General features: G+C 39.8%; 4 protein-coding genes across 6 annotated transcripts in view; 3 read left to right on the top strand and 1 right to left on the bottom strand.

Annotated features, from left to right (window-relative positions):
- CD200 (CD200 molecule) overlaps positions 1–23,836 on the top strand; it is a 24,598-nt gene extending 762 nt beyond the window's left edge. For 2 of the 3 annotated variants that reach the window (XM_062003421.1, XM_062003412.1), the window contains exons 2-6: positions 716–800; positions 1,612–1,938; positions 2,604–2,870; positions 5,569–5,685; positions 13,402–13,782. In XM_062003421.1, coding sequence (XP_061859405.1) covers positions 743–800; positions 1,612–1,938; positions 2,604–2,870; positions 5,569–5,681 — 765 coding nt within the window. In that variant the 5' untranslated portion in view covers positions 716–742 and the 3' untranslated portion in view covers positions 5,682–5,685; positions 13,402–13,782. Of the gene's footprint in view, positions 1–715; positions 801–1,611; positions 1,939–2,603; positions 2,871–5,568; positions 5,686–13,401; positions 20,168–21,115 lie in introns of those variants that run through there. The other variant, XR_009819345.1, reaches the window with a different exon arrangement.
- Positions 23,837–67,987: 44,151 nt separating this feature from the next.
- On the bottom strand, positions 67,988–74,454 carry CGGBP1 (CGG triplet repeat binding protein 1). Its single transcript, XM_062003396.1, has 2 exons — positions 74,314–74,454; positions 67,988–71,674 (listed from the first exon to the last, which is right to left on the bottom strand). The coding sequence occupies exon 2, from the start codon at positions 71,650–71,652 to the stop codon at positions 71,149–71,151; it is 504 nt and encodes a 167-aa protein (XP_061859380.1). The 5' UTR covers positions 71,653–71,674; positions 74,314–74,454; the 3' UTR covers positions 67,988–71,148.
- A 565-nt stretch (positions 74,455–75,019) lies between these two features.
- ZNF654 (zinc finger protein 654) lies at positions 75,020–112,568 on the top strand. Its single transcript, XM_062003382.1, has 9 exons — positions 75,020–75,200; positions 87,580–87,725; positions 92,124–92,205; positions 94,093–94,228; positions 98,156–98,358; positions 99,101–99,240; positions 103,997–104,138; positions 105,852–108,156; positions 108,532–112,568. Exons 1-9 carry the CDS (start codon positions 75,069–75,071, stop codon positions 108,537–108,539), a joined length of 3,294 nt encoding a protein of 1,097 aa, XP_061859366.1. The 5' UTR covers positions 75,020–75,068; the 3' UTR covers positions 108,540–112,568.
- A 5,126-nt stretch (positions 112,569–117,694) lies between these two features.
- C1H3orf38 (chromosome 1 C3orf38 homolog) lies at positions 117,695–125,334 on the top strand. The gene is made up of 3 exons (XM_062003372.1): positions 117,695–117,891; positions 119,761–119,981; positions 123,529–125,334. Exons 1-3 carry the CDS (start codon positions 117,759–117,761, stop codon positions 124,123–124,125), a joined length of 951 nt encoding a protein of 316 aa, XP_061859356.1. The 5' UTR covers positions 117,695–117,758; the 3' UTR covers positions 124,126–125,334.
- The last annotated feature ends 18,845 nt before the right edge of the window (positions 125,335–144,179 follow it).

The following is a 144,179-nucleotide window of genomic DNA, read 5'->3' as shown; positions in this document are numbered from 1 at the left end:
TTGGATTCGTTGATGATAGATTCTTGTTTTGTGATTTTACACATAAAAACTTGGTTTGTATCCATACTTCATAACTCTGGAGTTGAATCAGGAGCTGTTTTAGCTCACTGTGTTTAAATTTAAACGCAGGCTACTGGATATGAGTTTGTTGTGAATGTGTTTCTTAAGGAGATTTTTTTCCCCCTCCCTCTAATTCATTTATTTATTCATTAGCACTCTCTTTTTAAGCAGTATTATAACATAGAAGATCCTTTACAGTTTATTCTCTTTTTTTTTTTCATGTTCTGAAAATCTTTTAAAAGTTGGCTTTGCAAACATAGTTGAGAGGACATACTCCTAAGACATAATAGCTAGTTTTTCAATTGTTGTCAGAACCCTTCAGCTGTAGATGATGTGTGTCTTACAGAGATATTTAATAAGAAATAATGTTTCCATTTAAATACACCACCAGCTTCAGTTCCAGGCAGGTCTACAATTCCTTCCTAGTGCCAGAGAGAGTCCTGGACAGCTAGTGTGTCACACTTCTGGTAGATTAATGCCTTTCTAACTTCCATTGTGCAAATTTTTTTCCCACCTTTACCAGAGCACTTTCTGTGTTGTGTAATGAAATCTGTCAAAATGCACTACCTGCCCCCAGAACTATTTTTCTCAGATGACAAAGCTACCATTAAAGTTTGCACCCCACACTCATATACCTTTCCTTGTCTGTCTTCAGGCAAAGCAGATTCTTCCCTTCAAAAAAATGACTTTCCGAGCTCTGGTTTTGTGTCTGACTTGTGCTGAGCTTGCAAAGGCAAATGGTAAGTTCAGTTTCCTGAAATCTAACTGAAAAATGATTGGGGAGTGGGTTTCTGATTTCCAAGACTTCAGCAGTCAGAGTAAGAGGCAAAACAAAGTGAAATACAGATTGACAGTGCCGCTTGACATATGTTAGGTAGCTGAGGCATAGACATAGAGCAGACAGGTGTGACATAAGGCTTCCTGGAGCAGCATTTGGAGATGGGAGGGACGTGCAGCATCCTATATGTACAATGACACTGGACACCGTTGTCACCTGAGTTCAAACTTCACATAGTGGATCCTCCCCTCTGGAACAAATATCTTTTTTAATTGGTTTGTGTTTTGGGGTTTTTTTTCCCCCTCCCTCTCAAATGCATTGCAAACTGAAGCTACATAGTCCAGAGATTCTCTTTTTGCCATTTTGCTGTTCAGCTCTTTGAGAATGGCTTTGTGTGCACTTTCTTTGTGCATTCAATCTTCCTTTAGCTTTTAGGGGGAAAGAACTGAGTCTTTGCTGGGAACAGGAAGCCATGTGCTCATTTAATAAAACTGAAGCGGGAAGTCTGCAGGGATAGGTTAGAGAAATAGAAATATGTTGCTTTCTTTCAAACAGTTTAGAAGAAAGATAGAGCCTCAGCCAATATAAATCAACATAACTTCATTGATTCCTAGGAGGATGCAGGAGGGGGACTTTTTGGTAGGAGAAAAACATAGAAATAATATCTGATTGAAGGAATTATTGTGTCTGTGGGTAATCCAGGCTTTCAAATCAGCATTATGTTTTTCAATGTGTGTGATATCTGCCCACTTCACTGTTTCATGTCATTGCAGTGGTTCCACAGATTGAACGCAGAAATGTGAAGGTGGGTGACAATGTGACTCTCAGCTGTGCCCTGAGAGAACCCATGGATGTTCTGCAAGTGACGTGGCAGAAGGACTCTGGAAAATCACGCAGTAATATAGCTACATACAGTGCCATAACAGGATTAAAGATTCATGAGCCCTATCAAGACCGAATGAATTTCACAAGTATGGTACTCAATGAGACAAGCATCACTTTTTGGGACACTAGAATGGATGATTCAGGGTGTTACACATGTCTCTTCAATGCTTTTCCTCATGGCTCGTTGTCGGGACGCACCTGCCTGAGTGTCTTTGGTGAGGTTCTCTTCAGGAATATGTATTTAGTGGAGAAAAGGAAAAGTGTTTTCTCACCCACAGCTTTTCCTTGAGTGGGCTCAGGAACTGCAGTGATAGGAGCATCTTGCAGTGGAACAGGGTGTAGAAACATGGCATTACTGCTGTGAGCAACACCCTGTGGAGTTGTATTGAAGCTTGTTGTGGTGGACTTGGCTCTGGACTGTCCTTGTTTGTAATTCTATGAGTAGCAGCTAAAAAGCACAGAATGGGGTCTTTCTTTGTAAGCCCCTAATCAGTCCCAACTGGAACTTGAGCAAACTAACATTGCCTGTTGCAGTTTCCAGTATAATCCCAGTACTGTGAGCTGCTCTGCCAAACCCTAGCACTGATAGGGAATTAGCAGATAGGAGAACAGCATGGACCAATTAATAGTTTTACTTTAACAGATTAGTTCAAATTGTGGGATTTCAGGTTGAGTGAAGCCTTTGGGATATATAACTTCAGTATAAGGGAATGAGTATTGAATCATGGGGGGACCTAACCCACTGAACTCTTCTTGCAGTCCTGTGCCATGGGCCTCAGTGCAAATCCAGTAGGCTTTTCTCTGATTGATAACAGTTAAATTGCTTTCAGTGCTTATGACCAAATATTCATTGTGGATTGTCTCATTTGTGTGTTGGAAGGTCTCAATGCATCTGTCCATTACAACATTTCCGGAGGTCATTTGGTAGCCATCTGTAATGCTGTTGGCCTTCCAGAGCCCACCATCACCTGGAACAACTTATTCAATTCTACTCCTACACAGGAGACAGTCAGGCACACCAATGGGATGGTGTCCATCACCAGTAAACTGGAGATCTACAACTCTCAGAGCATCGGTGCACAGAACTTGGCCTGCAGAGTAAGCAACAGGAATGAAAAAATGGAATTGCCTGTGAGAATGGAAAGAGGTAGGTGAATGATACAGTATGCTACTTGGTAGCATACTGTTGGCCTCTTTGGATAGGAATCTGCTGATAAATGTGTGTGTGCTAAGAAAGAAGAAGGAAAATCTTACTTTACTATCTTTGTGACAATAAAATATTGTGGTCCTCTCTAAGATGGGAAGAAGCCAGACTAGTGAGCTAGAGAATTTGAGGTTTTAGAGGCACCATGTGTTTTACAGCAAGTCAAACAAGTTTTCACACAAGCCTTCATAGTTTCTTTGACATTCCAAGGACAGATACAAATATTTGTCTCCTAATAGTTATTAAGATGAAGTAAAAACTCTGTTGATCACTTAATGAACACTGAAGTGGAAGTTTTGAAATTATAACAAACTGCCTCTGAACAGCAATTAACCAAACTTTTCAGTTAAACTTACATGTTTTGATACAGTTAACCTGTATATTACGTTTTAGTTTCTCTGAAATCTTTGCTAAGAAACTTGTTGCAGTACTGGTCTGAGAGGAGGAGTATTTTCAGGCAGACAGGAAGATGATCATAGGAAGATACTTATATTGGTTTTACAAGGAAATCTTGAATACATCACTGTAACACCTAAATGCCTTGTAGTGCAAATATATTTCTTGTTCCAACATTCCATTCTGCTGCAAAGACTTTCACCTCAGTTCTGTACATGAAAATAGTAACATTAAAAGCTGAAGTACCAGTCTCAGTTTGCACAAGAACATTGACTTAGGTGATTTAAAATTCAATGGTCTCCAAATCCAGAGATTTAAAAGGAAGAGTGCTTGGAAGTTAGGAAATCATTTTGGGATTGGTAGGTTAATTCCCAAGTTGCACACTCCATATATATGTTACAGGAATAGCAGTAAATAAGTAATAAATAGTAGTAAATAAATAATAGTAAAGAGTAAGATCTGACTTTTAATATCCTCTCTCTAAAAGTTCAGAGCAAATGAGTTCTTAATTCTGAGTGACACTTAATTGAAAAAGCAGAATAAATCTCTTTGTCCTGTCTCAAATGCAGTATTTTTTTGTTTCAGAAATGTTTGTCTCAGAAAGTGGGAAACTAAGGCTGTTGTTATTCCTTGCTACTAGAATGAAAACTCAGGAAATAGCTTGTTGTTTTAACAATCTTACATTGTAGAGAAAGAGACATTCAAATTAATAGTTCAAACCCGCTTTGTTAAAAGACGGTTTTGGCTTGATTCACATAAATTTTAATTCCGGAAGTTTTCCAGTCTACATCAGTGAGCACTGAAATGAGATCTCTGCAACCTGATCAGGGGGGTTGGACTAGATGATCTCTAAAGGTCCCTTCCAACCTCTACCATTCTATGATTCTATGTTGTATAGTCATTTTGATTAATAGCAGAGTGGCTAATGTCTAATCAAGGAGGGACATTTATGCTCAGATGTTGGGTGGAGCAGGCATCAAAACATAGCCTATCTTCTTTGTGAAAGCTAATTCAGCCTTTGTGATAGTGATAAGTGTTTAACAGTAAAAGGAATAACTTTTGCTTTACAAAGAAAAAACTCCAATTTTGATTGAGCAAAAAAACTCTTCAGAAAGTGTCAAAAATCATATGAAGTTCTGCTTATGTACACGTGCAACTACTATGTCAGGTATGGGAATGACAGATTTCTTTGCCATGGATGAACATGAGCGCATAGTTTCTTTACAAAGCAATTTCCATGGGCAGATAGGCTTGCCTTTTCCCTGGTTTCATCTGGGATAGAGTTTTCTTCCTAGTAACTGATACAGTGCTGTGTTTTGGATTTAGTAAGAACAATTTGGTTACACACTGATGTTTTAATTGTCACTAGGTAGTACTTATACTAAGTGAAGGACTTCTCAGTTTCCTACACTCTGCCAGCATGGAGATGCACAAGAAGGTGGGAGAGAACATGGCCAGGATAGCTGACCCCAACTAGCCAAAGAGCTAATCCATACCATAGGAAGTCATGCTCAGTATATAAACTGCAGGGAGTTGGTGAGAAGGGGTGTATCACTTCTCAGGCATTGGTCAGTGGGTGCTGAGCAATTGCATTGGGCAGCATTGAGTGATTTTTTTTCTCTCTTTTTGTTATGTTATTTTTCATTACTAGTAGTAGTAGTATATTTTATTTTATTTCAATTACTAAAACATTTTACCTCAACCCATGGATTTAGCTTTACTTTTCATGATTTTTCTCCCCAGTCCACAGAGGGTGGATGGGGAGTGAGCAGTCAGATTCATGGTGCTTAGTTCCTGGTTGGAAACTGTGAGAATCTTTGAAGATATACATACCCACTCTCTGGTTTGAGCAAGCACTGCTTTCATATAGCTTACCTGGAAGTACCCACTGCCCTAGGTGCTTGTTCATACTATCCTATACATCCCACCACTCAAGTATCCAGCCTCACAGCAGATCTCTGGATGGTATTCTCAAATAGTTGTTTAAACCTAAACATGACCTGAACCACATACAGTAATGTGCTAACAATAGAACCGTGCTGTTTTCAACATCTCAAGGATATTCAGAATTTTCACAATTCTCAAACACTGTTTTAATTAACCTGGTGGAGTAGAGGAAGGTGAGAGAATAAAGATCTTGATGAGGAACCATTGTCATTAATTGGACATCCTCTTGGGTCTTTTTACTCTTTTTCCTATATAAATTGGCTTAGTTTGGTGTAATTTTTGTTACTTCCTTTTACAGAAGAGGGATCTTCATTGCTTTGGCTGACAATTGCTGTGGGAGTTTTAATTGTTGTCATAGTTCTGATTCTGATCACACTGTGCTGGAGGAAGAAAATATGCAGGAGAGGTTGAAATGGTGAGTCACTGATTCATGGAAACCAACAGTTTTGTAGAGCCCATAATAAAGTGTGTCATCTGTAGAGAAAAATACTTTGTTGAAATATCATTAGGGAATATCAGCCTGTCTTACAGGAGAAATAAACTTTATAATAATGTATTTATTACGGAGAGATTGCTTCAGTTTTGTGTAATTAAGAGCTGTTTTCCCACTGCTACTGTTGCGGGACAATACAATTTGTAGTCTTGGGGATGGGGGGGATCCAAGCAGAACAGGACGTGCTGCTCATGGTTTGCTTTCAGGCAGAAGTCTGAACAGAAGTAATCTACTGGTCCTTCAGATGTTCTCGGGGGGCCACAAAAGTGTCAAGTGCAAGTGTGTTAGAGAATTTGTGTCAGAAGAGGGATGTTGGAGAGAAATCTGGTCATGCGGAGTGACTTGCCCTCAAGGGAGGGGCTTTCTTCTGATCACAGCACCTTCTGTATTTAAGACAAACAATGTAATATGATGAAGTGCACTCAAACTTGTCATGAGCCTGCTTATGATGAGTTAAGGAGAAATTGCAGTCATGTCACATCCTTGCATGTGAGATGACGTGATCATGGATCAACTCAACCTTCTATTAATTACTAATAACAGAAAGGAACAAAATTAAGAGGAGAAGGGAGCCTTAGGCTTCAGAAATCACAGGAATTTAGTGGTCATTGGTAGTTTCATTCTTACTTAGCTAGATAAAAATGCTGTGTCTGACTTTAAATTCTACTATTATGTTTAGAAATGCCAGCACAGATTAACTCAGTTCCTGAATTTAGGAACTTTCCTGAATTTAGGTACTTTCTTCAGGACTATAATATGATAAAAGATAAAGAAGTGTTTCCAGGAGTATCAGATCTATCTGTTGTGAACTTAGTCCCTCTTAACAGTAGATGCTGTAGGTCTGATACAGTAAATCTGCCACTGCCAGAGACACAAAAGTCTTCACTGAGAGGAAAGATAAATAAATACTTCTTACACCCTAAATATGACTTCTTAATCGTAAAATGTCTGGGAGATTTCCATTGATCCTATAAACAATTAAAAAGAGAAAATTTCTGTTGAATTTTCAGACCAATCTGGAAGTTTAACTTTGTGGGCTTTTTAAAGGATCAGAGGAAAAAGGTGATGTGCTTAAAAGAAAGATGTATCTTTATTGTAGAAGAACCATCCCAAACACAGATAAGCTTGTACAAAGCAGACTTTGGAGAGAGCTTGAGGTAGACGTGACCTGGCAGAGGTTTAGGATTGCCTGCTGCAGCAGATCAGAGTGTCACCAAGCAAAGAATTATAAAAAGAACAGGTGCTGACTTGCAGAGGTTTTGAGCCCTTTTGTTGCATGCCAGTTGAGGAAAACCACATTGGGATGCTGTGACTCCATCGATGCCTGATGCAGGAGCAAGGTCAGTCAGTGAAACATTGTTTGACAAGACTACTTTGCTCATATATAGGCTAAGGATGTTGATGTATCTCTGAGCATGATTTTGGCCCTGGATATTAGCAGTTCCCAATGCAATGCCTGCATGTGATTCCAGCAATAGCTTATACCAGGACCATCTCCAGCAGGCATTATAGTTCACTTCACATGAGGTTTCCTGTGCCATATGCTACCTGCTAGGTATCAGGCTCAAGCCATTTCATGCATCTTTGGGCCATGTGGTGGGTCACACAATACATGATTTCTTACTGCAGAGACACTGATGCACAACAACAGAGCCTACATGTTATTTTGGAAACTTTTAAAGGAGTTCCTTCTCCCTGCTTTGTAAGGAAAGTGTAAGATGCAGAAAAGCATAATACGATTAAACTGAAATTGGTCTGTAAAACTGCAGTAGTGGTGCAGTTTGATCACTCTATCACCATCTGATTGACTTTTTTTTTAATAACTATTTTTATGGATGTTACTTTTTGCTAGTGCTGAAAGTTAGTTACAGTTTATTTTGTACATGGTTCCACTATCACTTTCCTGGCCAACTGTTTACAACGCCAAGAGTACCTGAGGAGCTACAGTAAATTTGAACCTGATATTTAGAATGCATTACAACTCCACAAATACTACATTGTAATGAGGAAACCCTCTACATCTACTTAGCTCTGTCTGAGCTCCCATCCCACATTGTGGAGTCATTCTGTTTTTCCCTGATCATCTGTGAAATCTATTTATGCTCTTTAATGCAGTGGTTACAGTCTGCTCACCCAAAAGAGAACAGCAAATTGTAGAAAGCTCTTTTCTGGTTTTATCCTCTATTATCCTCAGATTGTGTTGGAATCAGGAGCAGCAGCCTATGCACATATTTCTGGATGTGCTTTTTGTGTCGGCACAATAGAGAGCTAATAGTGCTGGCTGGAGGATACCAATGTCTGTCTGAGGCTGTTATCTGGGGCTTCAATACTTCTTTTCATTCTGCACTAGATAACAAGCAAAGCTTTTCCTGTCTTTTCCAGCCTTCCCAAAAATGTAAAATGACAGCTTTTTATCTGGGTGGCTGTGTCAAACTCTGTCAAAGTTTGTTCTCCTCTGCTGTTGATAATATGGTTAGTTTTTGCTTTGCTTTTATTTTTTCTTGTTTCCCTTCTTTCCATGGTAGATGCTTGGGAATCAGATGAAGAGCTGAGGCTCAAAGATGATATCCCATGCATCACGTACCAGTTGCAGAGCATAAATACATTTTGGTTCTCCCTGAACAAATCCCAAATGAAGCCTCTTCACGGTATTTGGCAAAAAGTCACCTGTCTGGCAAAAAGACTGAGCAGTCTTTGCAGCTGATGCAAAGCTTTGGAAAACTCATATTTTCATCCTTTGCCAGGCACCAGTTGTTTATTTCAAGGCTTGCTCATATTTCAGCCGTGCAAGTTAAAAAGCTTAATAGTCAGTTCTAGAGACCTAGAAGTTTGCAGGGGGATAAAATTCCATGCAAACAGTTTTTTGGTGGCTTATGGTGGTTTATGAGGAAGGATCATTTCACAAATGGATATAAAGGTCAGCATGTTTTGGTTTGATTTGGTTTTTTGGGTGTTTTTTAAGCATTAATATGTTAATCTCTATTGTGTGGCTTGTGCATCTTTTGCCATGTGGAAAATTTTAGAAATGGTCAAATAGTATAAAGTAGTGTTTAAGAAACTGTAACAATAGAGCAAAAAATTTACACGTAGATATCAGAAACTTACATTTTGGTGAGCAGAGATGTCCTGAAAGTTTGGAAAATACGGAAGTCTTGTGCAGGACGTTCCAGTTATTTGGGAAACTTTACAGGGACAAGTACTTGCACAGACTTTCCATTGCTTTGTTTATATTAAAGATAGGAATGATTTCTGGAAGAGCCATTATAGCAGTATCCTCTAGTAATTATTCAGTTTGAGGAAGGCTGTTTTTCTAAGCTTTGGATTAAAATTTATGGCAATTCTTATCTGCATGACCTGGCTTGTTTCTTCACTGGATTTGTTTTAACATACAACTCTTTGGATAGTCAGAATCAAGATAGTTCAGAACAACATAGTAGCGGCTCAGTTTTAGGAGACTTTTCATAATATTTTTTCATGAAGTGAGAGACAAATACTAGCCTTTCAGGTAATAAACTGCAGAACATAACTCCCTCTTTCATGAGGCACTCCGCTCACAGAGGAATGGGTCTCTGGGGAGGTTCATTTTAGAATCATTTTGGTTTCCTCTCAAGTGTGGCTTTATCATGAGTAAGAGATTATATTTGTCCTATTTTGAGTTCCCCAAAATAGCAAAAAAGTGCAGTGGCCTAAGTGAAAAATTGTTTTGCTTACAACAGCCTCATTCCTTTACTTTTCTTAACACTACACTAAAAATATCCAACCCAGAAAAAACACAGTGTAAAAACGTTGTTGCCAAACAGACCTTAACAGAGCTAATGAGTGGGGCGGGGGGAGGAGAGAACACAAAACAAACCAAAACCCCAACAAATATACAAAAATGTCAGTGGAAAGGTAATTCTGCTGTCAGGCTGCCCATCAGATTTCCCGCAGACATAAATATTTTGCAACCCAAGTGAGGATGTTTTCATGGAATTATAGAATGGTTTGGGTTCATCTGGGTCCAGCCTCCCTGCCGTGGGAGAGTTGGACACCTTCCACTAGATCAGATTGCTTAAAACCCCATCCAGCCTGGCCTTTAACATTTCCAGGAGCGGGGCAGCCACAACCTCTCTGGGCAACCTGTGCCAGTCCCTCACCACTCTCACAGTGAAGAATTGCATGCTTATATCTAATCTAAATCTACCCTCTGTTACTTTGAGGTTGTTATCCCTTGTCCTATCACTACATGTCCTTGTAAAATCCCTCTCCAGCTTTCCTTTAGTCCTCTTTAGGTACTGGAGCTTTCAGGTACTGGTTCTGGGTTTAATCACACACTGCTTCCAGACAACTCCTTTCTCTACTTAATTTCCTTACAGAAAATGCCTGATAATACCCTCCAGTTTGTATTGTAAAGTGAGAGCGTGGGCACTCATTCCAAGTGTTCCATGGTTTAGGACCGGGACAGCTGATGCTGTTTTGCTGGGAAAAGCATGCTCCTCATCCTGCTTTCCATTTTAGAGAGCGTCTCAGGGCTTGTCCTGCCCATCTAAAAAAAGAGTTACTGAAGTATAGGCTACTAAAAACAAAGCCTTTTCTTTGCAAACAGGGAGGCCTTTACTCTGCATGACTAACAGTTTCTGTCCTGTGTATCATATCTGTATTCATATTTCATTATGAAGTAACTTTCCAGTAATTCGTACTCATTTTCACTCTGACAACAGTGCTTTGTATATAACCAGAAAATAAAATGGCTGACAAATGAAAGGGAGGAAAAAATAGCCCTCCTGTATTATATGAATAGTTACCTCACTGTTTCAATTTCTCGTTTACTTCCGTAATAAGAATTATGTCTTCAATTCCAAAATGTTTTTCCTTTGCAAAATACTTCAGCTGTATGTAAGATTATTACATGGGTAGATGGAAATATTTTTCTTATTCTTACATGAAAAGTAAGGATGCCATTTTTTTTTCTAAAGCCACATGAATATAGGGTCATAAATTGGGTCTCAGAATGGCATCCTGAAATATCAAACTGTTTACATATGCAGTAAATAACCTTATTTGTGTATTACTAAGCAAGGAACTTTGTTTGGTTTTCACAGTTTATTAATCCATTTAAGGTTTTGTATATTCTTAATCTCACCTTCATGTTCTGAACTCTGCAGTGTATATGGTTTCCAGAATTGAAAAAAAATCTTTTGTTTAGTAGTAGGTACATAGCAAGAGGTTTTTGGTTTTTTTCCTTTTGTGAAATGTGTTCCCTTGATTCGTGTCAATGTGGATCAACGAATATGGATGATAATTTTTGGTAACTTTATTTGTTCTTGTGTAACTTGTTCTTGCTTTTCATAACGGCAGCTTGACAGGTGTCCTGGAAGACTAGCTTGAACCAGGTTTTGATAAGGAGGGTGTTTCTGCTTCTTGTAACAGCAGCTTGGCAGATGTTTTGGGGAGATTAGCTTGAACCAGTTTTGCAGAGATATACACATGGAGGTCGCCTGGGGGACACCGTGAGGAAGACTACTGACTTCCTCCAATGACCACCTAAAGAGGGTGAAAAAGACCCCCGAGATGGAACAAAGCATGCGCGAGAAGCAGAGGACCCTTTCCCAGAAATGATTAACATTTTTCAGCCCCTTCGAGGAAAAGTCATGAATACGTATAAGGCCTTCCCTACTTAATGCGAACTCGGGGTGTGACGGGTGTGCGTCCTGATAGAGCAGAGGCTCTCAGTGCACCCAGCGCTGTTTGCTTGCTCTTATTCATCCAATAAATTCCTAAACTAAACCGGAATCCTGCTCAGGGATACTTCATTTATCACACTTTCTAAATTAACAAAATTTTGTCTTCAAATAAATTCTTTTAAAAATCTGAAATATTGTTTGAACAGGTGTCAGTGGTCTTAGTTTATTGATAACAAAGGACAGCGTAAAATCTTTTATGATTCATTTGAGTTTACATTAATAGGAAATGGAGATTACCTTTTTTCTTTTTTTTTCCAGTAAATCATTCTTCTTATATGCAAAGAAATTAATATTAATTCTGAAAGTCTGTCATGCAGCCTCCCATGTCTCTTGTTTGGAAATGTCTTTTTTTTTCTTTTTGCTGTTTAAGTACACAGTAAGGCTTTACACTTGGCTGCCAATTTCTGCATTCAAAAAGGGGCATTACAATGGCCAGTTACTTTCCTTATTGACTTTGGGAGACGTAAGCAAGTGCATTTCAAGCCAGGCGTATGTTGAGTCAGGGGCGAGGTTGTGGGCTGTGCAGCTGTATTTCAAATGTCTGTGGTCAGATGAAGGACTGGCTGGAGGTGCTGTGCAGCGCGAGCAGTGCCACAACAGGTTTTCTGCTCCAGACTGCCTGAAGGCAGTAATGGTTTTAAGCCAGATTTCCACCATGTGTGTTAGAGCAGGATGTGCAGACTTCTACCTGCTGCATGTGTGTAGGTCTCCTTCGGGTTTCTGAGGAGAGCTGGCAGCTGTATAAAGTGATAGGAAAGCAAAGGGCAGATTAACCAGTGAGCATGAAGGCATGTCACCACCTGTCCCCAGGGACTGCTCCAAATGTCAATAGACTAGAAGCTAGGAGTCTTTTTTTAACTGTGTCTCTTTGTGGAGGAGAAGACAAAATCTATCATTTTCCTTTTATAGAGTACTGTAAGATGGACTAATTTTTAACTCTTGATTATTGAAATCAGCAGGCAAGAAGCTTTTATTTAATTCTTTCAGTGTAATTCTGTTTTTTCCATCTCTGTTTTCATTAGTTTACTTAAATATTTGTTGTGGTGGATTTGTGATAACTACAGGCTTTCCTTCAGTTATCTTAAACTGAAATTCACATGTAAGTTGCCATCTTACCTAATACAAACTACCTGGGGTTTAAAAGACCTCTTTTCAAGAGCATACTTTCCTCTACACTGGTAGCTCCCAAGATGAAACAGTTTATAAGCCAGCTGCTGGTCTTCTGCTGGCTTATAAGTGGCTTTGAATGGGGGTGTTGGCAAACTGGGCAGTTTACCCCTACCCAAGGAAAAAATGCTGTTTAATGAGATTTTCACAACTTTTGTTTTCAGGCTTTCTCACACTCTCAATGGGAACTCTGTTGCTTAAGGAGAAAAGAGAGGGTGGGGAACCCCAAAACTTCTTTTTTTCCCCCATCAGTTTTAAGGCTATTTCTCCTTGGAGCACAACAAAGTCATGGGAGGGTCTGAACACCACTCAGAGTATCTCTTTTGAGAAGAATGAGGGAACGTTGTCAAGGTGGGGTGACCTGGGTAGAGCGAGCGCTGAGCTTGACTATTCTGGGTTTAGGCATAGGTCCTTCTATGGAACGATGCTTTGCATGGGAGGTGTGCGTCTATGCTGTTGAAGATGAGCTTTTTACATGATTCTGTAATTTAAGGTAAAGTATGATGCGTAGTGAACAAATGAAGCAAGAGGCAACTCAGGCTGAAGCCTGTTTTGTTGAGTTTTAGGAAGACGGGCTACTCACCATACAGCAGGGAAGGTCTTACAGTTGTTCAGTAAAGAATGGTTTTGTGACTGCATTTCTCCCCCTCTGCCTCAACAGCAACTGTGCTGCTCAGCAAAACTTGAGACAGCGATACAATGGCCATGATTCATCTTTTTTTTTTTTCTATTTTTATTTGTTTTCTAGGATCCTAGGGGATTTCCATTCACCCACCAGATCATTACAGCCCAGCCCAGCAGCCTGAAGTCAACATTAGAAGCAGTGATTTGACTGTCTGGAAAGAAGCAGCAATAAAAGAAAATACAACACATACACTACACTACCCTGTCTAGATGCCCAGCTGTATGCTGAAAAGACTAGTGCAATGTTTGTTATCCAGTCTAGATGCTTAATCATAAACAGTAGTACCAGAGGGACCACTTAGTCCACTCCTGCTGCCAGGCAAAAACTACTTTGTTCATGCCACTTATGGTGCTGCTAGTGTGTAAAATATATTTGCCTTCTTCCAACTGACTTTTGAAAACAACCATGGATGAAGGCTCTATAAGCTCTCTGAGAATTCTCTTCCAGTGCCTAATTCCTCTTGCAGTAAAGAGGGGCTTAATTTTTACCAATATCTGTCTGCAATTCCACTTGCAGCAACTTGATGTTCATTCCCCTCTTCCTACCATTTACTTTTCCCTCTCTTATCCAGCTGATCCAGTTCCTTTTCCTCAGTGAATGCCTGAATATACCAGTGTATGCAATGACTCTCTCTGGAGAGACATGCTGGACTTAAAACCACAGGACTCAAATCACACCAAATCTGTTGAAATTACTGGGAAAGAGCGATAGGGCTCCAAGTAGGTCACAGATTAGAGAGAGTAGCAACCACAGTTGAAAAAGAAGAGGTGTAAGTAATTTATTTTATTTGGCTTTTCTTGGGATGTTTGGGGTTTTTTAATATTTTAAATATTTTTATAGATAAATGAGGAGGAGATGGAAGCAAAGCAGAAGTATTGACGTCTCCATCTTTCCTTTCTGTTCTGCTGCCATTCTCTCTCTGTTTTTTTTTTTATGAAACAACTCCTTTGATACTCCAGTCTACTCCTACCTTGGCTGTCAAAATACATGGACTGTTTGTCAATAGTTCTTGTGATCATCTTGTGCACTGTCCAGAATAGTCTCCCTTGTCTTCATCTTTTTTTGTTGTGTCTTTTTAAACACAGAGAAATCATTTTGCTGCCCAAAAGCAAAGATCCGTACTTGTATCTTCTTGTGGGGGATTTTACACCCTGAGCTAACTATCATGTGTCACTACTGTGAATGTAATGGTATCAGTGGGGAGTCATACAGAGGCTGAATTTACTGTTTTGCTATGGTTTTGGTAGCAGATAAAGACACAGCACAACTCTTACATGTTGAGGCCTAACTCTGCTCCTGCCCCAAGTAGGATTGGAGTTTCTCTCCCCACTACCATCCCCCATGCTTCTCACTACCTGCCCAAGCCTGCTGATCTTGGCTATTCCAGATTTGATGCTCCTGTTTTCTGCCATTTGTACTGGCTGTGTGTCAGCAGACTCATTGTGAGAGCGAAGCACTCCTGGGCATTGCCTTTGAGCTCATCTTGTTTGTGAGGGTCAATCAGAACCTTGGCATGCCCTCTGCCTCCTGACACCTCCATAGTGCTCAGAGACTGCTCCACAAGGTGAAGGTTACAAAAAACAAGCCTGTCTCTGGGCATACTGATTTTGTGGCCCATTTTACTGAGAGAACAGAAAGACAATGGTTCTGCAGAGGGCCCTCTGCTGATTTTTGTTCTGCTGAGAAATGCTAATGTTTAAGGTGTTTATCTTCCTTCTGTCTGAAGGAGTTTGTAGTGAGGTGGGGGTTAGTCTCTTCTCCCCAGTAATGAATGAGAGGACAAAAGGAAATGGGCTCAAGCTGCACCAGGGAAGGTTTAGACTGGAGATTAGGAAGAAGTTTTTCACTAAGAAGGTTTTCAGACACTGGCACAGGCTGCCCAGGGAGATGGTGGAGTCACCATCCCTGGAGATATTTAAAAGATGCGTAGATGAGGACACTGCAGAACACTTGCAGTGATGGACTTGGAAGTGTGAGGTTAGTGGTTGGACTTGATGATTTTAAAGGTCTTTTCCAACCAAAATGATTCTATAATTCTATCAGTCATTGTATTTCAATTTCTACCAATATCCTCTTGTCTTTTGGGTTTGGTTAGTGTTTCTTTATGCATTCTTAAATATTCCATCTTGCCAAGCACATAGCATTTTGGATAGTGTTTTTTATGTCATATGTTTACCAAGAGTGCAAGCTGTCAATCTAAAAAATCAACTGAGAAGATTTAGCAGATACAAGACTTAGGACCAAGTGTTCAGAGCTGATATTTTGTTGGTTCCAAATCAGCAGCCTCTCTAGAGTCTGGCAAATAAAGTTGCGTTTATTACTGAGGACATGAGGGGCAACATTTACTGTTACTGTCAGTGCAATATGAATTATTTATTTATATATTTCACTTTTATAATTAAAAAAAAGAATCCAATCCAGCCAAAACAGCAATTGGTCTTTTCTTCTTCTTCTTCTTCTTCTTCTTCTTCTTCTTCTTCTTCTTCTTCTTCTTCTTCTTCTCCTTCTTCTCCTTCTTCTCCTTCTTCTCCTTCTTCTCCTCCTTCTCCTCCTTTTCCTCCTTCTCCTCCTTCTCCTCCTTCTCCTCCTTCTCCTCCTTCTCCTCCTTCTCCTCCTTCTCCTCCTTCTCCTCCTTCTCCTCCTTCTCTTTCTCCTCCTTCTTCTTCTTTCTGATCGTTTGGATACCAGAAATGCTTCTTTGCAAGTGAGGGTTTCTGTGGTTTCATGCTTTGCTTCTTTTCTGTACAGAAAGTGGGACTTCAGGGAGTTTTTAAGGTGTTTTGGTTTTGGGGTGGATTTTTTTTTTTCAAGACTTTTGAGAGAAACAGCTTTTGAGATTAATATACAGAATTATTTTTGACCACAGTTGCTGAGGTTTACTTCATATTTGAAACTAACTTCAGTTGATCAAAAAATTGTGGTTTGTATTTTTAGAGCTATTATATTTGTGTGTCATGTTTCTCACTTGTTTTTGATCTGGGGTTACATGCTCTGCTGATGTATTTGCCCTGTTTTCTGAATTTGCCTTTGCTGGAAAGAAGCCTAATAAAGCAACTTTGAACATAAGACTACATGATTACTTTCATTTGTGGCACACTGCTTATGAGCTTGTATAAATTGATGAGAGAAGCATCACATATGAGCTCTTAAGTGCATTAATAATTCTTTGGAAAGGCAATAGTGACCTAGTGTTTTCTTTAAGAGAAAGACCTTTTGAGGAAAATTATGAAACCACAATTGTTTTTCTTTGTCATGGCATCAACTTGCACTTTTCTTCTTCAAAGATATGATGGTGAGAAACTTAGATCTGGTTAAAAAGACATGACAATGCTGTGTAGCAGCTGACTCGGGTTTATGTCCAAGGTCTTGCAGTAGAAGGCAGCAATCTATTGCCTGTCTGAGCATTGCCAGTTGGTAGAACAGAATAGGAATGGAATGGAATGGAATGGAATGGAATGGAATGGAATGGAATGGAATGGAATGGAATGGAATGGAATGGGCAACTTCTAGAGGTTTTGAGATTATAACATGAACTCCTCTCCTGGTCTTTAAATGATGGTTTCTGGAGAACTTCCTACTAGATACTGGTCAGAAAAGTCTTGCTGCTGACATACGTCACTCTGAGTGATAAGAATTAGTAGTTTCTCCTGGGAATTTGGCACTCTTGAGATCAGCCAAGTCACCTCTCCATGCACAAAATAGAAGGTAGCAGAGGCAGCAGCACCACTGCCCTGAGCACTGTGTGAGGCAAGCTGTGGTTTTCCAGGCAGAAGGGTAGTTTTTATCATGCAGAAGGGCTGCTTGCCATTGCCAAGGAGTTCCTGGCAGAGCTGGGTTGAGCATTGCTTGTCTCACCAGTCACAGAGTGAGTTGCGCTGGCAGAGCAGGGCAGGAACCAAACAGTGATGGCTGGGGAAACAGGCTGGGGCTGAGTTATGGTAACAGGGTTGAATGACCTTAGAGAAAATAGACTAGCCATCCTGAATTTCACAAAATTAAACAAATGCAGAGTAGCAGGCTTCCTCAGGGAAACCTCAAGGTTGCTATAAAACCAGTGAAAGGTTGTGCTTTTTTTGGCTGACAGTCTTCTCATTGCAACCTGTTAAGATGTTGTCTTTTGTTTTTGAGTAACAATCAATTGTTTAGTTCCTACAGCCGTGTCCTCTCTTTGTGATTTTTTGTCCCTGGCATGCTCAAGGGTTCCATTATTCTTATTCTTGAATTGTGCTGACGTATGGTGCAGGAAGGCAAAGTGTCTGCGAGATGACAACGTCTATGTGTGGCTGTGGGCCTTCAAAATCCCAGCAGGTAGGGCCAGGTTCTTAGAAAAGAGGGGGTTTGCAAAAAAAGAATAAGTTCTAATGATTTTTCTGATCTTTTTTTTCTTTTTATCTCAGATGTTTTCTCATTGCCTTGCCGTAGCGACCACACAGCCTGAGGTTGGGGCAGCTACTCCAGCTGCCTCTGAAGAAATGGCAAATGCATTTTTTCCTCTGTTCTTTCTTCATTCCTTTCGGATCCACGAATTTTGCCTCTGCACAGTATATTTCCAGTTTCCAGGTCTTAGAAATATTGGATGCTTCTGGTTGACTCTTTCCCTGTCCTGTTGTCCCATGTGCCTGCACTTCTGTGTTGCCTGGCTGCTGTCCTGCTGACTAAAGTGCAATTTGCTTTGCAAGCATAGTAGTGGCTGTTCTCAAAGTCTGCTGCATAACAAGATGTCAAGGAAGTACAGGATAATTTTAGAAGCTAAGAAGATGAGGGAAAGACCTTGTCTGGATTTTTGTTTTCAGGCCCTTAAAATGGGCCTAAATTAGCAGCAGAATTGGTACATAAAAAGCTTTCAAATTTAAGTTAAAAGCACTTAAATGTGTGTTTTCCAAGACCACGTGCAACAAGCGATATTCACTTTATGTATACAGATATCACCTGCTGCCTTCTCTCTGGGACCTCATGCCATTTTTCATTCATAAAATGTTTCTATTTCCATGGCCCTCTCATGCAGGTCTGTTTCTGTACAGTCAGCCACCTAATGGCCCACTGATCATTTTGTGTGCCAAAAGAAAGTTGCTTCATGGTGTTTCCAATGTCTCTGAAAGCTCAGCACTAGTGCTGGGGTGGCAAAAGTGCCTTCAGACATTCAGTAGCTTCCGTGTGTCATTTAAAAAATGTGTCAGGATGGAGTCTAAGGCGGGCTGTCTGCCTGGCCTGAGTAGGAAAATGTATGGGAAATGAGTTTCTTAGTCAACCGCTCCCCCAACTGCTGAACCCCTTGTGCTGAAGCAAGAGAGGCTATCTGCAGCTTCCGTGTGCCAAGAGAATTGAGATCCCCCTTCGAGACCAAGGGTCCTTCTGCCATGGGATACATAGGGATTGCTCAAAGGAGATGAAAATGACAGGAGCTTGGTGCTTTGAGTCATTCTGTCTGCAAGAGGGAAGTGTGGCTGCCTGGATGGACAGAACTGGGCAGTACAGAAGAGGATTACAGCCCTGCCCTTGCTAATCTGGATTTCCTTAAGGAAATGGAAGAGATGAATTACTAGGCTGCAATTAGTAAGGAAATTCACTTCTGGAAAACAATGTAGCTGAGCATAGCAGGCTGACAAAGGGAAATGGAGTGTCTTCCGCTACTTACTTGAAACAGGGTTTGAGCAGATCACTCAGTGGTAGATGAATTATGTCTCAGACAGATTGCCTGTTCTAGCAATAATTAACAAATTCTTAGTTAAGTATTTTGGTGAGGAAACGTGCTATGAGAGAATAATTTATATTTGTTTTCATCCACTCTTAAAATGTTTCTGATTTCAACTTTTCTTCCCAATTATGTCCTTCCCTGTTCAGATTTCCCTGACTTCTTGTTCCTCTCAGTCCTGGACAAGTCCCTTCTGGTTGCTCTTTTGTTCTTTGCAAAGAATTTTGCCTGAAGAGTGTTGTTTTGTTGCTTCTCTGTACACACTCTCTATCTGACTGCTCCTTTTCCCTCTCTGATACCCAAGAGTTCACAGCGGTCACTCCATCGTGTGAAAGTTACCATCTCCCAGGGTCACAGTAACCACACAGTGGAAGTAGCTAAGAGGTACAGGCAAAGAGAATGTGCAGCTGTGAGTCTAATTGAGTAACATGATTGGCATTTCACCACGGAGAAAAAGGGAAGCCTACTTTCACCACTGTTGCAATACTGTAAAGTTTGGTTTATATTAAGCAACTGGGGATTTCAGCTAACTGATTTTAGGTAGAGGTGAAAAATACTGGTGGTTTTCTGCCTCCTTTACCATCACACAATCTGGGATAAGAAATCAAAAGGTAACTATGGAATCTCTTGGTGAGGCTTGTTTTCTTGCTGGACCAGCCAGCACTCTGTGTTGATGAGAACAGCACTAGGAAAATACATGAGGCTTTGATGAAAACGTTGGACAGCATGGAAGGCGTAGTGGTTTGTTTCCCTGCCCAGCCCTGAGCATCCCAGCAGGAACCTGCATGAGAGTGGTTGCGCTGGGAGAGATGAGAGAGCTCGTGTGTCCTGCTCTGCCTCCAAATCACACACCTGGAGTCAAGCAGCTGCTTATGCATGCCAAGCTATGCTTCTCTCTTGACCTGTCTGCCATGAGTGTAAATCTGCATATGTGTTGGGCAGCCACCCAAAGGACTGCCTAGCAGCCACAGTGCTGCTGTAGCAGGTGCTTTGCTCTTCCACCAGGGTGCCCTTGTGTACCTAATTCTTCTTTAAATCACTATGTTTCTCTACAGATAAGGAGACATGGGAAGAGAGATATGGAACTTTCTCCAGTCTTTGTGGAAGAATGGGGTTGGAATTTGGAATCAAACAAGGGTAAATTCATTTGCCTTTGCTCTGGAGTGTGGGTAGGATCTCAGGCAAACTATTAAAGAATGTTCTTGCTCTGACATGTGTAGTGTTCATTGGGATCTGAGATCGATATTTTCTTTTTAGGGAGTTTGTTGCCATGTTATCATTGATAGGGTATGAGTGCTCTTGACTGGGATTCTTGTGTAATGAACAGCTTATTTTCCCCCTGCCACCATCACTGTCCCTCTTAGTGAAGCACACTCACAGCTGAGAATCCTACCTTCTAAATTGATTTTGGCACCAGGGGGCCTAAATCTTATTACAATTTGCAATAGTAACCATGACCTCTGAGATATTTTTCCCATCTGCTTCACTGGAAAGAGAAGTTGTTACTCTGTGTTGACCAGCCAGGCTTTTGTTTGTCTGCCTGGTAGAACTGCAACATTTGAAAAGGGGCAGACCTGCTACTTGAGAAACTGGAAAACTGGGATGAGAGAAATTTGGATTCTTCAGCAGTTATGTTTTCACTGTGTCATGGTTTGGCCCAGCTAGCACAGCAGCACCACAACAGTCTCCCGCTCGGTGCCCCCATTCACTCCCAACCCTCGTTAGGATGGCAGAGGCCCCAGCAAAATGGGAGTAAAAAGATAAGCAAGGTTGTTGTGGATTAAGACAAGGGCAGGGAGGGCTTGCTGCCGATTACAACAGACTCCAGTACTTGACTTGGAGAGGAAAGTAGGAAAGTTTATTTTACAAGAAACAGAACAGAATAAAAGCAAAAAAGGGAGTAGGATGATGAGAAATGACAACCAGCACTTTAAGATCTCCCTCCCCCATCCCTCCTTTCTTCCCAGGCCCAGCTCACTGCTCCCCATATCTCTACCTCCTTTCCTCTCAACAGCTCAGGGGGGCAGGGAGTGGGGCATGTGGTCAGTCTCTCACAGATGGGCTCTGCCACTTCTGTCTTCTCAGATGAGGACGACTCCTGGCATTCTTCCCCTGCTTCAACACGGAGTTCCTCCCCTGGGACACAGTCCTTAATGAACTTCTCTGGTGTTGTTCCCAACAGCTGTGGCTTCTGCCAATACAGGGTCCCTCACATGGGATGCAGCCCTTGGTGAATATCTCTGGCGTGGATTCTTCACTACAATTGCAGTTTCTGCAGTTACAGGGTCCCTCTCTCGGGACAAGGCCTCTTCTGGGCATAAGTTTAATGAGCTGTTTTGTCATGGGTTCCTTCCCACAGTTACAACTGTGAATATTGGGTCCCTTCCTCACGACATGGCCTGCTCCAGCCATAGTGATAAAGGGTCCATTCTTCAGGACATAGCCTCTTTCGACCATAGTTTTAATGAAGAAAATCACTGCCCCTGGCTCAGGGTCTATAGTGAAGTTACAGGGTCCCTCCCATGGGACACGGCCTCCTCCAGCCATGGTCACTGTCCCTGGCTCGGGGCCTTTAATGAAGTGAATCTCTGCCCCTGGTCCAGGGCCAGCTTTAGCAACATGAGTCTCTGCCCCTGGTACAGGCTCATTATCAAAATGAGTCTCTACCGCTGATGTGGGGTCTTCAAAGAAATGAAAATAAATCTCAGCTTCACCAATTCTCTCCATAGAATGCAGGGGAGTCTCTGCTCCAGCACACCTTCTCCTTTATCTCATCACTGACCTTGGAGTCCACATGGTTGCTTCTCTCACTGTTCCTACTCCTTGCACCACCACCAGCCAGAAGAAGAAGAAGGGTTAGAAGAAAGGGAAGAAACAGGAAGAAGTAGGAGGAAGCCTCTTCTTCTGGCTTCTTCTTAAAAAGTGATCGTGGAGGTGTCTAATTGGCTCAGCCCCAGCAGTGTGTCTGGTTTAGAGCTGGGGAGAGTTGTGAGCAACTTCTTACAGGAGCCATCTTTACAGCCCCTTCCCCCGTACCAAAAGAGGCTGTCATGTCAAATCATGACACACTGAAAGAGCAGAAATCCCAGTCTCAGAGACTAGTGACACAAGTTCATGAGATGTGGGTGGTTGGCGGTCTACCAAGAGTGAGAAAAGCTGAGGGAGAGTCCTTTCTGTCTGGTCCTGTCCCCTCTGAATTAGTAAGGAAACAAAGGCAGTGTGAAGTCCTGTGACTGACCCGCAGCATCAGGCTGCAGGAGTTGCTCAGTATGGCCTTGTTTAACACCTGAGGCTGAGGTTTTTATTGTGGTTTCAGAGTTGTGTTTCCTGTTAAGTGCATTTTGGGTCTCTGAAGAGTTTATTTTTTGAGTGCTCCACTAGACTTAGCTCAGGTTCACATGAGAACTGGGCTCTGAGTCTTCAGATTCATTTCTTTTTGTGCTGTTCAGGCCAGATTTGGCTGAGAAACTTTGTTTGTCTGATGTTGGATTTGGAAAAGATAAAACTCTGCTGTGGGATAAATGGGGCGCCTAACAGTTGATACAAAGAACTTGTTATGCCTTTATTTTTTGGCATATAAGCAGCACTCTCATCTATGGAAAAAATCTCTCCATTCCCACAGGAACCATATCTGCTGTCCACCCCAGATATTTTCCCTCACCCTTCTGACACAGCTTTGCATGTTTATCTAGCCAACATAAAGAAACTAGGGGTAAAATTGGCTCTAGAAAGCAGTGTAGGCACCCCAGCATGGAGGAAAAACTGTTACACTAAAAGCAGGGAAGACAGAGCCATTGCAAAAGGTGGGACATGGACACCTCAAATGACATAAGCAACTAAGTAAACAGACTTGAATAGATTTCTGATTTCCCAGAAGCATTCCTCAGGACATCGTGTTTAGTGAGGTGAGATGTTTCTTCAAGCTTCTCTACGTTAGGTGAAAGGTCAGCATTTAATATAAGCGGAGAAGTAGTCCCAAAAACTGCATATTTGTTTCTGCTGGTCTTTGTGACCATTTTATAAGTCTGAAAATTTGAGGGGATAAGTAGAAAGCAAGAAGCATGAACTTATTTGATATCAACCTAATTTGTATTATGCGGCTAATATGGCAAATTATTCAACACAAGCTGTAAATCCTCTGCTCAGTGATTTTACACCACTCTTGGGGTAGCAGAGGTAGACTTAATTTAATATCCTTGCTTTGTTTGCTTGTACTGTGTGCAGAACAGCTGTTTTGATGGTGTGTTGTGTAATCCATTCTGTTACATCGTGGGTTTGGACAGGTGCAGCTTTCATATAGTTACGTGTGGATGGATGGTAAGCTGACACTAGAGTAAGCTCCTAGCAGGATCTGGGAACCCATGGAGAGAGTAGTCCACACCAGAGCAGGTTTGCTGTCAGGACTTGTGACTCCATGGGTGACTCATGCAGGAGCACTTCATTCCTGAAGGTCTGTTTAACTTGTGGATAAGACCCATATTGGGGCAGTTCGTGAAGAACTGTATCCCATGGGAAGGACTCACTTTGGAGAAGTTTATGGAGGACTGTTTCCCATGGGAGAGACCCCACACTGTAGCAGTGGGAAGTGTGAGGAGGCCTCCCCTTAGAGGAAGTAGCAGCAAAGCCCGTCTGTAATGAACTGACTGTAACCCTCATTCCCCATCCCCCTGCACCAATGTGGGGAAGGAGGGAGAAGCCCAAGAAGAAGGAGGGAGTGACGGGAGATGTTTTAAGGTTCAGTTTGTATTTCTTATTTTCCTACTCTGTTTTGATTGACTGTTAATAAATCAAACCATTTCTCCTCAAGTTGAGTCTGTTTTGCCCATGACGGTAATTGCTGAGTATCTCCCTGTCCTTATCTCAAGCCGTGAGCCCTTTGTTATATTTCTCTCTGTCTCTCCTGTCCGGTTTAGGAGGGGAAGTGATGGAATGACTTGGTGAGTAGCTGGCAACCAGCCAGGGTTAAACCACCACAGGCATTTAGGAAAAGTGGGGCTGTTGATACAACCCTGTGCCAAAGTAGTTCAAATATTGTACGATTTAGATGTTTATATCTAAATGTAAACTCTGCTAGCCTATACACATATGGTGTATTCTGTTTTTAAAATAAAGAATTTTTATTTTTGTCACAGTGTAAGTAATGTTAGGGCAAAAAAGAAAATGTTACTTTGTCATCTTTACTGCCAAAAATTTTGTTTCCAAAAATAGGATAAATATAAGCAATTGCTTTTTTTGCCTTTCCCTTTGGAATGGTGTAAGATACCTTCAGCAGAATAAATAAATGTTTTGTGAGAAAAGTATTTCAAGGCTTAATAAGTCTTTAAGTGTTCCATAGTGTTTTATTGTACTTTTACTATGAAAATGTTTCATATTATTAATAGGTAGCTTGTGAACAACACTAAATAATATAAAATTCTACATCTTCTGACTCTGATTTGCTACTCTGGTTGAAGGTAAGAGACTACAGTTGAGGAAAAAAAGAGAGCAGTGGCTAGGATGGACAATAAACTCAATAAGTTATGATGAGACTTCAGGTAGAGGTTGGATTTTCTTTCTCTCCTCAGTGACTTTTCCAAATGAGTTACTATTTGTCTTAAAGGAACAGCTGAGAGCAATCTTCATATTACTCTGCATCCTTATCTTCAGAACACTGAGACAGATGATGGAGTCAATCCACCTAGGCAGAAGAGAGAGCCCCGAACCTGTGTAAATACTACTTAATTTTCTGTGCTACTTGCTGACTTCTGTGACATGATCCTGAGGTGACTCCCAGCTTTGAGGTTACTCTGAGCAGCCTTTTCCTACAGAAAAACAGAATTACTTTCAAATTCAAAAAGGTAGGCTTTGCTTAGTATTTAAATGAGGAGTCTTCACCTTCCAGGAAGAGAAAACTGTGGTGACAGAAATAAAGGTCCTGTGTACATCTTATTCCCACTTCGTGGTGTTCTTGTAGGCAAATCCTTGCTTCCAGATTTGATTTCAGACAGCTCTGTGTTTTCCTGCCTTGCATCAGATTTTGCACAGAACCTTCTGGCAGGTCACCCAGTCTCTCACTCATTGTGGTGCTTTCTTTAGGGGATGCATGTCCTGGGCTCTTTGCTGGGATTCTCCTCCTAACATCCAGGCTAGAGCTTTCCTTTCTAGAACAAATGTAATTGCTTCCAAGAGGAATTCTATCCTCCTTCCCAAGTGCTAACTTGAATGAATCGCTCATTTTCTAAAGATACGTGCTGCCCAAATTGGAAGAAAAAGGCAGGCCCAAACCCTCAAAAGGCACATCAGGAACTTCACTTCTCTAAGGAACGAAGTAATTAGACACAGTAGAAGACATATCTGGGGCGGTCTTAAGGGACCTCCAATGAACAGCTACTGAGGTACAACTACCCCTGAGCTGCACAGTGGCTCTCTGTGTGTGCAGCAACTCTGGGTTCTCCAGAAAATCTTATCTTCCAAGAGGAAAATGTCTGATATTGCTACGTATGAGAGATCTTAGTCTTTCCTCACAGGCAGTGGGGAAATCCTCAGTCCACTGATTCTTCTGGGAGGAAAAGATTTGAATGTGGAAAATACAATACAAAAGTACTGTCAGTCTTCCTGTGAAAGAGGGAGATGTAACATAACTCCGATGTCTAAACCCAGTGGTTTTAGACCAAAAAAAGAACTTTGGGTATTAATATGGACATCTAGCTCTTCCTTCTCATCTGATTTGTGCTATTATATGATTGAAGTAGTGTAGGACAGAAAAGAAAAAGTACTAAGAATCACACTTCTCTGTCCTAATTTGGAAGAAAAGTTTTTATGTCCCTTAGGGTTAGAAATTATTTTTTTTCCACTGAATGCTAATTTTGAGTATGCATTTCCTTTCTGCCCCCTAATCTCCAGAGAGTGAGCTAACAGCAACCCCTCAGCTTTCCCACATCCTGAGAAAGTTCAGACTATTTTCTTCACAGCATGTTTTTTTGCCTTCCCAAGCAGTTGTGACAGGAAGAGGTGAGACCCACCAGTTTGCCTTGCTGTCTGGGAGCAATGTGGTTGATACAATGACCCAGTCCAGAGGGGGAGAGCTGAGCTCTTTTAGTCTTATAGCAAAACTTTCTAAATGGCCATCTCCCATGCTCTATTTTTTCTAACAATTTCTTGTGGCTTCTACTGATTTCCTGTAAGTAGAGCACTGCAGAAGGGAGGATGAGAGGTGTATATGTGGAAGTGGGTTGATTGCTGAGTTATTTTCTCTAGCCTTTACTCCTTGAACCCAGGAAATGTGTCATAAAATTGCCAGGGAAGAATGGAATGAGCAGCTGTGATTTCTAGCTCACAGGAAATCATCAGAAGGGGAAGGGGAGCGAGATATACAGTGTGTTTTGATAAAGGTTGGATAGGAACGTGTACCGTGACCTTAATGGTGCAGACTCAGACAGCTTTTCTCTATCTTTGCCATTTTGTATCTCCTCTGTTCTTGCGTCTTAACTTGTTTCCTCTTTTGGCTATTCTTTTGCCACGACTCCTTGTAACCTGTCATGTCCAGTGCAGTGGAAACAGCTGAACAATGCAAATTTTGGCTCTCAGTTAATTGTATACATTTTGCCATATTGCTGGGATGCCTGTAGATCTTTATGTCCAAATTTCAAACTGCTGTGGCTGTGCATGGAAAAGTTTGCTTTGGACTGAAGAAGGATGTAGACACATGGGTCAAAGGAAGGCCTCACATCATTAATCTTCAGCCACAGAGAAACATACTGTGAAGGTGTGGCTAGTCTAGTATGTTCTATTGATCATCCTTTAGATAAGGATTTCTTTTTTAAAAGTGTATCAAAAGAGATTTTTGCAATTGAAAGGCCTGAAAGTGTGAGAGAGTCCCATTTTTCAAATCATAGAACCGTAGAATTGTAGGGGCTGGAAGGGACTTTTGGAGATCATCTAGTCCAACCCCCCTTCAGAAGCAGATCCACCTAGATCAGGTCACATAGGAAAGTATCCAGGCAGATCTTGAAGACCTCCAAGGAAGGAGACTCCTCAACATCCCTGGACATTCTGTTGCAGTGCTCTATCACCCATACAGTAAAATAGATTTTTCTTATATTTAAATGGAACATTTTGTGTTCCAGCTTCATCCCATTACCCCTTGTCCTGTTGCTAGATACAACAGAAAAAAAGGGATGCCCCAACCTCCTGACACTTACCATTTAGATATTTGTAAATATTAATGAGGTCCCCCCTCAGTCTCCTCCAGACTAAAAAGCCCCAGTTTCCACAGCTTTTCCTCATAAGGACGATGCTCCAGTCCCTTGATCATCTTGGTGAACCTGCACTGGACTCTTGCCAGAAGTTCCCTGTCCCTATTGAGCTGAGCAGCCCACAACTGGACACAAGACTACAGATCATCAGGGCAGAGGAGAGGGCGAGAAGAACCTCCTTTGACCTGCTGGCCACGCTCTTCTTGATGGATCCCAGGATGCCATTGGCCGCCTTGGCCACGAGGGCACATTGCTGGCTCATGGTTAGTTTGGTGTCAAGCAGGACTCCCAGGTCTCTCTCTGCAGAGCTGCTTTCCAGCAGGTCAACCCCCAGCCTGTCCTGGTGCAGGGGGTTGTTCCTTCCCAGATGCAGGACTCTGCACTTGTCCTTGTTGAACCTCATGAGGTTCCTCTCTGCCCAGCTCTCAAGCCGGCCGAGATCCCGCTGAATGGCAGCACAGTCTTCTGAGGAATCAGCCAGTCCTCCCAGTTTGGTGTCTTCGGGGAACTTGCTGAGGGTACACTCTGTCCCCTCATCCAGGTCATTAATGAAGATGTTGAACAAGACTGGCCCCAGAACCGATCCCTGTGGAACTCCACTGGACACAGGCCTCCAACTCGATTCTGTGCCACTGATCACCACCCTCTGGGCTCTGTCATTCAGCCAGCTCTCGATCCACCTCACTGTCCACTCATCCAACCCACAGTGCCTGAGCTTTCTGATGAGGATGTTGTGGGAGAAAGTGTCAAAAGCCTTGCTGAAGTCAAGGTAGATGACATCAACTGCTCTCCTCTCATCTAGTCAGACAGTTATGCTCTCATAGAAGACTCTCAGGTTGGTCAAACAGGTTTTCTCCTTGGTGAATCCATGTTGACTCCCCCTATAACCATCTTTCCCTTCGTATGTTTGGTGACAACATTCAGGATGAGTTGTTCCATCACCTTTCCAGGGATGAAGGTGAGGCTAACCAAAAAGGAGGGGAGAGGAGACAAGAGGGGGAAATTTTTCCAGCATCTTTTACTTGAAACATGATGAAAAGATAAATATAAAAGAAACTATCTCTGACTATACATCCTGATATTTTACAAGTGACTTTTGTCTGAATGACTCACCTTTCACCAGAGGAAAAAACAAACATGGCACTGCTTACTCTTTCCACTGTTAGTATCTCAAAGTATTTCACTTCCAGATCTGAGAAGTTCTAATTAAGTGTCATAAACTGGAACTTTCCTTGTTATTTTTTCCAGTGTTTTTTTTTTTGTTTTTTTTTTTTGCTGTTGATATAAGTATGTTTTTTTGTCATTCTCTTTTTTAACTGGGAACAATTTAAAAGCTGTGAAGAAAATAATCATATTGTGCCAGTACTCACTGACGTTCATTCTGGGAAATTATTAATCACAGAAGAACAATTAATTTTCAGAAAAATAATGGAAATATTTTGAGAGATCAGATATAGTATCACATTCTGCTTTTTTTGTGTGTGTAAGTGCAGCTATACTGAAGTCCTGGAGCAACAGTGGTGTAGTGTGTGCTCCGTAACATATGACACTTTATATATGTCCTGGGGTAACTCTGAAGAGTGACTGTGTATTAGAAACCAATGACAAACACCTCTCTCTGAGGGCTATGAACCTGATATGCATTAGTCATGCTATATGAAGCCTATGCTTATATGAAGCTCCTGCACTGAGGCAGGCTGAAGTATTCTTAGACTGTCACAGAGGGCTGTGACAATCAAGTCTGAGGAATTAAGTAATGTGTTGAATAAAACTTTGTGTCATGAGTACTCAATGGACCAGCTAAGAAAGATACCCTACTAGACTGTTACTCATGAATAGAGAAGTACTCATGGGAGATGTGATGGTGTATGGCTGTCTTGGCCAGAGTGATTATGAAATGGTTGTGTTTAGAATTGTTGGTGTAATGAGAAAAAAGGACAAAAAAGTTGCTCCCCTGAGTTTCAAGAGAGTGAACTTTAAGTTACTCAGGGAGCTAATTATCAGAGTATCCTGGGAATTTGCTTTTGAGAGCTTAGAGGTCCATGAATGCTGGTCAGTTTTTAATATCACCTTTTAGTAACAGAGGAGCAGGTAGCTCCACTGGAAGTCAAGAAAGTAGGATAGGAGACCAGCTTGGCTGTAGAGGGAAATCCTCCTGGAGCTCAAGTGGAAAAAGAAATTGTATGATCTTTGGAAGCAAGGTCAGGTTTTGCAGGAAAATTGCAGAGCTGTGCTTTGCATATGCAGGGAGAAGACGTGTAAAGCCAAAGCTCAACTAGAATTGAAATTGGCCAGGGTTGTCAGACAAGAAAGTACATTAGTAGAAAGAGGAGGTTTAAGGAAAACATTGGACCTCTACTGGTCAAATATGGTCACCCAATATATAGAGATGAAGAAAAAATGAAGGTATTCAATATGCTATTTTTGCCTCAGTTTTTACTGACAAACCTTGAGTTCCCCAGTCTCTGAGTCAGAGGACTGTGGCTGCAGGAACAGTGACTTTCCATTTGGGGACATTGAAATTTTAAAAGAACAGTTGTACCAGCTGAATGTTCATAAGTCCATGGGGCCTAATGGGATTCATCCCAGAGTACTGAAGGAGCAAGTAAATGTTGCAGTGAGACCCCTCTCAATCATAGAATCACAGAGTCATAGAATCATAGAATGGTTAGGGGTTGGATGGGACCTTTAGAGATCATCTAGTCCAACCATCTATTAAAGATGGGAGCCTGGGTGAGGTCTTTGGCTGACTGGAAGCTGCTAATGTTCCAATTTACAAAAGTGATGTGAGGGAAGACTCAAGGAACTAAAGACCTGTTGGTCTAACCTCAGTGCCTGGAAAAAATATGGAGAAGGCAATACTGCGTATTATTGAAAGACATTTAAAGAACAGTGCAATCTCTTGAAACACACTCAGCCTGCATTCACAAAGGGAAAGTCCCACTGAAGTAATTTGATATCCTTCTATAATAAGATCACTCACCTAGTGGATGAAGGGAAGGTGGTGGATGTAGTTTTTTTGGATTGTAGTGAGGCTTTGATACTGTATCTCACAGCATCCTTCTGGACAAGCTGTCCAATTGTCAGACGAGCAGGTACATGGTGTGCTGGGTGAAGATCTGGCTGAATGGCAAGGCTCAAAAGGCTGTTAGTGAATGCAGATGCATCTGCCTGGTGACTGGCCACCAGTGGTGTCCTCAGGGCTCAATTTTAGAGATGGTTTTGTCCAATATATTTGCAGGAATTGAATGCACAGTTAGCAAGTTTGATGATGATACCAAACTGGGAGGTGCTGTTGACTTTGTTGAGGGGCAAGAGGCCTTGCAAAAGTATCTAGATCGATTGGAGCATTGGGCAATGAGTAATGGGGTAAAATGTAATGAGTCCAAATGCTGGATTCTGCTCCTCTGAGGAAGTAAAACCAAGCAGAAGTATAAATTGGCAGAGGAGTGGCTGGAGAGCAGCCCTGCAGAAAGGGACCTGAGAGTGCTGGGTGACAGCAGGCTCAACAGGAGCCATTAGTGTGCCCCAGCAGCCAAGGGAACAACTTGCATCCTGGAGTGGATCACACACAACATAGCCAGGTGGTGAAAAGAAGTGATTGTCCCTCTGTGTCTAGCATTGATGCAGCCTCACTTTGAGTACTGTGTGCAGTTCTGAGCCCCACAATTTAAGGAGGATGTGAAAATCCTTGTACATATCCAGAGGAGGGCAACAAAGTTGGTGAAACACCTGGAAGGCATGTTTTATAAGGAGTGCCTGAGGACTTTGGGCTTTTCTGGCTTGGAGAAAAAGAGACTGAGAAGTGACCTCATTGCTCCCTGCAGTTTCCTAAGGAGAAGTGGAGAAGGAGGTACTGATCGCTTCTCCTTAGTATCTAATGATAGGACATATAGGAACGGTTCAAAACTGAGGAGATTTAGACTGGACATTAGGAAGCGTTTCTTTACTGAGAGGGTTGCCAAGCACTGGAATAGACTGCTCAATGCTGCAAGCCTGTCAGTGTTTAAGGGGCATTTGGGCAATGCACTTAACAGTATTTGCTAACTTTTGGTCAGTCCTGAAGTGGTGTTGTGGTTTTGCACAGCCAGTAATGAAGCACCAAAACAGTCTCTTACTTGGTGTCTTCCATCCACCCCCACCCTTGTTAGGATGGTGGAGGCCCCAGTGAAATGGGAGTAAAAAGATAACCAAGGATGTTGTGGATTGAGACAAGGGCAGGGAGGGCTCACTTATCAATTATGGTTCCAGGCAAAACAGACTCCAGTACTTGACTTAGAGAGGAAAGTTTCTTTTACTACCTACAAGAAACAGAACAGAAGAAAAACTAAAGAGAGCAGGATGATGAGAAAAACACAACCAGTACTTTAAGATCTCCCTCCCCCATCCCTATTTTCTTCCTGGGCTCAGCTCACTGTTCCCAATGTCTCTACCTCCTGACCCCTGAATGGCTTGAGGGTACAGGGAATGGGGGATGTGGTCAGTCTCTCACAGATGGTCTCCGCCACTTCTTTCTTCTCAGATGAGGACAACTCCTGGCATTCTTCCCCTGCTCCAATACGAGGTCCCTCCCATGGGACACAGTCCTTAACGAACTTCTCTGGTGTGGGTTCTTCCCAGCAGCTGCAGCTTCTGCGGATACAGGGTCCCTCACACGGGACACAGTCCTTAATGAACTTCTCTGGCACATGTTCTTCCCAAAAGCTACAGCTTCTGTGAATATTGGATCCCTCACATGGGGGACAGTCTCTTCTGGCCATAGTCACTGCCCCTGGCACAAGGTCTTTAATTAAGTGAGTCACTGACACTGATGCAGGGTCTTTAACAAAATGTAAACAAATCTCAGCTTCACCAGTCCTCTCAGCAGGATGCAGGGGAGTTTCTGCTCACCAGCACACCTCCTCCTCTCTTCCCTCACTGACCCTGAGGTCCACATGGTTGCTTCTCTTACTCTTCCAACTTCTTGCACCACCATCAGCTGGAAAAGAAGGAAGGACAGAACAAGAAGGAACATGAAGAACCCTCCTCCTCTTCCAGCTTCTTCTTCTTAAAAAGTGATTGTGGAGGTGTCTAATTGGCTCAGCCCCAGAAGTGGGTCTGGCTCAGAGCTGGGGAGAGTTTCGAGCAACTTCTTACAGGAGCCATCTTTACAGCCCCTTCCCCATTACCAGAAACAGCTTCATGTCAAACCATGACAAGTGGTCAGGCAATTGGACTAGAAGATAATTGTTGTAGGTCCCTTCTAATTGAATTATTTTGTTCTATTTTATTTGGTTTTGTCTAGGAAATTATTCCACATCTATATCCCCAAGGAGATCAGCACTTAATTTTGGTGGTTGCATTCATTTCTCTGCCAGTGAAAATAACAACCTCCATAAACATCGGGCTGATATTAATAAACTAATATTCCAGGAAAGATTGTCAAATTGATGGACTACAGGAAACTCTAGAGAAAGTCTACGTTTAACTAGGTCCCATGGAGGAAACAGATGCATGAATGCCAGTCTTCTGCCAAAGTTACCTACGAGGCCATACTTGTCTCTAAAAATAGTAACTGTTTTCCTGTTACTGGGCAGTGTCATAAAACAGTTATTTAGACAAAATATAAACTTATTTATAAATAGCTAGCAAAGCAGCAGCACTCATTTTCCAGGAAGAGTAATTATCAATAAAGAGGACTGGTACATGAGTACCTTGTACCGTTTATGAGATCTGCCTGAGAGCTAGTAAAGCAGAATATTGGTTGGGGAGAGATCTAACAGTGAGAATACAAACTCCAGCATTTTTGGCCTGCAGCAAACTAGCAAGAGAATGCCAAGGTCCCCAGACTAACTCCAGATTTGTTACCATCCCTTCCTGCCACAGCATAGAGAAAGAAGCTGAAGGCACTTCTCTTGCTGAAAGGTGCTATTCTACCCTGTAAACCAACCTGTAAAGGCATCTGTAGCTCTCGTGGGAGTGGGAGCATGTGTACTGCACATATCACCAGTTAATATCTTAGCTCAAGGGATAAAGGCTTGTGGTGAGGGTTTTTGCTTTAACCTTCTCCATAGTCCATTTGGTGAAGAGCTTGGGGTTGCAGGGCATTAAACCACCTTTTCTTTTTGTTCAGTAAGGTTTCTGGGGTTTTGCATGTTGAGTAAATTTTTCTAATGTGATGTAAACTCAATAATTAATGGCATGCAAAACACCTGCATACAGTACACTACACCACCTGGATCTCTTGTTCAGCTCACACAAAGATGAGTGCAGACACTGATGGAATATTGCTGAATAGATGTGCACCATAGTTTCGACTAGGCTTCATAGGTACTAGTTGATCCTACACAATTATGTTAATGAATATGCCTAGATAACTCATTTTGAAGACTTTTGCTGTTGGCTATAGCCTTGGAAGAATGTCTATTGAAGATTTAATCTATTATATGTAAATAAATAACAAACAACCTGGGTGTACTCAAAGCAAACGTTGTAGCACTTGCATGGAGTTTGTTTACTGATTACAGATTGTCTACTGAAACTAAAAGTTGGGAAATTAATCTAATGCATGGGAGGGAAAAAGTCTGTTTACTTGATGAATTAGTAGAGTCCAGGTTAAATTGTTCATTTCTGTTTAGCTAATATACATGGCAAGACTCATCTTAGTTCTCCCTAGCTCCTAATTTTATCAACTGGCGTCATCTTAAGGAAAAAGTAATGCATTTTATGGGTGGCATTTCCTGGCTGGCCTAATCTGACGTTGAGTGGAATCAGCAAGGAGATTCCCTCTTCTGTACCTTATTTAAAGCAGTGAATGTTTTAAAGGCAAAACATTCTTGTGTTCTTAAAAGTGTGTTACTTGGGAAGCAGGGACTTTCAGAGAGTAGTCAAAATGTCTAAGTCCAGGTGTTGGGTAGCACATAACTTCATTTACTTTGGGCTGTGACTTAGTTTCCTGGACTTGCTCAGACCGGAATTCCTCTGGTGGTGCCACAAAGTACTCTCTGAGGCCCAAAGTATGGTGTTGGGAGCTGAAGGGGAATCACACTGCCCTCAGGGTGCTGTCATAAAGTAGTTCACAGAGGGCAACAGGAAAGACAGTGTTTGTCCTAAACAGAGGAACCGTGATTTCAATTACCTCATTGGTAAAACTAAGGGGAATGGGCCACAAGGATCTCACCATTGAATGGACTGTAAGTAACAGGGAAAGAAAAGGATGTGTGAATTCCTCTTATGCATGTTTGTGTTACACTTCTGAGTGTTTGAAGGTAATTGCATGAAGAATGGAAAACACCAAGGCATGGCCAGAGGCAGTACCATCTGCCTTTGACATTAAAAACTACAAAGGAGATCCTAAAATAAGTATCTTGCCCAGAAAACAGAATTAATAATGGGAGAAATAAGCATCATGCCCTTTAACAAATGAAAGTTACAAAAACAGTAGAATGAAAAGCTTATGTATGTAATCTTAAATTGATATCCTTGGGGATGTCAATGACCATTAGTCTCAACATACATTTTCCACATGGGGCTCTTCCTCATTCAGTTACTATAACATATAATACTTCTCTGTTTTGGTTGCTCAAGATGTGATTTTCAGTCATTTTTCACTGCTTTGAGTGATCTGTATCAGTGCTTGGGAAGCCCATAGCTTCCTGTCACCTCCTACTCCTCCCTTTTGAGGAAGTGTGCAAAGGAGGGCATGGGTGTGCAGACCCCTCAGGAGCTACAGAGAGGCCTAGGGACTGTGGGAGTTGTGCTTTGGTGGAGTGTCAGAGACTCAGAGCTCAGGAAATGAGTAATGTCCTACCTTTGTCTTGCAGAAATTGTGTTTCTATTCTTTGTTAAATCAAAACAACTTATCTGAAAGAAGATATTTTTCATCAGAAAATATTTTTTGCTGAACATCTCTGTCAACCTTTCAGGAGAGCTTATAAGGAAACAAACTGTCTAAAGAGTTCCTATGGAAAAATTCAAGGGATCATTTATGACGACTGCATTAAACATTACGGGTATGTACCACTGACCTGAGCAGCAGTGTAAACATCTTCCTCTCCTCTGAACATGATTTTCTGCAGAGAGCTGCCAAATACCTTTTACATCTCTTTAGACAAAAAAAAAAAAAAAAAAAGCTGTTTCCAGACACTTGAAACACCTGGGATTTATGAAACATTATTTTTTCCCTCCCCAGAGTGGCTGGACCCAGTTTGGTACACTGTCAGCCCAAACACCAGAACTTAGTTCCGGGGAGTGTTGTGTGGCTGTGCCCTGGCTGTGCCCACCTTGACCCCTGCCTGCCTTGCTGGGACCGTTTACCCTTCTGCACCACTCTTTCTGTGGCTGTTGACAGAGACTGAGGCTGTGGTTTAGACATAGCAAAGCAATTATGAGGTGATACAGACACCTACATGTCTATGAAAATTATAGGGTATTACTCTGTGTGTGACACACCCTAAATACTGTCCTTCATTCGCTACACATATAACCTTCCTGTTGGGAGCAAAATTACATTTGCAATAAATTCAGGGAAAACAAAGATGAGCTGGTAGGAGAAAAACAGGTCTTTGGAAAGAAAATATATTAAACGCTCTATTTTGAACCTGAAAAGGCTGCTCATTATTCCAAAAACAAACCTTTGCAAACTCTGGATTGTCTCAGAAGAAACTGATGATGTTTAATTGTCTTTATTGTAGTCTTTCTGGTCTGGGGAGGGCCATAGTGCAGTCACCATTTGCATGGGGAAAAACAGAAACTTCATCATTCAGATCTGTTTTCCTGGAAGACCTGCCAGGGCCCCATTACTCCCATCACCCATGGTCTGCTCTGACATTGCCAGCTGAGTATATAATCAATTATTATTATGACCCCCGAATAAGTTTGGAGGAAATTAAAACCTACACTAGAGCTATGTGACAGATGAGATATCCTAAAGATATCTTGAAAGATCTTGAGTCTTCCTGTGAGCTTGTGTTGTTGGCCCCAGGTGCACTGCTGGATAAAATACTCTACTGCTTTTGCTTTCTAACAGCCAACGGGCCTCAGCTGGTGGAGCACCAGTCTTGCATGTGTGGATGGAGTATAAGTATTTTTAGCTTGGCTGATTGCAAAAGTCATCTATGTGAGTATTTGTGACTGTCTGCCACCCTTTTTCCTCAGAGATTCAGATGCCACAGATGCCCTACCAATGCCTGAAGCTCTGTAAGAAAGAAAAATACTCAAAGGTCACAGTATCCTCTCAGCACATGCAATTTGCTCTGTGGCATCCAATGGTGCCCATGATGGAAGTGTTGCTGTAGTAGTGGTGTTGAAGTGATGGTGGAAGTACTGGTATGAATTTACATTCTGTGTACTTCAAAAGTAGGAGCTGCCTCAAAACACTGCCTGTGATAATACACAATTTTAAAACCAAGTCTGTCTACATATAAGTAACAGACTAACCTACTAGAGAGTGTATCTTGCACTTCAGAATGTCAAAGAAAAGCAAGAGTGATTAATACTTGATGGCAATCTAGTCCTGTGCAACTAGTAATCAAAGGAACTTATACTAACAACGTAGTCTTCATTCTGGAAAAAAATGTTTCTAGAAAAAACAATACGTATGAAAAAAGAAGTTTGGGAATGCTAGGGAGATTAATGTGAGATCTTATTAAAGTTTTTAAGATTTAATTATCTCCCTTCTCCATATTTGGACAGATTATGGTTCTCTGGGGTCCTGCAGTAGATTATGTTTATTTTCTATTCTTTGGGAGATAAGTGATAGTTAACACAGTAACTGTATTTTCTGGCTTTGGAAAGCTATACTTTATGTGCCTTGTTGGAACAGTCCTCTGGATAAGACATTTTACAAGGATCAGAATAGTAAACACAGAGAGGAAATTTTCACATTGCAACCCTTCTCAGCTCTGCTGCTGATCCCAAGTGTACACTGTCAACCACAGGCTTGGCTGCCCTTTCCATGCTTGTGCTGACCTGTTGGGCAGACCTTGAGTAAATTCCCTTCCCCGTCCCTCCTCCATTTGAAAGAGGAGTTATGCTAAATGTCTGATGTTCTGAATTCACGGACATCTCTTTCTGATGGTTCTTTCAGGAGTCCTGTCTTTGGCTAAGGGAGAAGGGTAGAAGCAGTAGTTCAGGATTTAGTCTTTGTTTTTTCTTTACTATCTACAGTGATGCTTGATGAGTGTTTCAAGCAGTTATCTCTCAATGATTTTAATAGAGCTGCTCTAACAGTAAATTGTGCCAGGGAATTTAATATCCCTGCCCCCACATATTGTAAAGGAGTTGTCCTCTTCAGTGATGGAGAGAGGTTAACTAGCTGTAACAGCTTGCCTGAAATGTCAGCTCTCCTCAGTGCTCTCTGCTCAGACAAACATGAAACTGTAAAAATATTCTTTTATTATTAATTTTCTTTCTTCTGGTTCCTCTACCAAGAGCCCTCAGAAGGTGTTTATCCCAGAATATGGTTGAGACAAGCTATAACCAAATTGTTTTTCTGTCTTGCAGAAGAGAAAGCTAGGATTCCATCTCTCACCACCACTAACCTTTGTACTTGCTATATCTAATAAGAAAACTATAACGTCAGACCCATGCTACTTTTACCTAATAAATCTGTAGATCTCACTTCAGATGCTACAATGGTCAGAAGAAATCTATGGGCTGACCTAAACTTTTTTACTCAAACAAATCTTGGCAAACATGCCATCTGCACGTTAGGGAGAAAGAAGGAAACTCTCCTGCATTAAGGAGGCATGTACTTCAGCTCTCACACTTGTTTTCATTGCTCTGAGATCCTGGAAAGAACCCTGTAGATTCAGTTTCTTCCACTCCTTCATGTCTGAAGGGCTGATATAAATATTTTCTGCCCTAGTTCTTGGTAGTTTTGCTTTCTGCTCAGTTTTTATCCATTGTTGTAGCAGGATGCTCACAAATTAAAATTATTTGAGGATCTTCAGTCAAGAGATCTCATCTCAATGGCTCAAACTCTGTCCCAGTGTACAGATCAGGTGAGCAAATATCATTCTTAGACTTACCTCAATTGATCCAGGCAGATGTAGCTTACTGCAGTTTGAAAGAAGTCTGGTAGGTGATAAAAAATAAGTGCATGACAGCAGACTAAAAGAAGGCGTGTTCTCCTTTGTGAAGTTAATAGCAGTCACTGGTCCCTACTCTGTGGATGGGAAAGCTTTCTTCACAATCAAGAAGTGAATCAGCTTTTTTATGGTGATTGATCCAACGACCACTTAACTATAATGTGCACAAATTGTGAGATATGATTCATTTTTCTCCCATGAGTCTTGAGGGACTGATGGTGGGTAGCTCAGATACAGCATTCCACAATATTTCACACCAGATTCTAGAGCCAGATTGAAGATGATGTCAGTTTTGGGATGCTTGATTATATCCCATGTGGCAAATAATATTTGCTTTTATTTTCTGGAGTGAAAGAATCCTGAAGGGATTAGTTACTTCCCGAAAAGAAAGAAAATCTGATGAAAGAGGAATATGTTTTGGGATACTGTATTTGTCAGAGACAAAGCTGGATTGGAGTAGAAAATGTGGAGAAATCAAATTAAAAAGAAATGTGTTATTTTAAGAAAACCAAAATAAGTTAATTCTTTTAGAAGCTGATTTGGGACAGCCAAGTAGAAGCAAGCTTTGCAGATGAGGCAGCCAGTCAGCATGCTGGGGCTGGGGATTGGGACTTCTGGCAATCAATGCGTCACTGAAAAAAAATACATTTGGTTCCCTGCCTTGGCTTCATATAGCCAGATTCAGTCATGGCTCAAGGCAAGGATGGGACAGAGGCAGCTTTCATCCTTGTAGGCAATTTCCAAGGGTCAAGAAAGACAGGAGGTAGCAGAAATATTGTTCATCAGAATCTTGCTCTTTTTCCGTTTGAAGTTTTTGGATGATACAGACTTTCATTGATACTGTAGTGATTTTAAAAAGCATAGACTTACAGAAAATATTTGAAATTGAATAAATATTGTAAAATGGTTCTGTTATTCTTTGGTTAAGCATATGAGAGCTGTCCTGGGTAAAGATGTAAATACAAATGATTCCTCAGGTGATAGTGCTGAAAACTGCTCAAAGTATACCTGTTTAACCCTGACATTTCAAAGGTTTCTTTGGCATTTTTCTCTCTGGACACATAATACTTCAGGAGAAGGAGCAAAAGAGTGATCACTTAAGGATGTTATTTAAGGTGTAAGAGTTTTGTTCTTAATCCATGAAAACCACTTAGGTCTTTGTGGCACATCTTCCTGTCTTCCAAAGAACTGCAGAAAAGCACCTGCTTTTCACCAAATTGAACACATTCTGTTCATGTATGGCTACTGTGTGACAATTCAGTGGCATCTTAAAACAGGTGCCACGACTTCTTTCAGCACTATAAGAAGATAAAACCAAAGAATTCCCAAAATATCACTAAAACCAAACCAACCAACCAAACAAAACCAAAAAACCCAAAACAAAAAAAAAAAAAGAGGAAGAGGTAATTAATTTGAGGCTTGTTAGGTGTGGAGAGGTTGTACGTACCTGTGTTCCGACGCACTCCTTGAATTTAGAGGGGCCGTTCTGCAGGCTGGGCTGGAAGCTGGGAGTTGGTGATGGTGATGAGGGGGTCCTTCGGTCCGGGAAAGAAAAGGAAACTGGTGCTCCATCTCTGCCCTTTCCTGCCATCTAGCGGTCTACATGACAGGAGCTTTCTACCCGACATCTGACGGCGTCAGAAAAGGCGATCTGTGAGAGGCGGGATGCTCTGTGCTAGCGGAAGAGGACGGTGAGAGGCGGTGAGACTTCTGCCCATGCACGGCCAAGCAACCATAGCGCTCCTGTAACCATAGCGCTCTCCTCTGCCCTTTCTGCTTTCTTTGCTTCAGGAGATGGCCAGGTGGCAGAGGTTTTGGTAACTCATTCTGTCCTTCTCTAGGCTGGAAAGGAAGCTTCAAAATTTCACTTTTGATTGGTGATGAATAACTAAGCCAAGGTTTTGCCAGCGGTGGAGGGCTGTGGTGTCACATCATGTGGGGTTTTTTTTGGTCCTTGGTGCCACTGGGCTGGTTGGAGCAGTATCCTCCCGGCTTGAACAGCCTGATGTCATCAGCCTGGCCACTGGTGTGTTCCCAGCATTGTATCAGCAATTCTCTCGTAGCAAGACACATAAAATATGGGCAAACACTGCTGAAAAAAAACCCCAAAACACGATGTAGACAACCCCCCTGTGGCTTTTCTTGTTATTTGACATGTATTCTCTCTGAAGCATCCACTCTTTTTATGAGACCATACTATCACTTAACTATTTGGGAATAATGATTAGATTAGGATGGTGAACTCATATGCCAATATCCATGATAAGAGGAAATTTGACTTGCAAATGCAGGTGTGTGAGTTGGTACAACAGTTTGGTCACTCCTATTTACCAATTCTTGGGAACTATAAGAGTTTTTCTCTATGTCTCTTGATATATTAGTTAGGTTTCAAATGTTTTTTTTTCCCTCTGGAAGGGCTTTGAATTGCATTCAGCTTTTTCACAGGCAGTGACCCTACACTTGGGACTCACTAGCCTCTTTGTACAAAGAAAGTAACCCTGACTAGATCTAAGCTTCAGGGTATTGTTTTTGCAGGCAGATTCAGATTATCAGAAGCTTTAGTAAAGTCAGTTCCCAGAGGAAGTAGGATGTTTTGACACATTTGTCCAAAGTTTCCACACATGTAGAAAATGAAATACAACAGTGTGCTTTACAAGTCTGGTACTTTCCACCTTACCCCTTGTGGTAATGAGAGAAATGAAACCAGAAAATTACTTTATCTTTTTTATTTATATCCATTTCCACTCCCCACCCCAGAGAAATTAAAGCTTATCTAACAGTAGAGGAGTGGGATGGCAGGTGTTCCCTGCCTATGCTGGGGTGCAGTGGAGCTGGCAGCCAGGAACTGTCCCACCTTCCAGCCAGAAGCAGGGCAGCCAAGGAACATCAGTCACCTCTCTGGGGATGTGCAGCCCTCAAGTGGGGTCTGCTATCTAACTGTTCAAGCCACAGGTCTGAACACAGGTTTGACACACCCTCCAAGACATGGAAAGGACGTACATGATTGCGGCCAGAATGAGGGCTTCTTGGTCTTGGTGGGTTAGATGCTATGCTCCTAGTTTGGATGGGTTTTTTTCAGAGAGGTGCTCTTTCTGCTGATGGTGGTCACTGTGGTCTTCTTGCCGTCTCCTTCTTGCCTACTAGGTGACCATGGTGGCTGTGGCTGCTGCAGTGTCCAGCTAGGCTGTGCTGTGTGTAAAAGGATATTGTGTCATCTCTACAGAAGGAGGGAAGAATAAGTTATATCCCTAGCTCCTTTTCCATGATCTTTGCAGTAGATGTCAGCAGATGGGTCCAGGCCCAGGAATGTCATAACTCCATAAATGCATGTAATTGCAAAATTCATCTTTAGCTGTATAAAGAGTTTTCACAATCCATGCTTCCTTTGACAATATGCCCTTTAGATTGGTTTTGTAATATTAGGGTGAAAGCTAATTATGTAGTTCCTATCTACTTTCTGGGACGAGAATGTTTTTTCCAGATCTATGAATTAATAATCTAGCACAGGGCACTGCTTGATTTTCTTTACCCTTGTAAACTACTAAGGAATTATTTGAGACCTATATTTGCTGATTCAGAGAAATAGGACCTTAAAAGGTAGTAGGTCTGATCTTTCATTTAGGCATTGTGGTTCCAGAAAGATGCTAACCAGTCTGAGAGAGCAGAGAGAACAGCAGCAGAACTGCTAGTCTGAGAAAGGACTGAAAGACTTGGGTCATTTAGTCTCCTGCAAAATGTGATGTCTTCAAATACATAAATGCAAACCTGTAAAGAAGATGAGTTAATTTTCTCTGCATCTGCTTCAAATAGAGTAAGAAATAATAGCTTTAAGTCTGTGAAAGGGTTTTCAGGTTTAACTTTAGGGAAAGCTTCTATTGACAGTGATTATAAGGTGCTGGAACAGAGATGGTCTTGAGTGACCAAGACCATCACCAAAGATCTTAAGAAACAAATTAGAGAAAGGCCTGTTTGAGATGGCTTCTGTATGGTGATCTTGTTTTGGATCATGGTGTCCCTGCATTCTTTCTCTTACCTTTTACTCTGCAATGATAATGTCATTCCATTCATTGTTCAGATAGGAAATGTAGAGTGTTGAAAAGCACCCAGCCCTGAGCAACCTAGTTTACCTTAATTGCAGGCTGGACAAAAGTGATCTTAAGCATAGCTCTAAGTCACATTATCAAGAGCAGATGCATCATATTTGGCTCCCAAGATGTGCGTATATGGCTTCCAGGAAAGCATATCCATTTCATTATTGGAAGTGGTAGCCAGAAATTATCTGATTTCCGATCATTTACAGCCCACATTTCCTAGACGTGAAATGGGTACATTTTTGTAAAACAAGTTGAGAAATGTGTTACAAAGGATGCTTCAGAGGTTACTTAGATTTCTTCTCTTTTTTACTAGGGAAAAAAGTTCCCAGGGCCTTCCGTGCTGGTGACAGATGCTGCAGTGCTAATTCTGATGTCAAATATCATCTTGCCAACAGGAAAGTCTGGCAAACCTCCAGAAGATGAGAAAATGAACACTTGCACATCCACCTGCTTCAGTTAAAGTCTTGCTCTAAGTATTTGTCAGTTGTGCATCTCAGTGGAAATCTGCACTTCAACAAGGGCAACATCCCTGGAGAGCTGTTGCAAAGAAATATGAGGTTCTCCAAGATCCTGGGGAGACTTTTTTCTCTTGTTTTGTGACTTATACTCTGAACTTGCTTCCTGGAACCCATTCCTGAAATTTGAGGTCAGCCAGAGGATTTTAACACTTCTCACTTGTCTCTGGCTTGTCTTTCATTTCTCTTTTGTAGGCTTATAGCTCTGAAGCCCCTATAAGAAAGAAAGGAAACCACTTTGGAAAATGAATACCAAAAGCTCTTTCCACTCAACGTTTGTTTCATGACAAATTGGTGCCCAAAATCAAAGCACTCATATTACTTCCCATCAGTTGCTTATAATGTAAGACCATGTTTTTAGTAAAGTTTGTTCCCAGACTGCAGAAAAGAGGAAGCTGATAGCTCACAGGGGTTTTCAGCCTCTTAGTCAGATAGTCAACCATTGTGTGCACCTGTGACTTTGCCAGATTAGGAGCTGGGGAGCTGGTAGTGATAACATAACTGCAAATTATGTGAGGTGACTTTTAGTGTCTTGCTTTTCTACCACGACAAAGATTGCTGCTCTACCTTTTAAATATGACTTTCTCAAGAAAGTAATTTTCATCTAGAAAACCATGACTTTCAATGACTAAGGCATGGACAAAGGGAACAGCAAGTTACAGAAATATTTCTTTTTATTAAATGCAATTCAAAAGAAATTTCACAAAGTTTATGGGCCTCTGCAGAATTAGTGAAAATGCAGCAAAATTATCCTAAATCCCTGATCTGAAGCTCAGATAGTAGACTTCTGGGTATTGACAACTTTAAAAAAATAAGAAAGAAATTTATCAGAAGTCACATCTGCTTCACCATCCTTTCCATTATCCTGAAACATTAGAAATTGTGCAAGTTTCTGGTGCACAGTAAAAGCCACAATGCCATCTTTTACTGAGTCAAGCATTGTTTTAAAACAGGTTACACAAGAGAAAACAAACATAGCCTCTGAGACCACAGCTAGAAATCTGCGAATCTGAGACACAATGGATTACTATGAGCTCTGTTTGAGGAACTGTTATCTGTAAAACCTCAACAGCTACACACCAGCTGCTGTGAGGTGAAGTGGCTCCATAGATCTTGATGATGCCAAATCCCTTAATGTTAGGTGAAAAGATGTTTCTTTGTGATCACAAAGCAAACAGTGCCAAGACCTGAAGACATATGGTCCCAGTTCCAGGTCTCAGTCAACAGACATGTCAGTACATCTGGCTATATGCAGAAATGTTGCATATGGAGAAGGTGTACCTTTTTCTAGATACTACCCCAACTGAGAGGCAAGTCATCCACAGAAAATATTATTAGTCCCAATATCAGATGGAAATACATAGATACATGTCTTGGAGTACTTGGAGTCTAGGTGAGGTGCCTGAGGACTGGAGGAAGGCCAATGTCACGCCAGTCTTCAAATAAGGCAAGAAAGATGACCCAGGACAGTACAAGCTAGTCAGCCTCACCTCCATCTCTGGAAAGGTGATGGAATAACTCATCCTGAAAGTAGTCACTAAACATGTGAAGGAAAAGATGATTATCAGGGGGAGTCAACATGGCTTAACCAAGGAGAAAACCTGTTTGACCAACCTGATAGCTTTCTATGAGTGCATAACCAGCTGGCTAGATGAGGGGAGATCAGCTGATGTCATCTACCTTGGCTTCAGCAAGGCTTTTGACACTGTCTCCAATAACATCCTCATCAGAAAGCTCAGGCACTGTGGCTTGGATGAGTGGACAGTGAGGTGGATCGAGAGCCGGCTGAATGACAGAGCCCAGAGGGTGGTGATCAATGGCATAGAATTGAGTTGGAGGCCTGTGGCCAGTGGAGTTCCACAGGGATGGGTTCTGGGGCCAGTCTTGTTCAACATCTTCATCAACAACCTGGATGAGGGGACAGAGTGTACCCTCAGCAAGTTCCCCGATGACACCAAACTGGGAGGACTGGCTGATTCCCCAGAAGGCTGTGCTGCCATTCAGCTGGATCTCGACCAGCTTCAGAGTTGGGCAGAGAGGAACCTCATGAGGTTCAACAAGGGCAAATGCAGAGTCTTGCATCTGGGAAGGAACAACCCCCTGCACCAGTACAGGCTGGTGGTTGACCTGCTGGAGAGCAGCTCTGCAGAGAGACACCTGGGAGTCCTGCTTGACACCAAACTAACCATGAGCCAGCAATGTGCTCTTGTGGCCAAGGCGGCCAATGGCATCCTGGGATCCATCAAGAAGAGTGTGGCCAGCAGGTCAAAGGAGGTCCTGCTCCCCCTCTCCTCTGCCCTGATGAGGCCTCATCTGGAGTCCTGTGTCCAGTTCTGGTCTCCCCAGCTCAAGAGGGACAGAGAACTTCTGGAGAGAGTCCAGCGCAGGGCCACCAAGACAATCAAGGGACTGGAACATCTTTCATACGAGGAAAGGCTGTGGGAACTGGGGCTGTTTAGTCTAGAAAAGAGGAGATTTCTACTCTTTCTGGAGACCACAGAATGAGTAGTACTGTGCAAGGAGCAGGACAATGAACAACCCAGTCAGGGAAATGGTAATTTGCCTCTTCCCTCAACCTGCCTATGAACCCTGGCCAGTGCTATGATCTGGTCCCAGGGCTCAACTCTGGGCTTATGTCCTCTGTCCCTCACTGTGGACATGGAATGTAGGGAGAATCACAGAAGGTTAGCACCTGCCTGAAGGTTGGAAATATCAAAACTGCCAGCACAGGAAATGGCTCAGGTGCTTGAACAAGATGAGCTTGACTGCTGTGTCTCAAACCATGCTATGTTTCTATGTGTCTGTGCTGCTCCTTTTTCCTCCTGAACACTGCCTTAACAGTGCAGGTAGTGCAAGTACAGCAGGATATAGGTGGGGCAGCTGAGGAACAAACATCTGTATATGCTATTTCTCTTTTTTTGGTAGCATTTCTAAAATTTACAATCCTGGCCAATCTCTCAGGCAGAAAGCAGCAGGAAACTTAGAAATGTAAGACAATGTTTTTTTCTTGGAGGTATAAGCTCAATTTCTGACATACTTTTAGCTATAGAACTCCCTTCTACACTCTCTTTACTGCCTGTAAACCTTATGAACTAAAATGTAGCCCAGGCTTGTTGTGGGGATGTGTGGGAAAGTATTGCAAAACAGGTAGATGGGGAAGCAAGGCTCGGCAAGCTGTCGCTTGATCTAGCAATATGAAAAAGTTTGTGATTTGCCAGAAGCAGACCCTTTTCTGATAGACATTTGAGGCCCAAGATTTGGCAAGTAAATAAACCTCACATAATTCTATTTTTTTTATATGTCTTTATAAGAAAGCAAAATTTCAGTGGCAAACTGATAAAATTAAACTAGGATGGCTGATATGTTTTACTAAGAGCCAAGTCATCTCACCTAACCCTGTAAAAGGCTTGAGTGCTATGTGGATTGCTTGGGAGGGAGTAACCAGTGACATCTCCCTTCCTTGCAAGAAGAGACTGCAATGAAGAGCAATAACATGCTTTGCTTGCATTAATAGACCCTTCAGCACCACAGACGTCACAGTTTTCCTTCCATGTGGGTTTGTGGGTGTGACAGAGCTGTACAGCCTTGTTTCTGTTCTTTGGGCTTCCTGTATGACTGTACTTGTATAGCATACTCAGTGCAACAATAACAAAGGCAAGTCGAAAAATCTGTAACATAAATTGGAGGTCCCCAGACCATGTCTTAGGAAAGCTGCACAGCTGTACACCTCTCACAGCAGGGTCATAGAATCATAGAATGGTAGCATCCTGAGCCTACTTGTTTCCTTTAGCGCACTGCTGTGATCATGTGGTTTCACTGCATGGTGTCACTCAGTTCTGACTTTTCAGGCACACATTGAGCGCACAGGGTGAATCCTGAGACTGCTCTACTCCTACTGATGTCCTGCCCCTCCAGTAGGATGCTTCTCTGTAAAATCTGGAGGCTATCCACACAGCCTTAATACAACCCTCATTGGGTGTGATACCTCAGACTTGGCATTATGTTATTGAGAGGTGCACTAGATGATTGAGATGAATATGTAGCACCTTAAGTGAGATAGTACAGTCCTTCCATTCACTGGCTGATTTTACAGACAGAGTAGGGTGGAAATGAGTTTTTACTTTTCTTTCAAAAGCTGTGAAAACCATGCAATGCTTCACTTTATCAGATTTAATTATCTGCACCTCGAGAGGCATATGGTTTCAGTCAGCACCTTTTGCTTCCTGGCTTCAGAAGGCACAGTCTTTCAGTTTGTTTGCTTAAAAAAAAATTGAACCTACTGCAGCCTCTTGTGTTTTGCTTTTCTATGCTAGCATGCTTGATGTAAGGTGCTGAGGTACTTCCTGTTTAAAGATCTCCATCTCGGTCTTCAAATCAAGCTCAGTGCCCTAGGAACATTATTAAGCAAAAGTTGAGCCTTGTTATATGGGTGAAATCAACCACTTTAAGATTTCACTAGCCTTCACATCTCTTGATGGTGCAATACTTCTTCCACATGCGTTCCCCAATCTTGTTCTAAATCCCAGTTACCAGTTGTTGTTCTGGGGCTGCTCTGAACAGACCTGATGATGCTTTCAGCTCATTAGGGGGACAGAGGAAAAGCTATATGTGCCCAGATGAATGCACCACAGAGATGGTTGGAAACTCAAACAGGTAACCCACCTGTCCCCAGCACTATTCCTCACCTTCATGAGAGTCTTTGGACTCTTCCCTATATGTACTATGGGGAGAGTACTGCTAAGCATCTTCCAGAATCATATTGTTCCACGTATACTTGCCCTGTGGCATTACTGCTCCTTCCTTTCTGTTTGCAGTGCCTGTATCCAGATCAAAGAAAGCAATTGGGGAAGTTTTGTGCCATTTGTTCAAATCCATTTAGGCTCTCTATTGAATTGTTTCTCAGATTAAGACCACTGAGGTAGAATCTTGTTTTTTTCCTTGTTCTGAAGACTACCTGTAGTCTATGAAAATACTTGCACCTTTATCAGATGAGCAATAAATGCAACTAAAGGTCTATTTCTGGGCCTAGTCATACCTAATCCGCTCCAAGTATCCCAGTCCTTCACTTAAAATAATTATTCGCTAGCCATACAAGAATTGACCTACCAAAACAAAAAGAGCAAACTGATTTTTTCTAGAAGACAGTTTTCTACTACTTTTGTTTTTTCTTAATGATGATTATCAAGGATTTATTGGATTGATAATTTATATATTTTTTTAGAACTCACCAAAAATATCAACATATCTAATGGTCTGAACTAGAAACATAGTGCAGAGACAACTACCATGGATTTTTATCCACATAAACACTGTAACTGAGTTCAAAGGTGTGGGGAAGGCAAAGCACATGTATCACAAACATAATAAACCACCTATCTTACCAAAATAACAAGGTGAATGTGTATGCACTTAACAGCTTTGCTATTAGATGGAATGATACTAAGATTAAATATGACGATAGAAGAGCCTTACTTTCTTCCATTACTTCAGCACAAATCATCTGGTGTGTTATATGCAGCCTGAGACCTAGTACATCCTTCCTTTTCAACCGTGGTGCAAATTTTAAAGTAATTTAAAATCTTTCTACTTGATGTTGTAAACCTCTGGTACAAATGTTGCTAGAGTAATTTTTAAGAGCATTATTTTGCAAGAGCAGATACATGTTATCCAAGCTAGAGATGAATAAGTGATACAGAGGAAGGGTGTTAGAGTTATTTTCAAACTTAAAATAGCATCTTGGTCTTTACCTTCTTTTTATCTTCTTTTCCGCAAACATAAGCATGAAGCATAATCACTTTTTTTGTGCCAGTGTTGGGAGGAAAACTTAGCACGATATAGTTGCAGTCAGTTATTTTTGAACAATTTTTTTTTTACTTTGGCTGAGGTCCATTACTGTTGATCTTTTGTTATTTTTGTTGATTCATCATGAGCCAAAGCAATATTCAATAACTTTGCCAACCAATCATCATACCAAGAGTGCACTACATTTCAATATTTTCTCATACATTATTTGTTAAAATTCTTTGTAGGTAGAAAAAAAACACTCTCATCCTTTCCTATCTTCCACAAAAAATACCACACACACACACACACAAGTGGAAAAATTTAAACATACCAGTCCCTCTTGTCTCTGTTGAGTTAGTGGAGATCTCTTTTGCTTTGCTGAAAAAAACAAAATAAACCAAAAATTTTCAATATATGAGGAGATGCCTTTCTGCCTACTGAAGTAATATTAATTACTAGAGGAGTCTGTGCCTTGTTGAGTGGACCTTAAAGAGTAAGAATCTATTTCCAAACTGGATTTAGAAATAGCTAGTCTTACAAAAGTTAACCAACATAAAATAATGTATTTATAGAATGAGTTTCTGTGTTCCACAGAGCTCCTCTGTATAGGAGCAGAAAAATCTCTAGTGTCCTTGTGGACAGTTTTCTCCATGTTCAATGAACTGGATGGGGAGAAAAAGACATTGAAAAACCTAAAGCCATCCTAAGAGCAAGCATTAACTTTTATTGGAAGATGAAATAATTTCACTTTCCTAAAATAAAGCAAAAAAAAAAAATCCATGAGATTATAATAGACAAAAGCAATATCACATAAATTAAGACATAAGGACTCTGTTTCACTCTTGAGTTAGAACATAGTGGCTGTGTAAGAGCTCCTGTAAAGCAGGAAAGATTAATACTGTAATTATTTGATAATTTAGAGGGAAACCTAGGTACATAAAATTAATTTGATAGAGCTTGACTGCATTTGCATGGCTAAAACTCCTATTTATTTCTAACTTGATTATTTGTAAAACAGGAGAAAAATTTCCAACTATTATAAAGTCTGAGATTTTTTACTTCTTAGTTCTGTCCTTCTGTTTCTGGAAGGGAACAATACATGGGGGTAAAATCCTTAAAGAGTCAGTGTCTTAACTGATGTACTCCTCAAGGACATCTCAGCAGTCTATTGGGGTAACTATCAGGGGGATTTTCATAGTGCTTCTGTGAAGCTCTGAAAAGGAGTGGAACCAAATGCATGCTAGGCAAAGGTCAGATGCCAGAACTACTTACCATTGTACCTCTTTAGACACCAAAACATGCATACAAAGATGAACGGGCAACATAGACCAAAAGATGCTGAAGCACAAATAATCTGAAATATCTTGTAGATTCCAGATTCTTGGGACTCTTCTGAGATACTAGTAGTATCTAAAATTGCATTAGCATGTATTAGCATAGCCAGTGATAGCTATTTCTAAGATGGGACCTGCTGCTGACCAAGGCCAAACCAATTAGTGATGGTGGTAACACCTCTGTGCTTAACTTATTTCAGAAGAGGGAGAAGGTGCTAAACTGCAGCAGAAGAGAGTGAGAATAAGAGAACATTTTTTTGTAGATACCAAGGTCAGTGGAGAAGGAGAGGGCACTGGAACAGAGATTCCCCTGCAGCCCATGGAGCAGCCCATAGTCAGGCAGGCCCTACCCCTGCAGCATATGGAGGCCACAGGGGAACAGAGATCCACTCGCAGCCTGTGGAGGGCCCCATGTCATGGAGAGTGGATGCCCACCGAGGCTGTGACTCTGTGGGAAGCCCCTGCTGGAGCAAGTTCCTGGCAGGACCTAGAAACCAGTAGACAGAGAGGAGCCCATGCCAGAGAAGGTTTGCTGTCAGGACTTGTGAACCTGTGGGGGTGCAGCTCTTCACAAACTGCCCTGTGGAGCAGTTTGTGAAGAGCTGCACCTCATGTGAAGAACCTACATTGAGGAAGTTTGTGGAGGACTCTCTCCTGTGGGAAGGACCCCACACTGTAGCAGTGGGAAGTGTTAGGAGGCCTCTCCCTGAGAGGAAGCTATGGCAAAGTCCATCTGTAATGAACTGAATGCAACCTCCATCCCCTGCGTTGCTGTGGGGTGAGGAGATAGAAACTCAGGAAGAAGGGAGCGGTGGGGGGAGGTGTTTCAAGCTTCAGTTTGTATTCCTCATTTCCCTATTCTGTTTTGATTGATTGTTAATAAATTAAACCATTTCTCCCCAAGTTGAGTCTGTTTTTCCCATGATGGTAATTGCTGAGCAGTCTCCCTGTCCTTATCTTTACTTGTGAGTCTTTTGTTATATTTCTTTCTCCCCTGCCCAGTTTAGGAGGGGGAGTGATAGAATGGCTTTTGTTCGCGTCTGGCACTCAGCCAGGGTTAAACCACCACAGACATTTAGGAAAAGTGGGGCTGTTGATACAATCCTGTGCCAAAACACTGTCTTAGTTCAAATATTGTACAATTTAGATGTTTATATCTAAATGTAAACTCTCCACTAGCCTATACACATATGGTGTATTCTGTTTTTAAAATAAAGAACTTTGTTTTGTCTTGTCACAGTGTAAATATTGTTAGGTCAAAAAAGAAACCACCACACAGAATTATTGCACTTTGTAAGAATAAGCCGTATATCACTTGGATATTATAGAGTATGTCAGAATTGTGGTGTATAGCACCAGGAAGTAATTTGATTGGCTTTATCCCTTTTATGCTGAATATTGGATAGTCTCAGCCTTGAAAACTATGGCTCTTGAGGGACTGTGTTTTGTTCAAGGGAGCAAAGCAATTGCGATTTAGGTATGATTTAAAATTTGTCTTGACTGCACAAATCACTCTAACCAGGAATTCATAACAATAAAGATTAGTTCCTTTCTCTTAAAGAGGAAATAGCAATCAGACTTACTTTCTGGTGAAATTGTGATAATGTTTGTAGACTTTTCTGAAAGAGAAAAGCAAGACAGGGAAATGAAACAGCAAGTATGTTCTTTGCACTGGATACTGAAGTCTCCATAAGGCTCCCCTTCAGTCTGCTGATGGAAGAGGGAATAAAGTGCAATGAGCAAAGGGTAGGGTGTTTGGGAGAAGGGAGAATGATGTTTTGGTCTCCCACTACCAACATAGTAATTCTATCTTTCATACCTCTTTGACATTCAAATAAATAAACCAGCAGAGCGTATCTAAAAGGAAACTTGCATCATGAGCTAGGCATATACTGTGTTTACTAGCACATTATAGCCATAAATTTTGATGTTACTCACTCTGTTTAAGAATTTTATGTGGCAATAAACAAGGTTTTAAAATTCATTAACTTACCAAGAGAGGAACTGGCAACAGTGGCACCAAATCCTGGAAAAGAAGAAAAACATAACAAATATCATGGTGGTGAAGGCCTGCTATGTAGTCCTCATAATGCTAGTCACATTTGCTTTTCTCTCTCGTTACTCAAGACTTCCTTTGTCTACTTGCAGGAGATCTAATCTCCATATGGGACAGTGATGGCAGATAATATCAAGACTATTGGTTCTTTCATTTTCAGAACAATTGTTAAAATGTATTTTCTCTCTCTGATATGAATTTCCCTCTTTTTTCTATATCTCAGTGAAGTTAGAAATGTAATAGTTTAGAAAGAAAATGTTTAATATATAAATGGCAAGTTGTTGTGTTGTCCTTCTCATAGACCTTTTCTATTACTTTTGGATTTACTTCAGATTGCTTACTTTATGATTCTTGTTAACTTGCAGAAGTAAAGGCTTTTCTTTGGTAGATTTATAATGTTGAAAATAATTATATGTAATGCAAATACACCTTATCTCTATTTTAAAATTTTTGTTATGTTTTGTTAAAGTCAGTGTTCAGGCTTAACTTTAGGTGTTGATATTGAATGTCCTGACCTTTTATTAAAGATTCATATTTCTTGTGGTGCTTTATTTCTCTGGCTAAATCAAAGTAAGAAAAACTATGTGATACCCTTGAGCTCCTTATTTCCTTACCCTGCCTTTTCACTGAGACAAGAAGGAATCCTCCAAAAGCATAAAGAAGGTCCATTTATCAAGGAGGGGCATAAAAGAACTGATAGACTTTGGAAAAGTCACAGCAGAGAATAAGGTGCACTTAGGAAAACACATCAAGTGCAACTACATTTATTGATTGTAAAACTCAGAAAATATTAGTTCACTGGTTAATGGAGAGAGAAAGCTTAATAGATTACCAGCAGTAAATTAGTTTTACAAGATAAATTATTTGTAAAAAGGCAGGCTCGGTTCAAGAAGATACACCTGGGACCTTTGTGTTCTACTAAGGGTTGGTAAGTGTACTGATGTCTTGTTCCACTTTCTTGCACTGATCTTCAAGAAGGAAAGGGAGACAATGCTTGGGGCCTCTATGAGTTGGGAAAAAGCCAGCAAATGCTGTGAATATGAAAAGAAGGCCATAAAGGAAAGCTTTAAATTCTTGTGGCTGTTTCACTTCAAGAAATGGAATGAGAGCAAACAACATAATAAAATTATGTAAAGACATAAAAGAAGAATGAAACAACCATTTTTTTCATGTTTATTTTAGATATAGGGAGAAATAATGGGCTTAAAGAGAAGTAAGGAAGGTTGATTAACATAGTTTGAAAAATTTCCTTATTGAAAACAGTAATACTGGAGCTGACTGTAATGTTTGTGATGTGCAAACGCAGTGCAGTAGCAGCAGCTCTAACATAGAGCCTGGTCATGTTCACAAGGTAGCATTTAGGTGTTAAGAAGGTCAGCATGCCCTGCCCACTCATATAGTCCCTTTTCTGCTCCCCTGAATAAGATCATTCTGAAAGTCATACTTTAGTTGTGAAGTGGGATCTGTTATCTTTCACATAAACTCTTCCATGTCTGATTAAAAGAAAGTATGATTTGGTTTCAGGCAAGTAGGTCATACCTACTTTGGTCATGCCACAGCAGTGGCACATGGTTATCAGTGGTCTCGTCTGAAAATGGAAACTAAATCCCAAATTAGAAGGTAGATGTTTCAGTTATTTGTGCAATGATTGCCATGGAAGAGAGACAATGCTTCAGGAAATACCTGTAAAAGCTGAGATTGTGCCCTGACAGCAGCCTTTTTTCTGGTATAATCCTTTGTAACAGGTATTTCCTGAAGGATGTGTGGGTCTCTGCAGAGCAGATAATTTCTGATGTCCTTGATCTAATTATTTGATCATATAGTGTTAGCTTTTAAAAAATATGTTTTGGAAAAAAAGCAACCAAACAACAACAACAAAAAAGCCAACTCTGAAACAAGCCTCAAAACTTTTACAGATGGTCCAAAATATCCAATTTCTCTCAAAGTTTTAAACCAGATATCAATGACACACTCTCATTCAGCATCGTTACTAACGGGGTAGGGGTTGGAGAGCTGGGAGGCAGGAATTGTTATACCTCCTTCATTGTTATCATTTTCTAGTGCAAGGATGTCATGTATTGCTTGATTTTAAGTCATCTAGTTCTTTTACAACAAAGTATCATCACAGCATACTGTTACTTTTAGAAGAATCACCTGATCAGCATTGATATAAATTTTGTACATCCAGTGGCATTCACTTGGGACAGGATTACTAATCTTCATGAATTCAGATGGATATTAGTAGTTGGTAAGTGTCTTATCAATGATAAATATTGCTCTAAATAAATTACTGTCTTGTACTTGTCACTGTAACCTAGAGTAACCTCAGTGGCAGAACCTCTCAGAGAGAGGGAACAGTTGTGATACTGAGTGCACAGAAAGTTCTGAATTACCCTCTGGAGACATCCTCTGTGGAAATCTCAGAAATTTTTCAGAAATTTCCTGAGCAGAAGCTTTACTGAGGTCTGGATATGTTTCCAGAGTAGTTTTTGTGCAGCCCTTGCTCTGTAGGTAAAAGGCATAAGGATTTCAAGCTTGCACTGATCACAGAAACTTTCCTTCATCCAACTTCTGAGTTAACAGTAAGTTGTAAGGAGTTCTATTCCACTCCAAATAAATTGTCCTAATATGTCTCTCAATTAGGTGAGTTTGAGTAGTGCTGCATCTTTTTTCCAGCACTTGCTATAGGTTTGCTCCTTGATCTTTTGGTGATGATCATTCACCTAGTAGTATAATTCCAATAGAACTATGACTGGTTAAATTATGTTTCCAGAGTAAAATTCCCTGCTAACAAGCAGGTCTGACTCAAACACCCTTCCTTTCTCCAAAAGATTGCAGACAGAATACACCACTGAGCTTTCAGAACTACACGTGGAAGAACTTGCACTGCACTTGCTACCCAGCCCAAGAGTATCACTACCTGCCTACCATTTCTGAACAGCAATTCCCTCCTGTCTCACTGAACCTCAGAGGTGCTTTCAGATAGAAGTTTGCATGACACTGGCCTGCACACACCTGTCATCTCTTAGCCTTTATTATTGCCTGCTGATGAAGGTGAAAGTGTTTGGCAGCCTGCTGTCAGTTAACCCCAGCCTACAAATCCTCTTCCTCTTTTCCCTTAAACTGAGTAGGAGTGGAGATTTCCAAGTTTTATGTGCTCTTCCATTTTCTCGAGTTTGTAGCTTTTTTTTCTTTTTTCTTATTTTTATCTTTTCCCCTTCCTTTCTTGGTAGCTTACTCAAAATTGATTTCTTAGTTGTCATGGGTCAATTCCCTGAAAGAAGCCTGCAGGTGCTAGGTAGATACTGCTATTTTTTTCTCTTTTTAGTTCTGTCAGTCAAATAGAGCAATCTTTTGAAATTCCTGACCAGCAGCTATAGAAACTACTGCTTGCCTTTCAGTGTGTATGAGAATTTGAGCCTGAAAAAGGACCTTCCTTTCAGAAACTTAAAGCAATTGGACTTTGGGCTGCTTTTAATTTATTTGTTTTCTTATGAGACAATACTTGGGGCATGAAAAACAATCACAATTGTTTTTGTGTATGTCTGTGACTTGTTAATGGCTGATGCTGAATGATTTGGATGTTAGGTTTCCAATTTCTTGCTAGGAGAAACCAAGTCTTTAGTAAATGTTATGTGTCATCAATTTGGGGACCTTCTAGAACACTAAAATCAAAAGAGATGAGTGATTAAGAGTTAAAAGCTTTTCTCAGGCTTTAGGAAGTTCTTACCTTGAATTATTTTGAACTTCAGTTCAAACTTCAGAACTTCACTTTTGAACTTTGAACTAAAAATATGGGCTAAAGAAGGCCTTTTCTTATTATCCATCTGTTTTTCTCTTCTAGCAATCAAGTTTGGGACTTCATAATGAATGTGCCCTGAAATTTCTAGTTAACTTTTTCTCTCCCAAATTACACTTTGCTTGAAAAGAAACAAGTGAATAAAAAGCAATTGAGAAAACTCTTTTTAAACCAAAAATATTTGGGACCTTTTTAAGGTAGAATAAAATGTTTAAGGCAAACTTTTAAAAGGATATAGTAAAGGCCATTTTGCAGGAATATGTGTCAGTGAAGATTTGGGTTGAAATAACAATATACACCATAATATCCTAAATAATAAGGGATATCTTTTTCTAACAAGAAAATATCAACACACCTGATAATGAGGCTGATAACAGCCTTTTCTGTTCATTGATTATCATTAGAAAGACAAACATGAAATTAAAAAAAATTTCTTGGCAAACTTTTCCTGCAACAGGGCATCTTTGTTATATTTACTGCTTCCCAAGGCTTATGAGAAGTCAATGATGGAGACTCTGTCTACCAATTATATTCCCTATGTGCAAGCACTTTCTGAGATAAATTTAATTACCTTTTCTTTAACACTGTTATGAGCTATTATGTTATGTAATTACCTCGTCTTTTATGCTGTTATGAGAAACCTGTTACAAGGTCTTACACCAAGCCTTAAATATTCAGTATTTGATATATGGGTGTTCATGAAGAATATCTATGCAGTTTTCAGGAGAGTAAAAGAAGCTGTAATGTACAGAGGCTTTATATGTCAGCCTCAAACTTAAAGTCCTCATAAGACTGAGATGGACTAAAAGCATGTTTTCTTTTAGATCACTTGAGTGTATTCCTGAACAGTCTGTGGTGAGACAGGCTCTGTTGTATGAAGAATTAATATCCACAGGTAAGGAAAGTCTTATGTACGCTTTACTGCCAGAATAAGGATTTCAAATTAAGCATATATTGCATAACTTATATGATAGGGAAGTAACTATAATAACACTTCCTTTTTTTTCTTTTCCTCATTCTTATGTCCTAGAAAACAGCTATTACATGACTCATACAGTGAAGAAAATAGGTTTAATGGAAATGGGTTTCCATTTGTCCAACTCAACCCATTAATAGAAAAATAATAGCTAAAAACTGAACCTTCTAATCCTTGAACTATAAATGGTGTCATTCACACTTGATCATCTAGGAACTTGGAACAAGTCCAGTAAACTAGGACTTATTAACTGAAGTTTCTGAGGTGTTTGTTTTCAAAGGGATTATTCTTTATTTTTCCACTCCGTCCTCCTTTTAAAAAAAGGGAACAAGGGATGAGATAGACTGCAAGTTACATGTATCGTCCCCTGAGACACATAAAGGCTGAGGTATAATATGTCCATTACTGATGAAAAATAAATGCCTACAGTTAGTTTTGAATCCTATGTTTGCATCTGGACAGAATGAAGCACTAGTAATGGTTTTAACTCAGGTTCAATGTTCTGGGGCAGTTACGATTAAGACCATAGTGCACAAACTATACCACAAAATGCATCAATTTTTAATATATTTATTTGTTTGTTTGTTTATTTGGGGGAGGAGACACGTCTAACAATGAGATCTTTATAACTCTTGTTAATTTTAACAACAAAAAAAGGAAATAGGCTGTGAGGAGAAATATACCCCCTTCTTGAGTTTAGGTAAGGTGTATTTAGAATGAAAACCACTTCAGAAAACATATTAAATGATACCTGGATAGACCTTTTTCAGACCTCTCAGCTTCAGAGAAGGCTTTTCTACTAATGATAAAATTTTATTTTAGTCATTTAACGTATTTATGTCACAACTTTGATCTTTTTGAAGAATGTTCTTTTGCTAATAGAAGCTTAACTTTAGTCATACAGTAATATATAGCAAATAAATAGAAAAAGCACAGTGAAGGATTTCCTGGGCTGCTTGTTTTTCTGGGGGTTTTCTGTTTTCTTTTCTGGCAACAGAAGTATTCGTAAAGCTGACGTGCTTGTTGAGGTAGCTGAGAGAGTTGCATCTCTTTTCAACTATTCCTTCATTGAATGGTAGGGATTCACAAAAGCTGTACAAGTGCAGAAGGCATGCCCTTATATTTTGATGACTGAAATTTGAAGGTGGAACATTTCTGTTTATCTGAATGTCAGCATGTGCAGGCTATCCTACAAGAAGGTCTAACAGCAAGGTGTTATTTTTGCTGAGAACTGTGCTCACCACCACTTGACGTCTGTGCCTGTACTTAGTTCTGGCTGGGCTTCTTGGATTGAGGGGACACTTGCTAGGTTTTATTTTCACTGGAATGAAAATACCCTCCAGATGGTAATAACCACTCTTTGTGAGACTGAATGGGTATAAGCTGTTCTTAGCTATTACAAAGGAGGGAAGGTGTAACTGGACTAAAATTACTGGGCTGAGGGGGAAGAAGGTCCTTTGGATTGTGATTAAGAAACAAGCTTACTTCTTCCCTAATTTAGGGAAGATTTGATGGTTATTGACTGTATGTGAAATCTGAGTGGTCAACTTTTGTTTGTGTTAGGATTAAGAGAGTCTTTGGACAGATTTGCAACATACAAAGCTTAACTAAGTTTCAATTTTCAGCTTACTTTTAACCAAAATAAAACCCCAACAAGCTTGGAAAACTTATGGCTAAAATGTAAATACATTTTAAAATATTTATAGCACAGTTCTGGAGAGACTGAGTTATGAAAATTTTCCTCTGTAATGCTCCTATAGATGTGATTCTGATATTTGTAGTGATATAGGTGTATAGAAGGAAATAGTACAGCTCTCGGAGGACTCCAAGTAGTTTTGATGTAGGCCAAAGATTAAATCCTAGTAAAATAAACAAGATTCATGTGATATGCACCATAACAGATAACATTCTGTTTTAAAAATATTATCTAGGAATCTGAGTATGGAGGGTTTGTCTATGTATTAATAAGCTATATTAGATGATGCAAGGAGGTGATTCTGTTAGGGGCTAATAACACAGACATAGTTAATAAAATAAGCAGAAACAGTAGTTAATACTTCGAAGAAAAGAAGATGTATCCATTTAGGCTAGGAAGGAGGTTGTCAGCTCAAGATACAGCCCCTTCAGAAGTATGTTAGTTTATTCACCTGAAAATAAAACGTAAAGCAGTTCAGTAGCCTCCCTGAGCTCAAATCACAACTTGATTAAGAAACAGCTGTATTTAACTGATGTGGTAATTCATGTCTCCTAAGCTAAATGTTTGGGTTTCCCTTCCTAGGTAGATGCTCTGAATGCTTGTTAACTTTCCCTATTAGTATTAATGTGTTTCGTTGATAAAAACAAAGTGTTGAAAGAATCTATAGATTTGCAGAGCTAGTCATGCAGTGCAACTAAGCTTCACATGGCCAATTCAATCTGTTTGTGCAATTTTAGCAGTGCCTTGTAAAAAATATTCTTTTGATCCGTTTATCAGTTGATATATCTCATATTTTTAACCACAGCTTGAGCACGTCCATTGCAGCCGCTATTATCCTTTCTGTATGACTGCCATTCTTTCAATACCAACGCTTACATCTCCTGTAGGATACTTGTAGAGACAAACTTGAAAAAAAAATACTCCCATTAAGCAAAATAAATTAAAAATAATATTAGGAGTATACTGGACACACTGTAGTCTTTAGTGCAAATCAAGAGGAGCTCTCTAAAAATTTGTAAGAGTAAAAATTGAAAGTGGGATGAAAATTAAATGGGGCTAAGCCAAATAATTGAAGGTATATTTGACTTGAAGGGTAACTTGACTGCAAATTGGATCTAGTTCAGAGCTGGCAAGATTCCCAGATTTCAAGCAGAGGCTTGAATGCTGCCAAACCCCTTGAAGGCAGAGCCTTTGGCCACAAAGCAAGACATATTTGGTCCCAAAGCGCTCGAGTTCTGATCTAGACAGTTACTGAATGTTTCTCAATTATTTTCATTATCATACTCAATCAAATTAGGAATCTTGGATATGGAAATAAAATAAGACCCAGATTATCTCTAAGGTACACTAAGCACTGCTTTGGTTCCTGTTCTTCCCCCACAATGTTTAATAACTAGAGGAAAGTTCAATCATAAGGCCACATCTTACCGTAAACTTGATAGTTGCTCTGAGCCAGCATTACTAGAAGGATGAACAATAATATCCTTTTTATCAACATGATTTGGGGAGGTTTCATTCTCTGTGCCTAGTAGATATGAGAAGTTACTGAGGGTTTAAAAGGTGTAGTTCAAATAGCCTCTTGCTTCCTGTTTAGGTTTATCTGAGCTATACGTCTGACCTGATTCTCTTTTCTAGTTCTTCTACTAAGACAGTTCTTCTACTAAGAAAGGGGTGAGGAAGCAATATCTCTACAAAAATCCAATAGGTTACACAGTTGTCTGCTCTCTGTGTGGCTGAAAATGAACTGCTTGATCAATCCATATTATATCAGGACTCCTCAGTGATTCAAAGCAAAGTATCTTTCACCCTCCTCTGGCTATTCTTACAGTGTAACAAACATAGCTGGAGATCTTTGAAAAATTTTTTTTAAAGATGCTTTTGCAATTGAGGTTTTGATTTTACAAGCAGTAATACAGCAGAGAAAAGGAATGCACAACAGTATTCTAAACTAAATCAATCCTTGTGTATTACTCTAATTCAGCATTAACAAATTAAGAAGCTGAACAAATTCACTTTTCCCAAGCTGGTACATGTCAAACACATGTCTGAATAGTGTTAATTTGCATTTGATTAATTTGCAGTAATCTACACTATGAGAGGTAATTGCTCCTACTGTTTAGTCTTAGTATCCTCACAAGACCAAGTAATTTGGGTTTGGATTCTATGTATCGTTTTTCAGCCTGTCCTTGACAACTTTTTTTCCCCAAAATTTCTAAAACCCTGAACTATTTAGCCAATGCTGAGTTTCTTCATAAACTTGGAACCAAACTAAGGTTAAACACAAACTTTGTATATAACAATTATCACTTCTGCTTTTAATGTGACTGGACGTATTCCTGTACAACTTAACTGAGGTGAATCTGCTTTAGCAGGGAGTTAGACTAGATGATATCTAGAGGTCCCTTCAACTCCTACCATTATGTGAAATGCAACAAAGTGCACAAATAGAAATGAGATCATACTGTGCTTTTGAAATTCTATGGAGAGGTTTAGGCTTGACATCAGGAAATATTTCTTTGCCAATAGAGTTGTCAAGCAATAGAACAGGCTTCCTAGAGAAGACGTCAATGCCTCAAGTCTGTTAGCATTTGAGTCATTTGGATGATGCCCTTAACACAATGTGTTCTAACTTGTGGTGAGAGAATTGGGCTAGATGATTGCAGTAGGTGCTTTCCAGTTGAACTATTTTAAATATTTCAAGCTTTCTAGGTAATATATATGCATATTGTGCTCTAACAAAAATCCAAACTATCAGCATTTTTTTCAAAGCAATGTTTTAGAAAAAATAGTTGACCAGCTTCCCTTACTTTTGCAGTTAGAAGTCTCTGGCTAAGTATGTGATGATCAAGAGAGCCAGTGATGTTTGTGAAAAACTGAAACAGCCTTACAAAAGTTAGTGTGACCTAAATGGAAAATACTTTGGAAAGAAAAATCTTTGAGTATAAGTGCACACACTGTGTGTTTTCCCCTTGAGACAAAATACTAGTACTGTAGACTGTGCTGTTGTATAGTGAAGACATCTAGTGGCTGAATCCATAGTTAGCTTAGGTAGTAAAGTCTTCATTAAGGGATACATTTCCTGGCAGTGCAATTTCTGCTTCTGGTGATGCTGAATTAGCCAAGTTTATACTAGGAATGTAGTAGAATGCAGTATTGGTACATAAGTTCTGTATTCTTGTTAAAAGAACTGTTTTGGGCTGAGCGCTATGGTACTGACTGAAGCTTTTTAATAAGGCAAGGTTTTATCTGTTCTCTATGGTGTTTTCTAGGTGGATAATTCCTTGTTAGTAACTTTGTGTTCATAGTTTGAACTGTAAGATGGGTACTGTTGTATGTTAGCCTTTCCTTTGGTGAGTATCAGGAGGTTGGGACATCACTTTTTTCTATATTAGCTAGCCAACAAGACAAGGGGTAATGGGATGAAGCTGGAACACGAAAAGTTCCACTTAAATAATAAGAAAAAATTATTTCACCATGAGGATGAGGGAGCCCTGGCACAGGCTGCCCAGGGAGGGTGTGGAGTCTCCTTCCTTGGAGGTCTTCAACACCCACCTGGGCATGTTCCTATGCGACCTGATCTAGGTGAACCTGCTTCTGCAGGGAAGCTGGACTGGATGATCTCTAAAGGTCCCTTCCAACCCCTACCATTCTATGATTCTGGAGATGTGAGGTCGGTGAGAGAGGCAGGAAGGTCCATGTATTCCCTGTACCACATACTGTATGTGAGTAATACATACTGTATGATTTCTGAAGATTTGTTACTCTGTAGTTTTAATAGTAAATATCTTGGACATTCTTCTATAATTTTGAGCCCCTTTCTTAAAAAGGCTTCAGCAAATGTGACTTCTATCACTGCTGATGTTGCATTACTTCTTTTATCTCCTTTCTGCTTAGGAGTATGGATTTTCTTGAGAATTTTCCTGAAGATAGCAAAGAATCTGAATTTTTCATGTTTTCTTGTTAAGGCTTTATTACCTCCTCAAGACATTCCCAGGAGCTCTTCTATTTTTGTGATACTATTAAGTTATAAATGAGATCTGAATGGTAACTTATTTTAATTTTCTAAGAAAATCAGACCTGTAATTCAAGACACTAAAATATTCTAGTTTTCTTTACTATCCTTTGAAATGTGCTTTAAATAATAAGTAGTTATAAAATAACGATTTATCAAAGGAAGGAATGAGAGTACTAATCTAAAACTGTATAACTGGGAAAGAGAGGAGCATGTACATTTAATTCAAAATGAGATGATTTGAAAATGGCAGAAAAAGATGTCACTGACTTCCACAATCTGCACTAGCTCAATTTTTTTTCAAAATGCAAAGCAGATGTTAGCTGCATCCTAACAGTCATCAAGTATTTCAAAAACTAGATCAAATGCACAATTAGAGTTCTGTGTGTGTTGGATACTATTTTGAGGAAGAGGCTCCAAAAATATGGAGTCAAATTTGGACCTGAGGATTGCTATTAACAGGAACTTTCTTCATCCGATTCAGTCCACTTTTTCATGTCTGTTGGTTCTTTACTGAATGCAAGCGTGTGTGTGTGGGAAAGCAATATTCTTTCTGTCCCACCTCAGTTTTTCTTCTGACAAGACCAAGATTGTGTTGTGGGGTTATATTTTCCCTGTTTGCATGTGGTTAGGCATTAGTCTCTAACCACATACAGACACAGCATTTAGATAGCGGGCTCCAGTAAGTCTACTGAAAATTACCTCTTAACCCTACGTGAAGAAGCTGTAGTATCTTAAAGGAACAACAATAACTTAGTGTTGTGGTTCAAGCCCAGCTGGCCATGAAGAAACATGCAACCATTCACTCACTAGCCCTCTCTATGCTTCCCATAGGACAGGGAGGGGGATCAGAAAGAAAACAAAACTTGTGGATTAAGATAAGGACAAGTATAATAATTGAACTAAAATAAAATTAATAATCTCAGAGCCTCCACCTTGTACTTTTACTTGAGATGTGCCATCTGCTTTTGACTGTGAAAGATGTGGCCTCTGCCACCCGAAGACTCACAAATTCCACTGAAGAGAAACAAGATCCAAGGAGAAGTGCTGTACAGCACAATTGCTCAGCACCTGCTGATGAATGCCTGAGCAGTGATCTGTCCGTCCCAGCCAGCTCCTCCCAGAGTTAACTAACCTTTGATAAATTGGGGAACATTATCATGAATCAAATTCTAAAGTGCAGACTGAGCATGGGCCTGGATGCTTTCACAAGGGGTGTCAGTTTATTCCATATAGATTTGGCTAAGAATCTCTTCAGGATTTTGCTATATATAAAATGCTTTATTAAGTGTAAGCATGGGTATGCTAATTACTGGATTCATCTTATTTCTGAAGCCTGTCGTTACCATGGTGGGAGGAAGTAACATAAAGCTACTTGCAAAGTAATTAGGTAAGGAGGTCTCACTGCAGTGAAACCTAATACTTAATTTGGGAGGACAGATTTAAAAACAGTTGAAGCAAACCAATACACGCAAAACTACTATTTTTCTTCCATCTTCAAACAGAACCATTGTATGACATCCTCTCTCCACTGCCTTGCTCCAAGCTAGTCTATTGGTTAGGAGAAAGTGCAAGGTTTCTGTATTTTCCTCAGGGACACAGTAGTTCTCATTGAACTAAAAGATCAGATATGAGGAAAAAGTAGAAGCATTCACTGAGAGATAGTAGAAACTTAATGAATGTGTACTCTTAGTATGTGATGGAGCACATATAATACAAGAGTACTGGGCATTTCACCGTGTTTAAGTAATCCTCTGTTTTTGCTTCCCCTTCCTATGTACTAGTAACACAGGAGAAGACATAAAGAGCTTATACTTAGATACATCTGAAGCATGAATAAATTTAAACTGCTTGTGGTTGTTTATCTCACCTGAATGCAGGCTTTGTACTCCAACTGATGCCAGAAATCTTTCTTGTGTTCTTCACCAGGTCTAGCAGAAATTTTCTAGCAAAATAGATTGTCTTTTGCATGATTAAATCTTCAAATGTTTCTGCCTCTTGAAACCTAAAGTGAACGTGGAGTTGGGACACTGAGAAGCTAAACTCAGACAGAGATAGCCTTTCAGCAACTGCATATTTTTATTTTATACTTAATATTCTATTTTATAGAACTGTATTAAGTATACCTAATACATAGACATTTGCGGACAATGCTCATCTTGAGGCTGCCCCCTGTCAACCCTGAGTGACAGTTGTGGTAGCTCTCTGCATCCCATTTCAGAGCCTGGACCTTTGTGCTTTTACTTGAAATGTGCCATCTGCTTTTGACTGCGAAAGATGTGGCTTCTACCACCAGAAGTCTCGCCAATTCCAATCCTCTTATAGAAAGAGAGAAGTGGTGGGATGGTAAAAAAAACCCAAACCAATCCTTACCTGACTTAAGCAGAACTGTGCAGGCTGTCTGTTCTCCAGTCTTTGCTGTCCAGGCTATGTAATGACAAATGTCAAACCTAATTATCAGTATAAATATGGCCTAAAAGCAGTTTGTGTACTTCATCCCACTGCACCTTGGATATGGGTTGAACTGCATGATACAGTTAGGAAAGTAATTTGTCACTGTCAGAATTTAACACAGTCTAATTACTAAACTTTAAATATACACTTCAATTCTGCAGCAGTTTCCACATAAATCCTTACTGATATGGTGATTTTGCAAGTATACATATGCCGTTTCAAAGAGGAATTGTCCACACAAGAAAACTTTACAGAAGGTTACATTTATTTCTATTCTGCTTTTCCATTTGATGTAAGGGCAACAAAAAGCAACTTGATCCTAACCTGTTATGACCTGAAAATGACTTAAAATTGAGAAAGTAATCATTAATTTGTGAGTCAAGACGTTGCGTGAATTTATCACTGATTCATCACAAAATGTCAAGCTAGATAAGAATTCAGGAAAAGGAATGTGTAAACAATTAAACCAATACTTGATAATTTTGATAGGCTGATAATATTTGCTCAGTTTTCATTAAGTCCCTAAGAGAAACAGATCAAACTGTGATTTTTTTGCAGTTTGGCAAGACCTGATTCTTAGAGAAAACCTTTCCAAAAAAGGCCTGAAGTATTAGGCGGCTGCAGGATCCTATACCTACAAATCATTTCCTGCAATGTCAAAACGTGTAACAATCATTGCACTTAGAGCTCAAGTGCAACAAAAGGCATAATTAGGGAATTTCTGTCACAATTAGGAAAGTAAACCAATTGACAGGAAACAGGAGTTGTGTATAACCAGTCCTGAAAGAGACTTCAGTGTGACTGTACAGATACGTCAACAAAATGCTTCAACATATAGCTTGGTATTACCTTAACCTATAACAGTATGTAGATTTTTCCTGTCACCATCTATTTCTAGTATCTTACATTACATGTGAAGTGCCAAACGTTCTTTATCTGCTTTCTTGGCAAAATAAGAGATCATGCATGAAATCTACAAAAAAGGAATGATTTTTTTTTTTTTAAAGGACCATTTTTCCATTAGCAAGTGAAAACTTTATAAAGTATTTATCTTCTGATAATATTTTAATATAAAAACTTTAATCACTTACTGCGGTCTTACTCTTCCAGCAGGAAGTCTTGTGGCACCACAGGGCACAGGTTTTTTCAGCCTCACTCTAGTATCTAATCATAAGTTCCTCACTTTTTTAAACAAAACCATTTCTGTGGCCACTTAGCATCAGTAAAACATCCCTGCCACCAAACGAAAAATAAAGCGTCTTCACTAGCCCAAAAGAGACTAAACTCTAACAGCATTATTACAGTGAGAAGCTTTGGTAAAAAAAAAATTTATTTTGAAAGTTAGACACAATCTTAAAATTGTACAAAGACAATAAGCACTCAAATTACACAGAGTTAGCAGTGAGTACAATGTGAACACAAGGACAGTGAGTTTTACCTCTCTTTATATGTAAATGTAGAGATTATCTGTGCTAAACTTCCAACTTTTTTTTGCCTTTTTTTTTTTTTTCCTGAAAACCACCTCATTGTGCTGCAAAATCTGGCAAAGAGCATTTCACTGTTCAGGTCAATAGAATTGCTAAAAGGGGCTCTGGCTAAAAATAGTCCTAACATGAGAATATCCCATACTTCCCAGAACCAAGTTCCTCTCTCTCAATCGAAAAACAGCTTTCCCTTTCATTACGTTGAATGTTTCATCTCTAGAGACCTGCCAAATTACAGGTTTCAAAATGCTTCAAAACTATTAAACTTGCTCGAGTTTTTCAAGAACATGCAAGCTGAAACTAATGTGGTGTATATATGTAAGTAGTCACAAAACACTGAATGTTCCTGTTTGTATTTTACTCTCTGAAATTGTTTTTCCAAGAAAAGCACTTTGGAGTAATTTTAGCTGTGAGTTGGCTAAGCTAATATAAGTACATGGTCAGAGAAGAAAAGATTTCTTCTTTTTCCTTTTTTATATTACATTTAGACCTTCAAATATATTAATGAAACCACTTGGCAAAAAGTATCCTTTATAGCTTGTCCTTATGTATGTAGAATGAAAAGCAAATATTACTACCATCTTCCCTTTGCTTCTGAAAGTACTCTTTGCATTGTTTTTTCCATGTATTTTCTGTAATGTTCTTGCAGAAAAAAGGAAAACTCCATCATGGAGACTGTCAAACAACTTCACCACAGCCTCTGTTCTAGGAGTTAGTTACTACTCAAGTTTAGATATACTAGAACTTAAATCATTTACCAGAACACTTCTGCTGTAAATCTTCTCTGAGATCAATAGCCATTAAACCAAGGTTACGCTCTATCCAATTTTAGTCGCACTGGCAAAATTATGCTCTGTACTTGAGTATTTATAGGATGCTGTTCCAAGACTGAGTGGAACCATTTTTACTTTTAAGGAAAATAACTATAACTGTCTTGCTGATTATCTGGATGATATCAACAAATATAAACTTACTTATTGTTCTTTCTAAATTGCCTGTAGATGCTTTTTCACTCAAATTATGAACGTTAAAATGCTTGATTTTCATAAGACCTGACTAACGCTGTGGTTTGTTTTTTTTAAACAAAGATATCCTCTTAAGACACTGGTGTCCTATAAACTGCCATGCATTGGAATTCAGTGAGTTTAATTCAAAATCTTGATAACAATTTGGAAGAAAAAAATTGGTTATGAGTTGTCAGCCTATGGCTATGTAGCCTATGGCTACATCTATAAGGCTCCTCATCAGGCTTGTGCCCTTGACAGTAATTCTGCATGAAAAATAAATTGGTACTAGAATATTTCCTGAAAATACTTAGAGAATTGTATGAATTCTGTAAATGGAAGCTCTGTACACAAACTGCTTTGTAAGTAACGTAAACTGCTGAGAAAGTAAGTGATCTAATATTTCTTTGCCTTATTCAGAATGACTGCTTTTTTAACAAAAAATGTTGATGTTGATAACTTTTATTTTTATACAAAACAGTATAAGTGAAAGTAAGTTGTTGTTTTGGTTTTGTGGTTTGTTTTTTTTTTTCAGTTCCGTAAGAGCCTATATTATGTTACTGTTAAGCTTTTCAATGTCTGTTGGTTTGTCAGTCAGGAAAAACATACAGCTTTGAATCCTATATAAAATCACACAATGGTAGGAGTTGGAAGGGACCTTTTAAGATCATCTAGTCCAATCCCCCTGCAGAAGCAGGTTCACCTAGATCAGGTCACATAGGAACATGTCTAGGTGGGTCTTGAAAACCTCCAAGGAAGGAGACTCCACACCCTCCCTGGGCAGCCTGTTCCACTGCTCCCTCACCCTCACAGTGAAAGTTTTTTTCTTGTATTTAAGAGTTGTGTTCCAGCTTCATCCCATTACCCCTTGTCCTGTTGCTAGCTACAACAGAAAAAAATGATGTCCCAACCTCCTGACAACTACCATTTAGATATTTGTAAATGTAAATAAGATCTCCCCTCAGTCTCCTCTTTTCCAGACTAAACAGCCCCAGTTCCCGCAGCCTTTCCCCATATGAAAGATGTTCCAGTCCCCTGATCATCTTGGTGGCCCTGCACTGGACTCCCTCCAGAAGTTCTCTGTCCCTCTTGAGCTGAGGAGCCCAGAACTGGACACAGTACTCCAGATGAGGCCTCACCAGGGCAGATTAGAGGGGGAGCAGAACCTCCCTTGACATGCTGGCCACACTCTTCTTGATACATCCCAGGATACCACTAGCCTTCTTGGCCACAAGGCCACATTGCTGGTTCATAGTTAGCTTATGGTTATGGGGAACAGCCTGTGAATCCCATGTGATCAAGAACTGAGCTAACCCACCCAAATTCACACCTTTTAAAACAAAAGCATCAATAGAAGATGGTATGATTAATGGAAGCCTGTTTTCTCAATACTCCATTGTTTTCTGTTTGCCTTAGTTCTAAGATAGCATTCATAACACTAAAAAAAAAAAAATTAAAGTAAGAATGTTGTTTCACAGTAATGAAACAGCAGCTGTGAAAGAACACTTTCCATTATTGTCAGGACAGAAAAGGCTATTGGCAGTGTACCTTTCACTTGGCTTAAAAAAATTCATAAAACAGTTCTAGCCCAAGGCAGTTCATGGTCTTAAGCCCAAGCTTGTGCAACAAGCAAATGGTATTTTGAAAGGCTTAATGTGATACCTAGGATTAGAGGGGAAAAAAAAAATATCGTTATTTCTGTGTGAAGTTCTAAACCAGCAACCAATATCATTGACAGGATCGCTATGATTGCATGGAATCCTGCTAGCTTCAACAGGGACCAAAGGTACAGCACTGTAACAAGTAACCATGTACTATTATGCATGGATAGACAGCCTTCTGCTTTTTTAGTTTTGCCCATTGATTCAAATGGGTCTCACAGCAGAAGGCTACAAGACATGATTATAATCGCACAGAAACCAGTTCTCAGCATGTGTGTAAATCTCAATCCAGCAGAAGACTCCTATAGAAATAGGTAGGGAAACAGCTATGTAAACAAAATAAGCAGGTTACCTTGTGTCTTTTTAGCAACTCCTTAGTATTGCTGTAAATATCTGGAACAAAAGAAGTGCTGAGAAACAGTGAAATCCTTCTGGGGAAAGGAAACCGGACAGAACAACTGCATCCACCTGAGGGAGCATGCTTACACCATTGTATCCACTAAGCAGAGGACTTCTGTGCTGCTAGAAGATGCTTGGCACCTCCCCAAACACAGATAATCTCAAGGAAATCTAGAGCAGGCAGGAGTTGGTCACATTCCAACACTTTACACAATACTTCCTCATTTTATTTGGAAACTTTATAGAGCACCTTCACGACTGGACTGTTTGGCATTATAACTAGGAATAGCTCAGTAACAGCTTACTAGAATTGGGGAAGGGGTAACATTATAGAAATTCTTACATTTCCTATTTTACTTTTTGAGAGTTCAGTAGATGTGGCCTTGGTGCAGAGTAAGAAATACAGCCCAGGTCTGTAATTCCAGTAGAGCTTCAAAGTATACACGGTTTCCTAATTGCGCTTATGGGTACTGAATAGCCTTTGCAGTAAATGTTTTGAAAACTATTTTAGCCACTTTACCTCCTCTGACTAAAAGACTGAGGACATAGCCAGAGATGTAGAGGACCTTCAGGGAAAGATGGAGGCATCTCTTGTGCACTATAAAAGCTTTCTCAACTCCATGATTTAATGTCTCCCCCACTCTCAATTTAGATTTAGCGTTCTTTGTCCTGCTAGTAAGAAAAAAAAAGCATTAATTCACCCACTCAGTAGTAAGATATTGGTCGATATTAAGTTTCACTTGCCAGCAGCTGCACTGCAAACCATGCTCAGTTACTGGTTTGTCTACTCAACTTTCAAAGATTGGCACTGACACTGAAGGGGATGTGTTAAACTGAGACAATGTAACAGGAGTTTGTTTTCCTTTTTTTAAAGTGGCACGGTAAACTTGCAGAACTCCTAGCTCTATGAGAATAGTAGAGTTTATAAGTCAATAAAAAAAGACCAGCAATTTAGGTTAGATAACAGATACATCCCCAGTTGCATCAAACAGGATAAGAGAGTATTACAGAAGAAAAATGATTCCTGTTTTAGAATGTAAACTGAACATGAACAGGAATTTGCAGTAATCTTCCCTCAACAGAGCAGTTCTATTTCAACTAACCATTCTACAGCTTCTTGCATTTCAAATGTGCAGCACTTCTTGGTAATTCACAAACAGGACACTGGACAAAGCAATCCACTGACACGATTAACAATCCCTATTTAGAAGGTGTTTAGAAGCACAGTTTAGGTAAGTGAGGTCCTCCATCCAAGTGTCTTTTTCTTAGCGTCTGTTACAGCGGGACTGAACGTGGATAAAGTTGTATGCCGGGTACATTCCCTACATTCATCATGAGTTCTACATCAACGTAGCTCTGAAGTCTACAGCAGGGTTAGTAACAGTTTGCGGCATACCGCAAAAGTTCACAAATAGATTGTCATTTCTACAATAATACAAAATAGCTTGTAAAACCAATATGTAACACTGTATATATGCATGAATATAAAAATAAACCACACCATCGATATGTAAAACTTCACAACAGTGATGAAAACAGTTTTATTCTCAACGGTCTTCAGTATTGATGAGTTGGTTCTCATTGTCGTACCCATCAGGCAGGTATGCTTTCCTTAGCTGGTCTGACTTGGGTATCGAACTGCCATTCTTGACATAGCGGGACAGGAAGGCCCGCACGGACGGATGATCAGCCTTCTCAAGGGGAATATTAGCTTCCAGGCACATTTTCACAAAGTCCTGGATGACGCTGGTTTTCTCTGGCTGGGCAGTACTGTTGCACTGAAGGGAGGCAGTCAGAGTCCTTTGCTTCTTCCTGACATTCTGCTCTTCAAACTCTGCCTTTCGCTTTGTGTGTGTTTTAGACTTGAGGTGGTCATTGATTGCAGACTTGCGAACGTGATTCAGAACCACGTTGCAGGAAGTACAGAAGAGTTTTCCTCCATCTTCGTGCAGCTCGCTGCCAAACTCGGTCACACGATCCTGAGGAGTTACGTACAAAGCAGTCTTTGACCGGTTACGTGATGGAGCAGACTTCACTCCGAATCGTTCCATTGTTGCCTTCAACAAATGTTACCTGAAAGACCAAAAAACCTCTTAAAATTGCTGTTAAAGTGTGCTAATGTTTTCAACCAAAGACTTCTGAATTCAGTGTGTTCAATACCCAATATAGTACTTATTGACATCTAAAAGATAGTTTCACCCATGTATTTTAAATGTAATTATTATTGAAGAGTTCTTCATCTTAAAGTCCAAAGACCTTAGGAGACTGAAGCTCCTCTTGCATTAGAGTAAAATACATTTTACTTTCTAAAACTGCAAAGCTCAACAGAATCCTCAAAACTCAATCTGTTCGTCACTGAACGTCAAATAAAAAGGCTTTTTGTGTTTTTTTTGACAACATTCTTTATCCTTTTCTCTTTAAGGTAAAGTCTGCTGCTGCCTTAGAATTTTCAACATATTTGGCAGTTTCTTAGTCACGTACAGTCACTGTTTTTTTGTTTACTTCCTGAAAATGTGTATTTATTCTCTTAGCAAAAGCTCAGCTGTCCACTCATTATGCAGGAAGGCCCTTACTGTAACTTACAAAAGTCAGTACAAAAATCAATCAGAAAAAAACCCCAAACTAATCAAACCTGAGCTTTGTCAGCACTCATTTGGGAATGCTACTCGCTTTTGCCCCAGCTACAACCATAAGACTGAACCTTAACTCAGAGTCAAAAGCAAATCACTTTGTCAGTGCAATGAGAGACTGCTGAAACGGCCTAATGTGAACAGAAAACTGCATATGCTTCATTGCAAAATAGGGACCTGTATTGTCAAAGACTATCACTTCTCTGAGGAAGGTAACATCACTAAGAGGGAGCTGTATACTTTCTAATATCACTCTAAACTACACTCTGTTACCAAAGCATGCCATAACCTAGTCAAGTGCAGTAACATCAAAGAGGACCTACATATCCTTGTTGTTGTTATTGAGAAATGGAGTAGCCGGTCTAAATCTCAGCCAAAATAATTTAAGTCCTTTTCAAAGCAAAGTTGAAGTCAAGAAACAGTTCTGTTCAAACCTGAGTTTTTCTGAGCAAAGTTGATTTTCATTACATTAACTACCCACTTCCTTAAAAAAACCCCAAAACAATGGGTGTTTCTTAAAATATATACATGTTTTGGCAAATACTTTGAGGAAATACAATTGGTTGCCTGGACATTTACTCATGGCTATGAATGACTCGGAAGAGTTTTATACAGCCTATGCTTACACAAGAGAAGAGAATACCTCTAGATGTACCATTCTCTGTAGTTACTTTGCTACAATCATGCAGTTTCCTGATGCAACATTTCAAAAGATCTGCCTTTTAAACACAGACCAGAACTTCCAAACTAACAAGTTAAGCTTGTTCAGCTCTAAGGACTGAATGGCGTTTCCGTTGTCCAGAATGCCTTTTACTCGCTCTAGAAATAAAGGAACGGTGAATTCCGTCTTTAATGTTGTATTTTTTCTTAAACCATTGCTACATTAAGGGATGTGACATCCTTTTAGAAAAACAAACAAGGAGACAAAATTCTTGCTACTAGTGACTTTCCTATTTGAATTTTTTGTTCTACCAGCAAACCTCCTTCCAGAACTGCTGATTTTTCAGCATCAATCTTGACTGATGCTGCACAACACTACAGACTGAGATCAAGAGTCTTTTTTTTAGCATTCATGGAACTTTCATAATTCTTTTTGTTGCTTTATGCGATTTATCCCCACGAGTTTCCCTGAAATCAACTGGAAAATAAGTCTTAACCTAGCACAAACTTGTTGCTTAAGCTCCTGAAACGTCAAAACAAATCCTGTACAAAACTAGGTGTTTGCACTTATGCTCTAGCAAAATCTGCAGGAACATTGTGAACAGCACAACTGCTGAATAACGGGAATTTTGGTGGGTTTGCTTTGTTGGGGTTTTTTTTTGTCTCAAGTTTTGGCACGGATTCTTTTGATTCTACTGATGCCTGAAGTACTTCTGGATTCCCAAGAGCACTCAGACAAGGCATCCAGAACAGACACCCGATCCCCCTGCGTTAAGCTCTCAAACGAAGAGGTGACAGCCCCGGGGAAGTCAACGGGTGCGCCTTGGCTGGCGAGTGTCAGTGGAGACAGCACCGCTCCGCCTGCGCGGGAGTTCCCAGCCAGCCCAAGGGGCGTTTCAGGTGAGAAGGAAAACAACTCCGGATTTCCGACCGCCCAACAGGTTTCACCGTTCTCCTCGCCGAGACCCAGAACTCGATGCATTTACTGCCTGGGATCTGGTCACCGCACGGACGATGCCGTTTAACCCGTGAGGGCCTCTGAGCCGCGGCGGGGTCCCCGCTCCGCCCCGCTGCGGGGGGCTGAGGGCCGGACCCGGCCTGGCCCGGCGCGCGGCGGCGGCAAACGCACCCCAGGCCTCGCTCACCACCCCGGCACGGAGGCAGCCGGCGGCAGACAGGTGCGGCCCCTCCCGCCCCTTCCCCCGCCCGGCGCGGCATAGCACAGCGGGTGTCTCCACGGCAGAGCCGAGAGGCGCCGCCGCCTCCCCAGACGCTGGCGGCCCCATAACCCCGTCCCTCGCCGATCGGCACTGGGACTCCTCAGGAGGCGGAGAGAGGCCGCCGGTGGGCCCCCCCGCCGCAGCGCCGCCCGTCGCGCCGCGCCCCGCTGGCCCCCACCCGCCCCCTGCCGGGCGCCGTTACCTGCTCTGGCCGCTCAGCCTCCCCTCGCCCCGCTGGCGGGCACCGCTCCTCCTCCGCGTTCCGCCGCTGGGCCCCGCGCCGCGGACCGAACGCGCCCCTCCGCCGACGGCCGCCGCGCAGCCAGCGCCGCGCCGCAGCCAGACGGACCTACCCACCCTGGCGGCCGCGGTAGGCGGGACCTAGCAACCCGCCTAACGACCGCCGCGCCCGCCCGCCGCCCGCCTCCTGCCTGCGGCCGCAGAGCCGCCGAGCGGGAGAAGCCCGTCAGTGATTGGTTGTCCTTGTCCCGGGAACGCGGAGATGGACGGCACTTTTGTCCAATTAGAAATAGGGGGCGGGTGCGAGGGCCGTGATGGAGACGTGCTCGGGCCACTCAGAGTGCGAGAAGGCGATGGTGCCGTCTGGAGGACGGGGTCTTTGGCCAGTCGCCGGCAAGAGGCGGCGGGGGGCGGGAAGGGGTATGACAGACGAGATGGGCGGCCAATGATAAGCGAGGGACAAAGTAACGAAGAGACTTCTGCTCCAATCGAAGGACGCTTCGGCGGTGCCGGATGGAGGACAGTAGCCGGAGGTCAAAGGTCACCAGCGACCTCCCTCGCCGTCGGCCGTTGATGGACAAGGCAGCTGGTCCAATGGGCGCGCGGCGGGGGGGCGTGGCCGGACGTGAGGCGGCGGGGCGGGGGCGCATCTTCCGGCGTGGCGGGGCTGGGCGGGGGCAGGGGGGCGCTCGGTACGCGCAGGGCGGCCGGAGCAGCATGGCGGAAGACGAGAGCGATCAGGAATCAGAGCGGCTCAGCGAAGAGCTGGAGGCACTGGTTGCACCGGGCCCCCCCGCTGGACTGCCGGCCCTTCTCCACAGCCAGTATTACTGCCGCCGCTTCTGCCAGGTGAGCCTGCCCCGTCCCCCCGGCCCGCGCCTCGTCCCTCCCCCCTGCCGGCGGGGATTGGGCACGGTGGGGCTCCGGGTCCCCCCTGTCCCCTTGGGGCGGAGAGCACAGGGATAACGCGGTGCCGGAGCCGCGCAGCGCTCCGCGGGGCGGAGGTCGGGCCGCTCCGTTGGCGGCCTGGGGTCAGCGCCGGGGCAGAGCTTGGTGCTAAGCGAGGAGGTGGCCTGGCCCGCCCCGCTCCCGGGTCTTTAGGCAAAGAAGAGGGATGGAGGCGATGTTTGTCCATCCGCGGGGGGCTGGCGCAGCGTGTCCCCGGCCTGGCCCGAGGGGAGGGTGGAGGCCGGGGCAGCCATAGAGCCGGTCTGGGGCTGGCAGGGAGGGAGGGAGGCCAGCGTGGGGGAGGGAAGGCATCTCGTGGCGAGGGGGCGGCCTCGGGCGAGGAAGAGCCGCCGGGGGCGGCTGGGCTTCTGTGCCGCGCTGGGAGCCTGCGCCGCGGCCGGGCCCAGCGGCTGAGGACACGTGCATCGGAGGTGCTGCAGCCAAAACAATTCCGGGTGGCCTTGTTGGATCTGGGGAGTTGGGCGGGTTGCGGAGGGAGGAAGAGCGGAGAAGGGCCTCGGAAACAGTTCCCATAACGGTGGCTGAAATAGACCGGGGTATTGATGTGTTTTTTGGGTTTTTTTTTTTCTCCCTTGTATCTTAAAACAGTATTTCCTGCCGGACCGAGACTCTTGTGTTCTTTGCAGCCTCTTTATATGTGCCTTGCAAAGTAACAAGCAACAACAGGTTGCTTTTTCTAGTTGCTTTCATCAGCAGGTGTTGATGAAACATTAGTTTATGCTGGATGTATTTCAGACATGCTGTTTGCTGTTTTCTGAAATGCAATCTAGAGTTTTTTTTGCATTGGAAGCATTTCATCATTTCGGCTCCTTACCTAACCACTGCGATTGTTTCATTTAAATAAATTTATGTCTCTGTTCTTATTCTTCTTGTTTTACTATTCAATTAAACGTCTGTTTGCAATGTGATTTACTGTAGTATATGTTGAAAGTCATGTTGGGTAGCATACTGCTCAATAAGTCCACAGGTTGCTTTTTGGCTTTATCTGCCCTGTTGTATTTTCTGTGTTCTGTGATATCTCTAGATTTAGCATGTGTGAAAAAAAATCATAAAGCCAGTAAAGGAGAAGAATTATGGTATAAACTACAGTTATAAAAAAATCACAACCGTATTTGATTAAGCTGGCAGGTTGTAAAGACATTTCCTTCTGATAAACAGAGTTTTATCTTAAAGTTTTCTCTCTACACTTACTGTACTTTCAATTCCTTGTCTTAAGGAGGAAGTGCAGGCAGGGTGATAGCTTCATATTCTAATGGCAGTCACATTTCCCAGACAAAGCTGGGAATTAGGGAACAGAAGAGGACACCACCAGGGAAGGAGTTTTCATAAAAAATAATTGTGTGTTGATTATTACTGGTAGAGTGTCTAAATCATTTGACCTTGGCTTCTCCTGCAGTTTCTTTTGCATGGAAAGATTGCCAACCCCTCTCCCCTACTTTGTTTTGTTGAGTTTATGAACTCTCCACATGGGCAGCCAATGTTCTGAGTATATGAAGGGCTCTGTTTCTTTTTTCTTAAACTTTCTTTTTAACATTGCACAGTTTAAATAATCCTGACGCAAGTGAGTTAACATATTAACACTTTGTCTCCAGGGTTGTTTTTTTTCTTGTTTAAATTTGACCTGATATGATCAGCAGTTATGTGCTCACTTGAAACAGCATCTTCCATATTTTGTTTAAGGATATCTTTTAGCAATGAATTCTACTCATTTAGCTATGCTTAATGTAGTGTACTGGCATGAAAACCTATCAGCACTTTGATATTTGTGGTTTGACAACAAATGAAGTTGTGCATATTGCACATTAGCTCATTTACACTCATGAGATTGACAGCAGTGTAATTATACTGATCTATATATACCTGTACCTATACAGGGCCAATAGGTCCTCAGCCTATTAAATAACTGATGAAGCATATTTACGTTTGTTCTTCAGAAAGTATTGTAAAGTTTACATTGCCTCTTTCTCCTAACATATATTGTAAACCAAAACTTCTTGCTTGAATGTCATGTTGGTTTATTAAATTTAGCTGCTCTCTTTAATTTTCCCCAGATGCATCTTTTTTTTAGTGCAGTTTTTCCCTTTCTAGTTGTTGTCAGAGCCTGTTGCTTTGTACTTTTCTATCCAGATCTTCTGAGAGTAAAATTTGTTTGTTGTGCAGATCAAACCTTTCCACCTCATTCTACTCTGCAGTGATAACACAATTTTCCTTGGCTTGGTAGTTGTTTAGCACTTCTAAATGCCCTACTTTGTCTCTTATGTTCCTATTTTTGTCAGAGTTGAACAGCTGTTGTAGAAAGAATTGCTTAGTGATAATACCATGAGTTTTACTACCCAAAAGAGATGTTTATGGGTTTTTTCAGAATAACAACCTATTAAAATATATGTCTGTGCATCAGTCATAGTGATGAAACCTCATGTCCCTGGAAAATAATATTGTTTAGTTTGCTTATAGTTCTGCTACTCTGTAAAGTATGCGCATGTCCTCATCTTACAGTAAGAGCTACAAGAAAAGTGAAGTGTAAAGCCTTTTTGATCTGTAGAGATATTTTCTTTTGGTAGAAGTCTCTTCACTCATCTTAAAGAGTAGGAGAGTGGCTTAGACCTTGAAAAGCATTGGTGTGTACGTATCTTTTCATCCTTGAAATACATTAGGAAAATAAAATATTTCCAAAACCAGCCAGATTGAGTACTCTTGAGGCCTGGATTACTGCAGCTGAACTTCAGATAGTAGATTAAAAACACTTAGAGAAGATGTCTGGTTTATCAGAGCATTTACCTGAAAGATACATGATACAAGACAAAGTCAGAATATGGAGTCTCTAAACCCCTGTGTTAGTTTCTGGGCTCTGTTTTTGTATTGTAGGTGTGTGTGATCGTACAGAGTTGTTACAACCGGAATCTTCCAAGTGGAATGAAATGGTTTCCTAGGTTGTTATTTAAGATGGATGACATGGGGAAAATTGAATAAAGATTTCTGTGATTGGGAATGAAAAGAGACAGTTGGAAGATAAGTGTGCAGCTTATGCATCTCACCAGCTGTTTCTATGTTACTTTCTGAAAATTGCTGATCTGACATTTCTTCTTGTTTATGAGGTTCACCGTGTGTTGAAACCACTTATATGGTGGGAAAAGTAAATCTACTTTTCTCAGCTTTGGCAAGCAAAACAGCAAAGTATCTGTACCTACTTTGTAGGTGTAAAGAGATTTGCAGACACATTTGGGAAAGCTTTATGAGTTTTGTCTTATGTTACACGTAGAATTTGAGAATCTTTCATGAGATTTCTCAGGGGCCACAGCTATTGAGAGGTTCCCGTGTGAATGAAATACAAACTATGTGAAGGGCTGACAAAATAGCATTTGGTTTAAGGATGGAGGGACTGCTTTTATAATTAGAAGGGTGAATTTCCAAATTTACTTGATTTGAGAACAGACCTTAATGACAGGATGGAAAATGGATATCGATTACTTTGACACACTTGAAATGAGTGTCGTTTTTATCAACTAGCTTGAGATTGCATTTCCTCTTCTGAATCTTTTCTCATAATTTTAAGTACTGTCAAAATATTAGAAGTTACTCCCAGTATTTCTGTAGTTGTCCACATGACTGCATAACTCTACTAGGTGTTCTTTCATGTTGTTCAGTACTGACTGAAATAAACATGAGTCTGATTTTAAAATGACAAGATAATGCTGTGAGAGCTAGCACTACTTGATCTACTCCTATGGTGGCATCAGTTTACGTCCTAGGATGATCTGACTTCCTGAAATAAAGATTGCCTAGTTCGCTTACATTAGTTGTTGGCATCTTGAGTCACTGTTGGAAAAATAATTCCTGGGTTTATGAATTCGAAAGCTAAGAATTAAAATTTAGTAACACACTAGAGAAGATAGTGTTTCCTGAGTTTATTTTAGTAGACAAAAAAAAATACAGGCATGTATGACTCAACCGTTGTTTGCGTTGCTTTACGGGGATGAAGGTAGAAAGGTATACAGATCTTTGAATGTTTGTTCTTCTGATTTTGGGATAAATACATTTTCAGACTTTTTGTGGTGTGCTTAAATTTCAGAGTGCTTGCTTTTGACTCTTACTTTGAATTTGAAGTCAGTAGTTGTTAAGCTGCTTTTATTTTTAAAAACTGCAAACCAAGCCTAACCCAAACGTTAGGTTATGCCAGACTTTTGTTATATTTTGGACCGTTGGAATCCATATGTGATCTCCAGATGCTATTTTAAAGTTTAGCTGTGGAAATCTTGCTCATGTGAGTATTAGTAATGGAAGATCATCTCTTCTGTTTCTTTGAACCTCATTTGTCTCAGAAGGTGGTATCTGTAATTTTCAACCACCTGTTTTCTCTTGTAGTGGTCTGTAGTTGTCTAGGGTTCTTTTACATCTTCCTGAAAAAAAAAATATTCTTGTTAATGGCTCAAATTTTGAGAGCATTGTTGAAAGTCACATTGACTGACTTGACTGATATTTTTGGGGTTGTTTTTCAATGCGTGACATTGCTAGTTACATCAAAACTTTTAAAGGAGAAGCTATGCATTGCACTTCTTAAATTTACCTGTGTGTCACAGAATATCATCAACTTTTTAAATTTTAAAATTAGCTTTTTGTGTTTCCTTTTTACTGTGTCTTCTTTTATTCTGTGCTCGATTGGTGAAAACTAGCATATTGAATTTACTATTTAGCAATTTAGTATTGTGCTGCTTGAGATTTAAGTGCAGTTAGGGTTTAAAAGGAAATGCTTACAAAACAGCTGTAGAAAGCACCAGGTCTTGTTTGCTCTCAAGCTCAATGTCAAGTGTGAGCCTTCAGATCTTTTGAGGATTACCTGTCGGCAAAAAAGAGTGTTCTGGGTTAGGTAGTGGCCGCTCTTCCTTTTGGCACTTGATGACAAATGTGATAAGCCACAGTCATGCTAGGCTAGGTTGTGGTATATGTACTGTACTAGTTTTTTTTTCAGTCAACTTCTTGGGAGGATTCACAATACCAGTTGATTTGTAACCTCTTTATTTTCAAATGGGTAAGCTGGAGGAGCAATGCTCGTCATTTGACATGATAAATTTCTCTTATTCACACACTCTTCCCTTGGTACTGACTTCTCCCCAGCTTTTGTGCTTGTGATCCTTTTAGCTTTACCCTAAAAGGTTATCTCCCTATTTTGAAAGTGGGATAAAGGTGTTAAGTGTTTTTAAAAAGGAAGTGTTGCACAAGTGTACAAATATTTTGTATATTTGTTCTTTGGAATGTTTTTTCTCCTTCCACTTTGAAACTTTTCTGTTTCACACTCTCAAACTTCTTGGTACTGCTGCTTCTACATTTTTTTATGCCTTGTCTCAAAGTTTAGTTTTTATATGTGTTGTACTGGTATCACTGGTCATCTGGATGTGTGTGTTCATGAGTTTGTCAGTTCCCTCATATATAATGAAAACAATTGTTTATATTAGTTGACTTTCACTCTAGGGAGGAGTTAATAAATAATGAGGAAGAATATTAGTACTTTTCAATATAAATAATAAGTGATAAAGTCTTAAACAGGCATATTTACTACAGTGCCAGGAGTAGCCAGAACTGCTTTTCTAGAATTAATATATAGTTAGTTTTCACTGTTGTGCAAGTGGAAGGCTGTAAATATGTGTGGAAACTGGCTCTAATGGTTGCTAAATGTAATGGGTGTATGGAACCCAGTCCTACATGTTGCTCTTGCCTCAAGCAGGCTGAAGAGATAGATGAGATTTCACTGATTAAGGGTGAGGGAAATCATTTAAGGGTAGAACTTTTGGCAGAAACTTGTCTCAGAGGATGTGTCATGCTGTTGCTGGGTGATGTTTTTTCTTCTGCCAGAAATGTGATTGTGTTTGGTTACTCCTTATGTAATATTCAGACATGAATTGGAATAAAGCCATTGCTTCCATACTTTCATTTTTTCTTGTTATACTGCATAAAACCATTTTAAACTTGTATCTCTTAAATAATGTTTTATGTTTCCGTAAAATCTTATAGTTTTTTCCACTGTCTGCTTGGATAATGGAATCTATTTTTGTAAGGACACAGTTACCTTGTTTGTATGTGTAAATGGAACAAAGTGCTCCAGATCCAGTAAACAGGTTAAAAAGACAGTTTTAAGTGTGAGTCTTTCTTCTGGTTTCCAGGTGGGGTAAATTTAGTGCTACTCAAGTTCTCTTCTAGATCTGAAATTTTGTATCCAAACCGCTCTTAAACTTCTGTCTAACAGGCAGCCATAGTTGGCATTGGTTTTAATTATGAGTTTTAATTTTCAGGAAACTATTTTTTTTAACATGCTTCTTTTTGGTTCATTCTATTCTGTGACAACTGTTATATTTGCTTATTCTAATAAATGACAACCACTGGGTTTGCCAATTAGCTTTAATTTTCTGAAAACTAAGAACAGAAGTCCTCGCGAAGCTGTTGTGGTTTTTTAATCCTGTGGTAACTTCCTTTACTGTTAAATCTCACAAAAAGTTATGGGAGTAACTTCGTTTAAAGTCACAGTCCTGAAAAAAAATTGTGATATTTTTTTCTTTTTAATTTCTTTTTTTGTTGTAGGAAGGGACAGCTGTAGCAATGTCACATAAAACATTTGTTTCACACACCGTATGTATTTGTTTACAAATCTAGCTGTGTGCTTAGAAACTTCTTATAGGAGACTGCTAAGTTTGGCTTTGCTTTTGCACTGAGTAGGACACATCTGAATCATAGGTTTTCTTCTTAAGTTACTGTCACGTGAGGGATGAGAGCTTGACATTTGCCTATCAAGAGTCCCTCCTGGGGACTTTCAATGAAAGCAGTTTTGCAAAGTCAAGAGTTAGAATTTGGTTTCTGAGCCACAATTTCATAAGGTTGATAATTTATGAAGGCGACAGATATAACAGATTTGAGATTCCTGTTGATAAATACACTTACTGCAATAGTGCTGATACATGATAAAAATGCCAGCGTTACTTATTCTTCACCACAGAATGAAAAGTGCAATTCTTACTGAGAAGGTGTCCCTGTCTTGGTGGAGAAAGGGGAGTACAGCATGTCAGCTGTCTCATCTGGGTCTTGGATGTCTTTCTCCCTGCTGCATCTTTTTTTCCTCTTTAAGTTGAGAAGGGTGGAGTGAAAACTCTCAAAAGGCTAAAAAGCTCTATCTCACTCTCCCTGAGGACTTCTATACTGAACACTTACCTCCCTGGGGTGACGGTTACCATGATTTGGGGGGAGAGTTGAGGAACATAGTCATGTAGGTTTAGCATCTACCTAATTATCATAATTAAGGGTGTCAAAGGGATGCTAACTTTGATATTACTATTAGGCAAAGATCTCACTCTGGTCACTGTGGCCTTGCTGAAACTGTCTGGAAGCTGTTTTTCATAGCCAAAACAGGGATTATGTTGCCTTTGAAAGGCTTCCTCTCTCAACACTTTCTCCCTCTGGCACTTATAACCCTTTGTGTGTGATTCCCAAAGTACTGAAGAAGGGTAAGTAGTTTATTGGTGTGGGAGAAAGGTAAAGTTGAATTGATGGGAAGTGTAAGAAAGATGCTTCAGCCTCCCTTCAGTATCTTACTGAATGAGAAAGGGTAGACAGAAGGTCTTGCACTCTCTTAATGGATGGTAGTAATTTAAAAGGTAAGAATAGACTGGGGAATAGTGGATGGAGAGTCTTGAAGTATATAAAAATAGTACCATAGTGGAATTCTTGAAGGGAATTGTTGCAGAAAGTCACTATGTCATTTTTTGACTTACTTCATTATATTGAAATTAGTGTGCTTATTAAAAAGGTACTGGTAAACATTAAGTAAAGCATTTAGGACTGAAACAACATACTCTTGATTTTCTGAAGTGCTATGGTGACACAACTTGAAGACATGAGAGTGAACATAAGCATTTTCCTTTGACTTTTGTTTTTGTTGAAAAATATCAGAAGGGGTAATTTTTTTGTTGTTTTGGGGTTTTTTCTTGTTTGTTTCAGGTGTTCTTTTTGATGCAAAACTTGATCAATGTTCTGTTTTACAGTACTGTTTCAAAGCATGGCATGTTGAGTGTTTTGGACCAAAAAAAAAGTTTCTGTTACAAAAAAGATATTCCATGAGATGACTTAGACATTGAAGTATACTCTGGATAGAACTGTAAAGCGAACATGTGTATTCCCCTGCCCCACCCCCCCAATAGTATGTATGTGGAGTGTGTTTTGGAATTAATTCCATACTTAATTTAGATTCCATTCCCCCCATTTTTTGCCAGTGATTGTGGCAGGTCTGCTGAGAATTGACCAATTTTAGATTTTTGTAAATTTTTTTTAGCTCCTGGGACTGACAAATATATGGCTTCAGGTATCCATACTCAGGAAAAAAAAAGTATGCTATTTATATTCTTCCAAATTAGTTGTAGGAGAGGAGGTGGGGCTGTTTCTGGGATTCTTTTGTGGATACATTTGAGTTGCAGACCAGCTGTCTGACTAAAACAATGTGGCTGTGAGGTCTTCTGTACTGCCTCTGGTACTTCTATATCAGACTAGTGGGCCAGTTCAGAGAGTTGATGCAGATAGTAACTTAAGGCTTTTTTGGGGAGAGAGGGCTATTCTCTCCCAGTTTCCTTAACTTGCTTGCCTTGGGCTCAGATGAACGCTATAAGTTCATCAACGGCAAGTAGTAGAACTGTATAGGCCTTTGTAAAGTGTGGCCAGCAGGACTGCAACTTCCAGAGACTGCTATTGCCATCAGCATGAGCCTTGCTATATTGCTTTTGAATGCTGGTCCTTTGCTGAAGCAATACACTAATATTAGGACCAAAATCTTCTCAAAAGTTCAGATATACCTAACCAAAGAGTGAGATGAGCAAATATGGTAACTTACCCTTCTCTATTTTCAGTTAAGCTAACGTACTTTAGTTAGTAACTTTTTAATATCTTTTCAAGTCATACAGCCTCTTTCAATTTGTGTAGCCATTCAGCATCGCTCTAGTAAGGAGCTCCACAGCTTAATTGCACACTGTCTGAAGAACTGCCTCCTCTAATTTATTTTGATCCTGCTTGCTGACATTGTTTGGTGTTCCCTTGCTGCACTTGTAATTTCTTTACAACTTAAAGTGTCCTAGTTAGCTACATTGATCCTTAGTGAAATTTACTTATCCAGTTGCTGTTTCTTGCTTTCTTTCAAGGCTTTTTTTAGGCCTTCTGTATTCTTTTGAGATAAAAATGGGTAGTTAGCAAAGCAGCAAGCAGTTTCATACATCTGGGAATGTACTGTGGTTTTGAGCAGTTAACTCTCTGCTTTGTTTTATCTTGCTACTCTGATAATATTTAATTCTCTTTATTGGTCATCATGATGAACATGAGGTGTTTTTTTGTTTTGTTTTTTTTTCCTTAACACATCTACCGTAACAGCACAATCTTGGGTGGTAGTTGTCAGTTTGGAGGCCATCATATTAGATGCTTGGATTGTTTTGTTTTTTTTCACGAAGTATCCCTGCACACTTGTGTCTGCTGAATTTCATTGCTCACTGTCATAAATCCTTTGTACAGTTATTTAGCTGTCCCTTCATGCTACCAAGAAAAAAACCCAGTGTCGTCATATAATATTGTCTCATAACTTCAGTTTATGAACGTATGCATACCATGCCTCTCAGGTCAAAGTGCTGTAAAACACCATGGTGGGAACTGAGATTTTATTTCTACCTTTTGACCATTTGGAGGCTAAAACCACTAAAGGACATTTGTTCTCTCAGTCTAGTTTGGTTGTCCTAAGGCTTTTGTGTTTTTCTATACAAGGAACCTTGTTAAAAGTATTTCAGAGAGCTTGCAATAGATGTGTGAGGCAGTACTATTTTATAAAGTGTTTTTTCTTTCTTGTAAGAGGAAGAGTAAAGTCTGCTAATTCTCTTCCATTTGACCTGCATTAAACTAACAGATTTTCAAAGAGGAGTTATTAGAGTAAATTTGGTGGAAATTCAAAATTACTTACAACATATAAATCTGTCTCAGCTGTTGTTGGTGAGGAGAAGTTATCAGTTGCTGCTTTGCTTTGAAGTAGCTATAACTAAACTCGGAAATGGGACACTGCTCTGTTCATGTTGCAGAGCCTTAAAGTTAGGTACACAGCTATGGAACTAAAAATGAAAGTCACTTAACCTGAACTATAAGCCTTTTTAGTTAATGGGGAATTACACAGATGTAAGTGGAATTGAAAGACTTTTAAGTAAAAAAGTAATCCTGAAGTGGCATACATTTTCTTTTTGGTTTAATGTGTATTTTGTTGGACAGCTTGGCTCTTGAGATAAGTGGCCAGGTACAACTAGGATTGGTACTTCATAGCTTTCTTGAAGCCAGTTACTTGTCTTTTCCATATGCTATGGAATGCTTTATCTCTCTCTTTCCAACATGGCTGTGTTTCCCCACCTGCTTCTCGCTTTCTCAGAATGTAGGAGATCTTAGGTTTCCTCAGTTGGAGAATAGTGTCCTATGTCCTGGCGTGCAGCTAGTCTACTTTTCTGCTTATATTGAAGCTGTGCTGTTAGATGAAAAAAAGGCAAGAGTAAGTGATCAAAGGGAGTTTGACCATGGTGCAATGAGATTAGGCACATCCCAGAGCTTGAAAGAAATATGATTTTCTCTCTAGAGTATTGCATGTGAGTCACATCTTAGCTGTTGATTAAAGGAGAGATGACCCAAAGCCCTTGGCCTTCTGTTTGCTGTGCGACTACACCATAACAACTAGTCTGACACAAAATTGGTGGGTGCCTTTGCAGACATCTGTTTCGTTGCTGTGCTTCATGCTGAGCTCAGTGCTATGTGCTTTATACATAGTGTTCCAAATGCACTGTGCCTTTCAGAGGACTTCAACGTAGAGGTGCCCATGTAGAAAAATCAGATGGTGCTTGGTTATTGAGCATCCCAATATAGACAAAAGCAGTACCAGAAATCTGCTTTTATTAATAGAAACAAGAATGACTAGATTACCAGGCAAGGATTCTTCTCCATTTTCTCATTTAAAACACCTATTTATCACCTTTGTGTTCTTCTATAAACAGTGATGCAGTTCTGTAACTGTAGATCAGGGCACAACTAGCCTTAGTTCCAACATATAAAAAAGGACAAATTTTCTTATTTGATCAGACAAGAAGGGATGACTGGTATGTTTGTGCCTTTCTCTGCTGACATAAATGTTAGAAGAATGTAGGCTAGTGGTTCCCTTCTTTGAAGGTTTTAGAAGTGAATGGATGTTGTTATGGATTATCTAATTTGTATCCTCTTGCAAAATTAAAACTTACGTTTAAATGCAGACTGTAATATCCTCTGTGGTACTATGCAAGAAGAAAGTATTTCCTGCCTTACCCTCTGAAAAGAATAGTTGAATCACAGAATCTTAGGTGTTGGAAGGGACCTCGAGAGATCATCTAGTCCAACCCCCTGTCAGAGCAGACCACCCTAGACTACATCACACAGGAACTTGTCCAGGTGGATTTGGAATGTCTCCAGAGAAGGAGACTCCACAACCTATCAGCGCAGCCTGTTCCAGTGCTTCGTCATTCTCACAGAGAAGAAATTCTTCGTTGTATTTTTTTGGAACCTCTTATGTTCCAGCTTGTACCTGTTGCCCCTTGTTCTGTCATTGGATATCACCGAGAAGAGCCTGGCTCCATCCTCCTGACACCTGCCCTTTACGTATTTGTAAATTAACAAAGTCACCCCTCAGTGTCCTCTTCTCCAAGCTAAAGAGCCCCAGCTCTCTCAGCCTTTCATCATAAGGGAGATGCTCCGCTCCCTTCACCATCTTGGTGGCCCTGTGCTGAGCTCTCTCCCTGAGCTCCCTGACCTTGAACTGAGGGGCCCAGAACTGGACACAATATTCCAGATGCAGTCTCATGAAGGCAGAGTAGAGGGGGAGGAGAACCTCTCTCGACACAGCCCTTCTAATATACCCCAAGATGCCCTTGGCCACGAGGGCTAATTGCTGGCTCATGGTCATCCTGCTCTCCACCATGACCCCCAGGTCCCTTTCCTCTGCATTACTCTCTAAGAGTTCTTTTTCCAAGCTGTACTGGTACATGGGGTTATTCTTTCCCAGATGCAAGACTCTACACTTGCCCTTGTTGAATTTCATTAGATTTCTTGCTGCCCAAACCTCCAGTCTCTCAGGTTCCTTATCTTTTATAATGTAGGTTTCTATATGTTTTTTTGGTTTGGCAACACAATTTCTGACTAAAGAGAATGTTTTCTCTTGTAATATATATTTCAATGTGTTTATCCTTAGGTTGTTGAAGACTATGCTGGAAGATGGCAGGTTCCTTTGCCTCAGCTTCAGGTGCTTCAAACGGCACTCTGTTGTTTCACATCTGCCTGTGTGTCGTTCCCAGCTGAATGTGAGCACGTACAATATGTATTGAGTAGCCTTGCTTTGTAAGTACATCTCTTTATTATTACTATTTATTTTACAGTATAAACTGCCTGTGTTACATTTATAATAGAAAAAGAGTCTCAGACATCCCTAATGGCTTTTAAGAGTGGTTTTATCAGGTGATATAGCTAAGTGAAACCAAGCTTTGCTAGCTGAGGATAAAAACCCTAGTCTTTTAATGCCTTTGTCAAATATTCAAGTCAGATCTTAGTGTTATGTCATTAGGGGATTTCTGTCAAAATGAATAATCTAAAGAAATAAGTGATCACCGTGCAGTCTTTTTTTTGGAAGATCTTACTTTAAAGTATTTGAAGACACACCTGTGATAGTACATAATTGAAAATAATTTACCCAGTGATGCAATAAACTAAGTATTTAAGATAAATTTCTCATAGTATTTAAAAACTAAGTAAGTCTTTTTAAATGGATTTGTAGGTTTCAGTCGTCAAAGTGCTCATGGGAATGACTTGTATGGTTAACTGACTAAAAGTCATATTCAACTTCTAACCCAACATTCTGCAGTTCTGTAAAGCTTGCTGTAGTCTTTCTTGATGCATTGATAGTTTTCCCACATTAAGGCCACAAGTGTCAGTGTAATGATTGATAGATCAGTAAGAGTTCCATTTCTTTCTTGTTCTAAAAATGTACTTTTCAAAACATCAGTGTTAAATTATTTATGCTTAGCTAAGATGCAACATGCTTGATCTTCTCTTAGCAGATGAGAACAAAAACCTAAAAGCTAGCTTTATTGCAAGTTTAGTTTGAGTAAATTATATTTATTTGTCCAGCAGGTTAAACTACTTTCTTGTTGAGCAGTGCTTTCAAATGCAGCTTGGTATCTCAGTTCAGAATTCTGTGTGGAAATCTCTCGCTCCCATCAGATCTAGTCATCAAAAGTGAATGCTCTCCTAGTTTTCCTCTCTTAGTTTCCTTTATTAGAATGACCAGGTTTCTTTTCCACTGTTCTCAACCTATTAGTACTAATTACATAGGAGTCAGACTTTATTCTGTACTCACAGAGTATATGCTACTTTTTAAGTGTTGGTGAAACTTCACCTAAGATATTTAGTGTTTTGTGTGCGTGCATGAAACTATTTGACATGGGACTATTTATGGAATCATAAGACCATGATTTTTAAACTGGAATACTCAGGTATTGGAGAATGGCTAGCAGTTGCATCAAAACACGGTAACCTTTGTTTTTGTTTTTCATAAAGTTCAAACCACACTTTTATATACTTCTAAACATCAAAGCCTGTGGGGAAAAAAGTTGAAAATTCAAGTATTTGTTTTACATAGGGTGGTCATCTTCTGATAATCTGGAAGTGAATTGGTTGCTGAGTTCCTGTCATGGTTGTCTATCTTGGATTTTGGTGCTGGGTTTACTCACTGAGATTTTTGTCCGTTATGGAATGCCAGCTTGTTTTTTCTTCTGACTCTACTTGACTGGCATAATTTTGCCTGGGATATGATAAAGGGATCCTGGGGCTTAGTAATTGCAGTTACCTGGGAAACTTTGCTTAAATATTTTGGAAATTTATTGAATATTAAGTGCTAGTACTTGGAAAGCAAAAATCTGCCTGAGCATTGTCATACTTGAGTAAGATTTCCAACAATAAACTCTTAACAGTAAGGACTACTGCATTTTGTATACTTACTAGACATGTTATCAAGTATAAATGAAGCAGTATCAGTAATGCCATTAGTATCAGGGGGTTTTACTAATGGTGGCAGCATGCTAGTGTTCCTAGGCATTCTTCTAATGCCAATAATATCAAAGTAGTGCTGTGATAAATCTAGAAGTACTGTTATTGCAAACAGGATAACATAAATGTCGATATGACATGCTGCAAACTGGTTTAAGATAACATGAACAAGCTGGAATTGACTATAGTAATTTTAACTGAATGGAGATTGGTAATGAGGAAGTCTAAATATTTTGATAGCTTCCTTTATTAACCTGATTAGAGTGTGAAGCAGGTGCATTGATCAGGAAGAAAACTGTAGTATGTACTTGCTCACTATTAATTTCCAGATTTTTTTTTTTCCCCAAGACCCTATTCTTTTTAAATCGTTCAAAGCCAATGAAAACGGATGCATGCTTCATTGCTCTAACTAGTTTGTCTTATTATTTAAGTTCCAGATTGGCTGCTTTCCAGATCATGACATGACTCATGTCTGACCTTTCCTGAGAGTCAAATATGCTGCAAAATTTTGTTTATTAACATGAAATGTGATAGTGTTCTTTAGAACAATGTTCTTTGGGAGCCAGTGTTTTTTTCTTTCCATATTTGAGTTTTGATTCAAGGACATAATCTGGAGAAGAATTCTGTTGTTGAATATAATGAATAGGTATCTTCTAGGTCTGTTTTTTGGCAAAGCTTATCACTGGTTGGGAAAAAAAATACTGCAGCATAATCTAAAGGAAACTTTTTTTTAATGCTTTTTGCATTATTCCCATACAAAATTATGTGAATACTAAGATCCTTCACAGTATTTCTGAAAAAATTGCATTAAGTCTGGTCTTTAACTTCTTCTGAATTAGCTTGATTAAAAAGGAAATATTTTGTAGGAATACTTTGGATATTAACTTCAAATATATTAAAGTTTGACTTGTAATTTGTGGATAAGTGCGATTTGACTTTAAATTTGAGGATACGTGCAGTGAATGTAATTGTTCTGCAGAAGTGTTCCATGTCCAGCTGTTTATGATAATCTACCTTCTACTTTGAGAGCTGTCATAACAAAAGACTAAGTGACATCGCTGGGAAAGAAATTGCCATCAGCAAGATCTTGACTCATAAGAACTTGTAAGAGTTGGGTTGTAAGAGTGCTGGAACTTCTTTCGGGAGTCATGTTCCACCTTGTCCCTCTTTGCCTCCTTATTCTCCCTGTTCATTTGGAAAAAGTATCTAGAGTAATCTTAAAGAAAAAATACTCATATTTTCTTCTGTTACGAGACTGAAGCATTTGCTCTTCATTCCTGTTTCTGAAACACCCTAGATGACAATTTTTCTTTAGTACCATCTTCCTATCTGAGAGTTGCTTAGTTGTTGCCTGCTGCTTATGACTTTGCAGTTGATGTTAGTGCAGTACTTGGTTGTTAGCTTTTACAAATAAATTAAATTTTTCAGAATCTTAAAGCAGAGCAACAGTAGGTGCACTGGAGCTGTCTGCAGATCCATGAGATCCATCTACTTAGATTTTTGGTTAAATTGACTGAGTTGCAAGTATTATCTGGAAATACACTTCTGTAGGTGAAGACCTAAATTTATTAAGCTCTGTAAAGCTACTTTTTACCAACCTCTCTGATTCTGCTTTCAGGATTGTCTCAGTCACTGTATTAAAAATAAATAAAATGCTAGACAAGTATTTTAAGATGATGGAAAACATGGATGCCACAGGTCAGTTTGAATCTAGGCTGGCTGCTGTTGAAAGGATCAGTCCTGCCTTCTCGCTTATCTGCCACCTCTTTTGAGGTAACACTTGTGAATTCATGTTGCTGCGCATAGACCTGATTTGCTTAAAAACTTGGTGGTGGTAAAATTGAAGTTTTATCAATTTGTTTGAATGCCACACAGGTGAATCTAGCTCAGTTTGTGTATTTGAACAAAATCTTTCCCTTTGGAAGTAATCTTCAAAGGCTTTTTTTTTATATGAAATTAATAGCACCTTTAAACCTGCATCTTCAAAGAGAGACCTGAGTGAACATTATGGCAAAACAGACGGAAATGCTATCAAATTTGTTAGTATGAAGTGCTTATTGTACTTGAAAATATTAATTGTTGGGGATATACATTCATGTGAAATTACTGTTCCTTGAATGTAGTTCCTTATACACTGTGCATACTATAGTCATTTTACAGTTTTCCTCCTTCCTCAAAATTACTGCTTACCTGAGAAATGCTTTGGCTTTTGAGGAATGTTCACTTTTTTAATGGTAAAGCAGGATTAGCAGTATGGAGGACATAAGAGTTCTTGAGGGAGATGATCAGGCAAGTACCGTAAGTCTAAATGTCATGAACTTAAGAAAAAGGTGCGGCAGAAGAGATTTAAAGTTATGTTTATTACTGATTTATTCTTGTTAGCTTGTCTATAGCTATATTGTACTTGCAACTTATTGCCAGATGGAAAGTGTTTGGTGAGATATGTGTGTGTGGGTGTTAAGTCTTAACGACCAAAATCCAGCACAAAATATCAGACCAACATAATGTTTTTGAAGTATGAGTTGTGTTTGGAGAGTGTTGACATTAGCCAAACCTTATAGAGCTACTCTGGCATGGATGCAGGTCTAGAACTTAAAGTCCTAATTTTGTTTCCAGTGCTTTGAATAGAGTGGTTTCATTTTTTGAATTAATATTTTTTTGTTTGGTTGACTTGTCACTGCTTCTGTTTTTTAGGAGTTTTTTTGAATTGCTGCTGTTCTTTGGAAAGGATGAATTCTATGAAGATCCTTTGAAAGATATTTTAGGTTCGATCCAGGTAGTGTTGCATACTTTGATATAAATCTTTAATATTTTTGTACATGTAAAAACAGTTTTTGTGGATATATAACCTGGAGGAAACATTCCATTATAGTGAAAAAATGTAGCTGCATTAATTACAAAGGAAGGGGGAGAAAAAGGGGTTGTTAGTAAAGAAAACCGTTTACTCTTGGATTTATTATCAGTATCGGTCTTTGAATCTACTTGGACTAAGTAAAATGTGTACTTTTCCTTGTAATACTGATCTCGTTAAAGATATTTTGTGTTTCCCAAAAGAAGAGGGAAGCTTTGTTATTTAGTTGGAACTTAATGTCATCCAGTGTTGCATATACCAGTTCATGACATGAAACCTCATGTTTCCCTCTGTGGTTCTAAACAGTAATTTGAAATTGAAGATCTATCTTAATGAACTGTTCAGGCCAGCACAAACTTGCATTGTTTAGAACTGTTGTACTCTTGGCTAGACTGGGATGAGGTTTTGTATGGCTATATAGAAATGCAAGAGATAAATTATCATAGATTTAAAAACTTACCCTTTTTTGCCAGATAAATCTTTTTGACCTGAACTGTTTTTGAGGCTTGAGTTCGCGACATGGGAACACAAGCATTTGGGCCGTCATGAGAGGAAACTTTGTTGTAGGAAAAGATGAAAAACAGGGTTGTTTCTTCTGTTAATACTCATCACAAAACAGCAGTTTGAAAAATAGCTATCCCTTTGTTATTTTTTTATTGATACCTGTTTGTTAATGCATTTAGAAATTAATATGTCAGCAGTCCTTAATTATCAAACCAGCAGCAATTACGTGTTTGATTAGAATTGATGGAAGAATGGGATCAAGGAATGGCTTAGCAGCCTCAGGAATGGGTAGAGTCTGTTGAATAAGAGTAATGGGACATTAATGAACAGTCCAGCAGTAAGTGCTTTTTAAAACTAGTTTATGAACAAGAAAGCATTTAGGAGGAAGTGTGATGTGTAACTCTTTCTTCTCTGTACTTTTGTATAACAGATCTCGAGTGCTTTGACTTTTGAACAATGAATGCATTAAGATATATCTTTATGTCATTTTTAGATGGAGAAATTCTGAATCAGTTGTATAATCAAACTTATAGACCATTGTTTCAGTTACTTAACTTTTTATCATCAAATAATGTTAATCAGAATATTTTTAAAATAGTTGAAACTAAAAGAATTTATAGAAAAAAAATATGTAAAGAAGTTAATTGTGTGCACAGAAGCCATTCTTTATCTAGATCTTCTGCTTCAAAATTAGATACTTGTGATTAAAATTCTACCTTTGATTAACATTAATGTTGACAAACAGCAAGTAACAAGGAAAGAGAGGAACTTGGCAAATGTGAAAATTATGCATGACTACAACATTTTGTATTGTTTTAGGCAAGCATAATTTCTGTTATATAGGGATTTCGAAAAATGATGACTCACATGACTTAATTCAGTTTTTCCCTCCTAGAATTTAGCTACCATCACTGGATCACAAATCCAGAGTCAACATGTCTAAATCTGTGCAGACTAGCATGAGATGAGGACTTCTCCCACAGCTTATGCCAGTACTATTTGTAATTCAAGGAAAGTCATTTTTGCATTGTTACACGAGAAGTTCTTACTGCATGCTTGTAGAAAACATGAGCATTCTGGCATACACGACTCTATGTTACTGTTTTAGAGGATACAAGTTCTTGCTTTAGGAATTTGTGTAGGCTTGGTCTAAGCTTGGTCAATAAAGACTTTGTAGCCTGAATTGTTGGTGGAAGAAGTGTTTAAATGTGTGTAGGCTTTCTTGTTTCTTACGTTTTGTGTGGCCTAACTTTATTTTTAGACAACATTTTTTTTCTTCTCTCTAATGTTTTTTCTTTTTACGTGTAGGAATGTCAGAACCTTCTAAATAGATATAGAAATATTAACCTGGAACTAGTGACTCGGATTATCCGAGATGGTGGACCATGGGAGGATCCGGTATTACAAGCAATTCTAAAAGCAAAGCCTGTGTCACAAGAATTAGGTATTTCATTTACCACATTCCTTTTTTAGAATACTGAAAAATGTGTTATATTCTGCTTTTTTTTTTCTATTCGGGTCAAGTGTTGTCAACTGGCATTGCACAAAGTTTATGTATTTTTCTGTAGTAAAATGTATCAGTCCCTTTTTTTTTATTTGAAAGAAAACATAATCTCTTTGCTAGTAGTTTAAGTCTACTTTCATAGTGTATGAATCAGATTGTTCAGGTACAAGAGGGTACTGAGCAGATACTTTAAAATAAATTTACAAAATCTAGATGTTCAACCCCTGAAAGAGCACAGAGTGACTTCAGTTAAGCTACCGAAGTAACATGACCACGGAAAACCTGATTTGTATTTGTCTCATGGTATTCTGACTCATTTATTTTTTCTTTTAAATTGTAAATACTTGGGCTTGTGTTTTTTCTAGGTTGTGTTTAGAATGAGTCTTGTGACTACACCTGATAGATCTAGTACAACTCCTTTCTGTTAATGTAAATGTAGTTTCTAGAGTTGGGAATAGAAAGATGTTTTGGGTTTTTTTGGTGGTTTTGTTGTTGTTGGGTTTTCTTTGGAGTGAGTTTGGTGTTTTGTTCAGGCTGCAAAGTAAACCAGCATTTTTAACAGAGCGTGGAAACAAACATTAGTAGAATGTTAATATAAGTTAATGAGGGGAAAATATCTCAACTACAGGAAAGTCCTTCCTAACAGCTATGCAATGTCTTTGCTGGCAGTGTTCACAGAGGATCTCTTAAAAATTGTTTCTGTTTTGATAGTGATGGAAAATACTAGTTCTTCTCTAGTTGGTAAGGTGTGTTGCATGGTTCATACTCACTACCGTGTTTATGGCAACGTATTCATTCTGTAGAGAGAGGAAGAGGACTATAAAGTCAGAACAGCTCAGAGAGCTTCTTCACCAAAGAAAGTATTCTGACAGCAAATTAATCTGATTAAATGAGTAAGCTGTGTTGATTCTGCTGTGAAGCAAGCACTTGACCAACAGAGTTTAACCATGATTTTTATTATGTATCTGAAAAAAACTTATAGACAAATACCTACAGAAACAAAATAAAAACAAATATCCTTGTTTTGTTCTGCATTGCATAATGAACTCCAGAAGTTTTAGGGGTTATGACCTGAATTTAGGACTCAATCCTCATCTCTCCAGTGGAGTTAGTTTAGACCTTTGCCTTAATGATTCCCTTGATCATCATGAAGCTTCTATATGATGGGTAACAATTTGAGGATTTTTACACAGTTTTATCCTGGCAGAGTAGGAATGAAACTGGCCATTATTACTAGATGGTCATTTTATTTCCTTTTGTTGCAGACTGCATCTCCTTCACCTCTGCTGAGGTATTCTTCCTCCTTTTTATCTTCCAATATCCCTGTACACTCCTTGATGTCCCACCTATGATGACAACCTTTTTATTTTAGATATCTTTTGGAAACTTCGCCATTTCTCTTCCTCTAAAATCTGATTCTTGTGAAGTCTTATGCAAAACAAATATTCTGTGGTGCTTTATAGGCTAGCAGTATTGTTGTATATTTTGAAACCTGGCAATACATGACTTTAAAATGAGGGAAGATGCCTATTGTTGCTGAATCACCTACCATTACTTGCAAAAGTCAGTGTGATAAATGTGTACTATGTGAACCACATAATCCTGTCTTGGATGCATTAATTACACAAAGAAGCTTAGGCCAAGATAAACCTTACTGTGTCTGTCTTTACATGAATTGTAGTATATTTGAGATGTTGCAGTCTGCTTTGAGATTGCTGGAAAGGGATTGAAACAAAGGAGCAATAAACTTCCAGTAGATAAGAGAGAATAAGGCATCCTATGAAGAGTGTTGTAGACAGAGGTACTCTTAGATTTAAGCAGTAAATTAGTTTCTAAGATGCTGGTTAGCATCTATCGCTCTAAAGCAAAGCACCACACATGCTGCTTGGAAAAGAATAGATGTTGTTTTCCCAAAGCCATTTCTAATGTATCACAGACTTGGCTAAATGCTGCTATAGTTAGCAGTTGTCCTTTGCGTCAGGGGTTAAAAGAGCTCTAAGTGCTTCCTCTGGGAAAGAGGATGTTCTGCTACAGAGAGAGAGCACAATCCTGCCAGTGGTGTAGGTGGACCTTGTGGTCTGTTTAAAATCAGTGTTGGAGGGTGTAGGAGATACCTGTCCCTGGAAGCTTGTGCTGTCAGAAGTGGGATTCTCTGTTATGGGGCAGAGGAGCATACTGACCTTAGATTTCCCCACTCAGAAAGCAGGAATGATAAAACTGGTTTGAAAGAAAAGGATGTTACAGACAGTTATTAGCTGTGCAGAATTTTCTTCACAGTAGCACATAACGAAAGCTAAATATTTCTAACTTTTCAATGTGAATATTCAGTAATCTCTTGGGTGATGTTTGCATATGAAACTAGTTATTTGGCTTATTATTGTTAAGTGTGTTAATTCAGTAAAGGAGAGGCCTTGACTACTTTAAGAATTTTTCTGTAGAATTGCTTTTTCTTGCACTTAGTGACCATTGTTAGACACCAGCTGTTCAGTCATCTTCTTTAGTGAGTTTGTACCCAGAAGTGTTAACGGGTAGTGGAAAGGAGATCTTCTCTTATGGTGAACCTTACAGTACATCTATTAACAAATCCCATCTGAAACCTTATATCACCTTCAATAATATTCCTTAAATGTTAGCTTGTGTAAAAATATAAATGCTAGAGAAGTCTTGTTTCTGAGATACGGAATGTCTTTCAAACCAGGCATCTTTTTAAAAAGCAGTTTGAGTGAAAGGTTTTTATTCAAGTACTCTTTTAATTTTTGGGGAAAAAGATTTCTTTTAGCTGTTCAGGTTGTGGTTTTTAGTAACCACTTCAATTTTTTTAATCATTATAATGTCAACTTGCTGGTAAGTTTCTGAATACAGAAACTTCCCAAGCTCGGTTCTAGTCTTCATTGACTCTACATTGACAATATTTTTTCTTTTTAAATATGAAACACTCTACAGTATTACAGAGTATGCACTAGAAATTGTGGCCATATTTTTAACACACTACTATCATCTCAGAATGTGCACTGACTTGACAAGATGCAAACAACTCTTAAAATAAAAGCAGCATTACTGCATTTTGTATTCTGGAGTGATATTTTTAACTTCTAATTCTGAGATATACTAGCATCTGTGTGATTTTCTATGATTAAGATCTAAAGTATATCTTATATGTATTTCATAATTTCCCATTACATAAAGATTAAATAGTTTGAGCATCTCAGCTGAAATAATTTAATTTTAATGTTAGCTTTAAGATAAGCTTTCAGATTTGAAAAACAGATTTCTGGAAATGAGGGCCTAGAATTTAGAGTTATTTAGGGATTTAGAATTGTGACCGGTAACGCTTTTAGAAGAAGAAAGTGTATTTTCCAGTTCTCCAAGCAAAGTCAAGGTGTTCAAAGCTACTTATTGCAACACTGTATGAACTGCAGTTAACCTTTTCACCATTCTGAGCTCTTTAATGGGTAATGAATATCCAGAGTTGTTTTAAATATTCATAATTATAGTATTGGAAGTAGTTTTGACCCTGTAGGCTGACAATCATCCAGATTCCAATTCTGAGAAAGAAGGGAATTTTCTTTCTGAGAATGTTCGTATCTGCTTCTATGTAGTGTATATTTTACTAATCCTTTGCAGCACCTTATGTTGATCTGTTAGAACCAAAACACTGAATTAGATTACTGATGTAACAATTTCTGTTTCCAAGCAGAAGGACAGATTCTTGATGGTATTTAATTTAATATATGAGAGCTTCTTTAGCAGAGCCTTTTTTAATATTATTTGTTGACGTCGCACTATTAAAAACAACATTACATTTAAATATATTTGTTGTTTGGACTTCATATTCTAATTACCTTTAAATCTTTCTTTTCTGTACAGTTAACAAATATTTAAGCTCTGAAAATCCACTGTTCTTTGAACTACGTGCCCGATACCTTATTGCCTGTGAACGCATCCCTGAGGCAATGGCTCTTATCAAATCTTGCATAAATCATCCAGATATCAGTAAAGATCTGTATTTCCATCAAGCTCTTTTCACCTGTCTTTATATGTCACCATTAGAAGATCAGCTATTCCAGGAGGTATTGTTTGTCAGTATACATTTTTTTTTTAATACTTACTGTATGCAAGTTGTCAAGAGAAGCATATGGAACCTTGTTCTTGTAGAACCAAATGTCGTAAAATTAGGCAACTACAGTGCTGTTGCTTTACCTAGTGCTGGCTTAAGCTTTGAAAAGTTAAGTGTTAAGCACCTACAAATCTTGTTGACCTGAATGCAATTTTTTTGGTCAAACTTACTTGTAGATATATTCCCTAACTAATTTGAGTCATGAATGTTTTGTAACTTGACTATTTGACTATTGACTGCTTATTTTAACAGAGGCACTTGAACTTAATTGATGTCAGTCCAGTGTTTTGTACATGATATAGTTTTGTTAGCCTTAAAGTTTTATTTACTGATGCCCCAGTATATAAAATGACACTCTAGGTGGATGTGGCTTTACTTTTAATAGTGATAGCGCTTATTAGATAGCAATGCTTTTTCTAACTTTGTTTTAAGAACAAGCTACTATCATGCTTTTGTGTGTAGTGTTTTAATTTCTCAATTGTCTGTCTGATTGTCATTACTCTAAGAAATATAAAAGAGCTCCAAATAGCTCCAAAATCTTGATTTACAGACCTACACAAAAGCTGTTTCGAATAATTCATATGCTAATAGCAGTTCCTGAAGTTTTCAGTAGCCTCTTTATTATAGCAAAGTCTGATGGGTTTTTGTTTCGTGTTAGCAAATTTATCTAAATTTATTTTATTTTAATTGTATAGCACTTGTTGAGAACTGATTGCAAGAGTGGAATTGAGATCATCTGCAACACTGAAAAAGAAGGGAAGACTACCTTAGCCTTACAGCTATGTGAATCGTTCCTAGTCCCACAGCTTCAAAATGGGGACATGTATTGTATATGGTAAATACTTTATTTCTGATGAAGAAGCTTAGCAGATAATAAATGCTTATTGCCAAAATGAAAATGATCTAACTCTGAGATGTAGCTCAGGTTTAAAATAGCAGATAAAACATTCTAATATGTTTTTTAAACTTCTCTAGTACATCTGTTTTGCCTGTTGCCTTACATACAATCATGTACAGTGGTAGCCTACATAGTACACAATATTTATTTACTGTCTCAAAGTAACGGAAGGGTGACCTTTTACATACTGAAGACTGTAAGTACCTAGAAATATGGCATTTATTGCTTAGCAATATGTAGTCTGTAGACTCTATGGCACTACAGATATTTTGCTGTTCTGATAGTGAAATGACACTGCTTATAATAACCAAACCGTAATATTTCACCAGTGTGTCTAAAAAGAGAATATATAGTTCTGGAAATGTGCTATGGATTGTGCAAATACTTGTTTCATAAACAAAGCCATAACAGAAATGATGGTCTTCTGGAAAACGTTTAAGAATGTCGTTGTACACACTGAATTAGCTTGACAATTAGATGAGTTAATGGCTGAGAAATGTTTTCGTAAGTGTAGTTAAAACAAATTTCATCATTCTGAGGACTGAAAGGTGGCTAAGGCAGATAATCCCTCTGTTTAGTTTGTGTACCTAAAGTAACATCTGCAAATAACTTGTGTAGTTGAAGAAAAAAGGCTTAGTTGGCAAAGATTTAAATTTTTTTTTTGAATCAATAAAAATTAAATTATTAATCTATGTGGCTATTTTTAATATGGATTTTTAAATCTATATAGGATTTCCCTGTTCCTAGATTTCAGGGAAATGGGAAATAAGATGTGTCTTCTTTTTTTCTTGAGGAAGTAATGAGGGTTAGATGTGATAATGCCAAGTTTGTTAATAAAAAAAAAATCCTTAACAATTAGATGGTTAATTGATTGCATTGAATTAAAAAAACCCACAAACCAAAACCATTTTGTGTTGTGACTGTGACATACATTTATAATACAATGTATTGCCAATACCTGATGATTTTTTCATGCAGTCTGTCCAGCCAAAGGGGGACATGATTGTCCCTATATGACAGATTAATAAGTTCCACCAAATACCTACATAGTTTGTGTGAGCCCAGAGACAAATTTTGGAATGGAAACCAACTTGCCCAAATGCTACATCTCCTGACTTCCTACTTATCAGGAAATTTGCCTACACTTACTAGTTACATAGTTAGTGCTTTATGTTTTGTGGATTCAGTCTTTTAGAAAATAGATTTTTAATACTGATATGAAACCTACTTTTTATACTTTTTGCTGTAGTAATAGGTTAACATTACTCTTAGCCAATTGTTCGTTAAGTCTTGCATCATCCATTTTCAGAATCACTATTCAAAAAAAAAATGGCTGTCCTTAGGTTTTGGCAAAATAGATGTGAAAAATGAAATTCCAGAAGAGACTAAAGCACTATTTGATATCTCTTTACCAAGGAAACCATTTTGACATCTTAGTATTTTAATCTTCTGTTCAGAATATAGAACTGGAGGACCTTTGAAATAATTCAGACCAATTATATCTGTGCAGACAGAATAACTGTTTCCTCCTTTACAGATGCTGAGCCTTAACATTTTATGTAAGAGAAATCTACATAATGCTTAGTAGATAACGTGAACAGAACAAAGCTTATGGAGACATGACTGTACTGTAATTCAAATTTTTTAAGTAGTGGAGGCCAAGTTAAAATGATTCCCCATCATGTATTTTTCCTTAGAGAATATTTTAACATCTTCAGCACAGCGTAAATCATGTTGCCTTATCTGAAATTGAGGGCCTGGCGAACCTAGCAGGGATGTAGCAGCAAAGACTACTAGCAAAGATAAGATAGCAATTAGAAAGTTGTAAATAGCAGATGTTTGCTGTCACTTCATGTGACAGCATGCATGAAATCTCATATTATCTCAGCAAAATATGGACTTTAGGCAGCTCTCTCAGAAAACTCTTACTGTTTTCGTTGACATTAAGAAAAATTCTAAGTTCAGATTATCTGAATTGTTTTGCTGAGTGAAAGCCCACTTACAGATTCATCACAAACCAAGCTGTGCATGGCCTTACTAGAAATATTTGTTTACAAGATATTAGTAAGAGATCAGTCCATAATGGTGTGATTAATGACCTTCAAGTATCAAAAAGTGACACGTCTTCAGGAAGGCAGACAAAAGTTTTGATGGAAGGGATGTAGCAGAATGCTTACCTTCTCTGCCAAGCAGTTTTTAAATGCAGGTTTGACTGTTTTCAAGTGGTTCGTGTCAAGGAATTTTTCCCTCCATGTTCAATCGGTCTTCAGATAACTTTTGTTAATTAGATAACAGTTTGGTAAAATGTGCTATCTGTAACCCTCTTCCCTCTTGGTATGTAGAAAGACAAACTTTCTACATACCAACGTTAGCAAAGGTTTTTGGATTAGCTAAGGTAGGGTGGTCTTAGGTGTTTTCTTACGTTACTAATGGAAGCATTATCGTAGTTTTGGTGTTTTGTGAGAGTAACAGGCTCGAATACCTGATTGACTAAAAAAAAGAGGTACCAGATTCTGTGATTTCACAGTAAGAAATTAAGTTGCCCCAATACACGTCCATGATAGTTTAAAGAGAGGCCATAGTGTGAACTAAGTTCTACTATCCAAGAAGTAAATGGCATTAAGTGCTGTACTAATATATTGCCATAGTAATTGAGCAAATAGAAGAGTACTCCCACCTACAGTATCTCAAGTTTATATGTGTTGTGGTCAGTGACAGAAGTATCTGAAGTGCTGCTAATTTCAGCGTTAAAGTTGGTATCCAAAGCATTTAAGTGGTTGAAATAGAGTCCAGTCAGCTCTTTTAAGAATGTGTTAATCCTTAATGATTATAAGAGTCAGAAATGCGCATGAGGAGAAGCCTTCATGTCTACATGAGGGAGTAAGACTGAAATACTGTTTCACGTCAGAGTCTAGTCAAATGATGGGTAAACTGATTTAACAGCTTGCTCTTTGGCAGTGGAGCTGTTCCTTCTACTTTTAGTTTTCTCCATTCCTTTTTCATCTCTTTCCTTTCAAGCTGTTACTCTTTTCTGAGCATGTGGCAAGCCACTTCAACCACTAACCTCTCAGAAGAATAATTTGAGTTTTCTCAAATTTTGGGGGATTAGTATTGAAATGGCTTACTCTGAAATCCTGTGAGACTAAGCAGAGAATAAGTTGTGGTTTTAACTGCTGTAACATTTAACAGCAAAAATGTTCAGTTCCTTCTTTTGTACTTCAGGTTGAGACTGTCACTGAATTTTTATGAATGGTTTGGTACATGAAGACACTAGTTAGTTTCAAACTTATATGTGAAGTTTGCAAAGACTCTCAGGAATTTAGATTTCCAGCCTGGTAAGGGCAGAGGTGAACAGCTTATGCCTTTAGAAAACCTGTAAGATGTTTGCTTTGGTTTGTTGGGGTTTTTTTTGTGGGTAGAGCTGCTTTTAGAATGTCTTAACAATTTCCCCCATATAACCTTGATCTTTCTTTCAACTTCAGTTTTCCTAGGTTATGAATGAGAGAAAGCAATCAAATTCTCTTGCCTGGCTCTCAAAATGTCCAACAGAATTGTAGAGAGAGCTATCCTAAATTTCTAAGTGAAGTTGGTGTTTTGTCATAGGCAGTTCTGTTACTTCCCTTCTTGCAGGCACAAGCTTCATGAGACAAACTTAATCTCAAAAAGGGTCGTCTGCTTTCTATCTAGCATAGTGCAGAGTGGAAGACTAGCCAAATATTTTGTTAGTAACTGGGTTTGTATTTTCTGAGGGAAGAGGCTGGTGGAATAAAAAAATGTCTTCCTTCAGAAAAATGAAAGTTGAATTATCCCGTTTTCATTGTTATGTTATGATAGTATTTCTGCCAGGTCCAAACTATAGTTACTCATACCTTTGTGCTGCTAAATTTTCTTATAACTAGAAGTTAAGTCCAGTTGCCTTTCCAAGTCTCTGAATTAAAGTGCATAGAATTTACAGGCTGAAAATTCCAATCAACTATATTTTATAGGCTAATCACATTACTGTTGTGGTTTTGTCCAGGACAATTACCTGTTTAAGAACTCTGCCACAATGTCTAGCAATCTATTCTTTTATTTCCTTGTATGAGTCAGAAATGTTATTTCACTGGAGGTCATAGCGATGTATGAATAGCAGTAAAGTCTGATACTTTCATGTGACTGTTACTGGCTAGAAGGACCAGTGATGACAGCACTAAAAAAAAAGAAAATTTTGTTGTAATGTGCATAAATGGAGAATGTCAGTATTTCCTGTCAAGGACCCTATTAGAAACTAGCTTTCTCTAGTGCTCCCATTTTCCACATCCAAACACTTCTTTTCCTGGAGGACTCCTCATCCTCACACTGAAAGTAACTCCTGAGAGCACACAGGACTTGCTGTTCAGCTGCCTGTAATGTTAAGGAATAGATCACACAGAATCTGATTTTATTATGCAATTCTCTTATTAAGCTGAATACATTAATATTTTGTTGAATTTCTATTTTGCTTAGTGATAGGAGGTACCCTGAATGCTTTATCAAAGTAATTAAGTTGTAATTTCCATTGTGTACAGTTGTGGTGTTAATTAGATTGTCATTACACCCTCAAATATTATTTTAGCTACAGAATATGCAAATATTTGTTCTTAATAATGCATCATGTTTAGTGATAGAGTTCTAAAAGTCAATTTAATAAAAATATTTTGTTCTGTACTTATAGGGACCTGATCTTCATTTGGAGTAAACTGCAGCTTAAAACTAACCCATCAAAACAAGTATTTGTTGACCAGTGCTACCAGCTTTTAAGAATTGCTACAAATGTCAGAGTAATTTTCCCTTTCATGAAAGTCATTAAGGATGAAGTAAGTTAAATGTTAATGTAATAATTTATTATTAAATATTAATTAATATTTTTGGATGACAACTTTTTGTGACATGTTGAGAGGGGACAGGGAAGGACACAATATTAACTAAAAAATTTTGTGAAGTTCTACAATGTGCCCTTGATCTGTTGTGCATTTTATTTATTTATTTATTTATTTATTTGTTTGTTGTCTGAGTTCTGAACTTTTCTTTCTGTGTGTGTTGAGGATTGTCATCCGCTGTAAATAATTGACAAGACTAAATCCACGGATTAAATGTGAAAGACGGTGGTTTTTTTCAACCTGGCTCCTTAAGGAAACAAGACTTGTAATGCTCTTTTATCTACCTTTCACCATTGTTAAGTCCTGAATCCTTCCACCAGTTCTATTCAAATGGGAAGAAGTATTAAAAGAAAAGCTAGACTAAGATAGGAGAAGACGTAATTTTGTTTGAGAAGTGCACTGTGTTTCATACTTCAGGTATTAGTCCTATACTGTCCTATATAAGCATCTGCAAAAGATGTCATGTTTAACACTTCGCCCATAGGAGTGCAAGTTTTTTTCCAAGCAAATGTTGATTCCTACCATTAACCTGACTGAACAGAGCTCTGCCATATTCTGTACCACAGATGAACTACACATTTTATCACAGGTGCTGCCAGAGAGTTGTAAATGCAATGATTTGTTGCTGTTCAAGATTTTAGTCTCAGTATGTATTCTAAAGTACTTGTTCGTGACATCACACAGAATCACAGAATAGTAGGGATTGGAAGGGATCTTTGGAGACCATCTAGTCCAACCCCCTGCTAAAAACATGAGTAGCTTTTATTCCCATTTGCATGTGAACGATTGTATTTTTTAGTAAACCATTACATCTGAGATGTTGTCTGTATCTCTGAACACACATTTAAATATAGCTAGGTATTAATTATTTCTAAACTTTCTGAAACTCTTTCTACTTTAATCTGCCACCTGTTGAGCAGTGTGTTTCTAATGATCCCTCCGAATTGCATGTTTAAGGCAGGGCCTTCAGCCTAAAGTGTGGAATAGGAATTGCTGCTCATTGGAAGAAGGGCAGCTTGTCAATTCTGAAGAGTCAAGCCTTTTAGAAGGCTTGACCGTGGGCTGTTATAGCTTCCCTGGTGGCCGTTGCTCAAAATTGAGGGCAATATTTTATAGCTTATATTTTTATGCAGTGCAAGTTAAATGAGTTAGAACAGGGACAAAATATAGAGCAACTATCCAATTATAGTATGAAGCAGCCTAGGTAATGAATATGCAGACAGAAGATACTGCTAGATCAGATATGACTTGCTACAGTCTTGTTTTATATCCCCAAATAATTAACTGTGGAACTGCACGTAGCAAAGAAATATGAAGCTTTGTTGACAGTAACTGTATAGCTTTGAGCACAACTCAGATGTTGGTTTTGAGCATTTTTGTATCTGTATTTTATGGACTTGCTTGGCCATGATTCTCAAAGGTACATGCCTTTAGGTGAACTTTACAATCAGGGTGCTTTCTGGACCCCCATTTTGCAAGTACATGAGATGTTGATGTTTGAACATTGTTTATACTAGTTTGGGGGTTTTTTTCTGTGGGTCTGATATTTTTTTGTTTTTCACCTTCAAGCTATAGACTTCTGTAAGCCCGTAAGGAAAATACCATTATACATACTCTGTAATTATGTGTGCTGTAATTTCCTTCCTGCAGGTTGGTGAAGATGGTCTTCAGATATGTGTTGAGATATGTGGATGTGCCCTACAGTTGGACCTCCGTGAAGATCCCAGCATGAAAAGTCTTATTTATAAAGCAATCGCTCATTTTCTGCCAAATGACTTAGAAATCCTCAGAATTTGTGCTCTTTCAGTCTTCTTTCTGGAGCGCACCTTGGAATCTTACTACACTGTTGAACATTTATATAAATGTGCAGATGAAGAATACAATGAATGCACTAGTTCTGTTCAAAACCGTGTGCGTTTTGAATTGCTTCCAATTTTGAAAAAAGGATTGTTTTTTGATCCTGAGTTCTGGAACTTCTTGATGATCAAGCAGAATTGTTTAGCATTATTGGGCGATAAAGCTTTTGTTGGCTTAAGTGAAAGTACACTGGAAAACTCTACAGCAAATACAGAGAAGCTAGCGGAGTATAGGGCTCTGAGTGAAGAACGTGTCTGTTTAACAGATGTAAGCAATGGGGAGCTTGACCCCGAGGACCTTTCTGAAGCCCAGTCCAAAGGTAATGCCAAAAAGAACAATGAAGCTCTTGAGGCATCTAAAATGTTAGATCAAACCGTACCAAGGCACCGCTGTGTAATATGCAACAAGGAATTTCTTGGTGGTAACATTGTGAAACATGCACAAGCTCACCAAAAAAAGGGCAGTTTTTCCTGTGTACTTTGCACCAGAAAGTTCAGGCAAAAAGGACTTATGCTGAAGCACTTAAAAAATCATGTCAGGAAGATAGAAAGGCAACATCTTGCTGCAGTTCTTGAGGCTGGTCAGCAGACTCCTGCTCCTAATGAACTACAATGTTCTGATGTTCCTGTGTCTCTTGAAAACGGGAATTCTGATAGTTCCAAAGATAATGAACCAGAGACTGCTCCAAGTGCTGACCAAGTGGTCCAGGTGGAGGAAGAGAATGCAGAACAGATATTTGATGCAGTGGAAAACCATCTAAGTGACCAGGATGATGCTACTGAAAATAGTAATGACAGCTGTTTTAACAACGTTCCTGATGCTTTAAGTACAGAAAGTTTGCCAGAAGATGATGAGAGCTCCAGTAAAGAATCACCTGTTCTGCACAAAATGAATGGAGCTTTTTGCCCTCAAAAAGACATTGATGCTATGGATGAAGAAGGAACCTTTAAGTGCCCTGCTAATGGTTGTGCTAGAGTGTTTAAAAAGATAAGATTTCTCAATAAACATGCAAGAAAAACCCATCCAACTGATTTGAAGGTGCAGCAGCACATAATGAAATGGAATAATGGAAAATGTCGGTTCTGCCAGAGAAAATTTGCTGATTCCCAGCATTTTATAGACCACCTGAAGAGACATGTGTATCCAAATGTTTACTTTTGTTTACACTTTAATTGTAATCAGAGATTTAAGCTGTCAGCTGAGCTTGCAGAACATACAAAAAGTCATAGTGTTTTTAAAGCTCAGTGCAACTTTGCAGAGTGCTGTGAGCTATTTGAGGAGCTCCCTTTACTGTATGAACATGAGGCTCAGCATTATTTAAATAAAACACCAGATTGTTCAGAAGATGCAAGTGAAAAAGATTCTTCAGATGATCCTTCAGAACTTTGTAGTAACCAAGATGATGATGAATCTATTAATGAAAAAGAAACCATAGATTTACCAATTCCAACTTGGAAGTCTAGGAAGGATTCTACAGAACCAAAGACATACATTCAAAGTGTTGAGAAGAAAGCAAATAATGTAATTCACAATGGAAATGAAAATTCTTCTGAGGGTAGTGCTACAGTTTTGATAGACCAAAAGACACCTGTGTTACAGCTAAATTCTGAAAACTGTAATGTTGTTAGCGACCAACTAGTCAATGGGCACAGTGGCCTAGATCAGACATCATCAAAGTCATCAGAAACACATTTGGACAGAGTAACAAATGAAACAAGGACAGAAAATGGGTCAGTGTTACCAGTTTTACAGAACTGTCATGATGCACCACAAAATAATCCTCCTGCCTTGCAATTATCTTCTAAACCAAATCAGACAACAGAGAATACTTCATATGGTGTCATCTTAACAAAACCGTATTTTAGACCATTGCCTCCGAGTTACCTTGATGAACGATACATTAGTATGCCAAAACGCAGAAAAATTTTGACTGATGAAGTAGATGCTCATTCTGAACAAGATACATTTTGTAGCAAATCAACAGAACGATTTAGATGTGGCAACTGCTTGACCATCTACTGTAATTCAGAAGCACTTGAGGCTCACCTTGCACAAAAGAAGTGTCAGACGCTCTTTGGATTTGATTCAGATGATGAAAGTAAGTCTTTACAGTATTTCTGAGGTGGTTTCTTGGGAGGTAAATACCAATGAGAAAGTGATCTTCAAACAGGCAATGTGATGGAGTAGGTGAGACAGACATGATTTCTAAGCAATTGTTATATGCTAGAACTTGGACAATTAAGTCATAAGACTGCTTAATTGCAAATTCTAATTGAACATGCTGTTTAGAATAAGAATAAGGCTGTGAGAATTGGTAGGTGGCTCTCATGGAAAAGACTTTGTAAAACAGAAGGGAGTAATTTGATCTGTCTTTCCTTGCATGTTTGAAATTAGACATGTTAAAAAATATAAGCAGTCCTTAGGTTTAGATTGGCTGGTCTTCATTTTGATCCCAATTCATTCTCTTTTACAGGTGCCTGATTCACTGTTGTGGGAAAAGTGTATCAAACGAGCAGTGGTGTAAGAAAACACTACATGAAGAAGCATCAGTTCGTTCTCCAGTTGGCCTTAATCATAAAGCAGTCTCAAATTACTAAAGAGAAACATGACCTTGATAAATACAAAGCACATTTTCTAGACAAAACTCACAGAGGAATAATAGGAGCTCTGCAGGTCTTGAGTCCAGAAAGGTTGCTACAAAATCCCCAAAGTACCAGTTATCCGAAAAGCCACATTCATTCCAAGTGTGTGATTGAAGCTTAGCGGCACAGTCTTTTTAGCATGAATGTTTAAGGAAAACAAGGCATACAGTTGAGCAAGCAGAGAAAACAGAGTTAATTGCCTTACAGAGATAAAATTTCAGCCAATTCTGAAAGCTGCTTTAGTTGGAAACTGTGTGGTTAAAGGATATCCATCCACACAGGTGGATAGGAAATATTCAAGAAGGTGTTATGTTATAATAATATAGATATGAAACACGCAGAGGAAACGTGCATTCTTTTTTCCAAAGTTTGAGTATGTGCTTCTGTTATCCACTAAAAAGCATGGAGCTCATTTATTTAACTTGTACTCTGAATCCAAAAAAGAGGAACGTAGGAAGAAATTTAAGATGTATGGAATGCTCAAACAGCCAAAAACTTGAAGTACAGAGCACTCAAGGGAGAAGTGAGTTGATGTGACATTGTGGAAGTTACGCACAGTGGAAGTCAGTTGCATGCAAGAGAAGCTCTTTTCAAGGCTGTGGGAAACCCGTTTTTTAAAAGTGCTCTGTAAAACATCTATTGTAGGTGCAGGAAGATGAATGCAAGCAGCACATGCACAGATTATGTGGCTATTCATGTAAGCAGCTTGAAACAAATGCACAATGTGAACGGGTTAAGCATATATTACAGGGCAATTTTATGCAAATATAGAAGTCCTTCAGCTGTTAGTATGACTGAAAACTTGGGATGTCTTCCTAGGTAAAAAAAAAAACAACAGGCAGACAAAATAGCAGGAAGAGCCTGTCTCACATGTGTAATGTTGCTTAATGGTAGGTCACAACTCCGTACATTAACTACTGTCTAGAGGAAGGGAGGAAATCAACTCAATCTTATGACACATGACAACCTTATCTAGTAGCATCTCTTGAAAAGATAAAGCCTTTCCCATAAGTTAGTGAAGGAGTTAGACTTAAATGCTAAGCACTTTATGCAAAGTTGTTGTGTTCATAGAAACAATAGGAACATAAAGGTAGGAAATTTGAGTCATTCAGCTCCATTTGCAACATTGAAATACTGGACATTCAGAAACCAAAAAGATGCTATTGTAGTTTTTGGTCTTCCTGCCCCAGACAGAGGTGTAGCAAACATGCACGTTGTCTAAATGCTGTGCTAATTTGTCTTCTGATTTATCTCATACTGTCTTGCCACCTAAAAATTGCTTAATTTGGGATCTTGTTCTATGCAGGTAGCTGAAAAATCTAATGTGATTGCAGGCACAGAAAGTATACTGGTAAAAGTTGGTATGCACAGATGAAGTCATCACAGATATGCAGGACAGCAAAGACCAATTGTTTCTGCTTAGATAGTTTGCTTACTGAACAGTTAATCACAATGTGTGTATGGAATAAGATGACCAACTTCCTTAAATCCACAGATACATAAAAACTAATGAGTAAAAAAAAAATCAAAAGGTACATAAAGGATCTGTTCACTGCAACAATGGCTCACACTTGAAAACTCAAGGGTTTCGTTGTACAATAGGCTGCTAAATACATCTGGAACTTAATAAATAGCTCAGTAATGCTTCTGCTAGTAATCCTCTGTGAAGTTAAACAGATAGTTGTATTAATTCCTTTTCTCCTTTTGGGAGGTAAAAAGAATGCAAATTCAAAAATCATACTCTCGAATTCTAGAAAGTTTTTGCCTTAACTTTGAGTTGGAGAAACATTAAAGGTTATAAAATTATGATCACAGGTATGTGTGCACTACATTAATGATGACTGTCCCGCTTTCAGAGATTTGTATGTCATTTGAGGCACCAAAGAATTTTTTTTCAGTTGCAAAAAGAAACTGATTTAAATGCATCATTCATAATATATACGTATATACACATACTATATACATATATTTACATATATATTACACTAAAATTTTTAAACAGAAAATTAATGGGGACCTTATCAGCCAAATGCACTTTCATAATTTTTGCTTTCAAGTTACCAACTAATTTTGAAGGACCCAGTTATCATTTTGAGTATTCCCAAGGTCCCCATTCTCTCCTTAACATTGTTAATCTAGTTAAATTTGCATAAATATATTTTTTGGGAATAAAAGTTATTTTAAAGAATTACAGTTTAAAAAAACCTGAAAACTCTATCAATAGATAAGAAAAAAAAATGTTTGTATAATCTTTTAACTGTACCTTTAATCTTTGGTGCTTTTTTGCCGCCTTCTTGGAGCTCCATGTATTTGAAGATGCTTTAAAAACATGATTGAGACTTGTATTCCTTTGGTTAAAGTGTGTAGATAACTCCATCTGTGTACATGCATAAACTGTGACCATAATTTTTTGTACCTGCATTAAACTCATTTTTGTTCAAAGATGCTTTTCTTGGAAACCACCATTTGTTTATGCCATGTGTTCAGTATATACACTTTGGAGAACCGGAAAGCTGAATTCATCTGTAGGTGAACCTTAGCATCACCTAACACCTATCAGAAATATGCTGAATTGACTTATAATAGCAAGTGGATGGTAATGTTATTGTTTTGAGTAACGATTTTGACTTCAAAAGGCATTGCATTTTCTTTAAAGTGCTGTCTGATACCTGTGGGTGTTCTCAGATTGTTGCAGTATTAAGCAGCTTTAATTAGGAGCAAAAAGAGACTTGTAAGGTGTGGGGGATAATCCTACATGCTTTTTAAGGATTCACTAGTATGCTGAATATTACCCTATAATAAGCCTGCAACTTATACAGCTGAAATCCAAATCTAGAATTCAAAGTTGGGGTTTTTTTTCCCAGGCACTAGGCATTGTATGATGTAATTGGAAATACGTCTTCAGGATGTGCGACTTTTGATTCAATAAGTATTTGAAGTACATGTGTAACGTAAGCATGCAAATATCTTAAAGCTGCCTGAAGTTATACATGAGCTTAGGAGCTTTGTTGGATCAAAGTTTGTGCATTTCATTGCTGATAATTGTTTTCTAATAACATTCCTCCAGGTGGCTATAACTTGGATTTAGACTTTGTAAGACTATCTGCTCTAACCCGATCACAGTTCACTGTAAAGGTAACATAAGTTCTAATTTTCAAAGACTTGCTGCTTGGTAGGTGCCTTTCACAAAAAAAAAAAAAAAAAAAAAAGAAATACAGAAAGGTTGAAAGTGGTCATATCTGTGGGGAGAGGTCACTGGTACTTTGGTTATTTAGCCATATTCATTGCAACTATATAAATTGTATAGTTTGGATAATTTATAACATTAAATATCACATTGAAGGTTCAGCTGTACTCATTTCTTTCATTGTTTAACACCAGTGCTATGGACAAAAGACTCAAAGGGGGTGATAGTGTTACTATTTTCTTAATTTATTTGGTACTGTATAACACCTTTCTGATTAAATGCAGCATATGCATTTTGGGACTCTTAATTTGTAAAAGCTGTCGCAGGTTCAGCAAGAAAGGAGATTTGTGCTTCCTTGTTGAATGTTAAATTATTTTACTTTGCATTTTATATAAGAGTACAAATTAAAACTGAGCCATCAAACTGCAATAAATCAACAGTAGTGTTTCATTTTAAAAACTTTTTTGTACTGTACATAGATTTGTTCAATAAAACATTGTCTTTGTTGTTGATAGAAATTGATCTTGTCTTTTGGGTAATCACTCTGCAAATACTGCTGCAATGTCTATAGTTACCATGTTACATTTGGTACGTGTTTGTTATACAGCAGCTGTGTAAAGCTGCCAGGTTTTGATGTTCCAGGTGTGTGGATATTTGGATTTGAACAGAGTAAATCTATTGAAGTCTATTCAAGAATACACAAGATTACCAAGAAAATGAGAACAGGACTCCTGTTTGTTTATTTTTTTGTCTCTCCTCCCTTTTGTCTTCTTTGTGGCTAATTAATTACGTTGTCTGATAAATTTGAGACCTCTTAGGTAAATAAGCCTTCAAAAAGGCATAGTATTATTTACAGATTCTTTATGAGTAGATAATTGAAGAGAGAAGCACGTCTGTGTGTGAGGGAGAGGAATGACATTTTTTCTGGTCATCAGTCTGAGAGGCATGAAGAACACCTACTGCAGAACAAGCTTCCATCTGCATTTATTGGAGCCTTAGACACCAAGCAATCCACTCCTCATGTTTTGACTGGCTCTACCCATCTTCAAAGCACTGGCAACTTGAAAAACGTTTAAATAGTCACATGCACTGTGAATCAGACCTTTTAATCAGGGCATGTAGTGCATTAGTGCAAGCAATTTACAAGCATCGTGTCTTTTTCATACAGTACACTTCCTGATGAAGCAGCTGGGACACAAGGGGAAATGTGGATCCTCCCCAGTGATCACCCAGGACCTGTGAAGATTCAGACTTGGTGAGAAAGGGCAGATGTAGTGCTTTTTCAACATGTGTATGGAGAATGACATAAGGCTGGCACAGTGGAGGTGGGGCTGGGAGATAAAAGCTTGCAAGGAGAAGTTGTATCTAGTGTTCATCTTAATGGCTTCTCTGGTGTTTACTCCTGGGGGGAAATGGCTTCAAAATGTGGGGGAAGTTAATCACTCTGAAGCTATTGTGTAGGGCCACAAACAGGTCTAGATGCAGCAGTTTTGAGACACCTCTGCTTCTAGTTGTTAGTCTTTATCATAAAATTGTTCTTCAGTAGCTCTGCATTACAAGTACCAAATTGCTGGCCTAAACCTCCTGGGAAGACTGGCTGGCACTAATACATAGAGCTGAGCCTCAGCTGTTGCACTTTATGAGCTTATGCTTGTTTCTGATAATGCTACCAATACAGATAGTAACCTCTGTTGTGATACACTTGTTTCCCATTGTTTTCCATTGCTTTAAATCCCCTTGATTGAATGCTGTAATCCAGTGATGAAGACAGTGTAATTGCTTTTTTCTTTTGCTTCAAAAAGTTCAATACTATCATCTGAAAATACTGGATTATTTAGATATATTATTCACAGTTCTGTAAATCTGTAATGTTCTGATTGCAGATTTTTACTGTCTTTTGCACGAATTTGAATGCCAATTTTGTGCGTGTGTGTAACTTCAAAGTTGCCTTTCTCGACTTAGTGTAATTCTGACAAGGTCTTTGTCTAAGAAAGTTACCAAGATTGAGCATAAGGGTAAATATTCTCAGTCTTGGGTACCATGGCTTATGCATCTTGCAGGCAAAATATTTATCAAAATGATAATGTATGTACAAGCCATTTGATAAATTTATTGTAAAGTAATTAATATGGCAAATCTAAACTCTTATGCCCTGGATGTTTTTTTAATTCCCATGGCATGCTAACATTTTAGGCAGAAGTAACAATTTCTCAGTGGAACTGCACCCTAAGTTGGCAGCCCAATGTGACCTGGTAAACAGGACAGGAAAAGCTTGGTGTCTGATGTTAAACAGTTGGATTGTAAGGACTACACAATGAGCTTTGAGCACCAGGGGAGGCTGAGGGTGCCTGGATGAACGGTTAGCTAGGTAGACCAAGGAGGGGAGCAGGGGTGCTTGAAATAGTTTTAAGGCAGATGCCAACTACACAGATGTAACTCAGAAGTACATGGATTTAGTATGCTGAAAGTTGAAAAGATCATACTAGAGAACTATTTTTTTCTGATTTTCAGAATTACGTAAGAAAAAAACATTGGCAGTAGTAGCAATGATGGCAGGTAGGAGATCTAAAATATCAATTCAAGGTTATGAAATGTAATTGAATGGGAAGTAGAGTTAAACTGAATATGCTTCATATGGTAACTAGCTACTCTAGTCCATTTTTTTAATACATTCTTTCAGGCTGTGGATGTCATCTTTGTCAGCATACTCCATTATAAGCTAACTTGTTGGAAAATTTAGTATATGACAGTGGTGAAGTCAGTTATTACAATGGCTGGTGTCATTTAAGTATGTATATAAGTATCCTTAAGTTTATACCCAATTATAAACCAGCCACTTCTACAGATGATATTAGAATTCATATCAGTGTGTTAATAATTTCTCATTTGCTTTCCTTAGCTTTCAAAGAAAGGGGGGGGAAAAAAAAGCGTCTGTAACTAGTGTTTTCAGTTCAGTTCCTGCCAATCCATATAGACCTAGATACGTTTGTGTTGTCTTTTGGGTGACAGAGCAATGCCCATATGACTTGAAGCAGTATCTAGCATTAAATCCAATACTTTCTGATTCAATGCCTGACCTCTGCACTGTGTTCTCAGAAATAGGAAGGCAGTTGACATTTAAATATAAGTAAAAACTATTTCACTGTGAGCGTGACGGAGCAGTGGCACAGGCTGCCCAGGGAGGTTGTGGAGTGTCCTTCCTTGGACAAGGACCCTCCTGGACATGTTCCTGTGTGACCTGATAACAGGTGAACCTGCTTCTAGAGGGGGGTTGGACCAGATGATCTCTAAAAGTCCCTTCCAACCCCTATCATTCTATGATAATTTGTAATAAATAAAGTTCTGAACTTTATAAAATAAATAAAGTATTTATTTACTTTAATAAATAAATTAAGGGCTAGGGAACAGAAAGTATCACCTGTAGTGACTCCTTAAACTACAACAACAGTTTAGCATTACAAAAGTTCTAGTCACCTTTTGTTTATATAGACTAAACATCTTCCCCTTTCCTTCTCTTTAGTTTACACTGCTGGTCAATGATCAAAGTCAACCGAAAGTTTAAATAAAAACAATGGGGAATTTTGAGTTATGGGAAAGACAAAAAAAACCCCCTACTTTGGAGATCCTGCCCTTCCTCCAACTCCCAAAGGGAAAGCAAAGCTGGTCTTTGTTTAAAATAAGAAATGGTAAGAAATGGATGGGGAACACATAAGAGACATCTGTTCTGAATATTAAAGAATTTCTCCAGTCTCTGTGATGATAATGCATTTCTCTCAGGATGAATGGGAATGTGACCATTCTAAGGAAACCTGCCTTTGCCCCTGCCCCCCATTGAAAACATACCAAACACATCAAAATAATCTAATTGTGAAAATGGCATCTTCATTTTTCTTTTTCCCTCTGAGTTCTAGAATATTCAGTTAAATAGTAGTCACCTGAAGGCTGCAAATCTAAATAGGCTTATTGAAACATAAGCAACTTGAAAGGTCATTTATACATTTATAAAATTTCCAATTTTCAGCTTGTGGGATTAATTCCAAGAAATTTTAAATTACAGCAGCAAAATTAACTTGATGGCATGTGGGTAATCCCAATTTTTTATCAACCAATTTTGCTTTGTAAACTCTAATACAGATAGGCAGAATGATGCACTGCATATTTTCGTGAGTGTCTTGCAGGAATGTTTAACAGCTGTATGGCGAGGCCATGCATATTATACATGAGGGTGATCTTGACAGTAGAAGCTGTTACACATTGTTCTAACTGCACAAAGAATAATAAATGAAGATGTATACAAGAGGGAAAATAGGTACAGTAAACAGTGAGCATTATTGTACTGAGTCATTCCAGATGCTTTAGGACTGAATATTTATGTTAAAGTTCGACTTAAAATTCATGGCTAAAATTGTTTAATCTGTTTCTGGTTTATTTTTAATTCATTGCTTTAACTCAAGAGAGTAGGTATTATTGGAGCTTAATGTGCATTGTTTTTCCTTCTGACAAATGTGGGAGAACTGCATGGACAGTTTTGTTTTTTTTTTTAGACCTCTAAGAGGAAGCAATCATCCAAAATGTATGCATTGTAATAAGGGTAGGAATGTGCTCTCTGTTCATGTAGATGTTCTGTCTTAGGTTTACAAGATCTTGAAGGCAGGCATTTGCTATTACAGATCTGAACAGAGCCTGACATGAAGTGTTAAGTTTGAGCAAAAGCATCACCAATAATTTTAACTTCTGCCTTCAAGTGACAGTCTGTGTGTCCTTACAGGAATCTAGGCCAAACTGTTTTTGAAGCTACAGGCAGCTTTAACACCAAAAGTAGCTTCCTTACGCTACCCATATTAAAGCATGGGTTTGATGACAGTGACTGCTTTTTCAGACTCAGTGAGGTCAAACACTTGTTCCAACCTGCATTTTTATTAGCACCACCACTCACATAGCTTATGGCCCTTATCTCAACTGAAGCGTCTGCTCTTTTTTTCTTTTGCCTTTTTTGTTCACTTTTCCTCCTTTTTCTTTTGTGTCCCTGATCCATGCAGTGACTATCACTGACAGAGAAAATACTGCCAAGTGGAGGTGCAGCACATGGTTCAAGGTTTGCACGTAGTAGATGTTACCACCCCTTAAGGCCTAGCAGTTAACTACCAGAGGCTGTTTCCACCGAGGGCACTGGCCTGGACCTTGCCAGTCCTGAGGACCCCCTGGTAACTGCGGTGCTCAGCTGGATCCTGCCTGGAGCCTTGTCTGTCTAAGGCCTCTGTCACACACTGATGTGTGGACTCCACCTCAGCACTGGAAAACTGTTTTGTGTGAGAGCTTCCCTTTCTGTTCTCCTTGGCGTCCTCTGCTGGGCTTCCAGAGCAGGGGAAGTGCCTGGGAGACAGAGCCCGAGGGCAGAGGGGGTCGTAGCCGCCCACCAGCCACTACCCTCCTGTCTTAAAGGAGGGGAGCTCATTCTGGAAGGGAAAGGTGATGTTTAATTATAAACTCTTCGTCTATATAATGCAGAGAGTGAAGTTGACTTTTTCGTGTTTTCCCGTCCTGGCGCGGAGGGTGGTGGGCTCCTCCTTTGCCTTGCCTTGCCTCTCAGGGCCGAGCTGCGGGCAGGCCGGGGACGGGCACGGCGCCCGGGCACGCACCCCGCCGGCGGTGCGTCTCGCTCCCGAAGGAGGCCGGGGGCCCAGCCTCGCCACTGCTGTTGCCGGCGGCATCCACTCCGTGGCGGAACCTTGCTGCCAGCCGCAATTTCCAGCAGCCGGCAGCGTGTGCGGCGCCGGGGGTTGCTGAGGCCGCCGTACAGGAAGCTGCCGTTGCCAGGGCTGCGAGTGGAGAAGCGGCGGCACCTCCAGTTCCGCCGGGCCAGGTCCTGCGATGGCGTCGGCGGGGCTGAGCGCGCGGGAACAAGCCGGGTGCCGTGAGCTCCTCGAGCTTCTTGAGACGCAGGAGCTGATGGCGCTGACGGATACCGTCACTAACCGTCTGGTGCACCCAGAGAGCCGCCAAGGTGCGCGCAGCCCGCGGCGGGAACGCCGACTCCGGCAGTGGCCTTTCGCGGCCCGGCTGCCGCTGGGCCCTGGCGCGAGAACGCAGAAATCCGCCCCTGTACCCCTCTGGCCTCTGCTGCCGTCTGGCGCTTCGCCGTGAGCAACCTGAGGCAGCCAGGGGAACAGGGGAGGCGTTGGCGGGGGCCGCGGGTGCGTCGCTGCTCCCCCGCCGCCGGGCTGGGCCGGGCCGGGCCGGGCCGCGCTGCCTGACAGCGGCGCGCTGAAGTGGGGGCGAGCGAGGCCGCTGTGCTGGGGCTGCCTGGGGGTCTCCAGGTGCTCTGGAAAGCTGCAGCACCTTGCCCCGCTGCGGGGATGGGGCGAAGCGTGCGATTTCGTTTTGTTTGGCCCAAGCTGCTGGGAGCCCTTCCTGCCAGTGGACCTACGTACACACGGACGGCACCGGGATTCGGCTGCAGGGAGTCTGGGGTTTGTTTTGGCCGAGGAACCTGGGGCTTCTAGAAGATTTTAACAGTTTTTCCAATCTCAGGCTCTTCTTGTTTTTTTCTCTCAGACCACACCACGCACCCTTCCACCCCGGGCTTGCCAAACGCATTTCTGTAAATGTTCTTATGCCTGTAGTTTTTTCTTCTTGCCTTTTAGTCAGTCTTTTGCAGTGGTTAGTAGTTAAAATAAAATGTAGTGGGTTTGTTGGTTTGGGGTGGGTTTGTTTGGTTTGGGTTTGTTTTGTTTTGTTGGGTTTTTTGTGGGTTTGTTTTGATGGGGTTTTATTTTCAGCTATTAATTTATTATTATTTGAACTTAAGAGTTTTTATAGGTAACATCTTATATACCTAGCCTGAGTTCAGATGAGAACTGACTACCACAGATGCTTTAAAAGTGAATTTTAGTTTGTAGTGTTTTCTAATTTTGCCACAGAGCCTCGTGGCTGGGTCTTTTTTGAAAGTTGCGTTTCAATGCCCTGTCACTGTGCTACCATATGTGATGTTAAGAACCTGCAAGTAGCAATTACTTTACCGTGGAGATTAAACAAATTTGATTCGATTTTCATCAGTCTTCAGGAACCTAGACGGAGCCTCACTTTCACAAACTACTAAAAAACTGCAAACCTCTAGTACTGGAATTATTGTTCTGCATATGAGGAACTGGAGATTAACTCTGTGGCTGCTTTTCTGTCAATTTCCTGTTCACAGGAAACATTTGAAAACTTGCATAGGGACAGTGTATTCTCTGACCAAATCTTGTGAACTACTCGTTTTATGCAAAAATTCACTTTCACTGTTCAGAAGGACCTGTCCAGTTCATTTCAAATGCAGAATGAAACCAAGCTCAGCTTTTGCTAATTGAAGGTGCTGTATGGTGACACGAAGCAGGGAGCCCTAAAGGATTTCATATTAAATGAACTTTTTTTGATGCTAAGGCTAGCTACACTTCAGGAAGTATAGGTAGAATCTACTGTACTATCTGTATAGGTAGAATCTACTGTATTATCTAAAGTTTCTCAACAGCTTGAAAATATTTGAATATTAGTAATTTCATGTAGAAGAAAAAGTTGCATCTTTCTCATAAAGGTCAAATAATAGTTAAGTTCCAAGCAGACATTGATAGTGGAAGTAGCGATTCCAAGGTAGCAAAGTCTTCAGTCAAAACAGCATTGTTCTTTAAACACCTTCCCAGTTTGTGGATGTCTTCTATGTCTATTCTGATAAAGTCAGATTATAGTGTGCAAACAAACTTTTAAGTCTTTGTAATTCATTTAGGCCTATCTTCTACTGTATTTGGAGGTGCTAGTCAGGAGTTTAAGAAATGGCATAGATTTGGGTTTTAATCATGAGAAAAGCAACTGCTAACTTAAATTTCTTTACTTGCAGAAGCCATTCATGCCATTTTGGTTTACAGCCAAAATGTAGAAGAACTTTTGAGACGCAGAAAAGTCTACCGAGAAATAATTTTTAGGTATTTAGCAGCACAAGGAATTTCAGTGCCTCCTTCCTCTGAGAAACATCTACTCATTGATCGTGTAAAGCAGTACTGGAGTGGGCAGTTTGCACCAGGTGTATCAAACTCAGGAGAGAGAAAACCTTATGCAGAGGTGAGTGCTGCTTTCTGAAAGACCTGAGGATGTTTAGTATTACTTTTGCAGGATAACCAGTATAAATGTTTTGATGTACATCCAAAATGTAGTTCTTCACCTGTGTTTGGGAAGGTACTGAATCTCCTTAACTCTTGGTTTGTGTGGTTTTGGTTGGGTTTTTGTTGTAGTTACATCATTTAAAGGTGTCTGTGCCAACATGTTACTTGCAGAGCAGTCTTCTCCTCCGTCTTGCCATGTATATTAGTGCATTTGAACTCTAATGTGTGAAGTCTTCTTTGTGCTTTTCATTTTTAAGTTGTACTGTAAGCTAAAATAGAGGATATTCAAATAATTATGTTGATTCAAGTACAACTGAAAATTGTTACTGGTACAGAAGCCCTGCACATAGCCTCTTGTAATTTTTCAAGTGGTGGATCTTCTTAAACTTTTGGTGTAGATCTGGGATTTCCAATCACTCTCAAGGTGCAGCAAGCACTAGTGATACTACTGGTAGGGCACATCCCAGAGCAGAGCGAAGACACACTGTCCGTAGTAAATCTTAGGTGAAAACCAAATGTCGAAAGTGCAGTGGGAGAGGGAGGGGAGAGAAAAGTATCTTTTCCTAAGTGGCCATGATCTACTTCTAGAGGCAGTGCAATCAACACTGCTTGTAAGCTGTTTTCCTTCTCGCCTCTTGCATTTGGAGTGCAGAATGGGTTTTAGCAAATTGTTTTGTCATTGAAATGTAAAGTTTGTAGTAGTGCCAAGTCTGTGTCATTTTTTCCCCCTTGACATTAGTAACATATATTACAGCATAACTGAATGTATTTTGGCAATTATAGGTTATTTTAAACTTTAAAATTCAACATTTACCAAGTGCTCTTGGTAGAATGAGCATTCAGTGATGTATTTGTCTTATGTCTTTACCATGTAGTTCTAAATAGCCACCTTGCTCTTTCATGTCTTGAACTTCAGAGACCTAATGGGCAACAGCCCCACCAGCTGGACTGTTAGAGTTCTGTAGCTGTTGGTAGCCTACTGCACTGATCTTTCTCTCAGGATTAACTGATGAGAACTGTGATTTAGCCGAGAATTGTTTTCGAAACAATTTTTTTGGTGTGCATTCTTCGGGGAGGAAAAAAGAACGCTTCCCAAGTATTACTGCATAGTGAAGTTTTAGAAGTGAAAGTAAGAATGAGAAATTCAACTGTGTTATTTACTGCACACATCTTTCTTTGCCTTTGTTTTCTTTTAATTCTCACTGCCCTCACCATTTTGAAGGGAGTAACGTGCACAAGCCTTAGCAGAATTAGAAGTTAATTACAGTTGATTGTGAAATAAATACAGCATTGATATGTAGAAGTCTTCAAACTTTTCATACTTAATTAAAACATACTTGATTTAATATCTAATAGACTTCCATGTTAGCAAATTTGGCATTTGATTTACTTCTAAAAGTCTTGCAAATACCAAGAAGCCTTGCAAAGTAACTGTACATTTAGTTCTTGTTCAAAAAACACATTGCCTTACAGTTGGGTGTCATATATTTTACATTGGAGAGTTTGAATTATTTTTCTTAAGTAAAAAAATCATAGCTATTGTAAGAAAAGACAGAGCTTAAACAAACTACGTATGTACAAATTAGACAGGCTCACAGGACTGTTATTTGAGTGTCTCATTGCTTCCTTTTATAGTGATGCTTCAATTAGAAAGAAGTATCCTCTAAACCAAATGTAGATTTAAAATAAAAATCTGTCCTAAATACGTAATTGCCAAGCAACTTGTTTCCTAAATGTTTGTACTTAAAATGTGCTCGTTCTACACATAGTTGTAGGCGTACCAAGAATTCAACTGGAAGGAATAGATGTTTTTCTTAGCTTGACCCATAATGGTGTCTAAAATATCTTACTGCTTACTTTGTTGCACTATGCTTAGTGATACAACACTTGGAGTGGTTTATCACCCTCTTCTGATATGGTTTTAATAACATGACCATCGGTTCCTCACTGATACTCGCTTTTGCTACTTACTGTGAATTTGGCTTTGAAACTGTATTTTCAGCACTCTGTTGTCAGTCCCAGCAACCCAGCATTAAACATAAATATTATTTTGAAGTATTTTTTAATCTCCTACATCTTACATGCATTTTAGGAGTGTGTGTGTGTCATTTTCAGTAAAACAAGGAAACAAAGCAGACCAGTGGCTTGTCCATAACCTGTGGGGAGCTAGTGGAAGATGGGTTTTGAGTGGTTTAGCACTTTTTTTCACTGCTACATTCTTCTCTTAAGACTTCTAGACAGGACAAGAATCTTTGAGCCTTTTCAAATTATTCTGTGAAGATCTGGCTGTCTGCTAGCAATGTTTACTTTGTCTCACTACTTAAAGACACTTTCTCAGCAAACTCAGTGTTGAACAAAGGATTTTATGACAGTCTGAAGGAAGGATTTTATGACAGGCTAAATGCAGTTGCCTTTGTTCCCAGACTAAGGCTACGCTGCTATGTGAAAATCCCTGCAGCCCTCCTATCCCAAGGTCATATTATTTCAGTTTGGTTTAAGTGATCAGTTGTATAATGAGAAAAGTAACTGAGATTCCTTAACACTTTTGTTTGTTTTGGAGCCACAAAGCTACTGTAAGTTATAGTTTTCTTTGATTTGGTCTCTTTTCCTATTAGAGATACAATGTAACATCACTCATGAAAGTGACTGAGTTTTACCAGTCTTGCTGCCAATTGGGGCTAAATTCAGGCATGTGATGTAGTGGAGAAAAAGTTCTGGAACACATTAATTCTTTGACTTTCAGTTCTTCCTGGTTTAGCTATGCATTTTGTTAGCTGGTTCCACTAACATAGGTAAAATACCTCTATAAATCAGAAGTATTCTGTCAGCTTCAGGTATAAGGATTTATGTATTCAAAAGGTGGCTTCCTAATGGTAAGTGCTATTTGTTCTTATCCGATAGATGAAGATGCAGAAACCATCACAATTCACCAACTTAAAAGGTACCAAAAAGAAGAAACTGAAGGCAACGTGAAATGGGGAAAACATGTCCAGATAATTGCTTATGTATAAGCACTTCTTAGTAAAGTGATACACCTTAATATGAGATTAGCTTTTCAGGCTGTGTCTGTATCCTTGTTTTTCTGTAACCTGCTTTTGGAAATGTAAAGGCTGGTGAAAAGTTACAAACTGAGACACTTTTTACTCAGCAGAGATTTTGTCTCTTAGCGTGGGAATCCCAGTCTCATGGCAGTTGTTCAAAAATCTTTCCCCTGCCCAGTAGAATGAGGATTTTCCTTTCTAAATTGTAGACCAGGACAAAACTGAAGGACCATTGTAACTGTAGTTCAAAGAACCCTACCCATGCTCTCTAGACAAGATAATCATGATCTTAAAAATAAATGAGGTTTTACTTTGTGTTTTTTCTTCAGGCATTCTATCTCAGAACACTTGAGAAAAACCTAGAATGTTTAAAATAAATACTTAAATGATTTTATGTCGTTCTAAGTGGTTATCTTGTATGTGAAGTCTAAATAATTCTAAGAAGAAAAATGTGCTTGATTGCAGAGTCATGGAGAGACACAAAAGTCTGCACAAGAAGACCTTCATGACCTAGCAGAAGAATTCTGTCAATGGTTCTTTGAACTCCTGAATTCTCAGCATCCCTTAGGAGTAAAATCTGAAGAAGGGTGGGGACCACAGCATTTCTGGGAGAATGCCAAAATGAAGTTATGTTACAACACATTAGAAAAAAACATGGAAGAATATGTTGGTGCAGAAATGGTGAGCCTTCGACTGCTCTCCTTAGTTAAAGAAGAATACCTTCAGTTCAACCCTAATTTGCATGCTAATGGACTGAAATGTGCCATGTCTCCACATGGGTTGGTACTGGTAGCAGTGGCTGGCACAGTACTTAGAGACAACGCTTGCTTGGGAATCTTTGAACTAATTTTTGGACTCATTAGCTGTCCTATTAGGAAGAATACCTGGAAAATAAAAGTTGTGAATCTTCAAGTAGTTGGTCAGAATGCACTGGAGCCTGGGATGCAAATTGAAAAACCCTCCATAAAATACGGTTCAAAGCAACTGCAAGAGTTTTACGATGGGAAAGAATTGACTGTTTCAGGCTCAGAAGTTCTCAGCAATTTTTTCGTGGCTGAGTGAGGGGGCAACATACAGCACTTGTAATGCCTAGCCGAATATTGAAATGGTTGCAGCCATGTGATGTTGTCTCTTTTTGGGGATGTATATGGTGGATGACAAACTGAGATACAGAGTCTAAAGTATTAACACAGGTGATGCTTTTGGGAAGCTTTCCAAGAGCTAAGAAATATTTCAGAGTATTACTTTAGATTTTGTACTGTAGTTAGGAATTGAGTTAGTTTGCTTACTGGTTGCAAAACATGGTTACATTTAAATATGGGTTGGCAGCAGTATGTGATGAACTAGATGACTTGTGGTTCACAAACTGCAGGTTGCTTCTCTTCGGGTCACCAAAGCTGTAACAGGAAGTCACTGCATCTGGGTTATTGAAACTGGGATTGGCAAGTGTCTAAATGGACATCTGAGTCACAAGAAAACTGTCTGCCACTTTAGGAGTTTTTGGAGAGAACAGACAATATGAATAGGAATGCTGCCATTTATGTTCTAAAGGTGGTTCTATCTCTGAAAAATAGAGGCAGTTTAATGGGGCAGTGCAGGGAATTTAGCACCAGTGAAGTCTTTTCCTTTGGATTAATAGCTTCCTTTCTTTTTACATTATGATACCAGCTTGGTAATGAATACAAACTCTGTTTTTCCATCTATATCTTCAGGCAGACAGATTTGAGATGGATGTAGCACTGTCTTGGATCAAATAGATGATTTAATGACTTAATAACAGCACTGTATGAACCAAATGTTTTGATAAATATTTTGTATATACTTAATAGACTTTTAAACATAATAGTTGTAAATTTTTGTATGTTTTCTCAAATTAAGAATTTTATTTACTCTGAGCTGCTTTATTACATTGACTAGAAGTTGATTTGATAACACTGGGTGTTACAACAGGTGATATTAAATAATCCAAATGCTAGTTAATAACTGAAATTATTGCCATCGTAGAACAAGTTTTGAAAACTGAAACGTTTTTTGTAACATGAGAACAATTCTTTTGGGTTTGATATGTTTATCAAAGATGAAAAATGGTAAAATTATAGGTTGGTGAGAAGAAACAAGAAGATTTAAGTATACACAGAACTGATTTTTATGAAGAGTCTGAATCTCTAGCTCTCTTTAAAAATTTCTGAAATACTTTCTTTTCATAGCAAAAGTTCGAGTACTCTGTTGGAATGGTCTTTCCTAATAAACAGATGAGTTGTGTCTTCTTCAGCTGCTGATGTATAATAAATAAAAAACAACACAAATTTAAAACTTGGAAGAAGCATTTTCCTCGTGTTGAGGGATGCATTCTTCTTCAGGTGATGACAAAAGTCTGTCTAAAGGCTTAAATGGAAACCTTTTCATCATTCAGCATGATGGTTTGTAATTTAACTAAAAACGTTATTGTTTGCAGAACTGTGCTTTTTCAGCGTAGCTATTACATTAGTCAGTATGTTAAACGGGAATATGACTAAGGGGTGTAGTTTTCATGCTGCTTTAAGCTGATGTGGTGCAGACGCCCCCTTTCTTCTGCTCAGGTGTGTGTCCTTGCTTCCTTCTGGGATTGGCATTGATGCCTGTGCTCACTTCAAACAGGAGGGAGTGGGGACTAAGCCCAGTGAAAACTTAGCTCATTGTCAGAAGCCTTTCAGACTGTCAGCTCTGTAAGAAGGCTGACCATGCAAGTGCTAGTGTCAGCTTGAGGAACAGAAAGGAGAAATGGGGTTTTTTTTGTCCTGTAGGATTAAGCAAAAGATCAAATAGCAGTCTGTGTTAATTCTTACATTCCAAATGTTTATGTATGATAACTTTGAAATACTGAATGTGAGGAGCATTGTGTCAATTCAGCTTTTCACTAGGGCTGGTACCTAATGAATTTGTCCTTACTCCTTCACTTCTCCTACACAAAATACACAAGAAGGTGTTAAATTGTCACAGCCTTGTGGCCTCCATGTAAATCCCTATTCTGTTGCAGAGTGGAGTACGTGCTGTATGATTTACTGATGACCTGGTGTTATGAACCTGCATACATTAGTCTGTGCTCATTAGCTGCTGAATTACTGATTTTTGCAGCAGCTAATTTTGATGTGTGTTTAATGGGTTACTTCAAAATGTAGTTAGCAAGGAGCAGCTGGTGTCAATGGTTGATGAGCCTTTGATGGCTGCTGATGAGCAGCAGTTATCCCAGGCTGCTGCTGTAAAATGCAGGCAAAGGTACAGGATCTGCTTGTCAGAAGTCTCACTACCTGAATTTTTTTAGGCACTGACAGCTGATGCTATATTTCTGCAGTTTTTAACTGCTATGACTTTTTATCCTGTGATACACCTTTCTCTCAGGCTTACATTCCCTCTTTCAAAAGCATACTTTTCCCTTCTAAATGCATTTTTATTTCTATCTGGAAAAAAATATTCAATTTTTTTAATGGTTCATCTTGCAAAGCAGCAGAACTGGGTTTTGAAAGCTGCTGCCTGACCAGTCAGCAGTGGCTGACCTGTTTGCAGTCGAGTTGCAGAGGACGCAGAGAGGCGGCAGTTCCTCTACTACTTGACATTTTCTGTGTGTTGAAGTATGTTACTTTTGTGCCACGACAGGGGTCGTAGCTGCAGTACTGCACCACAGGGTATCACAGATAATTTTCCAGTTTTCTGATTATTGTTTACAATATGTATCCTTAGTGGAAGTTAGAATTAAATTTTCACATCATTGTCATGTTCCTTTAAAAAAAATAGAAAATCATTAGTTGTAGGGTAAATTTGAGACAGTGCTTTTAGCTTAACCTCAACTTTAAGGAAAAAATTAGGACTTGTTTAAACAGAGTACAGCCAAAAAAATTGAAATATTTATAAAAGTGGTTTCATCACTTCCTCTAGATGCTTCTGTACAGAGCTGAAGTAACTTCTAGCTGTTTTGCTTTTGGGATCAATGACCATTTTTGTTGCATTTAGGAGATTGAAAAAAAATAAATCAAACTTCTTTAAAACTGTTTTCATTGTTTTTCTACTTTACTATGTAGTCAAGGCTCAAGATAAATATTTTCAATAACAATTTCTTATGTCAGTCACTACTACTTCAGCTGAAATGCTAAATTTATATCTTCTATGGAAAGTAATTTAATAGTAAGAAAAATACTGACTTGCAACAAAGCAAGCAGAATTTTCTAAATTGCATGAATGTTAAACAGTGGAAATCGTGACCTTCTAATCAGTCACACCAGATAGATTTCATATTTTTGTCTCACAAGTAGCAAAGTTGAATGTCATAAAGCAATATATGGGCATACAGGCCAGCTTCCTTACTGTAGGTTGTGTTTTATTGCTTTCTCTGGCCTACTCTTCTTATGCAGAAGAGGACAAGTAATCACAAGAAGATCTTACATAGAGCATTAAATGAGTACTGACTTGTGTCTGTGGTCTGTGTACCCGGCAGTGCTCAGTTGCATGTTATTTCATCAAACTTGTCATTAAATAAATAGGTTTTCTTTGAATGCTCACTTCTTCCATTAAATTATTTTTTTTAAGTGTAGTTATTTGTAAAAGTGTCTAATATTCTTCATCTATGACCTGCTTGCTTAGTAATTTTAGGAGGAAATCCTAAGGTTAATGACTAGTCTTCATCAAAATACTTGCTACTAATTTATTGTATTTTTCCCTCTCATAAATTGCAAAGGTAAAATATTGCCTTTGAAGACTTCATTGTCTGTTTTTCTGTGTGTTTTGTAATGTACCAGTAAGCAAGTTGTCAGTTTGATTGTGTTTCTTACGTCTAGTTCCCTGAACTTAAAACCTCCTGTACTTATTTCAGGTACCATTTCAAAACGTGTAGATTCTTCATTGCCTCTTGAAAAGACTGTTTCACATCTCAGATTAGCTTTAGTTTATTAGCTCAGAAATTTATTGTAATATAATCTGGTGATGGCTGCAGAAGTTGTTAAACCATTGGATTGAGGAAAACCATTTATTTGGAATTTTGATCATTTTCTCACCTGAAATATTTGCAGGTAGTGGCATTTCTTGCACTGGCTGTAGAGTTCCTACAGTCCTCTTGATTCATCTTAATTGAAATTAGGCAGGATGGACATGACAAAGTGTCTTTGCTAAGCACTCCATGAAAATGGAGGCTCTTAATTCTGTAGGGGGTCTGACTATCTTCAAAAGTTTATAGATCTCCTAATTAATAGTTGTTATTTTGAAATGGGAAGCTAACAGTGCCATTGGACAATAAGTGCTGCTATGGACATTTATTCCAGCGGTGTGTCATACTGGCTTTGTGGATCAGAAGTAAAGCCTGCTGTAGGAGGTGGGGGCAGGCAGATGTCTGCAGGAGAAATCAGCTGTGCTAACCCATTTTCTACTACATTGTTCAAACAGATGCTTGTGCTTTGTTTTTTTCAGAACAGGCTGTAGGAAACTCTTACTGCAGTACACCTCGTAGGCTTGGATTCTTTGTTTTTCAAATAGTATGAATTTTACTTTATTTGTAAAGTCTTAACAAATTATTTCAACTGCAATAAAAAGATGGTAAAGTTGAATGCTTTTTGTGGCCCATAGCTGAAAACTCCAAGTAATGTGAATTACATAGTTTTAAAGAGAGCAACAGATTTAAAGATGATGTAGGGTAAATTCATCCAACAGAGTAATGCCAGGCAGTAAATGGTGGCAGAAGAAATCCCAGTGTTAGAATATGTGAAAAGTGATTACAGCAGCAAGGCTATCATTGCAGAGTACTATATTTTTATGCTCTCTGTATATTTTATGAAATCTTTATTATAAAAAATATCTAATATTACATATAATGTGCAAATGCAGCTACACTGCCAACATGACATTATTAGGAACTGAAGTGTTTTCTTCTATCAGTCTTCAGGCATTACCTGCTGCAATATTTTTTTTTAGCTTGTGACTAATTTCTTCATCTCTTCAAACTAAAGCGAGAGAACTTGACAGGTTTAACTGTTACGTATGAGGAACTGGAGAAGAATTTTTGCCTGAAATAATGTTTTTTCTCTAATTCCCAATTATTTTGGACGTATGTTACATACTTCTAACAAATCGGTTTTAAAGAATCACAGATATTCATTAGAGTGGAGTCTAAAGATAGTTAAGTAATGCCACATTCTTATTAGTTATTTCCTCAAATGCATGCTCAGACTTGAAATTCGGTTTTAAGGTACTTACAAGACCATGAACGATATAAGGAGCTAAATAAGGCATTCCAGGTGATGAACTTTAGCATTTCTTTATTGTTCTGCTTTTATTTGTTTCCTGATCTAATTTTCTTCATTATGACAGGAATTTTCCATGTTCCCTTGTCACAAGGTGCTTTTGCTTCTTTTTTGATTGCTTACTGTTTCACGCAGTCCTTTTTTCTGTCTTAATAACTTGTTCTTATTCCCCTAAGTGCTTGAGAAGGCTAAATTCTGCAAGATGATCAATTTCTGTAAAAGAAATACAGGCCTTTAGCATTGAAAGGATTTTGGTTTTGCAGATTTACTGTAGTTTCTTTTCTTTTTCTTTTTTTTTTTTCAAGAAACAAAGTAGAAATGATATGTTAAATGTAGTGTTTCTCACCCAGTTTGGAATTAACAGTAACTGCTGTCAACAACTATTGTTCCAGATGTGTTTCACTCTGCACTGTCAGGCTCTCATTTCAAGTCTGATGTATTTGACTTGCGGAAACAGACTCTATAACTCAAAGAGTTATAAAGAAGGTATGTTTATTCGGCGCCGGGCGCACGGGTGATCGCTCCGCCACAAACGTGCGTATCCTGACTCGGCAACTTGCAAAATCCTATGATGACATTATCCGCCTAGACAAAGACACAACCTGTCCCCGATTTGACATGTAAATGAGGTCTTTTCTTCCTTTCATTTGCGTGATGTCTCCCGGTGATAGTCGGTGATGGTCTTTGGGGCCTTGGGAGATGAAGGCTGATAAATCCTGAGGCTTTCTCACCCCTGATCTTTGCGCAACTTCAGATATCACTTGGCCCCTCACCGAACCGGTTTCTGCCTTCAAGGAAGTTGGAGGACCCCGGAGGTATTGTGTAGGGGGATAAGCAAGACCTTTTTACAGCTTGTGTGTGAATTTCGTCCGGTCTGGAAAATAAGCTTTATACTATTGCAATAAGTTAGTATAAGGTTTATTAATACATGTCACTATAAAGCTCCACATCATATTCACCAAGGTAGAACATAGAGGCTCTCCTGTCTCCTCACAGTGGTGACATACGGATGACATAGCAGCCAGAGATAGGAAAGAGATAAATTAATCTAGTCGACCCATCACTAAATATTGATAAAGGATGGGTAAGTAAGGCAATGCATGTGGGCCCCTGTGCAGGAAGATTGGAGGCAGGCAGATAGCTGTGGCCACAGCAGTGCTCACTGGACTGCCTGCCTCATTAATCAAGGAGGAGGAGATATGTAAGAGCAGAATTTTATGTATACTGACAATATTTCCACCAATATCAAGATCCTTAAAATGGGATTTTGAGTTTCAGTTTGTGATTGGTGTGAAGTTAAGCCCCTCTGTGGAAAGGTTAATTAGGCTGCCTGCCATGTAAGTAAACCTGGAATGTGCAGTGATGTCAGTCAATTGCTCTTTATTTAAACTCATTTTTTAAACTAATTTTCAGTTCTTACTAGTAGAAAGGAACATGTACAGTGTGACTGTAGGGATGAACACAGTGCTATAATGGTCCCTGCCCTGTCTGCAGAACATCCAGAAGCTGGGCCTGGTCTTGGCAGGCAGCATGGCGGCAGATTCACTGTGGGCTTGGAGTCCTAAACTTGATCGAGCCATGCACAGATGGAGGCACAAGCACCCAGGCTTTCTCTGTCCCTTTTATTACTGACAAAGAAATAGCCTGACTTGCCAGTGTCTCTCTCCCTCTCTCTCTTTGATCAAAAGGAAGGCTTGAGGGCAATTCATCAGCCCTTGATTAGGATCTGAAGGATGTTTTAAAGGTTTCTGCCCATATGATGATGTCAAGCTGTGATAATTCAGGAAACCTGTTGTTCTGGGGTTGTAGAGGGAAACATTATGGTGATTAGAATCATAGAATGGTAGGGCTTGGAAGGGACCTTTAGAGATCATCTAGTCCAACCCCCTGCAGGTCCACCTAGATCAGGTCATATAGGAACATGTTCAGGTGGGTCCTGAAAACCTCCAAGGAAGGAGACTCCACACCCTCCCTGGGCAGCCTGTGCCACTGCTCCATCACCCTCACAGTAAAATAGTTTTTTCTTATGTTTAAATGAACTTTTTGTGCTCCAACTTCATCACATTACCCCTTGTCCTGTTGTGAGATGCCACTGAAAAAAGGGATGTCCCAACCTCCTGACACCCACTACTTAGATATTTGTAAATATTAATAAGATCACCCCTCAGTCTCCTCTTTTCTAGACTAAGAAAGGTGACTTCCTGGCAATAAAGTTTCAGCTAACTTGTTAACAAATGCATTTCTTCCAGCATCTGCTTCCCAGTTTGGTTTGTTGAGTTTGCTTTTCCAGAATGCATAACTCCAGTGCTGAGCAGTTGCTGTTTCTTAATATTGCTTGTAAATGCAACTCTTAATCATCTCTCAGGCCAAACACAGGGAAGATTACCCTCATTCAGAGATAGTCCTTAGCCTTCTGCGTCATATTGTGTTCAAATACTGTTCCTTTTTCTTTTTTTTTTCCTTCGCCTTCAGATTCTCCGGTCTGTACTGAAAATGCCAAAAAACCAGCCAAATTAAATATACTATAAATTATATTTGAGCATAGAAGCTAGACATGGCCAGACCATCACATTTTGCATAGAGTAGAATTAGAGGTAAGAAACATCTTGTCTGGCTTTGATTAATGTATAGAGAACAAAAATATAAAATTTATTGGGCTTGTTGCCAGTAGTAATTGCCCTTACAGAGGCTCTTTAGAGACATGGATTGCAACAAAGCAGAGGTTTTTTGATAGTCTTATTTGTGAGGAGAGGCAATGATTCAAGCTGTACTAGCTTCAGTTGTAAAATTGTCCTAAAGAGCATCCAGAAAGCCACTAAAAATCATTAGCTGTTTAAGCAGCTGTAGCCGTTTTTCATGTAGGGAGTTTTGGAGCTTGCCAGGCACCTTTATGCAGTTGGGAAGGAGAGGGGAATATGGCATGTCAGGAACAGGCAGATAGTTCCTCCATGCTGCTCTTTGGTCTGCTTGGCCCCTGCTCTGGAAGATGCAGGCATCTGCTGGAAGGAGTAAGGGACATGTAATTTGTGCGCACCCTCACCAGCATTTTCCCGTGTGAGACTACTGAGGGAAAGGAAATGGCAATTTTTAAGGACTTGGCTGTGATTTGACAAAACAAAAGGAGGCTCATCTTTTATCTTGGCGCTTTCTCTCTCCTAAACTTCCACAAGCCTGGTAGCTTGTGTTTGAGAACCTCAAAAGAGGAAAAATAATAGTTACTGTCCCTAATAATGGGCAGGAGCAGCTTTGAAGCAAGGAATGAGTGAGTAGACTGAGGCTCCTCCACCAGGAAAGGTGGCAGCAAGGAATAGTAACTTCCCACCTCCTCCACTGCAAGAATTAAGGAATTGAGTAAAACTTGCAAGTGGCAAGTAGAAAACAATGCAGAGATGCTTCTTTCCACTTATAAGTGTCAAGGAAGAGTTTTCAATCTTTGCAATTTTGTTTTTATTTAAAGTATCTTCTACACTGTGGCCCCTTATTTTCGTTGTCTCTTATACCTGCTCATTCACAGCATCTCAGCTCTGTAGATAAGCACTTTTAGTCTTCAGATGTATTGTGACTTTTGTGGAGAGACCTAGGTATTCTACATCCTTTCAGCTACACAAATGGGGAAGGAAAGCAGACTGTGTAATAAAAAAGTGATAGATAATTGCCTATTTATGACAGCTGTCTTTTGCATGTTGGCATTTCCATCTTCTTTCTTTCTCTCAAGATATTCCTCGAAGATCTGACTGTGACCAGGTCTTCTCTTGTAATATATAAAGCTTTAATCTCCTGCAAAGCGGCATGTCCTGTGGCCAGTGCAGATCCCATCATGAAATGAATCTGCACTTCGTAATACAACTGAGGTATCAGGAATTCCCTTCAGGGAAATGCCGGTGAAATTAAGGAGCAGTGAACATACAGGTATTGGTGGAATTAGTCTCAGTCTTCGTTGGTTGTCTGTAGAAAATTACTGCAAGTGTCCAGTGAAGTAGCCTGGCTAACTCCCAAATGTGCTATTTGAATAGCCATCTTACGATTGTGAAGTACAAAACCAAGTGTTTTTTCCTCTTAGCAAATTGTGGAGACTCAGAAGCATATGGAAACCCACATTTTTACATTTTGTCTTGACAGCTATCACAGCCCACAGTACCAAAAAGGCTATTTCAGATACCCATCATGATCACTGGATCATCTAGGTAATGTGGGTAAGTGTTGCACTTGGATTTCTGTTGTGTCTAGCTGATTTTGTTCTAGTGTGAACCATCTTCAGTGTTCCAAGTGCTTCCCCTGGAGGAGGGGTCTTAGTGCAAGTCAAGAGACTTGAAGAAAAAAGCTTCTGGAGAAAATTTCATGTTTGCTGCCACACACACAATCAATGTATTTTGTTTCACATTACATTGCGGAGTACCCTCGGAGCATGCACTCTGAGTTCCCTTTGGATGAAACCAAAGTAGAGAGATCCTCCAGCCTTGCACCTGAAGTACCCTGCTCAGTGCGAGGAAGTCAGTCCACAGGAGCAGCCTTGAGCTAGCTGGCAGTAACCCCCTCCCCCAACATATGTACAGTTTATGTGCTGGCAGCATCTCAGCAACAGCTGTTTCATGCTCCTGTTGCACAGCACTGTTTGCTAATGTAAACACAGCTTAGGGGTGTTGAAAATGGTATTATACTCTCCTTAGGACTAAATTAGTTCTCATCATATGCATTTTTAAAATGTGTTTATATGTACATACATATTTTTAACAAATCTTTCTCTCACTTTCTAGGATTTCCCTTACTAGAATTACATATCAAATGGAGTAATTGTCAGTTCCTCTTTAACAGCAATAAGCGTAAGGCTTCATGTCAGTACTTGTTCATCTATTCTTTTTTCTCAGTTCATTAGTATTATTTATTGTGTGGCTGGATTTTGAGTATTAGTGGATTCTTTTGAAAGTTTGCATTTTTTAAAAACTGAAATAAATTGATCCTTTTAATATCTGTTCAGTAATTATAGGTTTAGATATATTTGTGCAGTGCTGTAGCTCTAACAAGATTAGTAGTGAGAAAATCCCATTTTGAAGATAAGCATGATGTATTGAGTTGAACTTCAGCATTTTACATTGGTGTTTTCATTATGGAGTTTTATTACAGGAAAAAAACCCACTTTGTCTTCAATTACTTGCTAGCTGACATGCTTCTGAAACGCTCAGATGAATAGTCATTTTTTCCCCCCAAAATCAGAAACTTCAGCTTATGAGATTCAAATTCTTTAAACGCTATTAGAAATAGCTGTTGTGGCACTAAAAGGATCTCAGTATTTTCAATTTGCAATTAAATTTTGTCTGTGGCACGTGTTATTGCATCTGGGACAGGCTGACAGATGTGGGAGACGACAGTTACTCAAAACGATGGTTGCCACAAATCAAACCTTCACTGTCTATTTTTAATCTGATAAATCCTAGCTAGGTTACATAGCCTTGCCAGGTAATAAAGTGAATACTATATATACTACTTTCTGTAAAGAGATTATTTTTGTAGTATTACAGTTTTTGGTCAGATGTAAAATTGGGCCAGAAAAGTACAGCTTCAGATTCTAGGCCAAAAGTGAAGAGCTACTAGACTGGATTTCTATTTGTAACTACTTTTTTTTTGTGCTGTAGTTTGATCTCTGCAGGTGGGAGTTATAAAATGCATTTTCTGCTCCTGAATGTATGTTATTTAGCATGTTTTAATTTCAAATTATAATTTTCTTACATTCATTCTTTGGATGTGTATGTGGCCTGCTCCTTGTTCTTCTTACAGATTTGCATATTGCCCACTCTTCTGTCCTCGAGCTTTGGTGCTCTGTGGAATATGTCAACTGCTGAGTGCACAGCAGGCAATGTTTTTGAGGAACAGTGCCAGATTCACGATTGCAAACTCATTAGATCATTAGATCTTGTTTGTTTGTTTGTTTTCTTCTTTTCATTTTAAATCCAGAGATGTATCACAAAACCCCTGAGGTGTGTAGAGGAGGAAGTAAGTTGTCTCTTGCAGTAGTGCTGGTGGTTGCTGTCTGGGTTGTTAAATGTTGCATCTGAATGCATTTGGTCTCATATATTTAATGTACAGACAGAAGTGACCCTTTTCTTCTCAACGGAACATTTTTTGCATTGATCAAGTCACTTTCTTGTTCTGATTTCTTGCTATCCCTGAAGAGTTATTCACATAACTCTTTTCCTAACCTTTTTCTCGGGGTCGGTGATACATCTCTGACAGCACTGTTACCTCTGTATTTCCTCAATGGGTGGGTTTGAGAGCAAATAAAACCCCCTGATCCTGTCCTTTGGCAGCACGTGAGTTAGGTATGTCTGTTGCATGCACCCAGGGCAGGAAACGCTCTGACAGCATTCATAATGATTCTGCAAGATGTTTGAGGAAGATGTCTCTGGATCTGAAAAACAGTCATTTGAATGCTGTAGTGAACCTGACTTTGTGACCTAGGCATTACAGAGAAGGTCACATGCCTCTAATTGTAACCTTCACCTCACACTATCATTGTGCATGCAGATAATGCCTTAATGCAGGGAGGCATGGTCAGGAAAGTAGCTTTCCAGCACAAAATAGGTGGCTTTCCTTCAAGTCCCTGATGTGTGTGCAGCAGAGAACTGCTAATGGCTATCTCAAAAGTATCCATAGGCATTGATATGCAAACAGTATGCTGATGCCATCAATACCTGTTGCAGGGAGTCCTCCTTCCCAGTTCTCTGCTGTAGGAACAATGCATGTGTGCTCTCCTAGTGATGCCAAGTTCATAGCAAACCAAGGCTTTGCCTGGAAACAGGCTGCTTGGTCAAGGTGCTGATCACTCTAAATGTCTTGGAGGAAACAAAGTGTCAGCTCAATTGTGAGGGGACCCTGATCCACCTTGGGTCTGAAGTCAAGGTGATGGTTGCCTCTGCTCTGAGATCTGGGGAACCACTGGGGCAAGGCAGGTCTGTCTGCTTGCAACATACACCTGGGAAGATAAAGCAATAAATGAAAACAATAATATAAAATACTTTAATAAGCAGTAAGGACCTTGATTTTGAGAAGTAACAGAAAAGAATATTTTCAAGAACTTCCTTCTGTGTAGCTTTTTTCATACTTTTTAATTGATATATGAGCCAAGATTTGGAATCCATAGCAACAAGTTAGGGGAGCTGGGGTTTTATTTTTCCTCCTCCTTTTTGGTTTTTTTTTAGTCTTTGTTTCATGTCAAGACTTTGAACACTCTGCAGAGATACAGCTCAAACCTGGCAAAGTTGTGCCTTTGGCGGGTTCTGTTAGCTCCAGATGGAGGGTGGGAAAGGGTTGAACTGTTTTCTGAGGAAACAGGTTTTTCAGACAAAGTCTTGTAGGAAGAGCTGTGAGTTAGGAGTGCTGAGCTAAAATGTTTTGTTCTGTTTCAACTGGCAAAGTTCAAGCAGAGGAAGCTGATAGCTTCCAGCTCTGTTGCTGTGTAGGAGCAGAGAAGAAATGCTCAGTCGATTTCTCCACCTCTAAGTAACAACAGGATCAGAGGGGGCAAAACTGGTTTGTTCTATAGCTCTTAACAGCAAAGGGATTTGGATTTTGCTGTGCTCTGAACTGCGTTCATTTGTGCAGGTCACAACAAAAAAAAAGTTTTAATTTGTTGTTGGATTGTGGATAGAAACTTGGAACACTCTCCTATTAAGATGATAGAAAGCGTGTGGCTTCTGTTTTGAGGAAAGCTTTTACAAAAATCTCCCATGACTGAAAAGTGACCTTTGAAAATCAAACTGCAACCCAATGCAAGTGACCGTATGTAATGTAGCTGTAACTCATTATGAAAAAAACCCCACATTCAATAGGGTTATTAGCTGATATTAAACCACATTTCATAATGTTTCATATTTCTTTTGTGTTTTGTTTACCTAGTTATGCAGACAACTGCATCCTGGTATGATCAAAGACCTTACTCAAAATTTACACTGAAATTGCTGTACAGCTCAAACGCTCCTCAAGTCTGCTTCCTTTGTTAGTAGGTGGTAAATGATGACAAAGGATGTATATAAAAATAATATAGTCATTTGCCCAGCAATGTTAGGCTGCTTTCTGCTCCTTGGGATTGTATTTTACTGGCTGTGGTGTCAATGGCATTGAATGTGGCTCTTTGGACCAAAGTAGTGGTGATGTAGAGGCAGTTGGCAGCACAGGGAGTCAGTGTGGTAGGAGAGCAGAAAAAGATGATGATGGAAATGGGAAGAGTCACACGTGAAAAAGTGGCATCTTCTGATCACGCTGAAACGTGGTAGGTACCAGTGATCACAGTAGTGGTAGGCAGAAGTGATGGTTTTCTCAAACCAAGCAGTTTCCAAAGGATAGTTGGAAAAATATTCAGAGGTAAAAATCAGAATTCCAGCCAACTTTCATCTACACAGTTATTCAGAGCTGAACTTCACAACAGCTGCAGTTATAATACTGTTTTGCAGATCTAACACTTCCAAGATGTGGAAAATAAAATTCAGGGTGAATTTTAAGAACGTAATAGAAATAACTGGTGTGGCAGATGTAGATTTAGAGTATTCTGCACGTTCTGAAGGATTTGTTTTTAATGTGAAGCATGTACCTTCACACTCTGTAACATGTGCTCTGATTCACTGACAGATTCATTTTGCAGAGTCCCGCTGGAATATTGGCACTCATGCCGCCTATAAATAGACAGTCAAGGTTTGTGTCTGTCAGGACTGTACTTCGTTTTATTTACCACATGGTCTTTGGGGGTGGGAAGAAAGGGAATTAATCAAAAGAAGCCTGTAATTCTCCCTCCCTCCTTCCCTTTATTTATTTATTTTTGAACTTGAAAGCCTTTTGAACTCTTATTATTCCCAGAGTCCATTTTTTATTCTTTTTCCCAATAGGAAAGCAGATGATGATCTCAGTATGTGAGGGGCAGGGCGATTAGCTGTTAGAGACAAAAGGCAATTCAGGAGATCATCACTGAGATAAGGAACCCTCTGGTGATTACCTTGGCTGATAGGGTGAAAGGAATAGAGTGCAGAGGAACTAGAAGGGTGAAGAGTATCTGATTATCTGCTACCTGGGGGATAAGAGTGGAGATACTGTGCCGAGCTGTACTGGATGCTGATACAAATAGGCACTGCGTAAGAAGCGGCTTCTGAGTCACAGTGGGGAAATTTGCCTTTGTATATGTAACAAGTTATGCCTGAGTGGGGTGTCTCTATTTGTACAAGCTTTCCTTCTGCCAGGCAAATTTCATGAAGACAAAAAGAAAACACAGTGTGTGTGATGTATTAGCAGTGTTCCTGTATGGGATACTTCATTTGTGCTAGCTTGTCAGTAAGAAAACACCCTACAAGCAAGAGTCCCTTAGCGCAAGTGGTCGGAGACAGCATGAAAGTCTTTACTGAAGGCACTATACATATTAAAGGTAACCTGTAATCTCCTTCAGAGCCAGTGAACTAACATCCATAGTTCAGGACCACCAGCACAATTTCATGTCACACAGCAGAAGTTCACTTTGAGGACAAGCCAAGTAATTGCCAGCAGAAAGCCTGCAGTAACCAAATTTCCTCTACAGAAAGGCATCTCTTTCCAGGAAAGAGCCTTTCAGCTGTAATTTGCAGTAAAACAAGTGGGGTTGCAAAGCTGCAATGGCTACGGTAAAGTTAGGGAAAGAAGCAGCCCCGTGCAGCACAGGGCTAGTCTAGAGACCCATTTTCAACAGAAATGAGCTCGACAAAGAAAAGTTCGTCTCCTTGCTTGCTGATGACTCTTCTCGATCAGCTGAAGTGCACCAGGTGAGCTGCAGTCAGCGCTGTGACCTCTCGGCCAGCCAGACCATTCTTTCGGCATTCCCACGGCCGCAAAGCAGTGCGGGCGCGCGGGCCAGGCCGCTCTGCCGGAAGGAGCCGTGCCCGGGGTGAGCTGCCGGCGCAACGCACGCACCAGCACCGCTCGGCTCTCTCTCGCCTCGGCTTGAAGCCACCGCACCGAGCCGCGAGTCGTCACCCGCGCTGCACTCTCCCCGCCCTGGCAGTGCCGGCGGCTGAGCCCCAAAACCTGCCCGGGAAAGGCTTTAGGGAGAGCGGGCTGTACCCCAGCGCTCCCCCTGCGCCACTGTCCTCGCTGGCGCAGTGCGGGCGGCGGCCGCGATGCGGCGCTGTTGCCCCGCGGTGGCGGCGGGCTCGCGGCGCGAGACCCCTCGGTCCCCTCAGCGGGAGCCGGCGTTTCCCCCTCAGCCCCCTCGGCGGGAGCCCGCGCTTCCTCCTCAGCGAGAGCAGGCGTTTCCTTTACTGCCTGCCACGGGGAGTCGAGTCCAGCACCCCCGTCCCCAGGCAGCCTCGCGGGGTTGAACCTGGCCCGGAGCCCGACATGAAGGGATGCAGTGGAGCTGCGATGCCTCCCACTGAGTCCTACAGAAACAAAGAAAGGGGGAAAAAAAAGGGTATTTATTGCAATTAGTGTATGGAGCAATACATCTCATCTGCAGTGCAATTCTAGTATCTGCCACTTGTGCTTACTGAGTCAACCAACGTCCATGCCCTAAATGAGAAGTGCGGGAAGTAGTAACTTGGGTTACAAATCCCTGTGTAAGGGCAGTTGCTTTTAAACTTGCTCCTGATGGCGTTGCTTGACCCAGTTACGGCAGAAAGCAGTGGAAGGCATGTGCTGCAGCCGCACCTCCTGCCTCCGATGCAAATGCCATGGGCCTAGCCCACTGCAGCCTCCTGTGCATCCCGCCTGCACCAGGATGACCCTGGGCACAAGAGGATGAAATACCCAGACTATGTGTGACAGCAACAGTATGCACTGGCATCCTCCTGCTTGGTTGGAACCTCTTACACAGGCATCTTTCATGTGGTAATGCCACCTGGTGCAGAGGTCACCTCTGAGGACTTTATCAGACAGCTGCTTGGTGAAGGGGCACCTTGCACTGTTTTTTCCTGACCACATAGCTAAAAAAGTTTGTGCTGGGCTTTATTAGCAATTGTCCACCTACTGCTGCCAGCCATTGTCCAGGCTTGTCAATCAGCACTGTGTGCACCGCTCATCTGACATGGTTGAAGCCTGTGAGAGACAATGTACATAATTCCCTTTTCCCCTTCCTCACACCATGTAGGAGGCCATAACGATCCTTCAAGGGTTGGATGGCTGAAACAGTAAGAATTACTGACCAAGACGCTAGGCAGTTTTGCCCTAGAGTCTGGAGGCAAACTTAGGGATGAGAGTTGCCTGAGGTACAGCTGTGTGGTTATTTGAGCAACAGGTATCAGGTGTACAGAAAAAGCATTGGAAAAGCTGATGGTGATGCTTGTGGAGTACTTGTACTGAAAGCCAAAGAGGATTTTTGTTGCTGAGGTGACTGGGAAGGGCTTCTGCTTGTCAGTAAAGTTACTGCCTTATCCTGTGCAATTCCTCCTGTGCTCAGGGACAAGCTCTGTGAAGACTTTCCTGACTCTCATTGCCTGCTTCCCCACCTGAGGGATGTTGTTGGCAAGACTCCAAATCCAACTAGTGGCTGGAGTTGAAAGAGTAGCCATACCAATACTTGTCTTTGCTAATATTTCTGCTGAAACCTTGGCTCTTCAAAGCTTCATTCTTTTTCATTGCTCACCCCATGCAAGGATATTTGCAACTTGACAAGTCTCACTCAGGTCTGCTTCTCTTCCAAGTGCAATAACTTCTGAGGCAGGGAAGGGTATCTAGTTGTGATCTGAAAAATTTAAGCAAAACAAAACCAAACCTGCCCAGCTTCACCTCATGGCAGGTAATTTCAGTAGGTAACTGTTAAAAATGTATACCTTGCTTCTCATTTTAAATCACCTGGTTTTAACTTCCAGCCACTACCTGTGATTATACCTCTCCCTGCTAAGCCAAGTCACCCTTGACTAGCTGGCATTTCCTCCTCTTGATGGCTCTTTAAATACTGTAGAGCAAAGTGGCTGAGGACTGTTTGCATTAGAAAGATGTTGCTGGCAAATCCTCAGAAAGAAGTTTGTTTTCCTTCATGAAGAAACAATGTTTGTGCTGTTGGCAATCTTCATCCCACTGTAAAACCCATGTCCTGTTCCTGCTGTGAAGATGACAGGCTCCAACCTGGGGCAAATTCATGGGAACAGAGGTTCGGAGGGCAGGGGCTTTCACACTGGAAAAGCAGCATTTGCTAGAGGGAGTGAGAAGTTTTTACCTTGGCTCTGGCCCACAGGCTTTCTTCAAAATATTCCTTTCACATGGAAATTCCTGCCAAGTGAAGATTGCTAGCTCTGGCTGGCATGTCACCCATGGCAAGAAACACAAAGGATTTGTATCTTTGGATATACATTACACAGAAAAGGAAAGAGGTTTGTTTTGTGCTTGGCTACTGTAATCAGCCAGCAGCGTGCAGGGAGTCTTTGTGGAGAGTGGGGGAAGGAGTAGTAAATATAGGAAGAAAAAGATAGATTTATTAGCATTAATTCCAAATAATCTGTTTTCTGCTGAAGGCAGAACCACTAATCTCAAATTTCCCTGCCTCAGAGTCACTACTTGAGTCCCTTGCCTGCTCTATGTAAAGCCTCAGCCAGGAAAGCACACCTGCATTAGCTCTGCTGCACGTAATTTACTGAGCCAGTTTTACCACAATACTTTTTTTGTTTCCCATCACCAGCAAAACAGAAGTAATTCCTAGCATGATCATCCCGCACAATGCTTTTTAATCAGCAGTACACTGTGCAAACGAAGCAGATGCTGCTTATGGTGCAGTCCCTGTCTGCACTGTGGGTGTAACTTTCCCCAGCCAGAAGACCCAAGCAGCAGAGCAGGAAGGTCTTAGGGGTCCTGCCCCAGTGCCAGGAGGCAGCAAGATACCTACTTTTTGAACCCCATCTATGGACCTCCAGAGTTCTGGATGGGGTATGTGTGATGCCTGCAGAGCCAGCCAGCTGCTACAGGCACCTTTGCAGGAGTCTCCTGGGAAGGCAGGGTTTGAGAACAGTGTGGTGGGCTGGGGACGATCATTGTCACCTGAGGAGCCCTTCAAAAAGGCAACAAATGAGTAGGATTTGAACAGAGTTGAACACGCTGGAGGCTTAAAGCATGTTGCCCTACTGCCTGGGAAGAACAAATAGCAGTGAATTTGCAGATTTTTTTTTTTTCCCTTTACAAATATTAGCCCCTTTTCTCCTCTTACCCCTGCCCCATAATGTTCTGTTTATGTCTGCAGAACCTCTTCTCCACAAACTTTAAAAAGTTTCCCAAAATGCTATAACACATGCAAAGCCTCATAGGAAGGACCAACAGCTACAGCTGCACTTTTTTTTTCCACAGGATGAGAGCAGAGGAGGGGGATGTCATCAACTAACGTCATGGGCCGCTGGGAAAATGGGAGGTTTCCCATTTCAAATTTCCAGATTATCCTAGGAAATCAAATTGTACTGTATCTAGTGGAAGACAGTTAAAAACAAAATCACCTCACTCAGTCTCACCTTTGGGAAGACTCCTTACCTCAAACCTGACAATCAAGCACTGAGTATCAAAAGCATGTAGTATGAGCAAACTCCCACTTTACATGTCTGGTCAGTCTTCAGCACATCACAGGAACCCTGAGGTTTTCTTAGAAAAGCCAAGTTATGTATCAAGGGAGGAAATCCAGTCCATGCTAGACCCTCTACATGACCACAGCACACCTGGAAGTGTGGAACCTCTGTAGCACAAACAAGTGTGAAGAATCATCCACTTCGGAACTTCTGAGAAACTAGGGATCTGGAATCACCAGCTGAACTCCCTTTCACCATAGATCTATCTATTTTGTTGAACAATTGCATCTATCTGTTTGCCAGACTTGAGCTGATGTAGCAGAGGTTCCTAATCATCTTGCTTGAAAGGCTTTTTAAGAACTTCATTTTTCTGATTCTTAGAAGCTTTCAAATAGTTATTTTAAAATGTATTAATAAATGAGAACAATACAATTCTGTGCACATATTGCTTCCAAATTAAATGATTCTTAAATATCTTTGAAATTTCTATGGTAATTCTTTTTAAAAGTCCTCCCAAACAGAAAAAAAAAGACCGATTTTGAACTTTTGCTGTTTATTTTACATTTTCCTTTTCTTTTTTCTTGAATGCAAAGTGATTTTTTTCCACATCTCACTTCAATTCTGTGGATGCCTGGAAAGTGAGAGAGAATGAAACCCAAGTTATTGAATTTGCATGCATTTTAAATGTCTGTCAGCATCAGCTTCTTGGCCTTTGCTACAGGCTCATGCAGTGCTGTGTCTCCATGGGCAGCTTGCGACAAGAGAGCTCACCACACCTGAAACTGCCTTGATAAGAAAAGACAAATGCTAATGGGCTTTTTTTTCCCCCTCTTTTTTCTCATTTCTTTCTTTTCCATAGCTCTCTGCTTTCCCTACTTTTAGGCAAACGTGCCTTACCCTATTGTCTGTCATTCATATTTCCTTTCCTGTGTGTTGCTCACTTCATTGTAAAGCTGTAGATATCTTTTTTTTTTTTTTTTTTGCTACATCTCTCTGTTCATTAGGGTATTTAGGCCTCTTCCAGCTGCTCCAGCTGGGTTTTTTAATTGGAACAAAGATGCCTGGGGGTGAAAAGAAGAAAGATGAGGGAGCTGGTAGGGGAGAAAGGTGTGGTTTGAAAGGGCAGAATATGGATTTTTTTTACAGCTGAGAGAGGAAGGAGCTTACCTGCAAGCAAGCGAGACGCCTGCAAGAGAGAAGGGGAAATGGAAAGGAGAACATTAGGTGGGAGGCAGGTGAAAGGAGTTTAAGAAACCCTGATTAGTTAATGTGGCTAACGTGTTTCTGAGAGGGCAAACTTTTATGTATATGCTACTCTACTAATTATTATTTTGTGGAGTGTCTTGGTTTGTGCAATCATGTA

Source organism: Colius striatus, chromosome 1 (assembly GCF_028858725.1).
Source record: "Colius striatus isolate bColStr4 chromosome 1, bColStr4.1.hap1, whole genome shotgun sequence".
NCBI classification, from domain to species: Eukaryota; Metazoa; Chordata; class Aves; order Coliiformes; family Coliidae; genus Colius; species Colius striatus.
This window is presented reverse-complemented; position numbering and strand designations above follow the sequence as displayed.

Coding starts and splice junctions, on each gene's coding strand:
- C1H3orf38 (XM_062003372.1), top strand. CDS start 117,759: ATGGCGTCGGCGGGGCTGAGCGCGCGGGAACAAGCCGGGTGCCGTGAG. Junction 117,892..119,760: donor GCACCCAGAGAGCCGCCAAG/GTGCGCGCAGCC, acceptor CTTTACTTGCAG/AAGCCATTCATGCCATTTTG. Junction 119,982..123,528: donor AGAGAAAACCTTATGCAGAG/GTGAGTGCTGCT, acceptor GCTTGATTGCAG/AGTCATGGAGAGACACAAAA.
- ZNF654 (XM_062003382.1), top strand. CDS start 75,069: ATGGCGGAAGACGAGAGCGATCAGGAATCAGAGCGGCTCAGCGAAGAG. Junction 75,201..87,579: donor ACTGCCGCCGCTTCTGCCAG/GTGAGCCTGCCC, acceptor GTTTATCCTTAG/GTTGTTGAAGACTATGCTGG. Junction 94,229..98,155: donor GCCTGTGTCACAAGAATTAG/GTATTTCATTTA, acceptor TTTTCTGTACAG/TTAACAAATATTTAAGCTCT.
- CGGBP1 (XM_062003396.1), bottom strand. CDS start 71,652: ATGGAACGATTCGGAGTGAAGTCTGCTCCATCACGTAACCGGTCAAAG.